This window comes from Oratosquilla oratoria, chromosome 28 (genome assembly GCF_046742065.1).
Source record: "Oratosquilla oratoria isolate Oo_2021 chromosome 28, ASM4674206v1, whole genome shotgun sequence".
Classification (NCBI taxonomy): domain Eukaryota; kingdom Metazoa; phylum Arthropoda; class Malacostraca; order Stomatopoda; family Squillidae; genus Oratosquilla; species Oratosquilla oratoria.
Genome location: NC_134804.1, coordinates 26518590 through 26656089, shown reverse-complemented (window position 1 = coordinate 26656089; position 137500 = coordinate 26518590). Strand labels below are relative to the sequence as shown.

The 137500-nt window shown below is 40.4% G+C and overlaps 3 protein-coding genes across 9 annotated transcripts in view; all 3 read left to right on the top strand.

Moving 5' to 3' along the window:
* The window catches only part of AQP (aquaporin), a 60331-nt gene extending 28609 nt beyond the window's left edge, over positions 1-31722 (top strand). For 5 of the 7 annotated variants that reach the window (XM_076211032.1, XM_076211035.1, XM_076211034.1 and 2 more), the window contains exons 2-5: positions 22990-23158; positions 24737-24929; positions 28160-28380; positions 29852-31722. In XM_076211032.1, coding sequence (XP_076067147.1) covers positions 22993-23158; positions 24737-24929; positions 28160-28380; positions 29852-30072 — 801 coding nt within the window. In that variant the 5' untranslated portion in view covers positions 22990-22992 and the 3' untranslated portion in view covers positions 30073-31722. Of the gene's footprint in view, positions 1-17576; positions 18076-20174; positions 20450-22989; positions 23159-24736; positions 24930-28159; positions 28381-29851 lie in introns of those variants that run through there. The other 2 variants (XM_076211030.1, XM_076211033.1) reach the window with 2 other exon arrangements.
* A 21248-nt stretch (positions 31723-52970) lies between these two features.
* LOC143040261 (uncharacterized) lies at positions 52971-102048 on the top strand. Its single transcript, XM_076211028.1, has 20 exons — positions 52971-53106; positions 59222-59360; positions 61490-61668; positions 62511-62698; positions 63574-63773; positions 64888-65011; positions 69606-69802; positions 70861-71119; positions 78787-79501; positions 82576-82763; positions 84597-84758; positions 85070-85237; positions 87112-87249; positions 90204-93746; positions 95858-95958; positions 96668-96799; positions 98288-98470; positions 99571-99667; positions 101139-101219; positions 101601-102048. The coding sequence occupies exons 1-20, from the start codon at positions 53071-53073 to the stop codon at positions 101629-101631; spliced, it is 6861 nt and encodes a 2286-aa protein (XP_076067143.1). The 5' UTR covers positions 52971-53070; the 3' UTR covers positions 101632-102048.
* Positions 102049-134530: 32482 nt separating this feature from the next.
* Positions 134531-137500, top strand: part of LOC143040260 (pyruvate kinase-like) — a gene marked incomplete at its 3' end in the record, with an annotated part of 18563 nt that continues 15593 nt past the window's right edge. The window contains 1 exon segment of the mRNA XM_076211027.1: positions 134531-134806. Coding sequence (XP_076067142.1) covers positions 134546-134806 — 261 coding nt within the window.

Here is a 137500-nt window from a genome sequence, read left to right as displayed (position 1 = left end):
TTATTCCATACTGGTGACTTGAATGGATGCACCCATGTACATATTCTGTTTACGTCATGTGGAAATATTTGGTATATTATTAGAAAAGTGGTAATGAACAGATAACGCCCGGACCCCCTCAGGGGCACGAGACCAGCATTGACGTCTCTAGCACTCAGAAATTAGGAAGATCGCACTGGGGAGAGGGGGCGGGGGATATGATGCAAGACAATTTTTGTTTTTGTATATAATATTTTTTTTTTAGAATCATATAATGAATATCATATAGATCAATTTAGTCTACAGTCATAGACAAATTGAAGAAGCACCGATTTGGGGATATGGGTGCTTGAAGGTGATGTATAGAGACAACCAAAGCACCAAAATCAGAAATGGATCTCTCCCATACAACCTTGACATTAAATGTACAAGATGAAATTCACCCTCATCTCAGTTTTAACCACACAAACTTACACTTAACCAAATGCCTTCTAGATCTCTCAGTGCCCCCACCAGACCCAGTTGGAAAGAATGAGTCCATATCAAATTTTACCCAACACACCAGTTCAATCCCCTTCCTTCAAAACGTACGGAATATCTGACAAAAGGAGGAATGATTTTAGTGGATTGGTTACATTGGTTGCTTAATGTGTGCCTAAGAGAGACGAGTTCGTGTATAGTTCCTTCCACTTTATGAAAGAAAATGGGACAAATGTGAATGTAGCAGTTTTAGAGGGACCAATGTGATTGGAAAGGCATATATAAGGATATTAATTGAGATTATTAGGAGAGGAACAGAGGGAGTAATTGGTGACGAGGAGTGTTGGTTTAGGAAAGCTGTTAAGGACAGTGAAAAGCTTTTACGCGAGTTCTAGAGCTGGTGTTAGAATTGGTGAAAGTTGGACAACGCCAGTGGTGTGTTATGTCGCCATGGTTTTTCAATGTTTACATGGATGAGGTAGTTCGGGAGGTAGATGCGAAGATGATGAACAAAGGATTCGAGATGGTTAGAGAGACCGGAGGAAAGCGGGAAGCGAGCCAGTTGTTGTTTGCTAATGACATTGTCCTTGTGGTTGGGTCAGAGGATATGAAACAACTAGTGACGAAGTTTAGGAAGTTACGTGACTGGAGGAGGCTCATATATGGCGCAACGGCTAGTGATGTGACTCAAGACTACACCGATATTTACATGAATATATGTTAAAAACTGTTCATGTAAATGGGGTATCTAATGTCCACTTCTTGTAATAACTGTTCCATCAAATGTGATAAGTGTTGGTGGGGTGGCTTTCCAGGAACCAGACTAAAATCTGGGGAGGAGACTGCATCCCTCCCACTCCATAGAATTGCCACTGTAAACCAGCTTCCAAGGAGTAGGAGGGTCTACATACCTTATCAGAAAACTTAGAATATATATTTTTAAATGCAAATAAGGCGCTTTATGACTGACTGACGCATTACATTATTACCATATATTTCTAATAGCATTTTCCAGGATAAGAAAGAACTCTTTCTTTAAAATCTGGGGGTTGAGATGATTTTGGTAGTTTGTAAATGATGTGAAGAAAGGGTATGAATTGTTGATCTAGACTAAAACATTTGTTTCTGTTCTTGGTTCCAAAAATATATTTTATTCTCGAGGTCTCACGTATTCATAAGCGACTGGAGTGGGAAAGCATATCAGCTTTGGAGAAGAAAGAATCACACAGAAATTAACATTGACTCCATTGTTGCCTAGCAGCTGTTGCAAAGACGAATGAAATAGACTAAATAAAGGGAAAAAATTGCCACTCCTTACCGTGGAAGTCGTATTCAAGACATTTAACCCGATGACATATGATTGCACACAGCAAAGAACTCTTGGCTTCCATCAACACAACCTGTTCAAGCTTTCTAAGGTATCCCAGCTTTGTGGAGATCACACGGGTCTCTGAGGCCGAGAATTCGTAATTGGTGGAGAAAACGAGTAAAGAAGTAAAAAACTGGAGAATTGGTAAACAAAATGGTTTAACTTTGCCGTTTTGTGATGCCATAGTAAAGAAGTCACTTCTTGGTTTCTGTTTAAAGATATTGGTATATTGTCGATGTACGATTACAAGTTCCAGGATTCAAAGTCGATGACGATTTGCGATGTTTCTCGCTTGAACAAGTCCAGACACCATCGGCGACCAAAATGTGACTTGGACTGGTTGAATAAAGTCTTTCGAAGTTGATTATTTGTTTGGAATATTAGTATCCAAGGCAACAGGAAATCATTGGTAAATCCAGAAAGACTTATACAGAAATTCTCATGTATGATTGATAAAGTGAATTAAAAAGTTATACCGTGAAATTTCTGATTCAAGAACTTCGTAACTTTTAAGAACTTCTTGTTGATTTTCTGAACCTGTTTTTGTTAGGGCTTTCTCGCCGCCAACAACTCAATAAAATAATTGTTCCCATAGCACTGTATGGAGCAAATATTTGGAATTTGCAGTAGGCAGAAAAGAAGACCCTAAACGTGTCTGTGGAATATGATAGTTGTTACTAGGATAGATAGTGAGAAATACAAAGGGGGAGACGGAGAACAGGGGTGGAAATATAACTTTCGAATAGAGTGTATTAGTGTGCTAGAATAGTTTGGGCATGTGGAAAGATTGAGTGAGGAGAGGTAAGTTAAAAGACTATAGAAAACAGTGGGTGGAGCAAGAATGTTAGACCAAGAAAGTTAGACCAAGAATGAGATAAATGGACGAGGTGTAGGGGATATCAGATATAATAATAATAAAAAAAAATTAGTCAAGGAAGAGTAAATTAATGTAGAAATGACGCTGCCCAAAATAGATGTTCTTGTTTGCTCCATTAATTAGTTCACTCCGGCGCTTGGTCTTCAAGCCAAAATTTTCATAAATCCCATTAATTACTTCAAGTCGTTTTTGGAGGGGAGTCGCCATATAATGAAGCAGTGGGGGTAAACCAGCTCCGACTGTCACGTCCTGTTGTATCTCACAGCAATGCTTTTGCTCCAAGCGATTTGAGGGTCACAGGGATGAACCTTCAATCCAAGAGGTGCTAAGATAGGTAAGGGATAAATAGGTATTCTATGGGTGCGGAAGGGGTGATGGATGCGGAAGGGGTGATTCGAGTGGACGATCCCCCCCCCCCTATATCAGGGTGAAAGAACCTTTAGGTTATTTATGAACGTAAGTATGTATGTATCTATGTGATTCACCACGGTCTTGGATCAACTGTTTGACTTGTAATAAACATTTATTATTCTCACAGGTGCATATGTATATATATGTATGTATATGTATATATAATATATATATATATATATGTATATATAATATATATGTATATATGTATATGTATATATGTATATGTATATATATATATATAACACACAGGAACCCACAGTCGGAGAAAGAATAAACTTCGAATAAAGAATAATCCTATATTTCGGCTATCAACTGTAGCCCTCTTCAGGAAAGTACATAAGAAAGAGAACAGAGTAAATATAGGATTATCCTTTCTCCGACTGTGGGTTCCTGTGTGTTATTTACAAATGTGCTACTACATTTCTATTTAGATATATATATATGTATATATATATACATTTATCCACACATATATACATATATATATATATATATATATATATATATACATACATATATATATATATATAACTTAAACCCAGAGTTTCTTCACCAGCTTACAGTGAACAACGTTCCCCACACTGCGCTAATTCCTACCTCTAAATCCTAATGTGTCGTTAAGTGTTTGTGTGTGGGCCTGGACTCTGGGGTTTTGGGTCTCCGTCTAACCTGTTTGGTGACGATGTGCAGGCCATAATCAAAACACGTCATATACATATTATCCTTCTAAGACTACAATACCCAAGTATTTCACATATATGCTCAATGTATACACAGAGAAAGAAAGAGGAGAGAGAGAGAAAACAAGAAACGGAAACCCGCTAATCTGTTCGGTGGTAATGGGGAGGCCATAATGACGCCCCCGGGCTACGCCACTGTTTGCCCTGAACGATGTCCCATTTCCTACTTTGACAGCTACTTAATTTTCTAACGCTGTATGTATCTACATACCATAATTGATTTAATTCAATCGAGATAGTTATAGTGATATATATATATATATATATATATATATATATATATATATATATATATATATATATATATATATATATATATATATATGTATATATAATGCCTGTGTTATGAAAACTACTCATTTTCCTAACTTTTCGCCTGAATGCGGAATTTTGTAAAATGTTTAAGGTGTGGGTCCGTCTTCTCGATTTCGGGCATGGGCGTCACCCATGCTGGATCCGTCTTTTCGCGCGGAAACAAGAAAGTTGTGGTAGGGGTGGAGAGAAGGGTCTGGTACTTGTTGCCAGGGGGAGGGCAAGTCACGTAGGTAGCCAAGAAAGAAAGGGGGCTACGCCTCACGACCTACGTCTAGTTGGAGCTACGATCGAATTATTCCGGATATGCTACATAAACCTAGAAATATACATAAATTGAAAGAACGAAATTTCGGCATTGCAAATAAACGTGAAACCTGGATGTATTCTCGATGGCCTTTTTCTGTTAAGTGCACCCAGAGGTATCACCATAACCATATGTATCTAGATACTCCAAGTGACTTTCGTCAATAGCAAGTTTACGTGATGTCAGCAATATCGTCATAATTGCGCTTGAATGGGTGCTAGCTTTGAGCGTTCACTGCAGCAGCCAATCAGACGCAGTTGTGAGGAAGTGCAATAGCGTGAAGTATATTTCTTACAGAGAGAGAATGAGCTTTAAAACAATTGCCATTAATCTCTTTCGTACTGTGTGGCATTCGTATGTTTTCAGAGTTATATTCTCAGTACTTTACAGTAAATAAAGTTTTGTCCACTTTTTCATTATTAGAAATTTTATCTATAAGTTTACTTACATTTGCTTATCATTTTATATTCTTTATTTTATCTAATTTCGCATGCTGTCGTAATCTATTGTACAGTATGTGTGCACATCGGAGAAGTTGGATATTTAGGAAGTTGACGGTAAACTGGGGTGAGATTGTGATAGAGCTATATGGGTCATGCGCGCTTGCAGCAATGAAATATGGATCGCTAGTGTGTGGAACAAGGGTGGATGCATCACCAGAGATTGGTAAGATAAGGTAAGATTCAGTAATAAATTGGGTTACTTGACAGGTGTGGATAACGAATAGTACTACAACTTGAGAATGAATATTTGGCCTCGGCAGCAATGAATGGATGGTACTGCAACTCAGGGATCAATGTTTGGCCGGTCGTGCCAGACTTCCAACTATGCATTATTAATGGCATCGGTTTGTCACGTCACGGCTTCATCCAACCGAATTCCTGTACAGTGGGACCGTTGACTTTTGTCGCAGTTGCTATTGACCGTGGCTGTAGTGACTGCCGTCTGCAGTAACGATCCTTGGGGTATGCAACAGGTATAGGTTATACTCGACATCAGCGCTAGGGAAGTCGGCATTTCTCTCTAAATATCCGTGCCCGTGCCTTCTTCCACTTCCCCTTGTTCCCACAAACTTTCTCCATCCTTTTCTTTCAAGCTTCACTTTTCCTTTTCCACATTTTCTTTGGCCAACTCTGATTTCCCGTCTTCGATATATCAACCTTGCGAGAGAGAGAGAAAAAAAAGAATACGCGCAATCAGAGGTGAAGTATGAAAGAAAAGATAGTCTTGGCAATTTAACGGTTCAAAGAAAACGAGGAATAAAGAACTGCGAAGTAGTGCAGAGAACGGAAACAAGCTGCGTTGCAGGTCGTCTGACAGGAAATTGAAAATATCGAAAAAATACTCGGAAAGGGTGACAGTGTAAATTTTGAGCAAATACTCGTAAACACAAAAAAAATGTATGGTGTAAGCAGATACGTCTTCGACACTACAAAAAATGCAATCGGGATAATGTTATTGTCTGGAGAAAATTAATTTAAGTGTAGTGAATTTTTTTTTAACAGAAGCGCATTGGATAAATTATAAGAGATGTATTTGGTAACGGTTTCTTGCAGGAAGCCCACAGCTCTCAAGCAACCTGAAACGGCCACCTGACAGGCCCATAGGTCACTTTATTTCTTCTTCTTCCTTTTCTCTTTGAGGTTCGCGGGTCTGGCATTTGCTCGGACCTAAGCCTTGCGGGGGGCCGGAATAGTTCACACATGAACTCAGAACTCGTGTCCACGTTATGCCACTGTCAGGAGTGCCGGTACCCAGAGAAGATCAGGAAGGGTGGGCACACCTCTGTATTGCGCCACAGGGAGTGTGTGTCTTCAGGAAGCTGAGGGTTGCCTCGGAAGGGAATACGGTGAAATACCTCGCCACTCCTTCCGAGGTGAGTGGCTGGGTAAGGCGTAGGCGAAGAATAGCACTAACTCTGCACTCTAGCAGGTAGTGGTGGAAGGGTTGAAGTAACGCGGTCCCACAAAGTTTGCAGTGTTCATGAGTGTCTTCCCCCTGCGTGTAGCACTTGCCATCCACAACGACATCCAAAGCGGATTTTGTGAAAGATAGCTTCCGCCCTTCTATCAGGAGGCAAGTGGATGACCTTGTACCTAGTGACAAGGTAGTCACACCGTGCTGCCGCCAGAATAACAATAAGGTTGCTATGGTCGACCCTGTCCATCAATTTAGCCTTCTTGATGGTTACGCCTTTGAAGTGTGTGATCGTGGGCGCCAGGGACAATGTGATTCTGCTGAACCTCGTCTTTGTCTTTGCGACATCACCCGCAGTAGCGTTCCTTGGAATCCCAATATGACTGGGGATCTAGTGAAGTATTGTAGACTTCTCTTGACGTTGCAAAAGGTTCAGCGAGTACTGGATTGATGTCATTAAGTAGACGTTATCCATGTTTTTTTTCCTGACTGGACGACGACAGTAGCACTCCTTGAGTATATGGGAATCACTAATGCTGCTGAGGGACGTGATGTCTCGGGACAGTGCGAACCATTAAAGGATGAATTGCTCTCTCAGTGATGATTGCATCCAGAGCAATTTTATTCTGTGGGGAGGGCTATTTTGTGTTGATATTGTCATAGAACTGAATGGTGTCCACTCCTCCACACGCTTTCTTATCTTATTACTTATTAGCAGAGCCACTCCTTCCCTCCCTCGCCCTTTCATCACTCTCGACACTCTCACCACACTCCTAAACTCAAAATCACCTCTCCCTTTCAATTTAGTTTCACTTAATGCTAACACATCCGTCTTCCTTCTCACAAACGTACGGCCAGTCTTTTTTCATTTACCACAACCACGCACAATTAATGACCTAAATTTTAGAGTTTTGGTTAGAGTTCTCCCCCTATACCTTATGCCTGACTTCTCGTAATATGAACACACAGAGAACATGATACCTAGTTCAATTACTAAATCCCACTTTGTCGCCATTTATAACTTGCGTAGAAACCACAGTGACAGAATTCTTTCTTCTCCCTACCACAGAAGAGTAAAGATTAATCCATCTCGCACTTTTCAGACGAATCTTCTCAGACATTCAGGGATGACATTTGTTGAGCATTGGAACGAGAATGATATTTTCGTTTATTGTTAAGAGATATAATATCAGCATAAGAAAAAACCGTGTCTTTTTATTTTTTTTATTTTTTGGTGATCTTTGGAACCATAAGGTTAGATGTTATTAAGTATTACGGAAAAAATAAATTTATTATTTACTTTAATCCCGGTTGAGAGCTACTAGTGACCTTTCACTACACACCAGTCTTGCTTGTGGGAGACAGTAACTCCCTGCAGTAATGGGAATTTTTCACTCCGTGAGCAGAGCGAGATTTCAAGCCTCCAGAGTCTATGCCGGAACGTTAATCAAAGGATTTACAAAGGCAAAGCATGCCGACAGGAGACCTTTTGATCCATATCTAGGTCGGATGAAAAAAAAAAAAAAAAAAAAAAAAAAAAAAAAAAAATCATATTAATAATAAATTAAAACTATAACAATGTAAATAACAATTAAAATACATAAATAAATGCATTGGTATAGTTGAATAACAAACAAACAGGTAAATAGTAATTGATAATAAATTGACATATAACTAATAATAAATGAAAATCAGACAGACAAATTATAACAAAACAAAAACAAATAATATAACATAAATTATAATAATTACAGCATCTTACTTAGGTATTTATCTAAATGATTCTTAAAGCTTCGAACTGAACTACATTGCACTACCTGTGCAGGAAGTTTATTCCATTCATTAACTACACGGTTGGCAAAGTTGTTTCTATCTACTTCCAAATTGAATCTATTTCCGGACAGTTTGAGACCATTGTTTCTTGTCTGATTCTCATTCAATGTGAAAATTTGGTCACTTTTGATGTTGTCAATTCCCTTTAAAATCTTAAAGACCTGTATCAAGTCACCTCTGAGTCTACGCTTTTTTAGGGAAAACAGATTCATGTGCTTAAGTCGATTTTCGTATGATTTATTTTTGATATTTGGAATCAGTTTTGTGGCTCGCCATTGTACTTTTTCCAGTCTGTCAATGTCTTTAATGAGATTCGGTGACCATACGGAAACAGCATATTCCAAATGTGGACGAACTAACGATTTATATAGCTTGTTAATGAGTGATGGACTTTTGAAATCAAAAGATCGCGCAATCAATCCCAGAATCTTATTTGCTTTCTCAGAGGCTGAAATACACTGCTTGGATGATTTGAGGTCGTTACTGATAATTACGCCGAGATCTTTTTCACTATCCACTTTTGTTAACGAATTTCCAACCTAGCGAGAGTGGCGTGCGTGTAGTTCATTACTGACAGTATTGCATTTTACATAGTGGCTATAAAACGGTGCACTGTAAAACTAAATTACAGTTTCAGAATAAGGACGATTTTATTTTCGAAAAGAAAATACCTTTAAAGGGTGAAAGGAAACAAGTTCGATTGCCAAGCAGATGTATAAAGAGTTCACTTAAGCTCTTTATTATTGAAAAATATAAAAACATGAGAAGTACCTGTACTAAAGTGCAAAGTGAATAGGAAAACAATATAGAACAATGCAATATAACCATTGTGCAAAATAAATATATCGTGAAGTGTGGCAAATGTAATTAGATTGCACTGCTGAATTCACTCAAATGCAGCGACTCTGCGCAAGGTGGAATTCGCGCGCTCACTCGAATGCAAAGTGATGCCGGGCAAAGTTGGATCTTGCGCTCTCATTCCTTCAGTGAGGCTTGGACCACTGCCGCAAGAGGTTCATATTACTGCTCCCGTCTTTGGTGGCGTCTTGTAGAACAGTAGTGAATCTCCGATAGCCACTCCTAGTGCCGTACTGTAAGCGGGGCTGAGGGGGGAGGGGGTTAGTTCTGTCGTATTGACGTTTGGCGGGACCTGGTGAAAGTAACGTTTGTGATTGTGGTGGAGGGGAGGGAAGCAGTTCTGAAAGCCGTGATTGAGTACCGGTTTGACCAAGTGAGCTTCAACAGGGGAGTGGTGAGGTTTGTTTTGCATGGATGATGTGTGTAATGACATATTAATTAAGTGTAATATATTATACAAGCATGTCTCCTAAAGTGATATCGTTCTGACAAAAAACTGTATCAAAAAGTGAAACACATGTATTTCTTAAAAACATACCATGTGATACTGCATTGTTATTTTAATTGGTATTTTAATTATGATAGGTAACCGTTAAAATTTGTAATATTTTATGGTAGCGAAATTATATTTATACTGCAAATATGTATATATTTTGGTGTGGTGTATATATGTGCAAACATTTATATTTTCATAGGTTACGGGGTTCGACCAATGCTTATGTGATTCTGTCAAACCTTGTCTTGAATAATTCTATATTGTTGGCTTGGGTTATGTTTTCATCAAGCTTGTTCCAAAAGCCTACATTTCAATGTACAAAACTGTACTTCCGGACATCTTTTAAACATGTATATTTGTTTGTTTCTTCTTTTCCATTTTTTTTTTTTATCTTTACCTCTCGTCAATCTTTTTTCTCGTACCAGTAATCCGTTTCTGTCCACTTTCTCTAAACCTGTTTCCAGTTTAAGTATCGTTACCATATTGCCTCTCTCTCTTCACTCCTCCAAAGTGGGAAGTCCCAGTTTCTTCAATCTCTCCTCATGCGTCATATCGTTTAGACCAGGGATCATCTTGGTTGCCTCCTTTTGTATTTTTTCATTTTTTTTGTTTTATATCATCCTTTAAGTATGGTGACCACATCACCGCTGCCTATTCAAATCTGGTCCGTATTTCAAAATTTCCTGTCCATCGTGTCCACATCCTTAGTGTGTTTCTAATGATTGGTTGTCTTTGATTATGATACCTAGGCCCTTTTCCTCATTTGCTTTTGTTAGTATTTGATTTCTCATTGCATTGTCGGTCTTTTCTCGCTTGGCCTATTTCCAGTATTTTGCGTTTCTTTGTTTTAGAATTTATTTTCCACTCCTGACTTCACTTGTATACTTAATCCAGGTCTTTTGTATCATACATTTCTCCTCGCTTCTCACTCCGTTTATGATGTTTGCATCGTCAGCAAATGAGTTTGCATAACTATTTATTTCTTTCGTCATATTAATATATACGGGAACGTAGCAGAAGCCAAAGCTGGTCTATGTTTTGCATCGTTGGTTACTTTTCTCCATTCTGATTTTCAACTCTCATTTCTGTATTAATATGTCTATCTTTTAAGAACTCCTTTATCCATTCCAGTGTGTTTCCGCTAAGGCCTCCTATATTTTCCAATTCCCATATTAATCTCTTCTGTGGTATTTTGTCAAAGGCTTCCTCTAAGTCCAGATATATAAAGTCCACCCAGCCCTCTCTTTCTCATGCAACACATCAGTCACTCTCGATAGGCGATTTGTTGTACAGGGCTTTCCTTCTCTGAATCCAATTTGATTGTTTATTAATATTTTTTACTTGTCGAGAGGTAACATTTATCCTTCATAATTTTCTCACACGTTTTCGCTGTTGTACTAGTCAAAGACACTAGTATAATTTTGAGGTACCTCTCTGTTACTTCCTTTATAAATTGGTGTCACATTTGTTGATATCCTGTGGTACCTTTCTTCTAGTGAAAAATTATCAAGTTGTGTATTTTGTTTACTAATTGTTCTCCGCATTCTTTCAGTATCCAACTTGATCTCATCAAGTCCTGATTTCTTTGTTCCTGTCTTTCTAACAATTTAAGCGTTTCCTCCATTTTCACTGTTATGTTATGTTAAAATGTTCACATTTTCTCCATACTTTTCTCTTTCAAACTCTTCATCAGTGTTGAGTACTACTTGCGTTCTTGCATTCTCATATGCAATTCTTTCAGATTTCAGTCTGTATATTCCTTCTTTTTTGTTCCAACTTACCATTTACAAATCTGAAATACCTTGGGCTGGTCTTTGCATTTGTCAACTGCATCCTTCTCAAAATTCTTTTCCCCTTTCTCTTCGTAGTTTTGTATATCCGTTTTTTTATTTGTTTATTTATCATTGTTATTTATTTATTTTTATAAAAAAAAAAATTATTTTCTGTTCTTTTATGCCCCCTCCCATGCCCTGTCTCTTTAATTTTTTTGCCGTTGAATATATTTTGTTTATTTTTTTCCTTGTTATTTTCGGTATTTATTTTTCTACTGCATTTTAAATCTTTTTGAAGATAGTCCATGCCTTCTGTAGAGTACATCCTTAATTTCATAAAATTCTTTCCAATATGCATCTTTAGTTATTGTTTTTTTCTTAATCTGCATTCGAAAAAGTGTGTATCCATTGTTTATTTCCTTTCTTGATACTTTTTTTTCCACCTCCAACACAAATTTCAGAACCACATGATCACATGGGCATCGGTAATTTAATGATTCGATCACCTCAGGTTCTTTTGTTTAAGATCAGACCCAGTCTTGTTCATTGCTATGTTCTATAGTATGTTACCCCTGGGTGTCGGCATTTACGTGCATCTGTTTTTGAAAGCACTGATACTTTCTTTTTTCTTGGTGTGCGGGGCTAGTACCCGCTCGGATCTTGACCTTGCACGTGATCCGGAGCATTTCATATGCAGGGTTTGTTGTCCACACAATTCCAACTGTTGTTAGCTGCGGTGCCCTGAGATCAGGGAAGAGGGTAGGTATTCCTCAACCGCAGGCGGCGCCAGGGGGAGGGTATGCCCTAAAAAATCTGAGGATTGCCTCGGAAGGGGAAACAGTGAGGTGTCCCGCCACCCCTGCCGCGGTGAGCGTTGAGTCAAGTCTTAGGCGAAGAATGGCCGTGGCTCTACATTCTAGCAGATAGTGGTGGAAGGGCTGTTGCACCTCGGCATCATATATTTTGCAGCGTTCGTGATTGTATCTTCCCACGCGTAGCATTTGCCACCCACAGCGATATCCAGGCGGATCCTGTGGACGGTAAATTCCGACCTTCTACCAGGTGGTAGGTGGACTGCTTCGTACCTGGAGACGAGGTAGTACCACAGCGCTGATTCTGAAGTATAAAGTTGGCTTCTGTGGTTGGCCCTGACCATTAATCTGGCCTTCTTGATGGTGACGCCATTGATCTGTGTGATCATGGGTGACAGGGACAGTGTGAGTTTGCTGAACCTCGTCGCTGCCTTGGCATCATCATCCGCAATAGTGTTCCCTGGAATCCCGATGTAACTGGGGATCCAGTAGAATGTTGCAGACCTTCCATGCTGGTCCAGAAGGTGCAGCGAGTGCTGGGTTGATGTCGTTAAGTAGATGTCATTCGTTGTCTTCGCGGACCGGATGATGTCAATAGCACCCCATAAGTCTGTGTGAATCACGATTGCCCCCTCCCCAGCAGAGAAAGCATGGTCCAGGGCCTTGGAGATGACAGCAAGCCCCATCTGAAGAGTTGAGCTTCCGTCACTCACTCTCCATAGGGCGTTCACCCCATTGGCGGTTGTAAAAACAGCACCAAACCTTCCCGTAAGGATGTCCATAGAGCGTCCATGTAGGGCGGAGGGGGATATGGACCTTACGGCTTCAAGGGCCATGAGTCAACTGTGTTAGGTCGAAGTCAGCCTTACTTCCGTTGAGGTGGAAAATTTGGAAGCTGGCGCAGGAAGATCGCCACGGGGTAGGGGATGGGGGTTATAATCTGGATGAGGTCTGTCTAGAGCACGTCGACGAACCGGTTCCTGGAGTCCAAAGGACGTAACACTCGCTACATGGGCCCTCCAGGAGTGACCGGTAGGGTCTCTTTCGTTGGACGAGAAGACAGGAAGAAAGCCTTCCCGTCCGTAGGCGAAGGGAGGTAGTTCCCGCCTCTTGTCTAAGATTCACCACAGTGGTCCATGGATGGGCCGCCTTGATAGTGCGGAGAGCCTGGTTTCGGAGGACCTCAAGCTTGTCCCACGAGCTGAGTCGGAGGAAAATGAGAGATACAGCGCCATAGTCCACCACCGGACGTTCCGCTTGAATATAGTACGTACGAAGGACCTTGTGCCCGACACCTAGCCTAGGTCTCGTCTTCGTAGCTTCGCGGAGGTACCTGACATCCAGTGTTGCTCGGTACCTTGAATTTCGCGAGCGGCTCTGGTGCCTGTGGGAAGCTTCACAGAGGGAGTAGAGAGAGGAGGGTGGAGTCCCATGAGCCGAGGTGGGATCGAAGGTCGCAGGACCTGGTGGGGTTGGGGTGGTTCCGGGGGGTACACCGGTCTGGGTGCTCTCTGAGATGGCCGCACGGTCGACGGGAGGGGGCAGGAGCAATCTGCATCAGTGGAGGTAGGAGCCTCGATGCGATCCGTGATCGGGAGAGAAGCTTGGGCCGTCGTGGCCTCTGCGGGAGGGGTGACCTTTTTTGTCTGTCGGGGAAGCTATGTCCTCATCCATTAACCTCCATGAGGAACAGCCCTTGCGATCATTGTACGTAGTGCTTCAAGCTACCAGACGTAAAACACTTACAGTATACTTCACTAGTACTAGATCTGTAGTCCTTTGCTTAGCTATAGGAAGCGTGTTTCTTTATGTCGATCATTCGCGACACATAATAAGTGGATCCCAAAATACAAATTTATGTCATAAATCTATTACCATGAGTTGTATGGTTTCTGCAGCTTAATAGAAGACATGAGAAACGAGTAATAAGAGGCAAACATACAGATGAGTGTGAGCCTGTCACCCGCCTTCATCTTGCTCAAATTCCCCTTTGGAATTCACATTCATGGGGGGACATCTGGAACCCCATGCCGGTCCCAAACCCGGATAAAAGAGGAGGGTTGTCTACTAGCAAGCCGGTGGACGTAAAAATTATTCTGTTCGAGATACTCAGGCCCAGACTCAGGCACAGCTGGCCCACTGACAAGCGATACGATACGCCTAACAGGAGTTTGGTGAGAAGGTGGTGAAAAGAGAGGATTACACTAGCCTAGTTCGATCGGCGTGTACGCACGTGGCCCATGGAAGATCCTGTGTCCACGTGCTGGTAGGCGGAGCTTTCAAGTAATCATTAAAAATGTATGAAAGCGAACTTACGTCATGTCGACCCTGATATTTTCGACAAATGTGAACAGACTTCAAATTTCTCTTGACCATAGGAGCTGTAACGAGTCAGCTACACTATGTGGATGACAGACATACGTATGCCGTTCATTTACATGGCTGGGATGACCATTTACCCAAGAAGGAAGCAAAAACAAGAAAATGACAGTAACATATATGGAATTCAGCGACGCGAATACTAAGCTGACATTTATTCAAGTGGTCGATGCGCAAGAATGTGAAACGACGTGAGTGGGGGATTGTTAGTTTATTTTTATTTATCTATTTATCTATTTATTTATTTATTTATTTTTGGTAGGAGGGAAATTGAGAGTGGAGGAAAGTTGGAGGAGGAGGGGAAGGTGAGGTAAGGTGCTGAGAATTAAGATAGAAAAGAAGAGGTGGAGGTATACCAGGAAAAGCTGACAGAAATACGGGAAGTGACAAGTGAGAGAGAAGAACTAGAAATAGAAGAAGAATGAGCATTAACATAAGAATGAAGGAGACTCCATGAGACCGTAAGTCCTACACTAGGCAATTCCATGTCCATTACCACCTATCATCCCTATCCATAAAGTTATCTCATCTTCTCTTAAAACGACCAATTGTTTCAGCGCTTACTAGATGGTTACTGATTTTTTCCCATTCGTTAACCACTCTATTGGTAAACCAGTTCTTACCATTTCCTCCTTGCTATTCAATTCTTCCCATGTAATGTAAAATCTTATTTCCTGATGATTGCTAGTACCTAAAACAGGGGTTCCCGAACTATCTTATATGATCCCCGTTTTGGCTTCCAGCAGACTCGTAACCCCCCACCTTTTATATATATATATATATATATATATATATATATATATATATATATATATATATATATATATTCCTATTCCAATTCCTATATTTTTATTGATATTAAAAAACGGGATGGGATGACAGAATTGTAATTTGCATTATGTAATGGTAGGTACTGGTTCTTGGAATGTTTCCATTATTCCTATTAAGCAATGATTTTTGAGCAGATGAATTCAAGCCCCACTTGTATCCTCCTCACGCCTCTTTGGGGGGAGGGGCACCCCCCAGTTTGGAAACCACTGCATTAGAACGATTCTTATTATATGATCGTCATTGCTTGTTAGCAGTAGGTCTGAAGTAGTCTCTCCCTTCGTAGGCTCGGTTGTCATTTGCTTTGAGAAGTTATAGTTACCGCAATTATTGATAGATTCACCACAATTAAAGTTATGTTTACCCAGTTAATGTTTCTATAGTTAAAATCTTCCATGACAATTTTTTTATACTGTGACGGCCTACGAATTTGTCGCAACAGGGGCTCAGTCTGTTCCATACCCAGTTTAGGAGATTTATAAAGAACAACGATAAGTTTCTTATTCCTACATATAATTTCCACCCAAATCAATTATATACCCACCTTACTTTTAATCGAGTTATTGATAATGAAATTAGCTGTGTTTTTAATGATTTTTTTTTTACCTGTATAGTAGTCTATATACCTTTATTTCGATTTCCAGAAGGGAATATCTATCCGCCATATTGATTCACGATTCAGTAATAGCTATCATATCAAGTTCTTCTACACAAAATTTGCTTCTAAACAAATCTATTTTATACATGACTTTTCTACTCTTCGTATAGTAAATATTGAGATTATCTTCCTGTTTCCGTGTTTCTTTTTACAGTCTCTAAACTGTTTTTCTTGTCATAATTATTTTTTATACTTTTGGCCCGACCCCTACGTATTCTACCCCCCCCCCTCAAAAAAAAAATGCAGAATGCCTATTTCTCGCTCAAGGGATTCAGCTTGGAGTCGAAATCCTTTGGGCGACAGGTTAACCCCGTCCTTTGTATACAGATAATTCTTGACGTAAAAGTGATTCCACATGCACTGGGGTTACAATGTTTTGCCAACCTGCAATTTATTGCAATAGCCCTGGAATACCCCATCCCGCCAACTTTACTCCGCGGAAGGTTTCCACATACAATAGAAACCCCATCCTTTTCCCTAATCTTGTCCAATGCTCCCCGGACCCGCGTAAACATCTTTGGCTGAATTTCCTTTGTCGTCGTCCCCCACTCCTTGCGCTCAGACAGACGATGGGCTTGGCTACCTCGCCAACCATGCACGATTCTATCCTATCGCTATCACCTATCCCCACCCCGGGGAAACACACCTGTGTCCTATTCTTTTTATCTTTGTCACAAAAGAACCTAAGTATTTCACCTTACAACTAGTATATTAGCTCTGGGCAAGGCTTTAGCAACTGCCCTCCTGTTCCTGTTGCACCTCCATCACCCCTTGTTTGTTCCCTGCCGCCTCTTGTTGCAGTCCTGCGAGAGGTTAGAACGAGCTCTTGCACTCAAGCGGGCCTGGTGAGGGCTTTCTTTCACCTCCCCGTGTTTTGCCGGTCACCGCTTTCGACACACCATCATCTGGTTTCAAAATTGGTCTGTCGTCCGTGTTGTGAGCTTTAGAGTGAAGAAATCTATTCTCCCCTCTTAGGCTTGCAATAACTCCCCTCTAAGGTCACATTTCTACTGCTTATCAATTGGAACATTTCAGTATTGTCCACAGTTGCACAGAGCGGCTCACAGCCCGTGATTTGACCTTCTTGGTGACCTCAGCCCAACTGGTTTTTGAGGAGGAAGTGACAATTGTGCAAAAATGTTATGTAGGACGAGGAGGATGGGAGGGGATAGAAAGAAGGGGATTGAAAGGCGGGATGAAGATGTGAAGGCAGTAGTAAAAGTGTGCGTATGTAGATTAGTTGCAAAGTAAAACCAGGGAAATATATGAGAGGTACAAGAAGAAGAGAGAAGATGGGATGAGGGTGGAAAAGAGGAGAGCATATGTAAAATGGGGTAGGATTTCGACAGAGAAAAAGTGCTATATCATCACCCCAAAATCTATTAACTGAAAAGAAGATGAATGCTATGACGGCATGACGTCACAGTTTTTCCCCGAAGTGAACTCTTGGTGTTATTTCGACCTAGCCTCAGCCAACTATTCGTGTAGCCTCCTCCACTTAAAAGTTACTCCATCGGTACATAGTCCAAATACATGGAGAAAGATCTTCAGAACTTATCATTTCAAAAGAAGTCGGTGTTGTCCTACAATTCAGGTGACTCAAGATGCTACACTCGTTTCTTTAAGATCACCAGACAGCGTTGCATAAGTGCAGACGAAATTTCCTCAAAACCTCGATATTCTGTTGTGGTAACGTGGCAGCCTTGGAGAAATTTCTCCGGTTACCCTGGCATTCCATAAATACAGGAAAAGGTCTTCGGAGCCAGTTATCTTTACTTTAGATAACATCTTCCTGTACCTCAGCCTGTACAAGAGCAGAAAGCAAGAAGTCTTGCACAAAAAAAATTCACGTATTAATTCTCATGACCCCCACCCCCAGCCAAAAACAAACAAAATTCCAGAGTTTGCCCACTCCTACCTCTACGGAACCTACAGCCAATACGCAACTATGAACGATCACATGCAACACCGGAGGGATGAGGACCCCCTTCGAGGGCTTCCCGTCTTCCTTCCGAAGTCATTGGAAGTCGCCCTCGATATCAAGGTAACAGCGCCTCTGCACGCGACTCAGTACGGCTGATGGCTTGCATAAAGCATTTCGCACTTGAAACTATACCATATGAATTATAATATGCACTTTCCGACTTCACTCTAAATTCAGACTTGTGCTTCATTCATATTCTTCCGCATTCGCTTGAGCTAGTCCAGCACATCCACATGTAATTTCATATTTTTATGATAACCAGAAATGAACAGCACATATTCTCTCTGTATTCTTACGAAATCATAGTATTATTCCCCACCAGCTCTCCGAAGGTACCTTGTGATTGGGCGTCTACCACACGAGAACGACCAATTGCAAGTGCACTTTCTTTTGTGTCTCAAAGATGAACGGGTCGGCTTGAATTACTATATTCTTCTGTAGTCATTGATCATACGATAGTGTATTAGTCTTTATCCACAAATTGTAGACTGTGTCGTCCATTGCAGTAGGACTATATTCAAATTAATCAAATCCTGTGTCTTGTGATATTATGTTTAGGAAAGTTTTTTAACAGAAATTAAGACCATGTTTGGGCCAACCCACTTGAGGAAGGAAAGTTATTTCGATGTCGTTTAAGAGCGCCACCAGTAGGAGTTTAAGCAGTTCGTAAAGCTGTTGATATATTGAAATAACTAATCCCAAATAACTATTGCAGAGACTAGGTTTCTATAACTATTAGTTTGACAGCTCAGCTAGACAGAAGCCTTAGACTTAACTACTTGATTTCAGGCAGATAGTCATGCATCAGCGGATCCACTGTAGACTAGTAGTGTCCTTCTAATTGTATTGATAAAGTAGTTATAATAGTTATTCCTGAGCGCACTCCTAGACAGTAGCTGTTCAGACAGCCTGATGTTGAAGCCACAGCTCCTTCAGCAGCTGGCTGAAGAATCGTATTTTAGAGTCTTGATTAAAAAAAAAAAAAAAATCGCATTATCGGTTTCATCAGAAGTGATGATAAGCGTAACTAACCTTCCTCACAACAATACCTTGGGTTTTAAGACTTGTATTATTCTTTCTGATATCAAAGGATTTGGTTCAGCTGAGGTAGGAGGGGACGGCCGTAGGCCTGAACTGGGTCTTGTTGGGTCGAGACCCGTTTTGGCCCAATTCCACATCCCGGCTGATTGAACTGCCTGGCTACTACCATGACAGAGAAGACATTAGTGATTGGAATTAACATGTGCTCTCATGTCAGCACTTTACAGAACTGAAACAAGTGAACGGAGAAAGCAGATGGTGTGTCCTATCCAGTCTTCTTATATGTCTAACTGAATCTTTTTGAAACCATATTTTTCCAGAAGAGTTACTGAAGAAACAGAACTGTCGTGATTCTACTGAAGTCTCCACTTTGTTTTACGCTAAGCTTTGATGGCCTTACCTTAACTTATTTCGAACCCATTTTTGTATATCAGCCATTACTTATTTATTCTTATTTATGTAATACATACTTAAGAAGGGACCTTTGCCCATCCAATATCCAATCATCAACCCAGTCTCCGCCACAACTTCCGAGTTAAAAGGATTGTAGCGAACCAACGCCTCTACAGCAGGACCCGACAACTGGGGATGGTTTACCTCTGTAATGAAGCGGTTGGGTTAATTAGCTCTAACTGTCGGACACTGCTGCAGAGGCGCGGGACAGGTAGGGGGCGATGAGTGTGATGGTGTAGTATGCGTTGACTCAGCCACGTTTTCCCCTTAAAAAGGGATGAGGGTTTTTGGTATGAAATGTGTATATATATATATATATATATATATATATATATATATATATATATATATATATATATATATATATATACATATGTACATTTATATATACATAAGTATATATATATGTATATATATATATATATATATATATATATATGTATACATATATATATATATATATAATCATAATATGTATGTATCATTATTGTTTAAAATATTATTATATTTTATTGTTTCTTCATTTAGTTTGCTTTTGTTTATTGATTTGATTATCGAATATTATTTTTGTTTGTTCTTTATTGGTTATTCATTATAATTGTTATTTGTTATAAGTGTTCTTTATTATTGTTGTTATTATATTTATTATCTTATCATTGATGTGATTGGAATAGATAAGAGGTGTTTGATTGCATTCGAAAATTAATTAGATCCTCTGGAAAACACAAGATTTTCATGATAGATTGGAAGGTTATTGTATAGATATTGCAAAACTGTCATTTACGAGTATCCTCTATTGCTGGCCTTCGACCATTATTATCTTTAGCTGTAAGCCACAAAGGTTAACCTCGTTCACCTTAGTGATTTCCTAATCCTGCTCACCACTTCACCCAGTCTGCACCATGCAAGGGAAAACCTTTGGTCACCATGGAGACACCAGGTAGGATTGCAACTTTCTCACCTTAAACACATCACTCCTGTAGGGTCACTTGCACTGCTTGGCTATCCTCTGTAGTGTTGTCTACTGCACTCGCCCAAACCTGTTCACATGTCCTCTATTGTACCTATTTGTCTCATAAAGTGTCGTTAGTTTTCTAGACAGGAATATATGCATTCGTGAGTTCTACAGGTTGTTCTATATATTACATACGAGAATATATGTAGATAGAAACACAAACATGTAAACACAAATACATATACATACGTACACACATATATATATATATATATATATATATAATGAAAAATGTAGTAACACATTTATACACCACAACGAATATCATAGGTCAGAGCAGAAGAAAACACCAGAGACGAGGAGTCTATATATTTCGACTGCTAACTGCAGTCGTCTTTAGTGGTACAGAGTAGGAGGAAGGTGCTATTTTGAATAGTACCCTCTTACAAAAAACAGGAACTGGGAAAGGAAGACAAACCGCTACCCATCCACAATAGAGATTTGATAATCATATGGTGTTGGGCCAGGGATAAAATTTTTGGCGCTATTTGTGACCATAAGTCCGGACATAATATCTGGAGACCTGCCCCATTGATATATTCATTAAATACATCAAAAAGGCACTGTTATATATATATATATATATATATATATATATATATATATATATATATATATATATATATATATATATACACACATTTATGTGTGTGTGTATTATTTCTATATGATTGATAATGATTCTCTTTAACGTCATGAAACTCTCCTATTAGGGGAATTTGAACCATGCCCGTAGTCCAAGTCGTTTGCGGTAGGTTTGAACTCCCGTCACCTATACCTCCGCCGCAAGTAGCGACGCTACTCATCTAGCGAGCATCTACACACACACACACACACACACACACACACACACACACACACACACACACACACACACATATATATATATATATATATATTTGTGTGTGTTTATACATACACTTCGTACTCGTACACAATGTAATAAGCGTTTTGCACATTATGTTTTCTTTGTTAGTTGTACTTGTGGTCGTAAGTAAAACTGTCCCATACACTGCTTGGCCTTCTGCAGTACTGTTTCATTGCTTATTTTGCACTCTTCCTGCGCAGTTCTCAGATGTATTTAACTTTTACACCTTGTACAGTCTTCTCCTGTTGCACTGCTCTTTAGGTTGATGTAAACACATAGTGTTGACCATAATGTAGGCGATTCCTTTTAGTTCACATATGATCGAAGGGAATTTTCAACGATGCTCGTCCTGTGAGAGAAGGTCAATACAATAACGGAGGGTAAAACTTTGGAAAGTAACCAAAATTTATGACACAATGAGGAGTCGCACGCACCATCTTGTGACGTCATGTTTGACGTTTTCTTTCAGAAGTGAACTGACTTGATCTTAGTCCATTGTCGTTTGCATAACACGCACCGCAGTGAATGTTTTTATAGCACCGCACCAATAAGCTTGTCTGTCTTTACGCACCTCAGTATATTTTATCTCCACTGAGAAAATATATAGAAATAATTGGTCGTTGATTTTGATGTATGTGAAGCACAGTAGAGCTTCCAACAAAATGCACAGCGTATTCAACTTGTGTGGCACACTGTTATTAGCCCAGTTTTGTTCTGATGTTAAATGAGATATTGTGTGAAGATATATCACCGTTTACATTGTTTTGGCAAAAAGTGATTTAATAAATGCATTGACAAGCACACATGTCCACGCACACGTACACACGTGTACACAATACACCCACATGAAGACACGCACATGGAGACAAACATTCATACATACATACACACGCGCGCGCGCGCATACATTCACGAACACACACACACACACACACACACACACACACACACACACACACACACACACACACACACACACACAGCTTGGTATGGAAGTTGGAGAGTATGAGAAACAACCCTACGAGCGTTGACCTTGTAAACTCGGTAATTGTAATTAGGTATATACATACACATTACACACACACTAACACTAAAGCTAGTACTAAAATTTATGATAAATTGGAGAGAATACTGGGTCTTTCATCCACAAGGAACCAAGACAATAGGGAAATGGATGAAGGGTGGGAGTGGAAGAGGTGAGTGGAAGGCGCTTTAGTAGGCTACTTCCTTTATTAGGAGGAAGAGGCCTATTAGTATTTAGATAGATCTTAACTCCTGGTGGATGAGGGGTCATCCCTGTCCCCCGCTCTTTGCTCGTGTCAGAAGCAATACAGCAAGACACAGCACATCCACAGGACCAGCGACCGAAAATTTGGAGAATAGGAGACTGGCCCACAGGAACGCTACAGTAGTTCATGTATTCTGCAATTGGGTAAATAGGTAGGTAAATGCACACGCACACACACACACACACACACACACACACACACACACACACACACACACACACACACACACACACACACACACACACAGTATCAAATACAGACACCAACAGCCATACTCGTGGTCACGCTGACTGATTTGACTCTTGCAGAACATGTCGATCATTGTGTCGACGTTGACGATCATCACACAACTGGCGCTCTCCCACTACATCCGGAGCAAGATCAGCGACATCGTCTCCAATGACCTGCTCAGGGGAGTCCTGCTCGAACTCGTAGCGGCCGCCGAAATGTGCGGCTCCTGCTTCGAGCTCATTATAAGTAAGTCGAACTTAGATTCGCGCGTGCATGTGAGCCTTTGATTTTATGTTTTGCCTCTTTAGGCCAACGCCATACGACCCTGATGAGACTGGAGTAAGTTATTTACCGTAAAATATTAATGCAAATTTTTTATTTTTATTATTTCTAACTTTAGAGATGAATGCATGGGTTGGCATATGTAATTGTTTTAGCAAGCTTCCGTGGTGCACGAGCGTACCCTGTATTACCCATCTGCTCTTGCAGTGACCACCGCTTCCCTCTCTTACATCTATGACCCCCTCCCTCCTCCCCACTCCCATGCTGCAGAAATTTAGCTTGTTTGTTGATATCTATGACACGCAGTGTGTGTATGATATATATATATATATATATATATATATATATATATATATATATATATGTGTGTGTGTGTGTGTGTGTGTGTGTGCATGTGTTTATGTGTATATACATTCACTAACATCAATCTCTTGATAGCGCAATGGGCTAAGCCACTGATTCTTTGTCTCGTCCGAGCTGAGTTCGAGTCCTTAACGACCACGTTTCAATTTCCATATATATGCTTCCTTCGAGCTTCTCGTCAGTTTCGACTGCGATGGCAATGGAATTAAAAGTGAATTGTGGTTGAAAAGATATGTGTGTATGCATATATGCATATATATATATATATATATATATATATATATATATATATACAGTATATATCTATATATATATATATATATATAATATTTATATATACAGTATATACACTTTCTCAGGTTTAAAACCCGGGAAAAATTAACCGTACTTCTTCTTGAAAAATTAAAGTTTCTTAGTCATGTTTAGATCCTTTGTAGTTCATTGGCGGATCCTATGCAGTGGGAACTCAGGGACGAACCCTTCGTTCGTCCTTGATTTTGTCATGTTGCTCATATGCCAGCTTTGCCAACGCAGCACAAATATATATATATATATATATATATATATATATATATATATATATATATATATATTTTTGCAGAAACCACCGGGAAATTGAAAAAACAGATACCGAACGTTTTCGTTCGGTATCTGTTTTTTCAATTTCCCGGTGGTTTCTGCAAAAATATTTTATCACGTGTGTTTTGTGATTTCTTTGCATATATATATATATATATATAATATTTAAATATATATATGTATATATATATGTATATATATATTTATATAAAAAAAAAACTCCCACTACCGGAAGGCTAGGACGGTACCCCTCACAGAGGAATTTGTAGCGTGGAATTTAATGAATCATGCCCTTGGTTCAACTTCGCCGGTGGCAGGATTCGAATCGCCATATCCCTCAACCTTCGCCGCAAGTAACGACGCCCAAACCCGCTCAGCCAGCAAGCTTCCTTTCATTTATATATATATATATATATATATATATATATATATATATATATATGTATGTATGTATGTATGTATGTATGTATGTATGTATGTATGTATATAGACAGATAAATTAATAAATGAATAGTTGTGTAATTTAGCCACCACACTCGTGCCCTTACGTACCACTTTGTTCCTAGACCATTCTTATCGTTTCTTTCTCCTCCCCGACAGTCGCCGACAACTATGGAGTCCATTCTTACGCCGTCTACCTCTTCCTGATGACAATTTGGTGGGGGCAATCGTGGGGCAGTGCCACGGCGTGCCCCTACAGTCTTCTGGAGGAGTACGTGGAAGCCGGGACGAGTGGTGTGGACGTCGTCCTCAAGATCGTCGGGCAGACCATTGGTGGCATCGCTTCCTTCAGGTTGTTGGATTTGTTTTATTTTTTCTTAAAGAAAAAAAAAGTAAGATGCACCATAGGGCCATGCATATGTGTCATTAGCCCGTTTGCTATCCAGGGTTTGTGTGTGTGCATTGGAGGGGGGGCGCGTCACAGAGATTAATAGAATAAATGGGGGAAATGGTTACTAGTGAGTTGTGGGTCCACCATCCATTGAGCACAATGAGCCATGCACGTGAGGTCCAGGTGTCCTCCCAAGGTGTGTGTAGTCTCACCTGAGTTCAATAGAATGATCTCAGCTTTCTCCTCCAGAAGCGTTGGTTGGCTATGCATTATAGGCTCGGGTCGCCGGAGGGAGCGGAAGATGGGGTAATATGCATTGAAGTCTCCGGCAGTGAATGTTGGTTCATAGCCAGCTAGGAAGAGCATCTTCCCCAGGGGCCAGTTCGCCGTCTTGAGAACGATATGTGTTGTACAGAAGTAGAGTGCCCCCGGCAAGTGTGATCTGGCAGCCAAGACCTCTACTCGCTTTCCGCAAGGCACGGCGGGTACTGGCTCACTTGGAACCGTCTCCCGAACGAATATAGCGAGTCCGAATAGATCCTCCACTTCGGGTTGTATAGTATACCCGGTATCCACTGACCCGGAGCGGTCGGTTGGCCTCCTGCAAGAGGGCTGCATCCACCCCCCTTGTGGCCACGGCAGCAAGTAATACGTGGATTTTCTTGAGTTAAGGTCATACCTCACACCTCCGGAAGGAGATGCACCACCGAGGGGCTGGCTCCTAGTCTCCGGATTGGATCCAGAAAGTACTCTATCTCTCACTTCCTACCAACCTATCTCCTCCTCTTTCATTTTATTTGTTTGTTTATTTGTTATCACATCAGTAGGTCAGTACTCCGGTGCCTAACCTCCTACACCTTTTAGCCTGAGACATAGAAACCAATGCAGGCCCATGCACATGCCCCATGTGCACAAAACCGATGAATTTCTTATTCTAATTTGTCAGATGTAACATGTGCTACACGTGGATTTACCTAGCATGCATTACACTCACCAACACAAATCAAAACACAAAGATTTTTTATTATTTGTCTCTGTTTATTATTGTTTGCTTGATTATCATTTATTATTATTTATCTGTCAGTTTGTTATTATTTACTAGTTACCTTTTTATTTATTATTTAATTTGACTTATTTTTTAAATTATCTATTTTATTGATTATTATTTATATTATTATAATTTTATTTATTTATTTATCATTATTATATCTTTTTTGCATCCGACCTATTTATGGACCAGAAGGTCTCCTGTCGGTATGCTCCTCTGTAATCCTTTGTAATTTGCAGAGACCACGCATCTACACTCACCCAGAAACACTCCAGGACAAAAACTCACTCCAAATGTACTTTAAATAAACATCAACAGTATCACAAACAAACAGACGGAGCTTCTTCAGTTCCTACATAAATACAGCATACACAAGCACTAACGCAAGAAACTCATATAACATAGCTAGGGAAGACAACCCAACATAAAGGTGGATTCATAATACTAATACACAACAGGATACCATTCGCCAACAAAACAAACTAAACAGTCACTATCAGACGCTACAGCTGAAACGACTACAATCCAAACGCAGATTAAGAAAACGACTAACAACATTACAACACCCAGCACATCAGTCTCCCAGGGGTACCCCACTCAACTTTGACCTTTCACGTCACTAACGAGCTACACTTTAGCAATCACCTTCCAAGCCTCTACCTCAAGAAAAAATAATAATAAATAAATAAATAAATAAATAAAATCAGTATAACACCTTTATACCCATCACCTCCCACCCCGTTCTCCGAGTCACTGGTAAAACCATATCTTCACCTCCTCAAGTAGCCGAAACAATAACAAATACACTCTCTAACGTCTAGCCACATAAATCATGAATCCTAATTTGTATACCAAAAGATTGTCATTGAATCACAGCTACCCCAGACTTTATACTACACTTTACCGAAGAATGTGACCATCTATTCACAGAAACTGAATACAGTACCTCCTTATCCAACGGTAAGAAACCTGCGTTGGACCCAGATAACGTACACTACGACATGATACGACACCTGCACCCCATCGCAACATTTCTGTAGACTATGCGACTGGAAAGACACGCCAAAATTACAATTAGAAAGCACTATCCTCCCAGTAGTAGAACGAGACCTATTCCTGTCCCTAATTTTAGACAACTGACTAGCCCAGACTCCTCACCTCAGACAACTAAAACTATTCTACCTCCGTGATTGTGATCACCTGAAACTACTATCCCATGCAAGATGGGAAGGAGATAGACAATCGCTCTAAAACATATACCAGGCTCTTGTGCAGAGCAAACTTGACTGTGGATTTAGCCTGTTCCTCTGCTACACCCAAAGCCCCAGCAGAGATGCCCTTCGCAGTTGTCCACTTAAAAACTTGTGCGCAGAAAGTGGACACCGGACCTTGACATCGCGGAGATATTTCTATATCAAGAGTACCCCTACCAACCCAATCTCCCATACTTTTGCAACCTTAACAGTCCATCAAGGATTCAACAATATCAATATAGTCCCCATCCATTTGGCAAGAAAATGGCCGAGCTGGAATCTACAGTGGAAATTACTTTCAAAATCCAACCCACAACAACGCCAAACCGAGCCCATTGGCTCCAGTACATCTGCTCCATCTCAACAAATTTAACAAAAGATCAAATACCAATTGAAAACATTCGACAAGCATCCTCTTCCACCTATCTACCCATTCAACGAATATCGACATAGACAACGATGACTCCTGCTCGAACTGTGGATGAGGTTATGCTGCACTGTCACAAAATATGGATCTCTTGCCTCCATCGCTTTAGTCATCACTACCATCCCCATTGTCTTATACATTGTCCACACACACACACACACACACACACACACACACACACACACACACACACACACACACACACACACACACACACACACACACACACACACACACACTGCACCCGACATGATCATATCAGATTCACAAAGTGCTGTACATGCAATCCCCATCCTCAGGTCCCTCCCACGAAATCCATTCATGGAGCATCGAAGTCTCTACATTTTTCAAATCTATAGCCTTCTGCTGGGTGTCATCAATCGTCTTTATTGGAACATTGAACACATTAAATTTCTTTCCATTGTACCCATTAGTAACGTGTACCTAATCTTCCTCTGTTCAGATGGGTGAAATACCTGTGGATGATGGAAATGGCTGAAACTCACGTGGGTCGCGGGATTGACGACTGCTCGGCAGACCTGCAGGTTCCAGTGATGTGGGGCTTCCTGATCGAGTGCATACTCACTTGCGCCTGCAGACTTGTCTCCAGAGCACTGGGAGAGCTTGAGCCGAAATACGCCGGTGCCATTGATTCCTTCTTCGCCACGTCCATGGTGGTTCTCGGTAAGTCATTTTTCTTTCTCTCTCCCTCTCTTTCTTTTTCTTTTTTTTCTTTTTTTCTTTTGAGTAAACATTTTCAGTAGAAAATATCTCATTGGCCTTCTGCCAAATGTGCATATTTTGGTAGTTTCGTTTGTATTATTGCAGACATCAGATAACCATGCAATGTTGTTTCACGTGCGTATGTATGTTTATCAGTCAATCAGTAGATTTTCCAGTGGAGTTGAATAGTGGAGGAATCAGCGCACAAACTCACAACCAACTTCCTCTTAGTACTTATATATTTTGTACTTATAGATTTTGTTTCACAGCCGGTAAGGTGAAGGTTTCGTTAACAGTTCATAGAACTATACCAGCATCTAATTTCTGTTTCACACGTTAGTCATCACTACCACCACTAATCATTACCACAACCACCAACGCCACCATCATTATCATCAATGACAACATCACTATTAACACCACTACCATTACCTCCAATGTCATCATTATTACCTCCAGCATTATCGCTATCACATCCAGCATTCTCTTTATTACCCCTATTGACAAGAAGTTATAGTAAAAGATAAATAAATAGAATTATAATGATAAAGATAATGATAATAATAATGATATCAGTGATAATTAGAACACACTTAAAGATGTCAGGAAGTATAACTTTCCACAAAAAAACACCACATGAACATAGCTCCAGCACCGTACACTACAACTAGGTAAATGCACACATACGGCTCAGCGATGAGTGGTACTGTTCTCGGCCGTACACTCAGCGATCCGAGTTTGAGTCCTGCCCAGGAATGAAAATATTTCGGAATCGCTGCATTGTGATTCGGCGCTTCAACTCTTGTGGACAAGGAGTTGTGTGTGTGTGTGTGTGTGTGTGTGTGTGTGTGTGTGTGTGTGTGTGTGTGTGTGTGTGTGTGTGTGTGTGTGTGTGCGCGTATGTGTGTGTGTAAGGTCACAGCATTACCCACATCGGGCCAATTATGGCTCCGAGTTCTCATCCGGGAGGTAATAGCTGTCGATCACGGGTCTTAGGAGACACGTGATCCAAGACCATGATGAATCACATACGCACGCGCGCGCGCACACACACACATACACACACACACACGCACACACACACACACACACACACACACACAGACACGCACCGACGGCGCGGTGGTAGAGTTCGCGGACGCCACTACGGCGGTCTGAGTTCGAATCCCACCCAGGACTGAAATAATTTCAGTATCGCTGAACTGCGAGTCGTTACTCCAACTCGTGTGGGCGGGGAGTTGGTGTGTGTGTGTGTGCGTGTAAAGTCACAACATTACCCATAGATCGGTCATATATGAACCTCCGGGAGGGTAATAGTTGTCGATCACGAGTTCAACACGTGATCCAAGACCATGGTGATGAATCACACTACACAACCAGCAACCAAGTTTGACCAGCACTGCAACTCATGTGTTCTTTCCGTTTTTTTCAGCCTTCAACTACTCCGGCGGTTACTTCAACCCGGTTCTGGCAACGGGTCTAAAGTGGGGTTGTAAAGGACACACCAACGCTGAACACATCATCGTTTACTGGGCCGGTTCTATCCTTGGCTCCATGCTCTCCATCAAGCTGTGGAACATGGACACAGTCAAAGATGCACTATGCGCTCCACTGCTCGGTGCATCCACCAAAAAGGAAGAGAAAGAAGATTAATTTTTCTAAAGAATTATAGAATGAAGGAAAAGAAAAAAGTAATAAGTAGTGCAGATGGGGACAGAGCAGGAGGAAGAGAAATAAGGATTAAGGAGAGGTGATGAGCGAAACCGTTTAGAGGATGCAAGAGAAGGACGGGAAGACTTGTAAAATGTAAAGGTAAAGAAACGTATAGATGGGAAAAAATAGAAATTATACAAGAAGAAAAACAAGAACATTTAAAATCACAACGAATTAGAGGTGCATTATGTATGAAAACATAATCGAAATTAATAGCGATTTTAGGAATAACTCGAACGAATAGGTCGGGTCGATACCATGCAACCGTAAACAGAAAAGAATAGTTTTCACAAATACCAACGAATATCAGTCTTTCATAAAGGTCAGCAATCCCATAACTCGACTTTTAGAAATGTCAGATTTGTCAAAGCTCAACAAGAAACATCACCTAAAGGTCGTAAGCCGAAATGAATATTTGGTGGATGGGAGCCTACATATGGCGTCAGGAAATACGACAATTAAATATGATGGTGTATAGCTTTGAATCTCCCGTTTTCGTTTGAGCATAACGGCAGTGAGGCACAAGTCCGTTTATGGTGCTTATGTTGTCATCACCCTATGAATATCTTGTAAAAATGAGTGTTAGGGACAGGGTTTGGTGTACGAGTTTTATCTCTAAGGTCAACAGTGAGAATCTGTTAGCAGGTGCTACGACCATGTGTAGGTACAGTGTGAGAAAAGTAGTTGTTTTCACGTTGAAACAAAATGTTACATTCACAAAGAAAAGTAGGATACTATTTGAATTCACTACTTTCCCGTGATCATTGAAATTATTATTTTGTGAAGTAATTGGTAGCTTGGGCATTCGCCAACTCTAAGGGCAGCAACGTACTGTAACTAGGATTTTTTTTTATTTTGAAGATGACTCATACGGTATCAGAAATATCTAGTAAAATGGTCGATTCTGGTAACTGCACTCCCTGCAATATTTTATCCTAAGCTAAAAAGTAAAAAGAAAAAAAAATAGAACCTCTTATCTTGAAGATATGCCATAAATGATAACGATACTTAATATCAATGTAAATCAATCAATCCATTGCCCTCTTGCAGAAGACGCACGGCTCCCAGGTAACCGTCAACGGCCGCTGGACGACTGGTCAATAAGTCACTAAGGGAGGCATATTGCGACGTTGATTGGGTATAGCTAGTGTGGCAGTTTGAGATAAAGTGCTCAGTGTTTTCTCTGTGATGATTACATCTGGAGCAGTTCGTTTCTGTAGCCAGGTCTATTATGTTTGTACTGTCTTAATGCTGGATGGTAAATTCAACCCAAGCGTGCTATTGTGGTTCTTGCTTCTGTTGGGAGGGATTTTCCCGTGGGACTGATGACTCGGGGATTTGATGGAGTAAGGAGTTTGGTGGTTGGTCTTAGAGAGTTTGTTTTGTTAGGTGAGTGTAAAGGTGCTTGCAAATACTTTAGGGATTGTTTTAGATCGAGCCTATGGACTGGAATAACACATTATTCGCCTGTTTTAGTTAAAAACCTCAGTTCATAAAAGAATGATGCTACTTTTATACTACAACTGTCACTCCTTATCGTTGTTCCCTTGTACCTTTTTTTTTTTTTTTTTTTTTTTTTTTTTGACATTTCCTACCATCTCTGGATCCCCTTATGGTAGTGGTCATGGAAGAAATAATGCTGCCACAGTGTTTCCCATGCATATCGTAAAAGTCGAGTAAGTGGAACGGAGTGATTGGACTAGGGACCTTGCTTTCTACATGTACTTTCTACGAAAAGTCAAGGTATAAGAGGACTAACCAGAATTCTTGCAATTAGTCAGTAAATGTATGTGGTTGTGATTGAGTTTTATAAATGGAACGAGATTGGCAGTTTGTTTGTGAGAAGGAAGATAGATGTCACAGATTAAGTGGAACTAAGTTAAAGAGGAGGAGCGAATTTGAGATTGGAAGCGTATAGGGGAGGGTGTCTGGATTGATGAGGGAGTGAAGGAATGGCTCTGCTGTTAACTAGACAGAAAAGTCCATGATGGAGTGGGAGTATCTTCGAGGATAATATGGGTGAAGGTGAAACTGGGATGGAGGATGTATTTTTTATGTGTCTTCTGAATCAATTTAAATGAGTGTATAGAGACTTTTTAAGAAATATATATATAGTTCTGTTGGGGGATCTCACTGCTAGAGTAGATGAACCAATAGATGGAATAGTATGGGATTTTGGCGTCCCAGGTAAGAATTCTAGTGAAGAGGTGATGTTAGAAATGTGTTTAGAAAAGGGGGTTGGTGATAAACAAATTTTAAGAAGAGAGCCAAGCATAAGTGTACATGGAAAAGGGTGGTGGATGAAATGTGGTTGATAGGGCGTTAATGTATTAAGTAGTGGTATCCAAAGGAGGGAAAGAAAGAGTTATGGACGTTCATGTTTTCAGAGGAGAGAGTAAGAAACCATTAAATCATGATCATACGAGTATTGAAAGTGAGACTTAGAATTTTGGGTCTCTTTTCCAATGGAAAGATTTTCTGTATAACCACTGATGAAGTTTTTCATGGTTGTCTGTAGTGAGCAATGTTACCGACAATTTGTAGGTTGAGGCTTTCATTCTTTTATTTCTGAGTTGTTGTTCTAATTTGTCTAAGTAAGCTTGGAGTTTTTCAGCTGCTATTTTGTAGTTGCTAAGTTATTATCGTCAGTTCATCTGCAGAGGTGAGTGCTTTGGTGCTATGTTCTGGAGCTGGTGTCGGGAGATCGCTTGTGAAGAGTTTTGCTCCTTGTAATTTTTTGTCCCGAAAATTTGAGTCGTTGTTTTGGGTTATTGGGTCTGCCTGCCAAGATGTTTGTTAACCATTTCTTGTTGTGTCTGTCTGTCTTTATGTTTTTTTTTTTTTTTTTTTTTTTTTAAGAGTATATGTCTGGGAACTTTATCAAATGCCTTATACATACATACATATATATATATATATATATATATATATATATATATATATATATATGTATATATATATATATATATATATTACAACCATAACAGTTCTTTCTAATGATAATATTTCAGTGGTAACCAAGATTTTTCGGAAAGTAAAACAGAAAACAATAGAATGTGATCAGACTTCCGCGTCAGACTTAGACTACTTTTTCTGAGTGTATTTTACGGGTACCATAATGAAGAATGCTATTTGGTCGTTGCTCAAACGAAAAACAATGTTTTACTTCTTCAGAAAAAAGGGTAATGTAAATCTTAAGAGGTTATTTATAAAGAAAAAGTGTCCAATCTCAAAATGTGACAGACATCTTTACTTTCAGTTTTACAAGCCTTTGGTATCGACCTAAACCTACCTACACCAGTCGAATACAGTTTTATTTTCTTAGTAGTTATAATAATTTTAGTTGTTGTAATTTCGCACTAGCACTAAAATCTATTTTCATCCTGCCTTGACGTTAAATATCGATATCTATATTTTTTGGCATGAATGTATTGTTGAAGATTATTCATCCATTACCTTTATCGCAAATATATAATGATATCCCTGTTGTGAATATTAGGACAAATTCTATTTTATGTTATTGTTTATAAGTGTTATTATCATTATAGTAATTTAATACTTTTTGTCAAAAGAGGATAGTGGTGTGCCTGAACAACTTCCCCTCTATAATGTGAGATAACTGTTCGCATGTTGTGGAAACGAGTGTATACCAGGAATGTCGTGTACAAGTAAGTACTCAATCCAGAGTACATATAACTACACAGATGGAAGACGTGGGCTAATCAGTTCGATTCAATGTCAATTTCTAGTCAAAGCCTTAGAAGCATTGTTGCTTTTACACTAAGTGACAAGTGTACTAATTTAAACTGTTCTACAAGTAAACAGCCATCAGTCAATGGTACTACATGTTAGTGCTCACACACACACACACACACACACACACACACACACACACACACACACACACACACACACACACACACACACACATGCAGGCGCATACATTCACACACACAATGCCCTATTTTTATTCTGATCTCACTTTTCAACCCATGCGTCATCAATTTGGGTGTATTTGTATCTGCCGTAATTATTTTGAGGGGTATAGAATTTCGTTGGGCACACAAAATCCTACTAGTTAGGGTATTGTACAATTCACCTAGACCATTGACCTCGTTAGTGACTTCATTTGAGAGTTCCTCTACTTCCCACATGACATGACCTAGATGACGTGAAACTGACCTTGTTAATGACCTCAGTGCTGACCTCAGTTGAGAGTTCCCTTAAGGGACAGGACCCCACGAGCGTTGCTCCTTTCCTTTATGCTACAGTTAGGTAAATAGAATTAGGTAAATACACACATACAAGCACACACAGGAACACAAAAACATAAATACAGACACATGCACACATAGATACAGGCTTACAAACGCACACCCACACCCACATACGAACACACACACTTGGCTCAACAGTGCATTAGTACTGCTATCAGGCGCTAATTCAGTGATCTGAGTTCAAATCCTGCCCAGGGTTGAAAATTTCAGCATCGTTGCACTGGGGGGCAATGAGTTGTGTGTGTGTGTGTGTGTACGAGTGTGAGTGTTTGTGTGCGTAAGTTCCCAACGTGTGTGTTTGTGTTTATGTATGTGAATGCGTGATTCACCACTGTCTTCGATCACGTAGACTTGTGATCGATAGCTATTACGCTCCCGGATCAGAGCTCAGAATTCCTATGTAGCCCTATCTATGGGTAATGCTGACTTTACACCCCTGAGCAGGACTCGAACTCTGATCACTGAATTAATGGTCAAGACGCATGTATCTGTGGGTGTGTAAAACTATAAATGTCAACACAAAGTGTGACCGAAAAATTACGAAGATTTTGTCGGCTTCAATGAGATACGAGGACTATAGTAGAGATTAATGGTATCTAATGAAGATATTTTATTTCCTAGTAGTGCGACAACACCTCATTTTCCCTATACCTTGGCTTTAATTAAAATAGACACGAACTTAGTAAGCTCAACTTATACTCGAATGTACTCGTAGCTCAGACAGGGTAAACCCACCGAATTTTGCTCAGGATTGAATCTTGCCCAACAACTTGAACTATTGTATACAATATACGCACTATAGATTATATAATAGAGGCATATATGCATAAATAGTTTATCTGAACGAGGTAAAGATTTTCGAAACTGCTATGTTAATTTCTATTTAATTTTTAGATATCATTGAATTAAATTTTCATCGATTTTTACATATTATTTGCAAAACATTTTTATAAACAGAATAGCATGGGCAGAAATTAGCGCGTTAGTGAAGAAAATTGTCGCCCCGTTTGGAAAAAAAATGTGACAAATGGGTTGCATTCAATGTAGAAAGCGTATAGCAAATATTACAGTATAGCAAATACAAAGACAAACCTTTTCCTTACAATATAAGAAGTTTTTGTGCTGACCAGCCCCGCTCTTCGTAACGCCTTCGGTTGTGAAACACTTAGAAAAATGAAATATGTTTTATTATAATTATTATATATTTGTATATATACATGTATATATATATGTATATGCACAAGTATCACAAAACGCACGTGATTACACCGGTATGCTGAACACCACAAGGAAAAGAAAAATTCTTGGAATCCGAGCGCTTTCGTGATATTTTCACATCTTCAAGGATTATTGTATTCCTTGAATATGTGAAAATATCACGAAAGCGCTCGGATTCCAAGAATTTTTCTTTTCCCTGTGGTGTTCAGCACATAAATTATATATATATATATATATATATATATATATATATATATATATATATATATATATATATACCCCTGCTTCGGTTTAACGTCGTGAACTCCCCCTATAAGGAGACTAGGACGGTACCCCTTACAGAATACTTTGTAACGTGGAATTTTATGAATCATGTCCTTGGTCCAACTCGCTGGCGGCAGAGTTTGATCTGCCGTCGCCTCGACCTCCACCTCAAGTAGTGACGCTCAAATCCGCTCGGCCAGCAAAATTGCATTGTCTTTGGTGAGTTCGACAAAAGGAAATATTGATATTTGGTCCTGTTGGTATGAAATACAGTTGAAAACTTATTTCATAGAAAGAAACAACAAAAACATGTTTTTTTACATCAAATTTGAAAAGCATTTTCCCATTGAAATACAATATTTCCTTTTTTTCTTCTAAGCTCCATCTATATACTTTTTCAATCGATGAAATTCTTTATCATAAATATGCACAAATTTTCACGTAAATTATTATATACTAGTATATTTCTTATAATATTCTCTTTGAAAAACATACGATAATGAATTTGGTGTTAAAAAAGTACTTAATTCATTATCGTATGTTTTAGTTCTTCTAAGATGCAACTAGTAATCAACTGTTCATATCAAGGTTGTGTTTTATTTGTGTTGGCCGAGGTTGAAGTGCTTCCATATAAAATTGTGATAAGTCTGTTAATGTTTGAGCAGTTGTTTGTTCATTTCTATTCAATATAAGATACTTTGCCTTACTAACACGATTATTAGATACGTTGGACATTTCAATTCGACTTAAGCATTATTTCATTGGTGCTAACTTACATATCTTTGTTCAACAATTCTTTGTATGTTTGTAACAAAATTTCTTAATAGTTTTAAGGTAAAAATGTTTATAAAGATTAAATATCAATACATTTTTTGTTTAATAAAGTATGGTTTTAACAATTACGCACTTTATTGCATTCTGAATTAAGACAAGAAATTAACTAACATGGTAGTAAATGGCAGTAATACACGTGTCTATACAGTGGCTTCGGCTGACTCAGGGATATGCCTGGTGATGATACTATATCTTTCGTCACTATTTGCTGCTTAGTCTTCTGCTTTGCTGCTACATATATCTATGAAAAAAAGCATTAGAATTAGTTCCCTGGGAAAATATCTCGCGTGTCTCGTATCTGTTAGAGACATTGGAAAATAATGTATCTGATAATTCTAGTGTTGAATGTGTCATTAAAGTAGATAGAAGTATTTTTATTATACACATATTGGTGTCTGCAAAAATTAAAATAGATGGTAGTATAGTCGAATTTTAAGTAGACAGTGGTGCAAATAAAACTTTATTTCTGTGAGGTGATACAGTGCAAGAGGTATGAATATCCTCCACTGTAAAAACTTTGGATAAATGTAGACTAACTGAGAAATTATAAGAATAATAAGAAACATTCTGTAGAATTTGTTGCTGTGAAAGAGAATCTATAAACCTATTCTTGTTAAAAGTGCATCTGGACAAATGGGTATGATAACTATAAATTATGAAAATATTTGTGATATAAATTATGCTATTTCTATTCACCCCGATGTTTTTGATGATGAATTAGGCGCTCTCCCAAGTAGCCTCTAACTATTGATAAAGCAGCGCAACCTGTAATGATAACTTCATGCAGGATACCAATTAATCAATGGAGTAAAATGGAGATCATTGTTGACAAAATAGCTAGGGATAAAATTGTATGTGAAGTTTATCAACCCATTGATTGGAGTCAACAGGATGGTGACTGCAACTAAGGTAAGTAGGAACATTCGAGAATATATCCACCCTCAGGTATCGAATAAAACATTTAAAAGAGAATTACACCCAATGCCTGTAATAAATGACATAATACCTAGATTATCCAAGGCTTTTTTGAGTTTTATTTGAAAAATGTGCACTGGCAGTGTGTACTCGGTGAAGTGTCAATTTTATTAACAAGATGTACGAATAAACGGAAACGTGATGCATTCCCGGCAGTCACCCGCTGATGTACATTATTTTGGTAGCACATGGAGTATCAAGGGGAGGACCCCCAACCCCTTGGAAGCAGAGCGCCGCAGGCCTAGCCCCTACGGCAAAGCCATGGCAGCATTTTTTTTTTTTTTTTTTTTTTTTGTCTTAAAGTAAATAAAGAAATAAAAAATTCCATATATTTCTTAGTTTTAACAGGGATTTCTCAGGGAAGATGGCTCCCGGCAGTCATTCACTCATGTACGGTGTATATATAGTATGTGTGTGTGTGTGTGTGTGATTCACCTTGGTCTTTGGATCACGTGTTGGACTCGTGATCGACAGCTATTTCCCTCCCGGAAGAGAGCTCAGAGCTCGTATGACCGATCTATGGGTAATGCTATGACCTTACACGCACACACACACACCCAACTCCCCTCCCACGAGAGTCGGAGTAACGACTTGAAGCGGAGCGATACTGAAATAATTTCAACCCTGGGCAGGATTCGTACCAGGTACCACCGGCACCACCGTACTGGCAGTCTAGTACTCAACCAACCGCGCGCTTGTGTGTGTGTGTATGTATGGATGCATGTGTGTGTGTGTGTGTGTGTGTGTATGGATGTATGTGTGTGTGTGTGTGTGTGTGTGTATGTGTGGGTGTGGGGGGTGTAAGGGAAAGATAGATATGTACTGTAGATAGAGAGTTTGAGAGAGGTAGAGAAAGATAGGGAGGGAGGGAGAGAGATTTAGGAGAGAGACAGAGATAGACAGATAGATGGAGAGAGATAGAGATAGACAGATAGATGGAGAGAGAGGGGGGGGGAGTGAGTGGGAGTATCATCCAGAGCAGGAGGAAGGGGTGAAACACACGGAATCGACGGACGGGCGCACTGACGACTGACTGGCAGGACGAGTGGGGTTAACTCGACCCGAATGAAATCCCCTGGCGTCAGCCACAAGGCGACGATTAAGGGCGAAATGGTCCTCCACATCTGTCGTGCTACACCTACCACCACAGGAAAACCATTCAAGTAACTACTAGGTTAACCTAACCTAGTCTGGCCTGACTTAGACTCATTTAACTTGACCTAACATGACCATACAGTCTCCTACCCAAACTCGCTCTTGTGAATAACGTCACCCCCATCTCCGCTCCCCACCACTACCTGAAGAGCAATCTAAGGAATGGGTGGGTTCCTGGTCACAGGGCTGTACTTTCCATCTCACCAGACCTGGGGAACGCTTTCTCCCATTAGATCTAGAGTAGATTTTTACCTTGTCTTCTGGTTAAGGTAGGCCTATGGGCTCATCTACAAAATGTACCGTTCGCTTCCGTAAGCAGAGTCAATGAAGTTGGTCGAAATGTTTCAAGTGGGAGTAAGGTGTCGAGGGGCTGCCCGAGGGAGTACGGCCCCGTGACCGCCTGACGACCCAAATTGGGTTTTATTCAGCTGAGGGGAGGCAGGAGGCGCGGGGAGTCCGTAGTAGGAGTCAGGAGAGGCAAGACCTTGCATGTGTAAATGTTGTGTGGAGTCCTAAGGGGTCTGGAGAGGCAAACAGTGCCGGTTCTAAGCCTCTTTGACAGATATGATCAAGTTGTGCCCTGCGCGGAAGTAAGCCCAGGCTTTGAGCAGAGAACAATGTGACGGACCTCGTTTAAACTGTTGAGAAGACAATAAAAATGTAGGCCTCACAATCCGGGGGATTTATCAGTGAAGACTGTCCTACTACACGAGAATAAAACATAGAGTTCAAGCTTTTGTAGCGTTAAGGTGGCGTCAGTCAGCTAACAGCTTTAATTGACAGTCGCGTTTACACTTTGGGTTTCTTTGTTGTGTTCATCCATTGTGTCGTGTCGGCAGGATCTTGACTAGGCCGCGCCTTCAGAAGAATTTTTTGCAAGATTTGAGGCAGTCCCAGAGACCTCCACTTTGCGTGGGCGGCGACTCCTGATCTTCGGGATCGCTTGTGGAGTCGATGGAGACTGTTTTCGGCCGAGGAAGCTGCCTGGCCTCGGCGGCCGTGAAGGACCCAAGGAAGACGATCGTGTCTCTTTCGGAGGGTTCTCGCGCCTCCGTAGTCTCTTGGGAGACCTTGTGTTCCAGCTCTTGGAGTCCTATTCCCCCTTCGAGCTCTCCTGGAGACGTCTGCTCCGCCTGCAATAAAGTTCTGTCCGTAGCAGTCGTATGCTCTTGGACGTTCTCCCGGCTCCTTGCCTCGCTTTCCTCGGTCACTGTCTCTTCTGGTTCCTTGGGACCCGGCTCTGTCGTCGTTCTTCGGTCCTCTGTTGGAAATATCTGTACTTCATCTGCAAACCTTACTTTTTTTCTCGCGGGTGCCCTGCCGCTGTTTGCATCCTCTTGAAGATCTTTCCTTTTTCCTATATTCGGGCTTTCCTCTCTTCCTTGAGTTGGGTCGCCCTCCTCTTCTTGAAGAGCTTTATTAATTTCATCTAAATACTTCTTAAAAGCTCTACTCCCGTGGCGGTATCTCTTCCTTGTAACCACGGGTTCAAATTTCTCATTTGTATTTCTCTTCCTTTTATTATTACAACCATTGTTCCTTTTTATCTCCTCAGGAATCCAGGTTTCGTCAGAATCGCTGGCGGAATCAGAAGACATGATGGCCGAAACTTCCCCCAACGAGGCCAAGATGGCGCTCGACCGATGATGACGTCATTTGTTGAGAGATGGTCTACACAGATATCAAATTGGGTCTTGCACCAATTTTGTTGGGTCGCTCGGTGCTAACTTGGTGTCTAAGGTTACTTATGGTTATGTAAAGTTAGGTTAGGTCAGGCCAGGTCAGGTTAGAATGGGAAGGTTGTGTGGTTAAGTTAGGTTGAGATGAGTCTTTGAAGATGGTCGCGTCATTATGAAAAAAAAAAAAAATCCCTGCATGATCGTTTTCTTGATTTCGTCTTACATTGACACGCGAGTTAAAAAAAAATAAAAATCTGACGTCAGCCAGAATTGAAGTAGTAGAAGTACCGTTACGTGATACGCGGGGGGGGGGAGTTCCATGGGAATAAATAGAATCGCCTGGCGACACCCGGGGGTAAAAGGAGAAGTGCCACCAAGTACGGAAGGGGTTCACATGAGTATGGTGTGTGTGTGTGTGTGTGCGTGAGAGAGGGAGAGAGAGAGAGAGAGAAATAGAGAGAGAGAGGGGGGGAGGGAGAGAGAGAATGGTTGACATTTGATGGGGATGCAAGGCGATCTATCTTTTAGGTTTTCACACCCGAACGTACCCCTGTGTGTGTGCGTGTGTGTGTGTGTGTGTGTGTGTGTGTGTGTGTGTGTGTGTGTGTGTTCATCTGATTTTCAGATTACTGTGAATAGTCCTAAGCTGCATAGTCTTCGCAGTAACATGGTATACAAAGTGCAAAGGGGAATGACAAAGTAGCAGAAAGAGGAAAGCGAATGTTTGACAAAGACGAAGAAGAATTGGGAGCTGGAGATTGAGAGTAGGGAGGGCTTGCTAAATAAGGAAAAGGTTTATTTAATAAGTATGAGTGAAAAAAAGGGAATGGGAGTGTAGTAAAGACAAAGAAGGGGGAGTGTATAGCAAGCTAAAGAATGTGAATAATTGAAAAAAAAATAAAGGAAGAGGGTTATAGAGATGAGGATGAAAGGAATATAGAGGAAACGGTGGTAATTGAGAAATAGACAAGAGGTGAAGAATATAAAGATATGGGGGAAATAATATAAAGAAGGACAGAAGAGATTATAGGGAGAAAGTATAAAACGGGGCTTCAAGGAGCAATGGAAACAAGGAATATGGAAACTTGAGAAGGAGAGGGTGGAGGAGGGGGAGGGGAGAACTGCGGAACACTGCGGAAACTACTGGATCCTTCTCCTTTAATAAGGAATCCCAGGCCCTCCACTCGCATCACTATGCCTGTACCCGCGTCACCACCTTTCAACACCCTTCCTGGTGACCCACAGGTGCGCATGCGCGAGTACCATGTTTATATTGTATTTACCAAGTGCAAGGGGTTGGAGATATGCTTATGAGGTCCTATCTCTTTGACTCTACTTATCAAACTTTGGTTTAAATTCAGTTATGTTGTTGACTGGTTTCATTAAACTAATTCCATAAATTTGCGCATAGTTTTTTTTGTTTTGTTAATCTTTCATCCCATAACAGTGCATCCATTTTGTCACTTTTTTTTTCGTTACCTACCCCGTCTGGGGTATTGGCTGCTTGTTATTGTGGCAAAGTAACATGCAGTCGATACTTTAGGGTCTATATGGGGCGCCCCTACGGACCAGAGCCACACATCATTTTGTCTATGATAGAAGAAATTCTGTTCATAGAGAAATGATGACACTTTTATACTACGACTGTCCCTCCGTTATGCTGCCCCCCAACCCCTTGTTGCTGTCCTGTACCATTTCTCTGAGTATTCTCTTTCTGATTGGGGGAATTCCCTGTGGTGGGGGAAAAGAATACTGCCACCAAGTTTTCCCACTTGGATCGTAAGAGGCGAGAAGAAAGGGACGGGGAGAGGGACTAGGCATCCTTCTCCCTGTAGCCCCAAGGGGCAACTTCCTAAATTGAAAAGAAAAGGCATAAGGGGTGCTGGCGGGCCTCGGGCCAGCACCCTAAGGTTTGGGTCTTTTAATGTGCGTGGATGTGGTACAGATGAGAGTAAAAGGGAAGAGATAGGTAGTATGTTTGTGAGAAGAAAGTTGGATGTGTTGGCTTTGAGTGAAACTAAGTTGAAAGGGAAGGGTGAGTGTATGTTTGGGAGTGTAAGTGGGAGGTTATCAGGAGTGAAGAGAGGGCGAGGGAGGGAAGGGGTGGCTATTCTAGTAAGTGAGGAGATAGGTAAAGGGGTAGTGGAGTGGAAAGAGGTTTCCTCAAGGATAATGTGGATGAAGGTGAAACTGGGAAAGGAGATGTGGGTCTTTGTAAGTGCATATGGGCCGGGCAGTGAGAAGAGCGTGGAAGAAAGGGAGGCCTTTTGGATAGATTTAAATGAGTGCATAGAGGGTTTAGGAAGAAATGTCAATGTAATAGTACTGGGAGACCTTAATGCTAGAGTGGGAAATGGTCCAATCGATGGAGTGGTTGGGAAGTGTGGAGTTCCAGGAAAGAATCGTAGTGGAGAGTTGATGGTGGAAATGTGTCTAGAAAGAGAGTTGATGATAGCAAATACAGTGTTTCGGAAGAAAGTCAAGCATAAGTACACATGGGAAAGGGTGGTGGAGGGAAGGGTGGTAGATAGAGCTTTAATGGATTATGTAGTGGTAAATAGGATTATGATAGGAAGAGTTAAGGATGTACATGTGCTAAGGGGAGAGGGTGGGGGAATATCAGATCATTTTTTGGTGGAAGGTAAGTTGAGAGTGGAGGATAGATGGAGAAGGAGGAAAGGGACAAAAGGTAGGGAGGTTCTTAGAGTGAACTCCTTGAATGAAAAGGAAAAGGAGAAGGAGTACGAAAAGAAGCTGAAGGAGGAGTGGGAGGGAGTAAAGGATAGAGCAGAGATGGGTGTGGAGGAGGAATGGGGATGGTTCAAGGAGGGAGTCTTAAAGTGTGCAAGGATGGTGTGCGGAACAAGAAGGACAGGGGGAAATAGAAGAAAGGGTAGTGAATGGTGGGATGAGGAAACAAAGAAGGTTGTAGAAGAGAAGAAGCGAGCATTCACAGATTGGTTACAAAAGAGGACAGGGGAGTCATATGAGACGTACAAAGAAAAGAAAAGAGAAGTAAAGCAAAAGGTAAAGGAGGCAAAGAGGAGAGCAGATGTGAAATGGGGTAGGAGTATGACAGAAAATTTTGAAAGTAATAAAAAGATGTTTTGGAAAGAAATTAAGAGAGGAAGAGGAGGCGAATCAAGTAGGGAAGAAAAGGTAAAAGGTACAGATGGAGAGTTGATAATGGAAGAGATGGCAGTGAGGGGAAGATGGGCAGAATATTTTAGGGAGTTGCTGAATGTGAAGGAGGATAGGGAAGGAAAGATAGCTGCAGTGGGAAATACGAAGAAAATGAGAGTGATGAGTGAGGAGAATGGAGGAGAAATAAGGAAGGATGAGGTGAAGGCAGTTGTAAAGATGATGAAAGCAGGTAAGGCACCTGGTCTGGATGGATGTCATGCAGAATGTCTGAAAAAGGGAGGTTCAGTGATGGTGGACTGGTTGGTGAGATTATTTAATGTTTGCTGGAGAGAGGGTAGAGTACCGGAGGACTGGAGTAGTGCCTGTATAGTTCCTCTTTACAAGGGAAAAGGGGACAAGTGTGAATGTAGTAATTTCAGAGGGATTAGCCTGTTGAGTGTAGTAGGGAAGGCTTATGGGAGAATCTTAATTGAGAGGATTAGGAGAGGAACAGAAGGAGTAATTGGTGAAGAACAGTGTGGTTTTAGGACGGGTAGAGGTTGTGTAGATCAGATCTTTGTGGTAAGACAGATATGTGAGAAAGCTATAGGAAAGGGGAAGGATGTTTTTTGGGCTTTTATGGATCTGGAAAAGGCTTATGATAGGGTAGACAGAAAGGCACTGTGGGAGGTTATGCAGATTTATGGGATAGGAGGAAAGCTTTTGGGAGCTGTCAAGAGTTTTTATGTGAGTAGTAGAGCATGTGTTAGGATTGGAAATGGAGAGAGTGAGTGGTTTGAAGTAAAGGTGGGACTTCGTCAAGGATGCGTTATGTCGCCCTGGCTGTTCAACTTATACATGGATGGGGTGGTGCGAGAGGTGAATGCTAGGGTAGTGAGTCAGGGATTGGAGATGGTTAAAGAAAATGGAGAAAAGTGGGAGGTGAGCCAGCTGTTGTTTGCGGACGACACTGCGCTTGTGGCAGGGTCAGAGGAGGGATTGAGGAAGCTGGTGGCAGAGTTTGGGAGAGTATGTGATAGAAGAAAACTAAAGATAAATGTGGGTAAAAGTAAGGTGATGAGATGTACAAGGGGTGAAAGTGGCAGTAGACTGGAAGTGAGCATTAAGGGAGAGCGACTGGAGGAAGTGGATAGTTTTAGATACTTGGGTGCAAGTGTAGCAGGAAAAGGTGGAGTGAAGGTGGAGGTAGAATGTAGATTGAGAGAAGCGAGTAAATGCCTTGGTGGTTTAAAGAGTGTAATGAGAAATAGACATTTGGGAATGGATGCGAAGAGGAGACTGTATGAAGGAGTGATTGTGCCAACAGCACTGTATGGGGCAGAAACGTGGAACATAAGAGAAGAAGAGAGAAGGAGTTTGAATGTGTTTGAGATGAGGTGTCTGAGAAGTATGGTGGGGGTTACTAGGCTAGATAGAGTGAGAAATGAGGAGGTGAGGAGGAGAACAGGGGTGAAAAAGGATTTGGGAGAGAGGGTTGATGAAAGAATATTAGGATGGTTTGGACACATGGAAAGAATGAGTGAAGAAAGACTAGTAAAAGAGGTATGGAAGGCAGATGTGGTGGGTGTGAACTTGTGGGGACGTCCTTGGATGTGGTGGATGGATGGGGTGATGGGGGCTTTGGGGAAGAGGGGAATGTCTGTTGAGGAAGGAAGGGAGAGGACGGAAGACAGAGGTGAGTGGAGAATGGTTGTATATGGATGATGTTGTGATTGCATGAGGAGGAATGGGCCGGGGGTGGGGGGTGGGGTAGTATGTGTGAGTAAATTTTGACGCAGCCCGAAGGGATTTCTCCCCGTCCTCTCCTTATATGCAAAGGGGGACGGAGAGGGGGGGTCGCCGATTAAATGAAGCGGCCTTGCTGTGGATGTACTGTGTCTTGCGACACTGCTTCTGACCCAGGGCGGTGGGCGGGGTGCAGGGATGACCCGTCATCCAGGAGGTGCTCAGATGAGAGGAAGGGTGGGAGGGGTGTGGAGTGTATTTGGGGGTGAAATGGGTGGGAGTGTTTTTATGCCTTCCCCTTTTTGGCTACCTCCCTTGGAAGGGGGAAAAAGCCTTGGTATATGTATGTATGTATGTATCTCTGATCTAAATTTCATTATGTCACGTCTCTCTTCGCTCTTCAAATGTGGGAAGACACAGTTTTCTTAGTTTTCCCTCATACTTTGTGTAGACTTGGAATCATTTTGGTTTTGGCCCATTCTATTCTACTATTTACTACTAGGCTACTACTACCACAACAACTACTACTACTACCACTACTATTACTACTAGTACTACAGCTACTGCTAATTATAATAATAAAAATAATAATGTTAATAATAGTAATAATAATAATAATGATGATGATGATGATGATGATGATGGTAACAATAATAATAGTGGTAATAATAATTATAACAATAGCAATGATAAAAATGATAATAATAATACAACGGCTTTTTCCCCTTACAAGGGAGGTAGCCAAAGGCATAGATCCACTCCCACCCATTTCATCCCCACATACAATAACAACAATAATAATAGTAATAATGCTAATATTAATGGCGATGATAATAACAGTAGTAATACCGATGATGATAATATTACTATTATTACTAGAATTATTATTATTATTGTCATTATCATCATTATTATTATCATTATTATCATCATTATATCATTATTATTATCATTATTATTATTATTATTATTATTATTATTATTATTATCATTATTATTATTATTATTATTATTATTATTATTATCATTATTATTATTATTATTATTACTACAATTATCAGTACCGGGTATTATAATTATAATTGTTATCATTATCATAATTATGACTATTATAAGAGAAGAAGATAGGAGTTTAAATGTGTTTGAGATGAGGTGTCTGAGAAGTATGATGGGGGTTACTAGGCTGTATAGAGTGAGAAATGAGGAGCGTAAGGAGGAGAACGGGTGGTTTAGGGAGTTGGGAGATAGGGTTGATGAAAGAGTATTAGGATGGTTTGGACACATGGAAAGAATGAGTGAAGAAAGACTAGTAAAAGAGGTGTGGAAGGCAGATGTGGAGGGAGTGAACATGAGTGGGCGTCCTAGGATGAGATTGATGGATGGGGTGAAGGGGGGCTTTGGGGAAGAGGGGAATGTCTGTTGAAGAAGGACGGGAGAGGACAGAAGACAGGGGTGAATGGAGAATGCTTGTATATGGATGATGTTGTGATGCATGAGGTGGAATGAGATGGTGGGTGAGGTAGTATGTGTGAGAAAAAAATTTACGCACCCCGAAGGGATTTCTCCCCGCCTCCTCCTTTTCTGCATGGGGGGACGGAGAGGTGGGGGGGTCGTCGATTTAATGAATCTGCCTTGCTGTGGATGTGTTGTGTCTTGAGACACTGCCTCTGACCTAGGGCAGTGGACAATGTGCAAGGATGACCCGTCATCCAGAAGGTGCTAAGACAAGAGGGAAGGTGGAGGGTGGAGGGGGGTGGAGTGTATTTAAGGATGGAATGGGTGGGAATGGTTTTATGTTTTTTTCTTTTCGATTACCTCCCTTCTGAGGGGGAAAAAGCCTTGGTATATGTATGACTATTATCATTATTATCATTGTTATTATTACTATAATTATCAGTGCAGGGTATTATAATTATTATGATTGTTATCATTATCATAATTTTAACTATTATTATTATTATTATTATTATTATTATTATTATTATTATTATTATTATTATTATTATTATTATTACTATTGTTATTATCATTATCATCAGTATTATTATTATTATTATTATTATTATTATTATTATTATGTATTGCTGGAGTCGAGGGGGATATTATTACGAGAAAAAATATATACATATGAGAGAGTTGTCAATAACCACTTTGGTGTTTTCTTCCCTTTTATGAACATGCATGACTTCCAAAACAATATTGAGGCTACGCGAGAATTAAGATATAGTTTATTCTATACTTAAAATTTTATCAATACTTAGACTTAATGGCCCAAAGTTAATACTCTTTTCGGAGGGCACAGTTGGACACCTTACTTTGACTAATCATCTGGGGGTTCCTTATTTCCCGACAACGAAAACTCACATTTATATAATGTATGTACAGGACAGTGACAGTCACTAAGCACAATATTTATTTTTTTCTAACCACAAGTCTATCTATCCCCGAGGGGTTTACATAGGACTTAAAACTACAATTCTGTTTCAATACCCAGACAAAACAGAGGACAGTTTAATGGATGCGAGGGCGACTGACGTTTAATAAATAAAAGAAAGTGTTCAATTAACGGCAGTTCTCCAGGAAGGATCCTCCACACAGTTATTGGGTCAGATCGAAATAAACAAACATACATCGCTTATAGATCTAAGGCTCCTATTATTTCTAAATACAATATTGGTGCTCTAAGATAATTCACTTCTAGACAAAGAAAATGAAAAGGTTAGCGTAGATTGGCCAAAGGTTCAACTATAATATTTCACCAGACTATTGGTGGGCAACTGGCGGTCATACTGTGTTCCTTAGGGATTTGGTTTCTAATTACACTGTTCTAGCTAACGCCATAGTACCGGTTTTAGGTGGGGTTTGGAAATGTACTACACCAAACATGGTACACCTCACCAAAGGAATTGAACGATACCCCGTGTAAGTATATGTGTGGTGAGTACTGACTCAGTTTAATAGACTCACGGGACAATATTTACGGAGCTCAAAGATCGATCTATGGGTAATGCTATAATCTCACGCACACATAAACTTGTTCGTGTGTGTGTGTGTGTGTGTGTGTTTGTTACCTTTATGTGGTGAAATTTCTCTCGGGCGTCCTATCCAGTAATTTTAAATAATATAAATAAACATGGAAAATATGGGCATTACACACGTATTATCTAGTGTATATGACAGGTAGTTAAAAAGCCTACTCTGTTTTCCACTTAAACAGGGACGACATAAATTGGATACGTCAAGATGTGTTCTAGAATTTAATTTGAGTGCAACCCTAGTTTTTACATCTAGGAAATAGGATATTCTGTTAAACAGTTTTACTCTGGCATTAACCTTAGTGGTTATTTTATTTTATATTGTGGCATAATTCTTGTTTTGGTCAAATTCCACCCCTTCATAGTTAACACAATTTTTGGGTGTGACATTTATTCTATTGTAGGTAACATGCAAATTTGAGCATTGTTTTAACACATAGCTTGTTCAGCGGCGGAGCCAGGAATTTTTAGTTGGGGGAGGCTAAGGGGGGGCTGAACAATTTTTGGGGTTGCTCATAGTACTATAATTTCCGCGTTAGTGGCAATCCGAAAGGCGTAGTCCAAGGTCCGGCATGGGGTCAAAGAGGCCGGCCTAGGGTCCTTGGTGGGGTCCAGGGGCACCTCCCTGACGGGAGCTCTGCTAAGATTTTTTGTTGGGGGCTGAGGAGGGACTCGACATGTTGACGAGTAGGTGGTCTCAGAAAATAAATTAAGATGATGATCATTCACGAACATCTGAACATGGGAGGCATACCATGCTGTTTTGATCTCGGTAAAAAAAAAAGTGTATTTTCTAACCTCACTTATCTATTGTTCGAGTGAGGTATATCGAGTTTCCAAACCCACTGCTGGAGGTCTATTATTATCACTTCACCGAGCTGCTATTCCACTTAGATTGCAAAAAATTACACGGTACTTTGGGCAGGATTGTAATCAAAACCCCCTCTACATGCTCTGCATGCTGTGACTAGGGTTTCTTGAGCTGAATATGTCTATGGATGGGGTATTATTGTCTGCCAATCATCAAATTGTGTAATTATGTAAGGAAGAAAATCAAGTGTATATTTTTACCAAGACTAATTCATCATGCAGTACATGCCATAGGAAATCCAGGGCCAATGTGGAAATTCAAAAGCTTCTTACATAGTATTGTGGGCCCTGGCATCTAATCACCCTTTTAGCCCATGTAGCATATACGTCTGTGTAAATTGCTTCATGAAACATTACTTGAAGTAGGCTATATTTCTTTAATTGTCTAATAAACAAAATTTAAATGAAAAAACAAAAAGGTTTTACGGTTTGTAAAACATTTATATGAATGAAATTGAAATTCATATATAGCTGAACGAACACTTTTGAAACATAAGCACTTCCCAAGAAACTTTTTACATATTTCGATAACAAAAATGTAATCCTCTTGCTAAACTTAATTGCAAGTTGTTCCTTAAGAATAGTTTAAAAAACAGATATAAAGATATGTTTTCTTCATTCAGTGTCCTTCATATGAAAAAGCCAGTAAATCCTTGATGTTTTGACATTTCATGGATTTCAACCATAAACAGATAGTTAAAAAAAAGAGAAACTCACGATGATATATCTCAGGAAATACATCGTTCCACCTACTTTAAAATGATAAGCCTATTCCTATGGTTGGCAGCAAATGCATCGATGATCATATCCCTGTCTAACATCTTTGCTCTTTGGGAATTGATTACTGGTACGTTTGTCACCGCTACTGTTACGCAAGTAGGTGTTGCATTAGGCACGAAAAGCTTCTTTCACATGATGCTAAGTTAACTGGAAGAGTAACACTAATACGCACTAGCTTATACAAATCTATGAATGTATCTTTGTACGGTTGGAACATGATGGCAAGTTGCATAGGTGTGTCCACTTCCATTCCTTCTTAGTTGGTGCAGCTCTATGGATAGATCTTTGTCCTCCACCCCGTAATTTGCAGCCATTCCTGATAGCTTTTCCTTATTCAAAAAGGTTGGATGATTGGGGTTGAGGGCAGATACTCCAATAAGTACCTGACATGTATCTTCTTCTCAACTCACAGAGAAACTTGTCTACCACGGAGTAGTAAATCCGTCTCTTGGTAACATCGGAGTCATTCGAATCATCATCTTGTCCTATGCCGGATGTTATGACAAACTCATCCAAGTTGTCTGCAAATCCCTACAGTCTGGCACAATTCTTCAGCATGATTTCGTAGTTGCTTCCAGCTCTCTTCGTTTCTCATCTCTGTGAGACTAGACATCACCGCTTCAACCAAATCAACTGCTGAGGCAAGCTGGAGATCGGGGGACTGGAGTTAATCTGACAAGGTTTTCGTCAAATGCAGCAAACTCTCCATGAACACCAGGTTCGTCACAAAATGGGCAGTGAGTGACCTTGCTCCACTGGCCCTGTCTACATTTTTCCCTTCCATTAGATTTTTAGGGTTGCAACGATGGCAGGCAAGGCCCTCTTAACAGCTTGGCAGGCTGAGTGTTGACATGCCATCTGGTGTCCGATAACCGTTTGAGTTCTATATGCGGTCATTCTAGGTTCAGCACCTTTTGGAATTTTTCTAAGAAATTCCTGATACACCACCGACGAGGAGAAAAAGTTGTATAGTGATTGGATTGTGACGAAAAACTCAGATTGACCTTATATTGTCTATACAGTCAACTTAAACGAGGTTTAGCCTATGAGCATAGCACTGGATATATACAGCCTGTGAAACATCTCTTCTGAATCTTTCTTGGACACCATTGGTGCAACCCGACATAACTGCCGCTCCATCATAGCACTGACCGACACAGGTACTGTGGTCACTTTTACATTTGGCTAAAGTTTCTTTTATCTTCTGGAGTAACGATTCTGCATCAAGGCCTTCAGCCGGTGTGAAATCCAAGAATTCTTCATGAAGCTCCTGATCATGGAGATAACTCACAACAATAGAGATCTGATCCTTCTTCGCTATATCCTTCATTGCGTCCACCATGATGGTAAAGTGCTCTGCTTGTTTCACCTCATCACTTATCTCCTTTCTGATCATACTTGCCATTATTTCAGATCATTCATTCTGTAATCAGAATGGGGAGGGGGTTAATGGTAGGGCTAGCGCTGATGGCTGACAAATTTTTAGCCCTGGCCATTAAAAATTCCACTTAATAAAATTATTTTAATGAGTGTTTTAAATTTTCAATTTGCTCATTTAAGTTGGGGGGCTGTCCGGAAATAGATTCAATTTGGAAGTAGGTAGAAACAACTTTGCCAACCGTGTAGTTAATGAATGGAATAAACTTCCTGCACAGGTAGTGCAATGTAGTTCAGTTAGAAGCTTTAAGAATCATTTAGATAAATACCTAAGTAAGATGCTGTAATGATTATAATTTATCTTATATTATTTGTTTTTGTTTTGTTATCGTTTGTCTGTCTGATTTTCAATTATTATTAGTTATATGTCAATTTATTATTTACTATTTACCTGTTTGTTTATTATTTAACTATACCTATGCATTTATTTATGTATTTTATTTGTTATATACATTATTATAGTTTTTATTTATTATTTTATTATTAATATTATTATTATTATTATTTTTTTTTTTTGTGCATCCGACCTAGATATGGATCAAAAGGTCTCCTGTCGGCATGCTCCGCCTTTGTAAAGCCCCCCCAAGTCCCCCCTTGGCGCCGCCACTGAGCTTGTTCCGAATAAAACGGGCTTAATTTTACCTAAGTGGAGACATCACTTGTTGTCAACAAGCCACTGACCAACAGATTCAAGTTCAGAAGTAACTACAATTTCAATTATGTTAACATTTTTGTGTGAATATAGCAGTGATGAATCATGTCGTTCACATATGTTCACATATGTTCATGTCGTTCACATATGTGAGAAATAACAGAGGTCCCAAGATGGAGCCCTGAGGGACACCACATGCGTTTAATCAATCGGATATTGCAGAGTTGACATCAACAACCTGTTTCCTAGAGCACAAGTACGAGGAAAACCCTTTAACACGAACATGTGTTAAGAAGAAGTTCGTCCAAAACAGACATTCCAGAGCGGAAATCAAACTACCTGGGCAATAAGATATTATTGTTGTTTAGGTGTATCTTCGACAATATGAAATAAGCTTCTCTATAATAATCTTTGAACAACCTGATATAAGGCCAATGGGTCTGTAGTTCAGAGGGTCATGTCTAGTGTTTTGTGGTAGCTGTAATTTTCAGGATTCCATGGTGATCCTCCCTCGATCGTGCATGGCGCTACCTAACGCTAAATTATAAAATATTGAAATATATTACTTCAGTTTCCAATGCCAGCGAAATCGTAATTATTTGATTTGTACTGCATGTAGAGTTTGTTATAAACTAGTAAACTTTCAGACATGCGTTATCATTCGAGTATATGAAAATAACAGGGATTATTATCGGATATTTTCCCAAGAACAGTCTAATATTAATTGTTTATTTACAGTATTGTAAAAACTTAGTCGCCTGTCATTTTCAACATTACTTTTAGATTTTCTCTAGTAGATGCAGTGCACGGAACGTTTCTGTTGACCAAAACAACACCGGTGTGAAAGCATATTTGAATTTGTCAGATGACATATCATAAACAAATGAGTTATCATGGATGATGCACCACCATTTAGAGATGCTTCAGACGTAAGGACAAATTATGTTTATAAAGAGTAGATTTAATTGTAATAAGAGGCTATGTTTATATATTTTGATATGATGCAATACTCAGGCGATTGAAAAAGTGTACTTGAGTTTTAGAAATATTCGTTAGAAAGTCCCAGTTAGAAACAATTTTTACTAACTATACAGGGTTATTTCAGTATTGTGTTGATTCTTGCATCACTTGTAATAATATGAGATCGGTTCTACTCCAATACCCTGCAATTCCACTCTTTTTGTTTCTCCTTTGGCTTTGAAAGATCTATTTTTTCTATTGAATGTTCACATTAAGCAAGGTTAGGAGCTGTTGGGGACCATAATTATCAAGTTAAATATCTGTGCTTGTATTATTCTGAAACTTGGCAGAACATAGGAAGAGAATATTGCTGTCATTTCTTGAATAAACAAGTTGACCAACCATATAAGTTTTTCAGCATAAGATATGCAGTATTCTTCAAAATCATGTACAATTATAACACTAAAAAGTACAACAAATTGTATGGTTTGACTGTTTCAAGACCCATGGAAGTATGCTAGCCGATTATGGTAGGGAATAGGTATTGTAAGAGTGCCACCCTCATTATTTACTGTTAGACCATAGGCATAATCGTGTAATTTTCTAAGTTCTATTCCAGTATCACGGAAAGACATTTTTCACTTAATTCTTTGTTGCATTAGAAATATTATTTTTTCTATGGAATGGTTATATTAGGTTTTATTAAATTAGTGTAAATTTTTAGAATTGCACAACAGATATTTTTTTCATTATTCCTAGAGTTTTCTGTGTGTAATTCAAATCAGATCCTCAAATTTGTCAGAAACTGGTTTTTTGCCTTTACTACATCATCCCCACATCAATGGGAAAGTGGGGTTTTTGGGTGGGGAAGCACAAATTAGGGTAATTTTTTTTAGAAGTGCACATGTATGTGATATAGCATTAAAAACTTAAGTATTGTAGATTATGATACATCAGTGTAATAAATATTTTTCTTGGCAGAAATCAGCAATAGAAAATGTTGCTAAAAGCTATGCACAAATGAAGTTGCATTGACTCCTTTAAATGCCATCTTTGTTTTGATAGATTCTGAGGTCAAAGACAATGACAACCCAGATGACCTCTAAAATTACAGGTACTGCATTACTAAATGCAGGTTAGGTTAGAATCAGAGCCCTTACATGCCTAAGTGCTGCCCTAGGGCAAAGTTCTCATATGCCACTTCTCATCTCCACCATCCCTCACAGCCTATTATAGCTATTGCCTTGCAAAATGATTAAACAGATTTTAAAAATGTTTTTTAATATCCCTATTGGAGAAAGGGTAAGGGAAAATATTTCATATTCTGTTGATTCTAACGCAAAATTTGTGTATTACGGTAAAATATTCAGGACTCCTTTGACCTTTTTTTATTATAATTATTTTGTCAGTCTTGTGGGCAGCATGTCCAGACTAGAATTGCTGCCCACCCCACTTAGATATGCCGCCCCAGGGCATATGCATCCCCCTATCCCACGTGTGGGCCCTGGTTAGAATAGACCAATTTATTGTACTTTAATTTGATTAACCTCCATATTTACCAAAACAAAGATGGTGTCTCAAGCAGTTGAAGCTGCCAGGTTTGTGTATAGCTTTTAGCAATTTTTTCTGTTATTGATTTCTGCAGAGAATAACGTATATTACGTTGATGTATTATAATTTGCAAAATTATTTAATTTTCTGTCGCTATATCTCATAGGTGTGCACATCTAAAATTTTATCCAAATTAGAATTGAAATTTGAATAAAGCACAAAAAAAAACCATGCTTTGTGAAATTTAATTAAATCAAACTTTACCTCCAATGGAGTGCATTTACTGAGTGGTGCACAAGGTAGCCATTGTCAAACTGACATTAGACTGCATTGACAGGACCGGAGAGACAACAGCGAATGATATGACTGACTCAAGTGCATGGGGTACAATAGCATTGATTGTTATTGATTTTTTGTTTCAACCCCTTCAATACGAGCCAAAATCTTGCGGGCAGCATTAGCTGCCAGACGTGCGATGTTGCGTCATAATACTCGCATTATAAAAAATAAAGTCACTGCTGTATTAATCGTTTTCTCTTTCACCCGTGAATTTTGATAACCATAGAAAATGTGATGAAGCCAGTTTACAGAGTATGGGGATCACACAGGTACAACTACCATAAATATTATCAAGACGCCGACGTCGGCATCCTCATGTACCCACTTGCTCCTCATGACGCCTACGTAGGCATCACTGTATGGAAGGGGTTAAGTGCTTCTGTACTTGTCAAAAAGACCTCTTTTAGAGAATTTTTGGGTAAATTTTTAGAAGTGTACGCTTATGCAGTATAGCAATAGAAAATTTAATATTAATTTTGCAAATTATAATACATCATTGTAATATGTTTTTCTTGTCTGAAATCAATAATAGAAAAAGTTGCTAAAAGCTATGCACAAATGAAAATAGCCGCTTGGGCCGATTGAGATACCATCTTTGTTTTCATAAATGTGGAGGTTGAAGAAATTGAAGTATGATAAATTTGTCTATTCTAAGATAACCAAACCTAACCTAACCTGCATTTAGTAATGCAGTACCTGTAATTCTAGAGGTCATCAGGGTTGTTGTTGTCGTCTTCGACCTCCAAATCTGTCAAAACAAAGATGACATGTTAAGCAGTTGTAGCTGCTACATTCATTTGTGTATAGCTTATAGGAACTTTTTCTGTTATTGATTTCTGCCAAAGGAAACGTATATTATATTGATGTATTATAATTTACAAAGTTAATATTTAATTTTTTAATGCTATATTGGGTAGGTGTGCACTTCTAAAAAAAATTTCCAAGATTGGAAATGGTAAAAAATCGCAGATAGTGCATGTGCCCCTTAAAAATACCTTAGAATACCCTTTTTAAAGGTACAAATTTTGTTTTAATGCTTTTATATATTCTATGATCAGATTATGATTAGTGAATTAGTTTTTTTGTGGTAAGATGGCAATGTGAGAAAGCTTTAGGAAAACATAAGGATGGTTATTGGACCTTTATGGATTTGGAAAAAGCTTATGACAGGATAGACAGGAAGGCACTGTGGGAGGTATTACAGATATATGGGATAGGAGGAAAGCTGTTAAGAGCAGTCAAGAGTTTTTACAATAGTAGAGCCTGTGTTAGAATCAGAAATGGAGAGAGTGAGTGGTTTGAGGTAAAGGTAGGACTTTGTAAGGGATGTGTTAGGTTGCCTTGGCTGTTCAATTTCTATGTGGATGGGGTGGTGTGAAAGGTAAGCACAAGGGTAGTGGGCCAGGGATTGGAAATAATTAAAGAAAATTGAGAAAAAATGGAAGATAAGCTAGTTGTTGTTTGCTGACAACACTGAACTCATGGCAGTATCAGATAGATAGATAGACTTTATTTGGCAATGAATCAATGTACATGAAGTGCAAATACAAGAACACATAGTTCGGAATAGTAAATGCAAATTGCCGATGATAACACAAAAAGTATGTACGCTTATTTCCATTGGGATTAAGGAAGTGATGGAGTTTTTGGAAGGTGTGCAAAAGAAGGAAGTTGAAGATAAATGTGGGTAAAAGTAAGGTGATGAAATTTACAAAAAGTATGTACGCTTATTTCCATTGGGATTAAAGAAGTGATGGAGTTTTTGGAAGGTGTGCAAACGAAGGAAGTTGAAGATAAATGTGGGTAAAAGTAAGGTGATGAAATTTACAGGGGGAGAGGATGGCAGCAAACTGGAAGTTGAGTATTAAGGGAGAGAGACTACAGGAAGTGGATAGTTTTAGACACCTGGTGAGAATGTAGCAAGAAGGGGAGGAGTGGAGGTGCAGGGCTTGTCTTTGAAGGCACGCATTTTTGCACCTAAATTCAAAATGAGGAGCACTAAAAACGCACACCTACAAAAAAAATCGAAGCTCAAATTTTGTGTGCCTTGATGATGTTTACCACAGAATGAAGCTGAGCATCGCTGTGTATTCATCGAGTAATCCTACCTCGTCTTCTAATTAAGGAGACAGGTAGGTCTCCTGTAATATTCACATGTTAAAGAAAAAAGACATCTCTGTTTAGTGTGTCATGGTTTAATTCCAACAATATGAAAAAAGTCTCGCCTAGCAGTCACGGGGAAAATTAAGGTGAGTACTTTTTAGCTTGCCTGCATTTTTTTTAGGACAAGGACTGAAAATACAGATTGGGAAAAGCAAGTAAATGCCTTGGTGGATTAAAAAGTGTAATGAAAAATAGACATTTGGGAATGGATACTAAGAGGAGATTGTATGAAGGAGCGATTGTGCTGACAGCACCATATGGGGCAGAAACAGGAAACATAAAGAGAGGAAGAATTAATCAACATGGCCTATACAAGTGTCTGACCTTCAGATAACACTTCAAACCTTTTGATTCACCAAATATTACTTTTTAATTGCTTATTTAAGTTTAATTACATACAAAATATGATGAAATATATATATATATATATATATATATATATATATATATATATATTCTCTCTCTCCTCCAAACTCTGTTTAGATCCATCCTTGACTATACAGTACATTTTTGGTCTCCATCCAATAGAATGGATATTAATTCACTAGAATCAGTACTGAGGAGAATTACCAAAATTATAGAAGAATGGGAAATTAAGTTCAATACCAAAAAATGCAGAGTACTGGAAATGGGCAATAGTTACAAAAGATTTTCCATAAACTATTCTTTGGGAAATGAACCCATTATAAAAACAAAAGAGGAGAAAGAGTGTTGATAAAAGACAACCTGTCCCTGGCAGTACGGACTACTGCAGATTAATGAGGCATTTCACTATATGGATGAAGACATGTCACCTGAGACATATGGACTACTGTAGAAAATTAAGTGGTGTTTCCCTATATGGTTGAAGAGATGATGATAAAACTCATGGAAACCCTGATATGTCTAAGACCGAAATATATGTCAGTAGTATGGTCCCCACACATAGTGAAGGATATAAGCAAGATTGAGAGAATACAAGGGACAGCAACCAAACTTGGCCCCAGCCTGGCAGATAAACCATATGAGGAAAGACTAAAAGCAATGGGTCTGCTAACTTTGAAAGATTGAAGAGAAAGAGGTGATGTGATTTTTTTTGAGATCACTAAAGGGGATAGATTACATTGACAGAAGAGATCTGATTAAAGATGGGAGGGGTTGAGGTCATGGGAACAAATTAAGAAAGACCACATGTATATAGGATCTGAAGAAATAGTTTTTCATATAGTTGCATAAATACTTAGAATAGCTTAGGAAATAATATAGCCCAAGGTCAAACAGGATACAAGTTCAAATCTAAATATGATAATTGGAAATCAAGGATATAGATTAAATTGGAACTGTACATGAATTTGAGGCCAGATTTTATAAAAAAAAAAAGAAAAAAGAAAAAAAAATAGAGAATGGGAAGTGGGATTCAATGAGCTTTGCTCCTGTCCTGTATATTACAATTGGGGTAAATACAAGGGCTTAAATATTTACAATACAAAGATGCTAAGGCACCTTAACTTACACTTTGGAAAGACCAAGAGTGCAGGGTGATCTAATAAAGGTATTTAAATGGGTCAAGGGTTATAACAAGGGTGATGGAAGCAAGGTCATCATATTAAGAAAGGGCAGGACTCATAGTAATGAATTTAGATTGGATCATTTAGATTAAGAAGGTAATCAGGAAGAACTGGTCCACCAACAGAGAGGTTAATGATTAGAATAGATTTAGTAACCGTGGAGTGAGCACTGAAATAGTTGGTTGTTTTAAGAAAAGATTTAACACTGGATAGGGATGACAGGTGGTAAGGGACATGGAGCTGCCAAGTGTAGCTTTTATGGTCTTTTGCAGTCTTCTCCATTGTTATGTTCTCCTTTCAACATTCTTGAAATGTGTTTACCTGAAAAAGGCCATTGTAAGATGTGTCCATTATCAACTGATCCTAAATACATGGTTGCAGATTTATAAGGATAAGCTGTTTTAATTTTTATTATTATAATATATATATATATATATATATATTTTGTTTTTTATTATTATTTTATTTATTTATTTATTTTCAGCTGTTCCAGTTTATTGCCAAAGTTGATTCAGATGTCTGTCCGCAAGTAAGGTTATCTGTATCAGAGGACATTGGAAATTTGGTTGCATCAGCAGGAAAATATGGCCTTATCTTTGTGGCACATGACAAGACTATTAAAGGTTTGTGTATTATATTTTATTTTGAGAAAAGTATGAATATTAGAATATTCAATTTTTTCTGGATGACTGCTGTTTTTCTAGTCTGTGTGTAACTATAGGGCACACTTTTAACCTTCAAAAATACCTTTGATATGTGAAAATTAGGACTTGAGTACATAGGGAATGGGATGGAACACTATTCAGGGTCATATTCAAAGCATAAAATCAGTGGTTCCAACTTCGGAAAAACATTAGGAGAGTTTTTTTTTTGTGTGTGTGTGTGTGTGAAAGATAAGTTGAGAATAGAAGATAGTTGGAGAATGAGGAAAAGGGCAGGACGTAGAGAGGTGCTTAGATTAAACTGTTTAAATGAGAAGGAAAAGGAGCAGGAGTACGAGGAGAAGCTGAGAAAAGTGTGGAAGGTGGTGGAGGAAAGAGTAGAGGTAGAAGAGGAATAGGAATGGGGATGTTTCAAGGAGGGAGTGACAAGATGTGCAAAGATGGTATGTAGAGCAAGGAGGATGGGAGGGAATAGAATGAAGGGTAATGAATGGTGGGATGATGAAGCAAAGAAGGTCGTAGAAGAGAAGTGAGTATTCACGGACTGGTTGCAAAGCTGGATGAGAGGAAACATGAGAGGTACAAAGGAAAAAGAAGAGAAGCAAAACATAAGATATAGGAGGCAAGAAGGAAAGCAGATGTAATATGGGGGAAGAGTATGACAGAAAATTTTGAAAGTAATAAAGAGATATTTTGGAAGGAAGTTAAGAGAGGAAGGGAAAGCGAGTCAATTAGAGAAGAAAAGGTAAAGGGTGCTGATGGACAGATGTTAACAGAAGAGGAGGCTGTAATGGGAAGATGGGTAAATTATTTTAGAGAGCTGTTGAATGTGGAGGAGGATAGGGAGGGATTGGTGGTAACAGTGGGAGGTGTTAAGAAATGTATGGTGATGGGAAAGGAAACTGGAAGAGAAAAGATGAGGGGTAAGTAGTTTTGAAAATAATGAAAGGTAAGGCACTTGGGTTAGAAGAATGTCATGCTGAGTGTCTGAAGAAAGGAGGTACATTAATAGTGGACTGGCTAGTGAGGCTGTTCAATGTGTGTCTAAGGGAGGGTAGAGTGCCGTGGGACTGGAGAAGTGCCTGTATAGTCCACTTTACAATGGAAATTGGGACAAATTTGAGTGTAGAAGTTTCAGAGGTATTAATTTGTTGAATGTAGTTGGGAAGGCTTATGTGAGGGTTTTAATTGAGAGGATAAGGAAAGGAAGAGTGTGGATTTAGGAAAGGTAGGGGAGGAGTGGATCAGATTTTTGTGGCAAGACAGATATGTGAGAAACCTTTAACAAAAGGTAATGATGTTTTTTGGGCCTTTATGGATTTGAGAAAGGCATATGATAGGATAGACAGGAAGTGACTATGGGAGGTTTTGGAGATATGATTTTAGGAAAACTGTTAAGGGCAGTCGAGAGTTTTTACCAGAGTAGTAGAGCCTGTGTTAGAATTGGAAATGGAGAGAGCAAGTGGTGTGAGATAAAGATGGAGCTGTGTTAAGGCTGTGTCATGTTGCCATGGTTGTTCAGTTTGTACGTGGATGGTATGGTATGGGAGGTAAGTGCAAAGGTAATGGTCAGGGGACTGGAGCTGGTTAAAGAAAATGGAGAAAAGTAGGAGGTGAGCCAGTTGTTGTTTGCTGACAACACTGCACTTGTGGTAGGGTTAGAGGAGGAATTGAGGCAGTTAGTGATGGAGTTTGGGAAGGTATGATAAATTGGAGAGTAGGAGATGGAATCTAATAAGCATTGCTCCATTGCTGTGTATTACAATTAGGTAAACACAACTAAGTAAATAGACACACATTTATGCATACATATGTACATACTTGTATCTGTGTTGTGATTAATTAACCTGAAATCATTGTTAGTGAGTGGTGAAGATCCTTACCTTCTCCTGTGTATGTATGAGGAGCAGAATAATTTCAAATACTGGTTTAGATCATTTAATGTCGTATTGAAATTTTTATAGAGCTTAGCACACAGGGATGTATGATTATTATTATTATTATTATTGTATATTTTGATTTATTTATTTATTTATTATTATTTTTTTAAGGAAGTTACAATTGTTCACAACCATTTTTAAATGTTGCAGTATACCAGACTTCAGAACTGGATGGAGATGGGACAAAGACTGAGATAACTACAATCACCTGTGTTGGCAACATTTCTCATGTGACAGTGAGTTGTGATGGGCTAACCTTAGGTGTCATTGGTTTTGCCAACAAAATTCCCCACATTTTTTACTATGAAGTGCGCAGCATTGTCCCAGGGGTAAGTAAACAAATATTTTATATTCTGTTTAATGAAGATAACTTCCACATTGTTGAGATATGATAAGGCGTCAATTAGGCAGACCTACACTTGGTAACACCATCATCTGAGAAGGAACGGGCCTACAGGGTGACAGATCCAGACCCAGATATCGTCAGGGTACAAGACACCTCACCCCACCCACCCACCTCCTCCTTCCCCTCCACCTGGGCTCAAGACAGGTACTTGGGCTCCAGAACATGCCCAGGAACTCACTCAATTTAACCAATCCCAGCTCTCTCTTTCTCTCTCTCTTTCTCACTTTCTTTCATTTCCTCAGTCTGTCTCACTTTCACTTTCTCACTTTCTCTTCCTCACTTTCTGACATTATTTCTCTCTCCCTCTCCCTCTCTCTCATATCTCTCTCTCTCTCTTTCTTTCTTTCTCTCTTTTCTTTCTCTCCCATCCTCCCTCTCTCTCTCTCTCTCTCTCTCTCTCTCTCTCTCTCTCTCTCTCTCTCTCTCTCTCTCTCTCTCTCTCTCTCTCTCTCTCTCTCTCTCTCTCTCTCTCTCTCTCTCTCCCATCTCTCCCATCTCCCCCCCCACCCTCTCTCTCCCATCTCCCCCCTCTCTCTCCCTCCCTCCCTCCCCCCCTTATCTTTCTTCCCCTCTCCTCCCTCTTGCTGTCCCCCCTCCCTCTCTCCCCCTCTCTCACATGGTGTTTCTTATAATTGATTTAAAAGAAACTATAAATTCTAAATGGTCTATTTGAAATTTTCACTTTTTATAATTGTTTGATTTTATTTTGTTGGCAGTTTTTTCAGTGCCTTTGCATTTCAATAAACCTTTTATCCCTTCCCATAGTGTGCCCCTCCATCGCCAATCCTCAGTGCAGTAGTGTGCAGTACAGAGGGCAGCCATGTTGCAGGCATTGCCTGGAATCCCACTGACCCAACCTCTCTCGCGTTGGCAACATCAGTAGGAGACTTAGCCATATATACTCTGAAGGACAAGGGTATTGACTACTCATTCAAAAGGGGTATTACAGCTTGGTAAGTATGATATTTGTTATTTTTTAGTACTGTAGCAAGATAGTTCGTTGTTTAGTATCTTGAGTGAGGTCATGATGTCACAGTTTTGTTTGAAGTTGGGTTATTGTAATATAGATACTTTTGAATAACCATGGGATGTTGCAATAATTCTTGTTTGTTTAGTATCTTGTGTGAGATGATGTCACAGTTCTCTTGTATTGCTAGTACATGATGCTTTGTGTAATCATTGGGTGTTGCAATTGTAGTTTTTGCTACAATTTAGGGTTGATTTGGAATAACTGATTGGTAGTAATTACAGTACAGTATCATTGGACTTAGGGCAAACGATAATGAGGAAATTTTATATACTATGGAGGATACTTCTTTCTTATTGGAAGCTTGTTGGCCAAGGGGGCTTGGGCATCTCTACTTGTGGCAGAACCCTCCCAACAATGAGTTGAACTAAGGGCATGGTCCGTTAAATTTCATGCTATAAAGTTGCCTGGAAGGGGCACTGTCTTAGCCTTCTGAAAGGAGGAAGTTTGTGACATTTAACCATATTATTATTATTGTTTTATTGTTATTGTTATTATTAATATTTTCATTATTATTATTATTATTATTATTATTATTATTATTTTTTATTTTTTATTTTTATGTGGGGGGGCAATTTGTTGAACAAATGGTGTGGCTTACAAATCAAAGGGAGTAACTTTTTTCTTTTATTATTATTATTATTATTATTGTAACTGGGCCAGCTCCTACTAGTAATTTGTATTGGTTTCATTCCATGGTACCATATGTTTGCAAATTAACATGATACTTGTCAGTGATTGAAATAAAAAAATATATAATATTTAGATAATGTGAAATTTGAGTTGATCTTTATATTACAGTGCTGTGTGTTGGTCACCGAAGGGGAAGCAGCTGACAGTAGGATTACGAGATGGTTCACTTGCTTTGTTCAAACCAGATCTGACACCCGTGCGTACAGTTCCCGCACCACCTCTGCCCTGTCAACCCTCTCCAGTACTGAACTTGGTTTGGGTGTCAAACACCGAGTTTTTTGTTGGATATCAACAGGAAAAGAACCCAGGTGAGCAGTGTAGGGAAGTTTTATGAAAGGAGATATTATGCAATGCAGACATGATAATTAGTGGGTGGTGGGGTGAAACATGTAAGAAAATGCATTGTAAGTTGTGACCCCTATAAATGAATATACATGACATTCAATCTGTTATTTCTGGTCTCTTACAGGAGACCTATAGCTCCCAACTGATTATATTTATTTTGTAGTTTTAGCTTGTATGAGGAGATTATATGAAGGAGTGATTGTGCTGACAGCACTGTATGGGGCAGAAATGGGGAACATAAGAGAGGAGGAGTTTGAATGTGTTTGAGATTAGGTGCCTGAGAAGCATGATAGGGGTTACTAGGCTGGATAGAGTGAGAAATGAGGAGGTGAGGAGGAGAACAGGGGTGGAAAGGGAGTTAAGGTATAGGGTTGATGAAAGAGTATTGGAATGGTTTGGACACATGGAAAGAATGAGTGAAGAAAGATTAGTAAAAGAGGTGTGGAAGACAGAGGTAGGAGTAAACAAGAGGGGTGACCAAGGATGACATGGAAGGTGTAAAAGGGACGTTGGGAAAGATGGGCAATGTCTGTTGAGGAAGGATGGGAGAAGACAGAAGATAGGGGTGAATGGAGAATGGTTGTATATGGATGACGCTGTGATGCGTGAAAGTGAGTGGGTGGGGAATGGGGGGGGTGAGGGAGTATGTGTGAAAAAATGAATTGACGCAGCCCAAAGGGACCTCTCCCTGTCGTCTCTTTTTCTGCATGAGGGAATGGAGAGGAGGGGGTTGCCGATTCAATGAAGCAGCCTTGCTGTGGATGTGCTGTGTCTTGCGACACTGCTTCTAACCCATGGCAGTGGGTGAAATATGTGGGGATGGAGTAGAGTATGTGGGGATGGAGTGTATGGATTTTATGCCTTTGTTTTTTGGTAACCCCCCTTGTAAGGGGGAAAAGGCCTTTGTTATATGCATGTATGTATAAAGCCCCCAAAAATAACCTCACCCTTTCCTAAATATTTGTCACATATCAACCTGACCACAAAAATCTTCTTTTGTTTTGTGTATATATGTATGTACACATTTTATTTATATTCATTTATTTGTTTTTTATTTATTTATTATTTTTACAACAGTGCTGGTGTACATAAATGCACCAAAGGGACAGCCTCCTGTCTACAACAACTATGAAGATGTCTGCTTCAGCAGCATGGATATAGAAAGGCCTCCCATGTACTACATGATGTTTATCAATCAATGGTAGGTTATTGGCTCTCTCTCTCTCTCTCTCTCTCTCTCTCTCTCTCTCTCTCTCTCTCTCTCTCTCTCTCTCTCTCTCTCTCTCTCTCTCTCTCTCTCTCTCTCTCTCTCTCTCTCTCTCTCTCTCTCTCTCTCTCTCTCTCTCTCTCTCTCTCTCTTTTGATAAATTTTTATGTATTGCCATGTAATGAAGTGTAGTAGGGGTAAACCAGCTTCAGATGTTGGCCCACATTGTTTAGGCACTGTACCTCACTGCATTGCTTTTAACTTGATTAATGGGTGGAAAACCGGGATGACCCGTCATTCACAAGGAGCTAAGAGGAAAGGGACAGTAGATGTGTGTGGGAAATGAGGTTATGGGTTGGTATGAAGAACAGGTCCAAGTATTTGTGTAGTGCTTTATGGCAGCAAGTGTTGTGCAACTAAGGTGGGCTCAGTTTTTGCTTAAGTTGCATTGAACTGAACCCTTTGTCTGACAGCTCAAGGTGATGGGTTTTGGAACATAGTTTGTGATGGGTCCAGGGTTGATCTCTACACCTCTGGCCAATAGGAGGAGAAGAGGGATGATTGCTGGAGAATCACCCCTCAGTGTAGAAAAAAATGTGAAGGAGTAATTTTGGTTAAGGGATGTGGTACTTGCGTGGTAAACCAAAGTTGCTCCTAAGAATCTCTGCCACCAGAGCAGGGGGGGTAAGGGCTTCTTGTAGCAGATAGGGTAGATGAAAGAATACTGGAATAATTTGGGTGCTTGGAAAGGATGAATGAGGACAAACTACCAAAAAGAGTGTGATGTACTGTCTTGCTGCATTGCTTCTGACCCAGGACAGTGGGCAGAAGACAAGGATAACCCTCCATCCACAAGGAGCCAAGATGAGAGGGAGGAAAAGGTGGTGAGCGGGAGTGGGTGTGTGCATTTTGACTTGGCTACCTCCCCTATAAGGGGGAAAAGCCCTTCATATATAAATAAATATATTATTGTTACCATTTCTCTGAGTATTCTCTTTCTGATTGGGGGAATTCCCTGTGGTGGGGGAAAAGAATACTGCCACCAAGTTTTCCCACTTGGATCGTAAGAGGCGAGAAGAAAGGGACGGGGAGAGGGACTAGGCATCCTTCTCCCTGTAGCCCCAAGGGGCAATTACCTAAAATGAAAAGAAAAGGCATAAGGGGTGCTGGCGGGCCTCGGGCCAGCACCCTAAGGTTTGGGTCTTTTAATGTGCGTGGATGTGGTACAGATGAGAGTAAAAGGGAAGAGATAGGTAGTATGTTTGTGAGAAGAAAGTTGGATGTGTTGGCTTTGAGTGAAACTAAGTTGAAAGGGAAGGGTGAGTGTATGTTTGGGAGTGTAAGTGGGAGGTTATCAGGAGTGAAGAGAGGGCGAGGGAGGGAAGGGGTGGCTATTCTAGTAAGTGAGGAGATAGGTAAAGGGGTAGTGGAGTGGAAAGAGGTTTCCTCAAGGATAATGTGGATGAAGGTGAAACTGGGAAAGGAGATGTGGGTCTTTGTAAGTGCATATGGGCCGGGCAGTGAGAAGAGTATAGAAGAAAGGGAGGCCTTTTGGATAGATTTAAATGAGTGCATAGAGGGTTTAGGAAGAAATGTCAATGTAATAGTACTGGGAGACCTTAATGCTAGAGTGGGAAATGGTCCAATCGATGGAGTGGTTGGGAAGTGTGGAGTTCCAGGAAAGAATCGTAGTGGAGAGTTGATGGTGGAAATGTGTCTAGAAAGAGAGCTGATGATAGCAAATACAGTGTTTCGGAAGAAAGTCAAGCATAAGTACACATGGGAGAGGGTGGTGGAGGGAAGGGTGGTAGATAGAGCGCTAATGGATTATGTAGTGGTAAATAGGATTATGATAGGAAGAGTTAAGGATGTACATGTGCTAAGGGGAGAGGGTGGGGGAATATCAGATCATTTTTTGGTGGAAGGTAAGTTGAGAGTGGAGGATAGATGGAGAAGGAGGAAAGGGACAAAAGGTAGGGAGGTTCTTAGAGTGAACTCCTTGAATGAAAAGGAAAAGGAGAAGGAGTACGAAAAGAAGCTGAAGGAGGAGTGGGAGGGAGTTAAGGATAGAGCAGAGATGGGTGTGGAGGAGGAATGGGGATGGTTCAAGGAGGGAGTCTTAAAGTGTGCAAGGATGGTGTGTGGAACAAGAAGGACAGGGGGAAATAGAAGAAAGGGTAGTGAATGGTGGGATGAGGAAACAAAGAAGGTTGTAGAAGAGAAGAAGCGAGCATTCACAGATTGGTTACAAAAGAGGACAGGGGAGTCATATGAGACGTACAAAGAAAAGAAAAGAGAAGTAAAGCAAAAGGTAAAGGAGGCAAAGAGGAGAGCAGATGTGAAATGGGGTAGGAGTATGACAGAAAATTTTGAAAGTAATAAAAAGATGTTTTGGAAAGAAATTAAGAGAGGAAGAGGAGGTGAATCAAGTAGGGAAGAAAAGGTAAAAGGTACAGATGGAGAGTTGATAATGGAAGAGATGGCAGTGAGGGGAAGATGGGCAGAATATTTTAGGGAGTTGCTGAATGTGAAGGAGGATAGGGAGGGAAAGATAGCTGCAGTGGGAAATACGAAGAAAATGAGAGTGATGAGTGAGGAGAATGGAGGAGAAATAAGGAAGGATGAGGTGAAGGCAGTTGTAAAGATGATGAAAGCAGGTAAGGCACCTGGTCTGGATGGATGTCATGCAGAATGTCTGAAAAAGGGAGGTTCAGTGATGGTGGACTGGTTGGTGAGATTATTTAATGTTTGCTGGAGAGAGGGTAGAGTACCGGAGGACTGGAGTAGTGCCTGTATAGTTCCTCTTTACAAGGGAAAAGGGGACAAGTGTGAATGTAGTAATTTCAGAGGGATTAGCCTGTTGAGTGTAGTAGGGAAGGCTTATGGGAGAATCTTAATTGAGAGGATTAGGAGAGGAACAGAAGGAGTAATTGGTGAGGAACAGTGTGGATTTAGGACGGGTAGAGGTTGTGTAGATCAGATCTTTGTGGTAAGACAGATATGTGAGAAAGCTATAGGAAAGGGGAAGGATGTTTTTTGGGCTTTTATGGATCTGGAAAAGGCTTATGATAGGGTAGACAGAAAGGCACTGTGGGAGGTTATGCAGATTTATGGGATAGGAGGAAAGCTTTTGGGAGCTGTCAAGAGTTTTTATGTGAGTAGTAGAGCATGTGTTAGGATTGGAAATGGAGAGAGTGAGTGGTTTGAAGTAAAGGTGGGACTTCGTCAAGGATGTGTTATGTCGCCCTGGCTGTTCAACTTATACATGGATGGGGTGGTGCGAGAGGTGAATGCTAGGGTAGTGAGTCAGGGATTGGAGATGGTTAAAGAAAATGGAGAAAAGTGGGAGGTGAGCCAGCTGTTGTTTGCAGACGACACTGCGCTTGTGGCAGGGTCAGAGGAGGGATTGAGGAAGCTGGTGGTAGAGTTTGGGAGAGTATGTGATAGAAGAAAGCTAAAGATAAATGTGGGTAAAAGTAAGGTGATGAGATGTACAAGGGGTGAAAGTGGCAGTAGACTGGAAGTGAACATTAAGGGAGAGCGACTGGAGGAAGTGGATAGTTTTAGATACTTGGGTGCAAGTGTAGCAGGAAAAGGTGGAGTGAAGGTGGAGGTAGAATGTAGATTGAGAGAAGCGAGTAAATGCCTTGGTGGTTTAAAGAGTGTAATGAGAAATAGACATTTGGGAATGGATGCGAAGAGGAGACTGTATGAAGGAGTGATTGTGCCAACAGCATTGTATGGGGCAGAAACGTGGAACATAAGAGAAGAAGAGAGAAGGAGTTTGAATGTGTTTGAGATGAGGTGTCTGAGAAGTATGGTGGGGGTTACTAGGCTAGATAGAGTGAGAAATGAGGGGGTGAGGAGGAGAACAGGGGTGAAAAAGGATTTGGGAGATAGGGTTGATGAAAGAATATTAGGATGGTTTGGACACATGGAAAGAATGAGTGAAGAAAGACTAGTAAAAGAGGTATGGAAGGCAGATGTTGAGGGAGTGAACATGAGGGGACGTCCTAGGATGAGGTGGATGGATGGGGTGAAGGGGGCTTTGGGGAAGAGGGGAATGTCTGTTGAGGAAGGAAGGGAGAGGATGGAAGACAGAGGTGAGTGGAGAATGGTTGTATATGGATGATGTTTTGACTGCATGAGGAGGAATGGGCGGGGGGGTGGGGGGTGGGGTAGTATGTGTGAGTAAATTTTGACGCAGCCCGAAGGGATTTCTCCCCGTCCTCTCCTTATATGCAAAGGGGGACGGAGAGGGGGGGTCGCCGATTAAATGAAGCGGCCTTGCTGTGGATGTGCTGTGTCTTGAGACACTGCTTCTGACCCGGGGCGGTGGGCAGGGTGCAGGGATGACCCGTCATCCAGGAGGTGCTCAGATGAGAGGAAGGGTGGGAGGGGTGTGGAGTGTATTTAGGGATGAAATGGGTGGGAGTGTTTTTATGCCTTTCCCTTTTTGGCTACCTCCCTTGGAAGGGGGAAAAAGCCTTGGTATATGTATGTATGTATGTATTATTATTGGATGTTAATTTATAATTTGATTTTCCATAATTGTATGTGTCAATGTTTTTTTTTTTTTTCTATGCAGGAACATAGTGTTGATTTTATCTTCACAAGGTGTTGAGATGGCAGTTATAGGTGTGCAAGAAGATGGCAGAGGTTGGTGTCAGTGGACATTAGATGACAATTCAAGGGCAGAACTTAATTTTATTAATGTAATCGAAGAAACATTCCCGATGGGACTGGCCCTTGACTGTACCTCTGCCAAGACATTTCAGAAAAAAGGTGAGACATTAATTGTTTACACAAGTTATTGTGTGTGTGTGTGTGTGTATATATTATATGTATATATATATATCTCCTTCCATCTCTCTCCCATCTCTCTCTCCCTCTCTCCCCTCTCCCTCTCTCTCCTCTCTCCCCCCTCTCATTCTCTCTTCCCTCTTTCCTCTTTCTTTCCTCTCTCTTCTCTCTCTTTTTCCTCTCTCCCTCTTCTCTTCCTCTCTCTCCCTCTCTATCTCCTCTCTCTCCCTCTCTGTCTCTTTCTCTCTCCCTCCCTGTCTCTCTCTCCTTCTCTATCTCCTCTCTCTCCCTATCTCCGCTCTCTCCCTCTCTATCTCCTCTCTCTGACTCTTTCCTCTCTATCTCTCCCTCCCTCCCTCCTTCCTTGTCCTCTCTTTACTCTCTCTCTCTCTCTCTCTCTCTCTCTCTCTCTCTCTCTCTCTCTCTCTCTCTCTCTGTCTATTTTTATCTCTCTTTGTCTATCTCTCCATCTACCTCCCTCTCTCTTTATCTCTTTCTATCTCTCTTTGTCTTTCCATCTTCCTCTCTCTCTCTCTCTCTCTCTCTCTCTCTCTCTCTCTCTCTCTCTCCCTCTCTCATGTATATACACACTTGGGAAGGGAACCCATTTCAAAAGCAAAAGAGGAGAAAGACTTGAGATTGAAAAAACTCATCAAATCCTTGATATCCCCAAGACTGGAATATGTGTCAGTAATAAAGTCCCTTAGGAGGGGGGACAGAAGAAAGACAGGGGTGAATGGAGAATGGTTGTGTATGGATGATGCTGTGATGCATGAAGTGGAATGGGTGGGGGATGGGAGGTGAATGAATATGTGTGAAAAATAAATTGACGCAGCCCAAAGGCAGTTGGCAACTATCAAATTAAAAGATCTATGTTTATATAATTTTTGAAAACCAATGTAAGCCAAGGTGTAACTGTGTGTATGTATATATATTTTTTTTAGGAGCCAGAGTACCTTAGTCTTTTATTGTATCTTATTTTCTCATTTCAACTTCTTTGTTGGTCTCATAAATATCAAGTTGTATTCTTATAATTACAGAGGACGCCACAATTGGCCCCCTGGCAAAGGTTGTGGTGCTCTCAACAGGCGGGGAACTTAATCAGTTTTACATGGTAATGGAAGGAAGTCCATCATTGATAAGCGCAGTTGAACCTTTGCCAACCTCAGGACATCGCACAGCACAACAATATGGTGGCTCTTCGATTACTGTACAACCATCAAAGCCATCTCTCCCAGCAGTTGCGCCAGCAGCTCCACCAGCTGTTGTGCCAGCAGTTGCACCAGCACCAACAGCAAGGTTTGTACTAATTTCATTGTTGGCTTGTCCTTGTATCTTTTTGTGCACAAGTAGCTTGCCCTGAGTATGAGGGTTTCATATAGACCACAGTGCATTAGACATAAAATTGCATATCTTTATGATTAAGGATAATCACAAACTCCCTCTCTCAGAAAGGGCTAGCATGGTCCCTTCTTATTTTATAAATATATATAATATATATATATATATATATATATATATATATATATATATATATATATATATATATATATATATATATATATATAGTGGAATTAGGAGGTTGTGAGGGAATTGAAGGAAGGGTAGTGAGTGGTGGGATGATGAGGTAAAGATGGAAGTAGAAGAGAAGTGTGCATATATGGATTGGTATCAAAGTAGGACTTGGAAAACATGAAAGGTACTAGGAAAAGATAGGGGTGAGTGGAGAATGGTTGTGTATGGATGATGCTGTGATGCATGGAAGGGAGTGGGTGAGGGATATGTGAATGATATTTTGACACAGCCTGAAGGGATTTCTCCCCATCTTCTCTTTTTCTGTATGAGGGGACAGAGGGGGGTCTCTGATTAAATGAAGCAGCCATGCTGTGGATGTACTGTGGCTTGCTACATTGCTTCTGACCCAGGGCAGTGGGGGAGATGCAGGGATGACTCATCATCCGGGAGGAACCAAGATAAGAGGGAAGGAGGGAGGGGTGTGAATGGGAGTTGAGTATGTGGAGATGGAATGAGTGGGAGTGGATTTTATGCCTTTGTTTTTGGCTACCTACCTTGTAAAGGGGAAATAGCCATTGGTATATGTATGTGTATATGACAAAAACATGAACCTGTAGCTACAGTCATTTTAAATGTGACAGATTTTAAACAGGTTTAGTCATGAGACAGTTCCCTCTGTATTGATTGTTGAATGAAGAAGGACACTAGGAGAAGATAAAGTTGTTGACTGTCTTGGTCACAGCTTCCCATGTCACATCGCTCTCTTGTAGTGTACAAAAAGCCGTTCTATTTTCTAATTTCTGTGCTATTTGTCTGATGCTGTAATGTATGAAAGGTCTTGCCTTCTCTGTTTTCTTCAGTAATTTTTTCTTGCATTTGTATCCCATGGTAAAATGAGGTTCCTGCATATATATATTTTATAGGTATGTGAACAGTAAACTAAAAAAACAAACAAGAAATAGAAAAGTTGCACCATCGAATTCATGAATACACAGAAGAACAAGAAATGGCAGAAGTTATGAGCAACCACTTCAAATCAGTTTTCACAATTGAGAACACACCTAACTGTGAGGGAATAGAGAGACAGAAATCCCCCCCCTCACTGAAGGAAATAACTGTAACAAAGAAGGAAATCAGTGACCAAATAAAAAACCTTGATGTCAGAAAATTGCATGGTCTGGATGGAATTGCAAATTGTATATTGAAGGAATGCATAGAGGAATTAACAGATAAAATACACACTATAATCAAATGCTCACCTAAAGAAGGTAAGATACCACAAGACTGGAAAAATGCAAACATAGTACCAATATATAACATACATACATATACCAAGGCTTTTTCCCCCTTCCAAGGGAGGTAGCCAAAAAGGGAAAGGCATAAAAACACTCCCACCCATTTCATCCCTAAATACCCTCCACACCCCTCCCACCCTTCCCACCCTTCCTCTCATCTGAGCACCTCCTGGATGAAGGGTCATCCCTGCACCCTGCCCACCGCCCTGGGTCAGAAGCAGTGTCGCAAGACACAGTACATCCACAGCAAGGCCGCTTCATTTAATCGGCGACCCCCCCTCTCCGTCCCCCTTTGCATATAAGGCGAGGACGGGGAGAAATCCCTTCGGGCTGCGTCAAAATTTACTCACACATACTACCCCACCCCCCACCCCCCCGCCCATTCCTCCTCATGCAGTCACAACATCATCCATATACAACCAATATATAAAGGAGGAAAAAAGGAAAATCCAACTAACTACAGACTGGTCTCCCTAACAACCACAGTAGCAAAAATGTGTGAAAAAGTGTTCAAAAGTATATGGGTTAAACACCTGGAAGAAAAATCTATACTAAACCCAAACCAATTTGGATTTAGACAAGGAAGATCATGTACAACAAACCTAATCTGCTTCTACTCGAAACTAATAGATATAATAGATGAGAGGGATGGATGGGCAGACTGTACCTATCTAGACCTACAAAAGGCATTTGACAAAATACCACACAAGAAATTAATAAGAAAATTAGAATCAATAGTTGGCATTGCAAGTAATTTATAAGAATGGATGGAAGATTTCCTGACTGGGAGAAAAATGAGAGTAATAATTACAGACAAATACTCAAAATGGGAAGAAGTGATAAGTGGTGTTCCACAAGGGTCAGGGCTGGCTCCAATCATGTTTGCCATATACATAAATGACATGGATGAAGGAGTTGAATGTTATATGAATTTCTTTGCAGATGACGCAAAAATATTAAAGAAAGTAAGAACAGAAGAGGACTGTGATTCATTACAATCAGACCTGGACAAAATCCTGAAATGGACTCAAAAGTGGGAAGTGAACTTCAATATCAAGAAGTGTAGCATAATGGAGTTTGGAAAAAGCAAAAACAGAATTTAAAAAAATTTACAAAATTGGCAAAGAAGAAATAAAAAAAGTGCACTCGGAAAGGGACCTTGGAGTATTAATCAGCAAAGACATGACACCAGATAAACATATAAACAAAAAAATCGGTGAAACCTACAACCTATTAAGGTCAATGAAAGTGGCATTTGACTACCTGAATGAAGAAATGATTTTAAAAAAAAATATCAGTTACATTGATTAGACCAAAGCTGGAATATGCAGCGACACTATGGACACCCAGTACTTAAAAGAATATAAGGAAACTAGAAAGAATACAGAGAGCAACAACAAAGTTGGCACCAGCTCTTTCCAAATTAACATACAAAGATTATCGAAATTGGAACTACCAACACTAGAGCAGAGAAGAGAAAGAGGTGATCTACTGACTATATTTAGAAACATGAAAGGAATGGAAATCCTTGACAGTAATGATTTACTAAAAAATGACAATGGAAAAACAAGAGGTAATGAAAAGAAACTCAAAAAGGATAATTATAGAAGAGATCGGAAAAAGAATAGCTTCCCACACAGAGTGCTGGATATATGGAATAACTTAGATAAAGAAACAGTGTGTGCAAATACTATTCAAGATTTTAAGACAGGTCACTACAAGCATAGCTCCCTTCCCATGTAATACAACTAGGTAAATACACACACACACACACACACACACTTCAGCGAATGGACGGCTTGGATGACGTTCTGAAGAAAACTGAAGTCTGTGGATCCCAACGCAAAGAGAAGTGCCTAGTGTTTTTACAGGGTGGGGGGGAAATTGCTCGTGGAGTAGTGGGAAAGTAGGGAAAGAGGAAAAGGGGAGGGATTACTGAGGGAAATGGAAGGAAATGAGGAGGGAGTAGACTTGGCCCAGCCAGAAAAGCGAAAGGTAAACAAAAGACTGAGTGATGATGAAATGTCTAATAAAAATGTAAAGATTAGAAGTATAGAGAGGAGCAATACAGTAGAAAGTGACGAGAATATGTTCCAGGGATTTAAAGAGGGTGGGGGGGACACAACCCCCCCCCACCACCCCCCCCCCCCCCCCCCCCCCCCCCCCCCCCGACTGATAAGACTAGAGGAGAGAGTTGATAAGGTGATCGAGGACTTGGAACGTAAGTTAGGTAATGTTGACTCCATTTTCCAGAGAATTGAAAGGTTGGAACAACTAGAGAAGGCAAACAGAAACTTAACTGAAGAAATAGAGGACCTAAAAAGACAGTTAGGAAATGTAAAGGAGGAGAATGAGAAATTGAAGAAGAATAGTAATGAAAACAGAGAGAAAATAGCTAAAGAAGCTAAAAATTGGAGAACAACCCAAGAAGGGAATAAGGTCTCATTCACTGACATAGTCAAACAGCAATTGAAAGAACATAATGAAGACTCAGTTATTAAAGTGATGAGACAGAAGGAGAATATAGTAAGAGAATTAGCTGACAAAAAGAAATGTATAATTATATTAGGAATGGAAGAGAAACATAACCCAGATAGAACCGCAAGAATCAAGGAGGAAAATGAAAGAGTAAGCAGTTTATTAAAATTAGTCCAGGAAGATGAACCAGAAATTATAAAGGAAATTGAGGAAAAATTCAGACTCGGAAAATATAGTACAGATAAGACCAGACCAATTAAGATTAAATTCAGGTCACAAACAACGGCAGAGAAAATTCTATCCAAAACAGGGAAACTAGCAACAAATTATCAATATAAAAAGGTATGGATAAAAAGAGAAATGAATAAGGAGGAAAGAGAGGCAGAAAAGCAGAAAAGACTTGAAGCTAAGGCAAAAAACGAGGAAAGAACGGAGTCAGAGAAAGAGAGATTCTATTGGAGAGTAGTGAACATGAAAATAAAGCAGTTCGACATACTAAAGAAAAACATAAGGGAAACAGAGAACACAATGGAAGTGGCAGAAAACTAAGAGCGTCTTACACAAATATAGATGGATTGATAACAGGATTGAATGAACTGAATGATTATTTGAAAGAAAATGAACCGGACATAATGGGAATTGTGGAAACAAAATTAAAAGGCCCACTACCACCCAACAGTGTAGGACATGATGCATACAATTATTGGATTAGAAACAGAGAGAAAAAACAAGGGGGTGGAGTTATGTTCCTGACTAAGAAGGATATAAACGTGAAAGGTGTCATATATGGAAAGAATACAGTAGAGATGATTATGATAGAAGTGGAAGACCGAGATAAGAAGAGCAGAAAATTTGTGATCAATTATGTGCCTCCGAAAACAGCCTCATGGGAGGAGAGTGAACATAAAAGTATGTTAGAGGACACAAAGATAGCATTAACTAAAATAATGGAAGACGGAGGAAGAATAGTTATGATGGGCGACTTTAATTGCAAAGAAATCTGCTGGGAAGAAATGACAGTAAAGAGTGGTGATGACTCATGGGGAAATGCTCTACTTGAGATGATTACTGACCATTCAATGACACAATGGATACAAGAGAACACTAGGTATAGAAATGAAGAAGAACCATCGAGGCTAGACTTAATAATTACATCTGAACCTAGAATAGTGGACAAGATTGAATATAAAACACCAATAGGTAAAAGTGACCACATATTGATTGAACTGGAACTTAATGAAGAAAAATATATGAAAAGAAATGAACAATATAGAAAAGGAAGAATGATGTATGAAAAAACAAACTTTGATAAAATAAGAGAATTCTTCCAACAAGAAAACTGGGAAGAAATATACAAAGAAGAAACATCAGTGGAAGAGAAATGGAATATTTTGACAAAAATTTACAAAAAAGGAGTGGAAAAGTATGTCCCAAGACAAAAACAAGAAAAAGAATATGTAAAATGCTGGTACATCAAAAGTTGTAGGGAGTTAAAAGACAAAAGAGACAAAGCCTGGACCAGATGGAAAAAAGACAGAAGACCTGAAAAATGGAAAATATATACTGGTTATAGAAATGAATATGTACAAAAGTGCAGAGAGGAAAAAAGAAAATATGAAAAAGATGTTATAGAAAAGTGTAAAGATCAACCAAAACTATTCTACAGATTTGTAAACAATAAACTGAAAAAAAAACAAGACTTGGAGAAATTAAGACAAGGAGGAGTTGAATACACTGAGGAAATGGAAATGGCAGAAATTATGAACAAACATTTTAAATCAGTGTTTACAAGGGAAAATATACAACCTGAAGAGATTGAGTGGAAAGAAAAAGTCCCCCCTATGGAAGAAATAGAAGTAACAAAGAATGAAATATTGACACACTTGGGTAATTTTGATGTCAGAAAATCGCATGGGCCAGATGAAATAGCAAACTGGATTCTGAAAGAATGCAGGAATGAACTGGCAGACAAAATACATAGCATAATAAGCAGTTCCTTAAAAGAAGGAAAAGTTCCAGAAGATTGGAAAAAAGCAAATATAGTACCTATATATAAAGGAGGAAATAAAGAAGAACCTACCAACTATAGACCAGTCTCCCTAACAAGTACAATAGCAAAAATTTGTGAAAGAATTATCAAAAGTAGATGGGTAAAATACTTGGAAAAAAACAACGTACTAAATCCAAGGCAATTTGGATTCAGACAAGGACGATCATGCGTCACCAATTTAATATGTTTCTATTCAAGGCTAATAGATATAATACAAGAAAGAGATGGATGGGCTGATTGTGCATTTCTAGACCTAAAAAAAGCTTTTGACAAAGTACCACATAAGAAGTTGCTTAAGAAATTAGAATATGAAGGAGGAATACAAGGTAAATTGCTAAATTGGATGGAAGACTTTTTGCAAGAAAGAAAAATGAGAGTAGTGATAAGAGACCAGCACTCAAAATGGAATGAAGTAATAAGCGGTGTCCCGCAGGGAACAGTTCTGGCCCCAATAATGTTTGCTATATATATTAATGATATGGATGAAGGAATTGAAAGCTATATGAGCTTCTTTGCAGATGATGCAAAACTACTGAAAAGAGTGAACACGGAAGAAGATTGTGAATCACTACAGAGAGATCTAAATAAAGTACAAGAATGGAGTAGGAAGTGGGAGATGGAGTTCAATACAAAAAAGTGTAGTATAATGGAATTTGGAAAAAGCAAAAACAGAATAACAGGATCATATAATTTGGGAGAAGAAGGAATAAAAAAAGTAGAAAATGAGAAGGACCTGGGAGTCATTGTTATGAATAATATGTCACCTGAGAAACATATAAATAAGATTTTTGGAGAAGCTTATAATTTAATAAGAACAATCAAAGTGGCATTTACATACCTGGATGAAGAAATGGTGAGGAAAATCCTAATCACCCTGATAAGACCAAGATTGGAATATGCAGCAACGATATGGTCACCAAGTACAAAAAAATGTATAAAAAAACTTGAAAGAATACAAAGAGCAATTACAAAATTGGCACCAACACTCTCAAAATTACCATATGAAGAGAGACTACAAAAACTTAAACTACAGACACTAGAGCAAAGAAGAGAGAGAGGAGATTTGATAGCTATTTACAGAATCATGAAAGGCATAGAAATTACTGATAGAGAGAATCTGATAAAATGGGATGACAGAAATACAAGAGGACACGGAAAGAAAATAAAAAAAGACTATAGAAGAGATTTGAAAAAGAACAGCTTTCCTCACAGAGTAATAGACAGTTGGAACAAGTTAGATGAGAAAGTGGTGTGTGCAAAAACAATACATGAATTTAAAAATAGTTTAGATAAAATGAGATATGAAGACGGGACCCCACGAGCATAGCTCCCCTTCCCGTAAAATACAACTAGGTACAACTAGGTAAATACACATAAGCTGAAAGATACAAAGATGGGTCACCACAAGCATAGCTCCCTTCTTGTATAATACAACTAGGTAAATAAATACACACTCATGTTTTGGGTGGGGGGTTGAGACGGATGTATGCTTTGACTCCACCATCCATCTTCAAAGGGAAAAGGGCCTATGGTAATTTGAATTTATACAATAAGTTTGTGCACATACTTTATTGAAGATTGTAGTTATATTGATAATTATTCTCTCATGATTTTATTTTTCCTTCCAGTCTACCTGGTTTTCCAACCAGCAGCACTGGATTGAACTTCAATTTTTCAAAGCCTTCATCATCGTTGTCTCTTAGCACTGCAACCAGCAAACCAGAATGGCCCAATTTTGGAAGTCCAGGAGGAGCAAGTGCTTTTAGTTTTACCAAAAGCTCAGTGGCAGCAACCAGTCTGTCCACAGGCAGCACTGTTGAATCTAGTCATACCTCTTCAGTTCCCATATCATTTGCCCCATCATCAAAAGTGGGTACAGTACCCACATTAAGTGGAGCGCTTCAGGCAACTGTCCCACAGCCTCAGGGAGGAGCTATCAGTAAAGGGACATTTTCTTTTGCCCCTCCTGCTGGCAACCTCGCTGTGCCACCCAAAGTTCCTGCATCAACACCAAAAATATTTGATGACAGTAAACCTGTAGGTAAAGTTGAAGCTCCAGTTGCTGTTGGTGGAACCAAATCTGCTGCTGCTGTTGGTGGTAGCATCATGCAGGGGAAGCCCATGGTATCTACAGCTCCTCATGTACCTACTCCCACTAAAGCTGCCACCCAAACTTCAACCTCTCCCAAAGAAGCTGCTGCTGTTGCTGCTCCTACAACTACCAAGGACGCAAATGTCCGTGTCACTGATTCAGATCTGATGACCACAATAGATCAAGAGTTGGATCTGTTTATTCAGGAGTTTGAGACCCACATTTCCAAAAGTATTAGCCACGATTATGAAGTAAGTATTTTCTCTCACTCTTTATGTATATAGATATCTCCAACAGCCAAATGATATGTGGCTCTAATCTGTAGGGGTACCCCCAAACGGTCCATAAAGCATTAGCTGTATGCTACTATGCAATTAATATAGTAGAATAACATGCAGGTGTGTACCTTGGCTGGCTACCTCCCTTATACTCGTAGAGGGAATGAGGCCCTCGGTATATAGATCTGCATCACCTTGTAAAGGTGGTAATCAGGCAGAGCATACACCCATCCCTCTCTCATCATTCTCCTACTTTCCTTTACCCTAACTGCTAGCTTCATTTCCACCCCCCTTTCTCCTCCTCACTTCCTCATTTCTTTGTTACTCATTCTTGTAACACCCACCATATTTGCCAAACTCTTCGTCTCAAACATATTTGAATTTCTCCTTTCTGCCTCTTTTAAGGACCAGGAGGTGCTAAGATAAGAGGGAGGGTGGAGGGGGTGTGGAGTGTATTTAGGGATGGAATGGGTGGGAATGATTCTATGCCTTTTCCTTTTTGGCTACCTCCCTTGTAAGGGGGAAAAAGCCTTGGTATATGTATGTATGTATGTATGGCTCTTTTAAATTCAAAGTTGCTGCTCCGTACAATGTCATAGGCACAATCACCTCTTCATACAGTCTTCTGTTTGCATCCTTCCCCAGATACCTATTTCTCATGACCCTCTTCATTCCATGAAGACGTTCACTTTCTTCCCTGACTCAAGAGTTTACCTCTACCCATATTCCTCTATTCCTTGCAATGTGTGACCCCCAAAATTTAAAAGTGTCCACCTTAAGCTTCTCTCCTTTAAGACACCTCCAGATTACTGCAACCTTCACCTCTTGTACATCATGATTACCTTGATTTTACCCACATTTACTTTCAATTTCATCCAATAGTATACCTTCTCAAATTCCTTCACCAACTGCCTCAGACCCTCCTCTGACCCAGCCACAAGCACAGTGTCATCAGCAAGCAACAGCTGGCTCATCTCTCACTTCCTTCCACTCTCTTTAACCCCCTATAATCCCCGGCCCATCACATCTGCCTCCCATGCCATTCCAACCATGTAAACACTGAACAGCCATGGCAACATAACACAACCTGGTACAGCCCCACCTTTACCTCAAACAACACCACACCATTTCAGACTCTAATACAAGCTGTACTAATGTAAAAACTTTTGACTGCTCATTATCTTGTATATGTGCAATACAATGCCTTGCTGTCTATCCTCTCAAAAGCCTTCTCTACATCCATAAAGGCTCAAAAACTTCTTAAAAATCTACCTTACCAAAAAATGTGATCCACACACTCTCAACCTTTCCTAAACACACACTGTTCTTCAACAATTACTCCCTCTGTTTCTCTCCTAATTCTCTTGATTAATACTGTCCCATATGGCTTTCCAACTACACTCAACAAACTGGTCCCACAAAAACTGCAACATTCACATTTGTCCCCTTTTTCTTTGAAATGTGAAACTGTACAAGCAGTCCAAGTCTACAGTTGTAAAAGGTCCTGGTTTAGCCGTATCTGCATTGTGGGCCAAACCCCTGAACCCCCAAGAGTTGTGGGCCAAACCCCTACAAGAAGCCCTTGCTACCTTTGCGGTAGGCACAGATTCTTGGGGAACAGTTTTGGTTACCAGGGCAAGTACCACAGCCCTTACTCAAAAATATACCTTTGCATCTTTTCTACACTGAGGAATGATTCTACTGCAATCATCCCTCTTTTCCTACTATTTGGAGATGTAGAGAGCAACCCTGGACCCATCATAAATTACACATGCCCCACATGCTCAAAACCCATTGTCTCAAGCTGTCAAAGGGCTCAGTTCAATGCAATTTATGCAAAAACTGGGCCCACCTCACTTGCACAACACTAGCCATCATAAAACATAACACAAACACCTGGACCTGTTCCTCATGCCCACGCATAATCTCACTCCCACCTTCCCTCCCCCAGCCTGCATCCTCACCCCCTCACCCCACCCTTACCCTCCTTTTCCCCCCAATCCACTCCTCCTCCTAATCCTCCCCCATCCATTCTCAATCCCATACATCAATTTACAACATGTGCAGAACTCACATCAACATTGTACAATTTATAATTGGTAGCATCAACATGAAAAACAAACTTGAACATTTCTTCAAACAATACAACATACACATTGCCATCATACATGAAATAAAACTACAACACTCATAAAAACCACCCTTGTTTAATAATTTCACCACCATCAGACAAAACATGTAAAATCATGTAATAAAAATGAGTAAAATTGTAAAAAAAGATGACGTTAGTGTAGAATGTGTGGAACCTGCCTGACAAAAGATCATCAGACACTTCTCCACCAATCTAAGTCGGCACCATCTTTGTGTTGCTCCTAATTGCTGCATATTTTGCTATGTATTTTGACCATTTTATGTCCCCTACTTTTTGGTACATGTTGTCTTCAGTAGCTATGTATAAGACCTCAATTACCTTTCTCTGTGTCCTTGGTAGGCCTTTTCTCAATACTTTTTCCTTTTGCCAGTTGGGCAGATGATCTTTGTGTAGCCCTGTGGATGTCACAAGAGAAAGTTACTTCATATTACTATATTCCGCAAAATAATAAATAAAGAAAAAAGAAAAGACTTCAGAGGTGTGAATAATGACAAGTCACATGGCCTATGGTGCATGAAACCTTTAAGTGGACCTTTAAATGAAATGCAAATAAACGTGGAAGGAATTGTGGTATCAAGATGTTGTTTTCACAGAAAACTCAAAAGATTTTAGGGGTAAACTATAAAAGAATAAAAAGCAAATTTCAAGGTTTGGATAATTTTTTTATTTATCTATTTTATTTATTTATTTTTTATTGTTTATTTTATCATTACTTTTTTTTTAACTGGCACCACCTCTTAAGCAAGGAATTTCATGTGACTTAGAGTGTTGTTGCCTTTGTAAGATTATAATACTTTTAAGCCTTGAATTATGGGGCATGAGTGTAGGTATTTTCCTTTCTTTTCCATCCTCTACCTATGTAAAAGCATATCTTACCACAGAATCATTTTTGCAGATTGGAAAGGATGAGGAGATGGGTGAGATGCGTTCATCTCTAAGTAAAGCAAAAGACTGGGTTAAGGAAACAGTTGGCACCACTGAAGAACAAAGTGCAGAGGTGTCCCAGTTACAACGGACAGTGCTGGAAGGCTTCACACTTCATGGTGAAGCTAGCTCTAACTTGGCAATGAGAGACAACCCAAGGTACTTTGTGATGTTAGAAGTATTTCATGTATTTACCAAACTATAATAGACAGGAAAAGACCAGCGCTTGTTGTGTCCTGTCTCCTGTTCTCTAAGTTTTTCATACCTAGCCTCAAATTCATGTGCAGTTCCAATTTAATATATATCCTTGATTTCCAATTATCATATTTAGATTTGAACTTGTGTATAACTTGGGCTATTTCACTTCCTAAGCTATTTCAAGTAGTCATGCATCTGTATGGGGAACTGTATTTCTTCACATCCTTTAGACGTGTGGTCTTTCTTAATTTGTTGCCATGACCTCTTAAAGCCCTCCTATCTCTAATCAGGAGATCTCTTCTGTTAGTGTAATCTATCCCATTTAGTGACCTAAATACTGTAATCATATAACTTCTTTCTCTTTGATCTTTCAAAGTTGGCAGACCCAATGCTTTTAGTCTTTCCTCATATGGTTTATCTGCCAGACTGGGGACTAGTTTGGTTTCTGCCCTTTGTATTCTCTTGATCTTACATCCTTTTCTATGTGAAGGGACCATAATACCAATACAATTTCCAGTCTTGGACATATCAGGGTTTTGATGAGTTTTTTCATTATCTCGTCATCCATACAGGGAAATGCCACTTTGATCTTCTGCAGTAGTCCATGTATCTCTCCCACAGTCCTGCTGATATGTCTGTCAGGTGATTTGTCTTTTATCAATACTCCCAAATCTTTCTCCTCTTTTGCTTTTGTAATGGGTTCACTTCCTAAGAAATAGTTTGAGGATGGTCTTTTGCCACTATTGCCCATTTCCAGTACTTTGTATTTTTTGCCATTGAGCTTCATTTCCCATTATTTACTCCGTGCAAAAATAGTGTCTAGGTCTTTTTGCAATAGTCTACCTTCCTCATTTTTTACTCCTCTCTTGGTTTTTGTTAATCTGCAAATATGTTGGCATAGTTTGTTGTTCCTTCCATCATGTCATTGACATTGACAAGAAACATTATTGGTGCAAGTACTGAACCTTGTGGTACTCCACTCGTTACTACTCTCCATCGTGACATCTTGTCCTTTACTACTGTCCCATGTAAGTTTCCTTCAAAAAAATTTCCATCCATTCTAATAGATTGTCTCTCAGTCCTCCAACATGCTCCAATTTCCACATAAGTCGACTGTGGGGTACTTAATGAAATGACTTCTAGGTCAAGGTACACACAGTCCACCCACCCCTCTCTCTTGCAGCACATCAGTCACTCATGTAAAAGCTTAAAAGGTTTGACATACATGACCTTCCAGATCTGAAGCCAAACTGACTGTCTGCCAGAATTCCAATCTTTTCAATATATTTGGACCATTGATCTTTCACAGTCATTTCACATAATCTCACTATTTTGCTGGTCAGTGATACCAGCCTTTAAGTTAGTGGTGTTTCCTTATTTCCATCATTGTGAATTGGCACCACATTTGCCCATTTTCAATCAAGAGGCACAGTGTCTTCTTTCAATGAACATGTAGTAAGACTGAATTTTGTCTGCTAGTTGCTCCCTAGATTCTTCGAGTATTCATTTTGGACCAAAAGGTCTACTGTCGGCATGCTCCGCCTTTGTAATTTGCCCTTTGCAATATATATATCTAATATAGATATTTTTTCTTTTTCTTTTTCTTTAATGTCACAACCTCCCCCCTCCCCCTCTTACAGAAGACTAGGATGGAGTCTACTTTTGGAGGACTGTGTGAAGCAGGGTCTTTAGTATACTCCTACTATGAATTTACTCTCATTGGCATTTGTCTATGATGATTATACAATTACAAAGACAATTTTGTGTGCTTAATAAACTCTTTTGCACCAACAGATATGTAAATGTTTTACGCACAAGACCTCTAGACCCATACTGTCGGCGTCGCTTAGGAGAGGTGCGCACAAAGTATCACTTTCTTCAGACACAGTTGCATGAAGCCAACACCAAACTTGACATTGACTGGATGACTTTCACCAACAAGAAGAACAAAAAGAAGTAAGTTGTGTGAATGTCACAGTTGTAGTTCAGAAATTAGGGACTGCCATATAATTTAGAAGTGTTGTCATTTGGTGAATGTTATAAAACTAAATTTGGAGCATGGGAACTGTGCAGTCAGTCAGGAGGAGCCAAGGTAAGGGGGAGGGAAGTGGGTGAATGGGAGTGGAGTATGTGGGGATGGAATGGGTGGGAGTGGATTTTTGGCTACCTCCCTTGTAAGGGGGAAAAAGCCATTGGTATGTATGTATATATATATATATTTTTTTTTAAGCTGGATGCTAATTACCAAATTGTATTACTTGTTGCAGAAATATTGATTTACCATCTACAGAAACATTATATCGTTCAGTTATGAACTGTCATAACCTTCAAGTTGCTTTTGAATCTGAAGTCGATGGAATTGAATCCAAAATTAAGCAAGTCAGGATGAGAGAACTTGTTTGGCCACAACATCATAGCCTGCAGACTGCAAAAACGTTAGTATTAGCATGATTGTTTTACCATTAGGGAATGAAAGAAGTGAAGGCTTATTATGTTATATGATTGATTATTATGCAATCTGTGAATGAATTTCTCTGTTAAAAATCGTTATAAACTTTGTCACAATGGTTATACAATCTTGGATGCAAACAATCTTTTGTCGTGTGATAAATTATGTCTTTTGTTATTATAGTGCAGCCTTTTCTCAAAGAAAATGGCACACAGAATGATAATAGTGAGGGTTTCAGTTTAATTCCAAATGGGTGAGAGTGGATTTATGCCTTTGACTTTGGTAAATGCAAGGGTAATGGGCTGGGGATAGGAGATGGTTAAAGAAAATTAAAAAAGATGGAAGATGAGTCAGTTGTTGTACAATGGGAGAGGATGGCAGCAAATTGGAAGCGAGTATTAAGGGAGGGAGGCTGGAGGAAGTGGATAGCTTTAGATACTTGGGTGCGAATGAGAAACAAGTAAATGCCTTGGGGGATAAAAAAGTGTAATGAGAAATAGACATTTGGGAATGGGTGCTAAGAGAAACATAGGCCATGAGAGAGGAAGAGTTTAAATATATTTGAGATGAAATGCCTGAGAAGTATGGTAGGGGTTGCAAGGCAGGATAGAGTGAGAAATGAGGAGGAGAGTGGGGCTGGAAAGGAAGTTGGGAGATATGATGATATGATATGGTTTAACGTCACACACTCCCCCCTATCGGGAGGCGTTGATGAAAAATTATTGGGATGTTTTGGGTATATGGAAAGAATGAGTGAAGAAAGATTAGTAAAAGAGGTGTGGAAGGCACAGGTGGAGGGATTAAACATGAGGGGCTGACCAAGGATGAGATAGATGGAGTAAAAAGGGCATTGGGAAACAGAGGAATTCTTGTGCTTCAATTTTTCTTAAACACTGTTCAATGTCATTAACTCTGTAAACACATCACAATCAGCTCTCCACTATGATTTTTATCTGGCTTTCCAGACTTCCCTATTGCTCCATATATTGGTTCATCCTCCACTCTAGCATTGAGATCTCTCAACTGTACTACATTGAGATTCCTCCTAAAACTCACTAAACATTTGTTTAAATCTATCCTAAAAGCCTCCCTTTTCTTCTCTGCTCTCTTCTCACTACCAGGCCCATATGCACTTACAAAGACCCACATCTTGCATCCCAGTATCACCATCACCCACATTGCTTTGAAGAAACCTCCATTCACTCCACCACATGCTTTCTAATCTCATCACTTACCAGTAGAGCCACCACTTCCCTCCCTTGCCCCCTCCCCACTACACTCCTAAACTCAAAATCACAACTCACTTTCAAGTTAGTTTCACTTAATGCTAACACATCCATCTTCTTTCTCACATACATACTGCCCATTTCTTTCCTTTTACCTTGCATCTCCCATTGTCACATTCAGTCCTTACCAAACATCCTCCACATTCAACAAATTCTGGAAATACTCTACACATTTTCCTCTGACTACCTTTACTTCTATTAATATCTGTCTGCACCCTTCAGTTGGAGGAAAAATAATTAAGTTGGTAGACATTTTGATCCCAGCCTGGAAACCAAATGCCAATTCCTTAGGGTAGCACCTCCAGATGTAAGTTGGGTGTCGAAGTTGTGTGGGTGTTGATGTTGATGGGTGCTGAAGTTGTGTGGTTTGTTTTTTGGGTACGAGTACCTCCCTTGCAAGGGGGAAAAAGCCTTTGGTATATATATCTCTTTTAGGACTATCTTATAAATGTTTCTATCATTTGATGTAGGATCTATTTTGATATGCAGCTCTTCATTTTTGTATGCATTGCTAATTTTTTTTCTCTCTCTCTCTCTCTCTCTCTCTCTCTCTCTCTCTCTCTCTCTCCATTAGGAGTTCAACCATTGAGGATCTTGAGAAGAGTCTGCAAGAGACCAATTTAGAGGAAAACATGTCAATTACACACATGCCTCTTGAGAAGCTTGGTAAACTACAGCAAGCTTTGGCCCAGCGTAGTGTAGTACCTCTTAGGTAAGTTGATTTGGGTTATGTTGATACTGTAGTCTGTACATTTGAAGGGGTGTGTTCAGAATGTGGCTTACATTGTGATTTACTATTAGCCATATTGCCAAATCAACCATAGTAACCTCTCATTTATTTCCCACATATGTGCTATTTGAATTTTTTTTTTTTATGCTCTGGCTGAGCGGGTTAGGGCATTGTTACCTGCAGCGAAGGTCAAGGGGATGGTGATTTGAATCCTACCACCGGTGAAGTTGAACCAATGGCATGGTTAATTAAATTCCACGCTACAAAGTCCCTTCTGATAGGGGGGGAGTTTGTGACATTAAACCATGTTGTATATAAAAAGGGGTCGCCGATTAAATGAAGCGGCCTTGCTGTGGATGTGCTGTGGAGGGGTGTGGAGTGTATTCAGGGATGGAATGGGTGGAAATGATTTTGTGCCTTTCCCTTTTTGGCTACCTCCCTTGTAAGGGGGAAAAAGCCTTGGTATATGTATGAAAAAGGGAGGTTCAGTGATGGTGGACTGGTTGGTGAGGTTATTTAATGTTTGCTGGAGAGAGGGTAGAGTACCGGAGGACTGGAGAAGTGCCTGTATAGTTCCTCTTTACAAGGGAAAAGGGGACAAGTGTGAATGTAGTAGTTTCAGAGGGATTAGCCTGTTAAGTGTAGTTGGGAAGGCTTATGGGAGGATCTTAATTGAGAGGATTAGGAGAGGAACAGAAGGAGTAATTGGTGAGGAACAGTGTGGATTTAGGACAGGTAGAGGTTGTGTAGATCAGATCTTTGTGGTAAGACAGATATGTGAGAAAGCTATAGGAAAGGGGAAGGATGTTTTTTTGGGCTTTTATGGATCTGGAAAAGGCTTATGATAGGGTAGACAGAAAGGCACTGTGGGAGGTTATGCAGATTTATGGGATAGGAGGAAAGCTTTTGGGAGCTGTCAAGAGTTTTTATGAGAGTAGTAGAGCTTGTGTCAGGATTAGAAATGGAGAGAGTGAGTGGTTTGAAGTAAAGGTGGGACTTCGTCAAGGATGCGTTATGTCACCCTGGTGAATGCTAGGGTAGTGGGTCAGGGATTGGAGATGGTTAAAGAAAATGGAGAAAAGTGGGAGGTGAGCCAGCTGTTGTTTGCGGACGACACTGCGCTTGTGGCAGGGTCAGAAGAGGGATTGAGGAAGCTGGTGACAGAGTTTGGGAGAGTATGTGATAGAAGAAAGCTAAAGATAAATGTGGGTAAAAGTAAGGTGATGAGATGTACAAGGGGTGAAAGTGGCAGTAGACTGGAAGTGAACATTAAGGGAGAGCGACTGGAGGAAGTGGATAGTTTTAGATACTTGGGTGCAAGTGTAGCAGGAAAAGGTGGAGTGAAGGTGGAGGTAGAATGTAGATTGAGAGAAGCGAGTAAATGCCTTGGTGGATTAAAGAGTGTAATGAGGAATAGACATTTGGGAATGGATGCGAAGAGGAGATTGTATGAAGGAGTGATTGTGCCAACAGCACTGTATGGGGCAGAAACGTGGAACATAAGAGAAGAAGAGAGAAGGAGTTTGAATGTGTTTGAGATGAGGTGTCTGAGAAGTATGGTGGGGGTTACTAGGCTGGATAGAGTGAGAAATGAGGAGGTGAGGAGGAGAACAGGGGTGAAAAAGGATTTGGAAGATAGGGTTGATGAAAGAATATTAGGATGGTTTAGACACATGGAAAGAATGAGTGAAGAAAGACTAGTAAAAGAGGTATGGAAGGCAGATGTGGAGGGAGTGAACATGAGGGGACATCCTAGGATGAGGTGGATGGATGGGGTGAAGGGGGCTTTGGGGAAGAGGGGAATGTCTGTTGAGGAAGGAAGGGAGAGGACGGAAGACAGAGGTGAGTGGAGAATGGTTGTATATGGATGATGTTGTGATTGCATGAGGAGGAATGGGCGGGGGGGTGGGGGGTGGGGTAGTATGTGTGAGTAAATTTTGACGCAGCCCGAAGGGATTTCTCCCCGTCCTCTCCTTATATGCAAGGGGGGGCGCCGATTAAATGAAGCGGCCTTGCTGTGGATGTGCTGTGTCTTGCGACACTGCTTCTGACCCAGGGCGGTGGGCAGGGTGCAGGGATGACCCGTCATCCAGGAGGTGCTCAGATGAGAGGGAGGGTGGGAGGGGTGTGGAGTGTATGTAGGGATGAAATGGGTGGGAGTGTTTTTATGCCTTTCCCTTTTTGGCTACCTCCCTTGGAAGGGGGAAAAAGCCTTGGTATATGTATGTATGTATATAAAAAGGAAACTATATAGTACAATGGGTGTCACTTTAGGATTATAACAATAATTTGAGTAAATTTTATGACATGTGGTAGCACTTTTTCCCATTTTGCCACACCGAGGTGTCACAAGTGAGACAGATGGGATGGGGTGGGCAATCAATATCCTAAAAAGGGATACTCATTGTACTTCCTTTACTATATACAGAATAAGAAAAAAAAAAAAAAGATAAAATAGCACATAAATGGGAAATAAGAGAGGGATGTACTAAAGTTGATTTGGCAGAATGGCTAGTAGTATACTTGTGGAATAGGTTGATATATATATATATATATATATATATATATACATATATATATATATATATATATATGTAAAACTATATATACACTAGATATATATACACTATATATATATATACACAACTATATATATATATATATATATATATACATCTATATATACATGTACATATATACATATATATATATATATACATATATATATATATATATATATATATATATATATACACTATATATATATATATATATATATACATATATATATATATATATATATATATATATATATATTTTTTTTTTTTTTTTTTTTTTTTTTTTTTTTTGAGGTAGTGTTCTTGCCACTTTGGTTATATTAGAAAAATTACTAATATTATGTTAGTTGAATTAATTATTATAATATTTCTTTACAGGACACCTCTTCCATCTGTTACCCAAGGGTCTTTGTTATTGTCAAGTTGTACCCCGAGCAAAGCATCGAGTACTCCGATTCAAACAGAAGATGTGACTGTAGCTAGTCATGAGCCAGAGCCAGAGCCAGAGCCAGAACTAGAGCCAGAGCCAGAGACAGAAGAGACACCAATTACAGAGCCGGATATATCAGTTAAAGTTGGTTTGGGAGCTAAATATGAAGATATCACTCCCCCAGACACCCCAAGCCAGGAGGCCAAAAGTACTCCGGCTCACCCACTTACAGCCCTGTCATCTCTTGTGGGGAAAGTGGAGACTGTCGATGAAGTTCAAAAAGACACACCTGCATCATCGTTTTCCCTTGTCTCAACCCCAGCTGTGCAAGACACTGGAAACATTTCCTTCATCAGTAAACCAGAAGATAGTACAGTGAATAGTTTTGCCATTCCAGGAGTTAAACAAGAGGATGGAAAAGATACAGTAAACCCAACTTTGACTTTCAAAAGTGTTTCAGCTTCAGCTCCTACTTCAGTTTTAACTTCAACCCCTAAAGTGAACTTCAACTTCAATCCTCCTGCTGATATGACTTTCTCACTCCCAACCCCAGGAAAGGATGCAAATGGCCAAGGGAAATTTTCTTTCTTTGGTAAGCCAACATTGGCCTCCACACCTGCCAAACTTTTGGCTCCCATACCCAGCACAGGTGATAACGAGAGTGATGCTTCTTCACGTGTTTTCAGTGCTAAAGTGATTGAGCCACTCGAAAACCCAGTTGCACCGTCAATGTCAGGAGCTGTTGTCAAAGAGGAGAGTGAGGTAGAGAATATAACAACTCAGGATTTGAACACAACGAAGAATGAGGTACCAACACTTTCAACAACTTTAGCATCAAACTTGGCCAAGGGCTTGTCAGCATCGGGCCTTTTTGCATCTCCAAGTGGTACACGTAGCATATTTTCACCCAAGCCTGTGGCTGAAGCTTCCCTTGGATCCCAGGAGAGTGAGGATGTGCCTACCAGTAGCTTAAGTTTTGTGGGCTCAAGTTCCCAAGCAGTAGGTTCTGTGTTCACAGGCTCATCGAGCTTATTTGGAACCTTCAAAACTGCAGAACCAGCAGTTTCAGTCAGTAGTGCTGCTCCAAGTATATTTTCATTCCAGCCACCAACTGACACAGCAGCTACTGCTCCAGCTGAAACTGGTGATACTGAACCAGTATCAGGAACACCAGGAGTTGCAGCATCTGTGGTACCAAGCAATTTTGCAGGTAGTAAGTTAGCCAAATCATCTAGTCTCTTTGGAGACACAACAGGAATGAAAGGTAGCATATTTGGAGGCTCAACTTCCTCATCATCCAGTATATTTGGAGCTGTAGCGAAAAGCACAGCACCAAGTACTTTAACTTTAGCAGCCCCGTCATCTTCATCAGGATCTTCACCAGGAGCAAAGAGTACATCCCCAGTCCCTTCAGAACAAACTTCTGTTTTTACATTTGCATGGCCCCAGAAACCATCATCAGAACCAGAGGCACCTAGCCCAACTCTCGAAGAAGAGGAGGAAGAAGACGAAGAAGAAGAGGAAGAGGAAGAAGAAGAGGAAGAGGAAGATGAGAGTTCAGACCCTACTGCTGATACTGAGTTAGCTGCAACAGGAGCTGAAACTGTGGATGCTGCTGTTGTGCCAGAGGAAGAGATTGTTGTCACTGAGCCAAGTCCCTCCAGTAGTCCTGCATCTATTGATTCAGATAATACCACCATTGTGGCAAAAACAACTGTTACTGGTTTGTTTGGACTGACACCATCTTCCAACATTTTTGCAGGAACAAAAAGTATTTTTGGTGGCACTTCCACTTTGGGCCAAGGATTCCAGTTTACACCCAGTTCCTCCTCCAGTCTACCTGCCTCTGCTACAGCTTCAGCTGCAGCCTCCAGTACCTCAGGAGTGCCGTTATCATCGACAACAACAACAACGACAATGAGTAGTCTATTTGGATCGCAAACATCAACATTACCATCTGGTTCAAGTAGCTTGTTTGGAAGTGTGCCTGCTGCTGCCTCTACTTCAAGCAGCTTGTTTGGAAGTTTCTCGGCCGTCACCACGTCAACAAGTAGTCTGTTTGCGTCAGCTGCAACAACTAGCTCAGGTAGCATATTCGGAACTCCTGCACCCACTGCCATCAGTACCTCCACGAGTACCTTGTTTGGGACTTCTGTAGTTGTCACATCTGCTTCTGATGCTGTTACGGAAGATTCTGTAGCTGCTACTCCTACACCTACACCTGCTCTAACGCCTGATCCTACTCCATCTCCTGCCCCTGCACCTACGCCTACACCTACACCTACGCCTACGCCTACACCTGCTTCCACTACTACTGCATCTTCAGGTGATGTGTCTGATACTGCAGCTTGTACAACTTCAGCTACCACAAGTTCAAGCAGTTTATTTGGAGCATCACCAGCTGTTGCAACAACCACCATTACTTCGAGTAGTATATTTGGGAATTCTTCAGCACCATCTCTTGGTAACAGTAATTCAAATAGCCTGTTTGGAGCACCTGCTACTACCAGTTCAGTTAGCCTGTTTGGGACATCTTCAACCGCCACCACTACTTCAAGTAGTTTATTTGGAGGTCCTCTAACAACAACCACTAGCTCAAGCAGTTTATTTGGGACTCCAGCAGCTTCATCCACTACCGCCACTACCACAGTCAGTCTGTTTGGAACTCAGTCAACTACTGCCACTACTGCAAGTAGCTTGTTTGGGACTCAGGCAATTACTGTTACCACTGCAAGCACCATGTTTGGTACTCCAGCAACTGTTACAACTACTTCAAGTACCATGTTTGGGACCCCAGTAACAGCTGTCACTACTTCAAGTTCTTTGTTTGGGACAGCAGCAGCTGCCACAAGTTCTGGGAGTTTGTTTGGGTCTCCTGCAGTCAGCAGTGGAAGTATGTTTGGTTCTGCTGTGACAACTAGTACTGGTTCAGTATTTGGAAACACTGCCACTACTGCTAGTAGCACCAGTATTTTTGGCAGTGCGTCATCTGCAATTGGCTCGGGAGGTTTATTTGGGGGAACTCCTGCAACTAGTACTGGGAGTGTATTTGGCACTCCATCCTCTGGGACTATGTTTGGCTCATCTGGTACTTCAACAAATGTGACTTCTTCAAGTGCAAGTGTCTTTGGATCCCCTGCCACCACCTCGAGTACTCTGTTTGGCGGAGCAGCACCCACAACTTCAAGTCCTGAGAAGATATTTAACCAGCAGTCTTCTGCATTTGGTTCTGTGACACCAGCAAAACCAGTATCATTATTTGGTACTGGTGGGGCAAGTACTGATGCTAGCTCCACAGGTACCTCTGGATCAGTTTTTGGTGGTGCACAACAGCCTTCTCTGTTCAACGCCCAGTCTACAAATTCTGCATTTGGTCAACAGAATTCATCTTTGTTTGGACAGTCAGGAAGTTCAGCTTTTGGAAACACAAATGCAACTCCTGGTTTTGGACAAACAGCAGCAACTCCTTCTTCTCCATTTGGTTCCTCAGGGTAAGTATATTCATGATTGTTTTTACCTTTTCTTAACTGAGGGGGCAGACTAGGATAGAACAGGGTCTGGAATGGTTGAGACCCGCTTTTGTTCCAGATGTAGTGCTCACCAGAGGGACCAATGACAGGTATCTGCATGTGGTGATCCTGGAAGATGGACAGTGAAGCTGCCCATTTTAAAAACTAGTCAACTCCCTCATCTCCATCAGGAGGTGGAGGCCAGAAGGGATGAGTGTCTGGCCTGGGCCCAAGGTCTTTATCGACTTAAACTATTTCATACACTTTTCACATGTGGAGAACTGGCAACTGCTCTCCTCATCTGACCACTTTGAGTTGGTGATGTGGCAACAGTACCACATTGATACAACATAAATAATAGTCCAAAGTCTCTTCCCAGTGAAACCTGTATGAGGTTCTAAGGACAATTGCCAGCCACTGTGGTGTGTGGGATTGTAGGGTTTTCACTAGTAAAACTCAGGGGAACAATTGGTTGATTCATGTCTCACTAGAATAAATTCATCTAGCATTACCTAAAGCAGAATCAGTAGAGTAAGTCATCAGATGTAAGGGATACTAGTTGTTTATAGCTTTGCAGATTTAAAAGGAAGATTTATTCAGTTGATTCAGGGGACTGGGTCAAAACGGGATATTTTGTACACTACTGTAACTCAAAACATGGAAAACAAGAGAGGAGGAGTTTGAATGTGTTTAAGATGAGGTGCCTGAGAAGTATGATAGGGGCTACTAGGCTGGAAAGCGTGAGAAATGAGGAGGTGAGGAGGAGAGCAGGGTTGGAAAGGGAGTTGGGAGATAGGGTTGATGAAAGAGTATTGGGATGGTTTGGGCACATGGAAAGGATGAGTGAAGAAAGATTAGTAAAAGAGGTGTGGAAGGCAGAGATTGAAGGAAAGAACATGAGGGAGTGACCAAGGATGAGATGGATGGATGGGTAAAAGAACTAGCTGCACATATATGCCATATCTATAATATAAAAAATATTATAAATTTAAATAAATATAAATGAACAGAGGTAGACAGCAGAAACTATTATACAGTATAGGCAAGTATAAGACAAACGGGCATTGGGAAAGCATTACCTCAGCAACGTAAACATATGGAAATGAAGGTGCGCACAGATTGGGAAAAGAAAAAAATTTGTCAAGTCTTCATTTGTATGAGATTTTTTGTAGATTATAATTGTTATACAGTACATAGTGAATGAAGTCCTGATTTTCATGTAGCAATAGAAATAAAGAATGTAGGCTATGGGAGGCAGGTTAAAGGAGTTTACTGGTACTTTTAAGGTCAGCCATAGTTACCATGAGCCTGTAGGCCTTACAGATAAGATATGATCACCAAAAATGCATGAATTGTAACACATTCAAAAACATGTTCCCTATTTTTTTGTGTAAAAAACTATTATAAAACCTTGCACTATACGCGGGTATATATGGTAATTGTTGCCTCGAGTTTCACTCACTGGAAAACTCACAGTAGCTGGTAGAGGTCAACAGCCCCCCCCCCTCCCACACCCCTATCTTTCTAGAAAGAATATTTAGTATGTTAGTGTGGGAGTGGTTCTGTCACCAACTGAAACTGGTAGTGGGGCACAGGAACAGTCAACAGTGGTCAGCTACCCATATGGAAAAAGTGTGAGACAATACAGTTGAAGTTGATAGAGAATAAGTGTCTCCTTAGGACTGCACCTCTTAACAGAGGTGAGGGGATTGACAAGCTTTGAAAATGGACAGCTTCACTTGCCTTCTTGCAGGTACTCGTTATTGGTTCTGCCTTTTAGCACATGTATTTGTTCTGTCTTGTGACACTGCTTCTGACCCAGGGCAGTGAGCGAGATGCAAGGATAATCTGTCATCCAGGAGGAGCCAAGACAAGAGGGAGGGAGGGGGTGGATGGTAGTGGAGTATGTGGTGATGCAATGGGTGGGAGCAGATTTTATGGTTTTGTTTTTTGGCTACCTCCCTTGTAAGGGGGAAAAAGCCTTTGGTATATGTATGTATGTATATATGTACATCACTGCATCTGCTTTACTTGTTCCAACTTTTCCAGCTTGAAATCCCTATTTTTTCATGTATAATTTTTGCTTATTTCAGTGGTGGTTTCTTTAGTGGGCTTGGAGGGAAACCAAGTACAGAAAATGCAAATAAAAATGTATTTGGTTCTCCTAACTTCTCTCAAGCTAAACCAGAGACAAGTAAGTTCTTACAATGTTCACATTGGTTAAGAATAATGCATATATAGAAAGAAATTAAATTAGCCACAATGATATGTTGAAAATGTCATCTCAAGGGAGATAACATGAAAAGCAGTGTAGAAGATCATTGGAGTTATGGTCAGGGTGAAAACATAAGATTAAGCAGATGAGAAAAATTAATAGTGTAGTGTAGATAAATCCAGAAAAAAAAGTAATGATTGATGGTTCAGTTTAATGTCGCAAATTGCCCTTATCAGTTGGCTAGGACAGTGACCCTTACAGAGGACTTTGTAGTGTGGAATTTTATGAACCATGCCCCTTAGTCGTCCAACTATGGCAGTAGGGTTCAAACTGCCATAACCCAACCTCTGCCACAAGGAGGGAGGGGGGGGGACACTTTAACCTGATGGCCAAGCATAAAGGCTCTCTATAACAGTAGCTTGGTGATTGTATTCTGAAGTCATGTCAGTTACTAAGCACCTCATGCATCAGTGGCCTGATAGCTACAAAAGTGTAGTACTTTATAATAGCACTTTCAAAACCTCACTATGCTGTTATGTCATAGTGCTGTTGTCACATAGAAATTCTGGATTTATCTGTGCCATACTATAGATAAATGTAAGAGAATGGTTAAAGTAGTTGTAATCTTGAATTTTGCAGACTAGAAACCCATAAATTATATTTCTTAATTATTTTTATTCCTCAATAGGTTTGTTTAGTACTCCTGCCGCCTCTACATCATCAGGAACATTTGGATCTAATTCATTTAGTAGCACAGGAGGAGGGAATGTTGGCCAAACAGGCTTTGGTCTAGGAACGCAGACACAGACACAGACTGCAGGTAAGAGAGAATGAATTGCAAACAATCAGTCAATCTGTTATCCAAGGTTGCTCTTTTAGGAGAAACATGGCTCACAGACAAATAGCTGTTGCCACCAGCCAGGCCCATATACCATACTAGGAAGAAGTGCTGTTGTTCAGAAACTGTTAGTGTAGGTCAGAAGATGGGTTCATTGTCTTATGTAGTGGTTGCAACTATGGCATTTTGATTCTGTGGCTTATTCTGTATATATATTGTAACAACACACACCCCACACATTACCTCTCACAAGCACCACAAATATAATGCAAAAAAAAATTCATCAGCAGCATACTACTCAAATATCTACCACAACCTGCCACCCAAAACACACAAAATATTCACACAGAAACACATTCACACTCAGATAACTAAAGCCCTTCAAGGAAGACCACCAAACTCAATACTCCAGCAACAACCTCGAGATGTAATTCCCATAGAGACTTCCACATCAGACAAGAACCACACTAGCATACCTGCAGTCGGGTCAACAGCCAAGACAATACCAACACACAATATGCCTGGCCACAGATTCAAGCTGCCCCAGAAGTGACTACCACACAGAAGACACAGAACACCCATACTACTGTTCCCCACACAGACTACAGACTATCCCCAGACAAAAATACAATATCTTTTCTCTAAGTGATCCGGATGCTATCGCTAGTTTTCTAGAGACTACAGATCTCATGCAAGAGACCAAGGGCAACATATTGATTGAATTGATTACTTTTCCTCACATCATACTATTTTAAAGCAAACACCACTTCCTCCTTTGTAAATTCTGGTACATCACTAACATCTGCAGATGAATTTACTGACTCAATTATGTGTTTGATGAGTAAAGGTTTTAGTAATATTCTTTTTTGTTCCATTCTGTCTCTGAATTTGATAATCTGTCATTCTTTTTTCAAAAATGTCATCTGCTGCCATGCTAGAGCTCATCTGTGCAAGGCACCTTTGATATTTTCCTCTATTTCATCCATGTTTCTTTGTTTTCTCTGATTTCTGCCTTTTGTTGATGAGCTTGTTTAATTCTGCTGTGTTTCACTCCTCCTGATTTTAATCTGCTTAGTCCTTTTTATTAAGTTGTTTGTAACTATGATTTTTTTTCTTTCTTTCTTTATTTCTTTCTTCTGTGATTGTGTCCTTATTTCTTAGCTTCAAATCTATTTCTAATTTCTAACTTAAATTCCTTCTTCTTCTTCTTCTTCTTCTTCTTCTTCTTCTTCTTCTTCTTCTTCTTCTTCTTCTTCTTCTTCTTCTTCTTCTTCTTCTTCTTCTTCTTCTTCTTCTTCTTCTTCTTCTTCTTCTTCTTCTTCTTCTTCTTCTTCTTCTTCTTCTTCTTCTTCTTCTTCTTCTTCTTCTTCTTCTTCTTCTTCTTCTTCTTCTTCTTCTTCTTCTTCTTCTTCTTCTTCTTCTTCTTCTTCTTCTTCTTCTATTATTTCATCTTATTTTAATTTCTCTTAGGCTTTGGAAGTCCTCCATCCTTTGGTGGTACCCCATCGTTTGGATCACCTCCGAGTTTTGGTGGTTCACCCAGTTTTGGAGGGTCTGCCACATTTGGAGCGTCACCTACTTTTGGGTCTTCGCCTACTTTTGGAGGTGGAACATCTGTCTTCGGAGGACAAAGTTTTGGGACAACACAATCAAGTAAGAGCATTTGTATTCTTGTTTGAGATTGTTTCTTTCTATGTGTTTACAGGATATATGTTATGTACTCCCTTAATTGATGGTACCAAAATGATGGATCCCCAAAGGTACAGTGCCCCAGAGAGGAACCATCCAACAACTCACTCTACTGAGCAGCTCACAAACTGCTACCTTCACTTGGAGTTGCTCTCTAAGACATTTGTACCAGGTCTCCATAATATATCTAATGTTCATGCACTCTCAGAATGCCAACTTTCATGTATCCAATATGCTGATTTTTTTAGACACTCAGCATGACACCCAGGTGCCTTGTCTGCTGTCATCATCTTGATAACTTCTTTCCCCTCGTCTTTTCTTATTTCTCCTCCATTTTCCTCATTCATCACTGTCATTTTCTTAGCACCTCCCACTGCAACCACCTTTCCTTTCTTATCCTCCTTCGCATTTAGCAACTCACTAAAATACTCTGCCCATCATACTCTTACTGCCTTCTCTTCCATTATCATCTCTCCATCTACACCTTTTACCTTTTCTTCTGTACTTGATTAACCTCCACTTCCTCTGTTGGTTTCCTTCCAAAACATCTTTTTACCACTTTCAAAATTTTCTGTCATACTCTTCCCCCCATTTTGACATCTCTTTTTCTTTGGTCTTCCTAAGTTGGTAGCCCCATTTTTTCTAGTCTATTACTGTGTTTTATCTGTCGTCAGGCTTTGGACCATTTTGGTAGCTGCTCTTTGGATTTTTTCTAGATGGACTCTCCTTTTCTTTGTGTGGAGACCACAATTCTTTTGCATATCTGAGCCTGGAACTAATATGGTTTTCTGTGAGTGTGAAATGATCTATAGGGTTCTGGTGTATGATTGTGTTTCTAACATTTTCATGTGGTGTTCTATGGAGAGAATTTTGGTTTCTATACAAAGGCATCCAATCAGGGTGGATTTAGTGCATGCTGTTATAAAAGAAAGTATAATAATACTTTGATATATGTATCACATAAGACTTGTGAATTGTAGTACTCAAGCTATGTAACTTGAAAGCTCACTGTGTTTACTTATTTTCTTCTGTAGAGTATATCAAATATTGTTTTCTCTCCCAAGGTGGTACAAGTGGGTTTGGAAACTTTGCATCATCAAATACATCAACATTCGGGGCCATTGCCAGCCAGGCCAATGATGGCAGTTCTGGTTTTGGAGGGTAAGGCAAATAATTTTTGTATTTAACCCCCCACCCCTTCTCTTCAGTCAGACTTGCTCTTTCAATCTCCCTTTCACTCGCACACACACAAACATTTGAAATCTGTATTCACAATTGAAAGTACATAAAGCAGGGAGGAAAGACAGAGAGAAAGTCCCCCCCCCCTCCAATGAAAGAAATAACTGTGACACAGGAGGAAATAAGGGACCAAATAGAAAACCTTGACATCAGAAAATCACATGGGCCAGATGGAATTGCAAATTGGATATTAAAAGAATGTATAGATGAACTAATGGACAAAATACACAAGATAATTGATTTCTCTGTATAGATGAACTAATGGACAAAATACATAAGATAATTGATTTCTCACTCAAAGAAGGGAAAGTACCACAAGATTGGAAAAATGCAAATATTGTACCAATATACAAAGGAAAATCCAACTAACTGTAGACCGATCTCCCTTATCAAAAGTAAATGGATTAAACATTTGGAAAATAATACTATACTAAATCCAAAACAATTTGGATTTAGACGTGGAAGATCATGTGCCACAAACTTGATTTGCGTTTACTCGAGGCTAAAAGAAATAATGCAAGAAAGGGATGGATGGGCAGACAGTGCCTTCTTAGATCTACAAAAAGCATTTGATAAAGTACCACACAAAAAGCTACTAAGAAAAATTGAAATAATAAGTGGAGTACAAGGAAAGTTATTGGAATGGATGGAAGATTTCCTGAATGGGAGAAAAATGAGGGTGATACTTAAGAGACATAAACTTGACCCGAGAAGAAAGGACAAGTGGAGTCCCACAAGGTTCTGTATTGGCTCCAATAATGTTTGCCATATATATAAATGACATGGATGAAGGTGTGGAGTGTTATATGAACTTCTTTGAAGATGATGCAAAACTACTAAAGAGAGAAGTACAGAGGGAGATTGTAAATCACTACAAAAAGACCTGGATAAAGTCTAGGAATGGAATCAAAAGTGTGAAGTGAACTTCAACATCAAGAAATGTTGCATAATGGAATTTGGAAAAAGTAAAAATAGAATATCGGGACTATATGAAATTGGTACAAAGGAAGTTAAAAAAGTTAAATTGGAAAGGGACCTAGGAGTAATTATCAGCAATGACATTGCACCAGACAAACATATCAACAAAATAGTTGGAGAAACCTTCAATTTACTAAGATCAATAAAAGTGGCTTTTGACTACTTGGATGAAGAAATGGTAAAGAAAATATTAATTACATTGATAAGACCAAGATTGGAGTATGGTGCAACACTATGGACATCCAGTACTAAAAAGAACATAGAGAAATGTGTGTGTGTGTGTGTGTATAAAGAGGCTTCTTACCCTTTATAAGGATAGTGATGGTAGTTGTTAGACTTGCAGATTACTGTTGAATCATGGTATGATATTAGTTATACATATCAGACATGTTATTAATTCAGTTTTGTGTTTTAGTTTTGGCAATCAGCAAGCGTCTTCCTTTGAGAGCATCGCACAACAGTCCCCAGCATTTGGAGGGTCATCATTTGGGTCAGGGTAATTATTAGAGTGGTTTCTCTTACTTGAAATAGATATGTTTTTCAGTCAACTTTTGGGTTTCAAATTTTTACATCATAGATTTTGTCATGCCGCATGAATTCTTTAATTGCCTTTATGCATGGGTGGCACAATTGGAAGCAAGCTGGTCATTTTCCGTGGTGGGTTTGAGGCCTGCACTTCTTTGCGATTCTCGGTAGTGACTTAATGCTCCTACAGTCCAAGTGCATAGGGCAAAGGTGAATGCATAGGGCACAGCTATTCACCTTATAGTATATTCTCATCACCTTCTCTATTCTTTGACATAGATAAGATATTTTTCACTTAGATTTTAGTTTTATATGTGCAGTTTTTATTTGATTTGTTTCTGCTCTTTTTCAGGAACCGCAACTTTTCATCATGGAGATCGTAACTTCTCTTCATTGAAATTCCTATTATTCTAGAATAGCATAGGACTGAACAGAATGTATTTTAACAGCCAATTTATATGAGTACCTCTTGAGACTTCATCTCAGTTTATTGTACCAGAGTTCTCAGTTTCTTCCTCTTATTTTTAATGTTGTTTGATAAAATCATTGTGATTATTACTTGTTATTGTGATGATTCACTGCATATTCTGGAACTTATAAAATCATTGAATCATGAAGTTCATTGTAGAAGTATTAATAAGTTTAGGGTGTACAGCTTTGATGAGCAGAAATTTTATGAATCATGAACTGAGAATGCCCTTGCAAAAGAATTGTGAGGTGTGTTGATTAAGTCTATGATGGTGAATTACTTAATAAAGCACATCATGCTTCAGTTGCATTTGGAGCCATGAGAGAATAATAGTGTCATATTTTTATCCCACATTTAATATCTGGAAGTATACATACATATACCAAGGCTTTTTTCCCCCCTACCAGGGGGGTAGCCAAAAAGGACAAGGCACAAATACATTCCCACCCATTCCATCCCCGAAAACACTCCACACCCCTCCACCCTCCCTCCCATCTTAGCACCTCCTAGATGACGGGTCATCCCTGCACCCTGTCCACTGCCCTGGGTCAGAAGCAGTGTCGCAGGACACAGCACATCCACAGCAAGGCCGCTTCATTGAATCAGCGACCCCCCCTCTCCGTCCCCCCATATAAAGGAGAGGACGGGGAGAAATCCCTTCGGGCTGCGTCAAAATTTTTGCTCACACACACTACCTCACCCCCATTCCCCCGTCCAATCCACCTCATGCATCACAACATTTTCCATATACAACCATTCTCCATTCACCCCTGTCTTCTGTCCTCTCCCGTCCTTCCTCAACCGACATTCCCCTCTTCCCCAAAGCCCCCTTCACCCCATCCATCCATCTCATCCTAGGATGGAAGGGGTGAAAAAAGAAGAGAATGTCAGTAGGAAACTTGTGCTGACCTATATATGGAAGGGAACAAAAAAATCATAAATGATGATGCACTCATGCCAATGGTAGGTAGGTTGAGTCCAGTGAGATTTGACTACTGGAAAGAACAGGAAAAAAATCTTTCACAAGACTGTGGAATATCTGAACTCTAGCAATCTATGGTCTTGAGAGCATCTTGATTGTGTAAATATGTGCAAACAGCATATTATCTCAAAATTTATCACTATTTAGGCATGCTGGATGCCTTTTGGCAGAGTAAGTTAGAGCGTTGCTACTTGTGACTTAGTTGAGGTGAGGGCCATTCAAACCTTGATGCCAACAAGTTGGACAAAGGACATGATTCATTAAATTCCACGCTACAAAGTCTTCTGTAAGGCGCACTATCCTAGCCTCCTGATAAGGGAAGTTGGTGATGTTAAACTGAATCGTCAGTCATCAAATATGCAACACTGGTAAAATGTTCAAAATTACAACAAAGTTATTCTTATCAATCTGTGCCATACTTGTAACCTGGTACAAAATCAAAACATAATATAACCAAATCAAAACATGATCTGTAACAAACGTGCACATTCCTCCAAACACAGAAGTGAGAGAAGTGTTCAATATCTTGGGGTCATTGGATATGACAAAAGCTTCAGGACTTGATGGGATCTCAAATTGAATAGAGTGCTTAACCTCTTCACTCCGGGGCACATCGCACGTCTGGCAGCATTAGCCGCCCGACATGCGATGTTGCGTCATAATGATCACATTATAAAAAATAAAGTCAGTGCTCAATCGTTCGTTCTCTTTCACCCGTGAATTTTGATAACCATAGAAAATATGATGAAGCCAGTTTAGAGAGAATGGAGGTTACGTAGGTACGACTAATAAATATAATCAAGACGCCGATGTCGGCATCATCATGTACTCGCTTGCTCCTCATGATGCCTACGTAGGCGTCACCGTATGGAAGTGCTTAAAGAATGTAGGGAACAACTAGCAAACAAGATGCACAGTCTTATTGCATGTTCATTGAAAGAAGACATTGTGCCACTTGATTAGAAAAGTGCAAATGGGGTGTCAAATTCACAAAGGTGGAAATAAGAAGACACCCCTAAATTATATGCCGGTATCACTGACCAGCACAATAATGAAATTATGTGCAAGATCGATGGACAAATATCTCGAAGAGATGAACATTTTGACAGTCATTTTGGTTTCAGATATGGAGTTGTGTATGTCAGATCTTTTGAGCCTTGAGTGACTGATGCTCTGCAAGAGAGAGAGGGTTGGGTGGACTTTGTGTACCTTGACCTAGAAAAGGCTTTTCATAAAGTACCTCACAATCAACTTATATGGAAATTAGAGCATCTTTGAGGGCTGAGAGGCAAACTACTAGAATGGATGAAAGATACATGAAGACAGTAGTAAAAGATGTCAAGATGGAAAGCAGTAACGAGCCGAGTTCCAAAAGATTCAGTGCTTATGCTGATAATGTTTCTTGTCTATGTCATTGACATGATCGAAGCAACAATCAATACCAACATGTTTGCAGAGGACATAAAAATCATGAGAAGAGTAAAAATCAAGGCAGTAATGCAGTGGACAGGATGCAGGGATGACCTGTCATCCAGGAGGTGCCAGATGAGAGGGAGGGAAGAGGGTGGAGGGGAATGGAGTATGTAGGGGATGGAATGTGTGGGAGTGGTTTCAATGCCTTTTTCTCTTTGGCTACCTCCCGTGTAAGGGGGGAAAAAGCCTTTCGTATATATATATGTAGTCTTCTCTTTTTCTGCATGAGGGGACAGAGAAGGGGGTCACCAATTCAATGAAATGGCCTTGCTGTGGATATTCTGTGTCTTGCTGCATTGTTTCTGACTCGGCAGTGGGCGAGATGCAGGGATGACCCATCATCCAGGAGGAGCCAAGAAAAGAGGGAGGTAGGGGTGGTGAACGAATTTGTGGGAGTGGAATTATGCCTTTTGACTTTGGGTACATATGGATAGAATGAGAAATTAGGAGGTGAGGAAAACGGGGGTGGAAAGGGAGTTGTGAGGCAGGGTGGATGAAAGAGTATTGGAATGGTTTGGACATATGGAAAGAATGAGTGAAGAAAGACTAGTAAAAGAGGTGTGGAAGGAGTGAACATGAGGGGTGACCTAGGATGAGATGGATGGATGGGGTAAAAGGGGCTTCGGGGAAGAGGGGAATGCCTGTTGAGGAAGGACAGAAGATGGGTGGATGGAGAATGGTTGTATGTGGATGATGTTGTGATCCATGAAGTGGAATGGGTGGGGGATTGGGGGTGAAGTAATATGTGTGAGAAAAATTTGACGCAGCCCAAAGAGATTTCTCACCTTTTCTGTATGAGGGGACAGAGGGGGGCGGGGTCGCCAATTTAATGAAGCGGCTTTGCTGTGTCTTGTGACACTGCTTCTCACCCAGGGCAGTGGACAAGATGCAGGGATGACCCATCATCCAGGAGGTGCCAAGATAAAAGGGAGGGGAGTGGAGTGTGATAAGGATGAAATGGGTGGGAGTGGTTTTTATGCCTTTGTTTTTGGCTACCTCCCTTATAAGGGGAAAATAGCCTTTGGTATATGTATGTATGTATGACTTTGGGTACCTCCCTTGTAAGGGAGAAAAAGCCCTTGGTGTATTTATTTAATTATTTTTTCCATGGTATCTATAACAAGTCTTACTGGTAATTCATATAAAATAACATCAGTGGGGAAGAGATTAAGTAATGATGGTTAACCATGCATTTACCAAATATAAGCCTGCCCAAATTGAGGTGTGTCTAAGCTGTCAAATACATTAATTAATTTACAAATACTACAGAATGGAGTACTAAGAGTGATAACAGGATGCACCAAAACCATGCCTATAGGACACCAGCAATCAGAAACCAAAATTCTTCTAATGGAACATATGAAAATGACAAGAATGTGATTGTATGCCAAAACCCAGAACAACACACATTCTTCACACAACCAACAGTATGAAAAATATATATATACACCAGCAGAATAATACTCAAACATCTATATCAACAAACAGCCCAAACCATGCAAAACATCCACATTCACAATGAAATAACTACCGTATTTTCCGGCGTATAGTGCGCGACTTTTTTCCGTTGGAAGGGCCTTAAAATGGGGGGTGCGCGTTATCTACGGCCTACGATAAAAATTCTGCGGCTGTGTGTGTAATTTTTTTTCCACAACAATGTGACGATGTTGGCTGTTACAAAGTCGAGAACAAGAAGAACAGCCATGGTGACATGAAAGAATACGCCAGCATGGGCTACCGTATATAAATATTTGGTATAGGTAGGTATCTATCGAATCTTATTTTTCATGTTTAAATAGGCCTAAACACCATGAAACATGATCAATATTCATGATATTTGCCCATGTTCACAGCATCTTAGTTTGAATTTTTATGTTGGCTTTGTTGCTTCACTTTAGGTATGGTACAAATTCTGTTGAGGCCGTTCATAAAATCGTGTCAAACACCTGACTACAACACCCTCTTTCGGGAGTTATATTAACTAAACGTCACCTCGATGAGAGACTGTCCTATTTCACAACTGTCATTGCAGGTTCAAAGCTAAAACGAAACAGTCTGTCGTTTGTTTCAGTATTAAAAAAAAAAAAAAAGGTAAAGACGAATTATTTCCTCAAGATATAAAATGAAAATTTTCTGTAAAAATCCCGAAATTTTTCTGTATATTTTACTTTCAATAAACTTTTTTTAGATCATATTTCGAAACTATTTAAGCTACAAAGTAATAAGGGACCAACGCACAACATGAGTCATATACCGGTACATGTAGTTCCGACTTTTTCTTAGTTGTGTCCTGATTGATGCCTAAACTAACACTTAATTTAGTGACAAATCAACAGATTTCCCAGCGGTGGCTCTAGCCAATGAAAAATACTTCTCCATGTAACCTCGTTCACATGATATAAATACCGAGGTAAAACTGCGTTATAGACAAATGCGATCGGGCATGCGCGTTATACGTCGGTGCGCGCTATCTGTGTACCGAGATAACGAAGTGCATGGGTGCGCATTATAACCCGATGCGCATTTTAAGCCGGAAAATACGGTAATCAAGACCTTAAAGAAATCCTACCAAATTCAATAATAAAGTAATAACCCTCAGATAAAAGTCCCACAAAGAAAACCCTCCCACACCAAACATCAAGGATTATTCTAATAATGGAACAATAATTTTGCAGCTGTAAATGAAAATGTGCAGCTGAAAAAACAATTTTGTGGATCTGTAAAATTGTAGTGTCTTCACTAGAGTGGTTGTTATTGTGTCTCTGTTTAAATCTGTGTAATGTAGAGGAATTTTATGGATCTAAAGGTCATTATTAGTGTTCAAAGAGACAAAAAAATTAAGAAGACATTGTGTATCAAGAAAAGTGTAAAAATTAATTAAAAGACAGAAAAAGTTCCAGAAAAATACCATCCCTTGTCATTTGTTGGGAACAGGAGAGCGCTGCCTTATTTAATGTGAGTTTTAAGTGAAAATATTATGTACTTGTAATGAGTTTTGTGCTGATTTTTACCAGGGGTGAAGCAAGGATCATATTCTGTATGTATTTTATGGAAATTATAAAGAATTTTTTATTTTGAATGCTAAAATTCTTTACAAAATATAGTGGCTAGAATTATTAGTGAAATACAGTTCAGAGTTGCTCAGAATCCATCTTGGAAAATCCACAAAGTGCTGGCTTCCTGTGGCTTTAAGCAAACCCTGAACCCTAGCTTTGCCTCTGACCATTTTGTAGTTCTAAAAATTCCTTTGAATAATCCCTGCAAAACATGAAACACACTAGCACAGCTGTGCTCTAGACATCATCCATCATTAAGAGAATACCAAGACATAATAGACGTGGCCACAGACCCAAGTTGTCCCAGATGTAACCACTACACAGAAGACACAGAATACAACATACTACAATGTCCCACATTGGCAGTACACTGACAACAACACAATATCTCTTTAAATAATTTATGGTCTTGACTAGAGACTGTTGCCATATTCTTGGAGATTACTGGTCTTCTGCAAGAGATATCTGGGGCAACTGATTGACCTGTAACCTCATGCATTATTGACTGCATGTTATTGTGCAGTATTATTTACACTGTAGCATGCAGCCAATGCTTTAGGGTGTCCCTACAGAGTAGAGTCACACATTATTTTGTCTATGTTAGAGTAATGATGCTACTTTTACACTATAACTGTCCTTCCATTATGCTGTTCTCTCTTAATGTCCTGTATCACTTCTTTGAGTATACTTTTTCTTTTTACTTGTATACCCTGTGGTAGGGGAAGAAAGAGTTCTGCCACCATATTCCCCATGCTAATCATGAAAGGCAGCAAAGTGATGGGACTAGGCATCTTGCTCCCTATAAAATTATCCTATGAGAAGTCAAGGCATAAGAGGATCTGGGAAGAAATTTTCAACCAGAAAACTAACAGGGTAATTAGATATGCATGTTTATAGTACAGATGAGAGTAAAAGGGAGATTGGCAGCATGTTTGTGAGAAGGAAGATGGATGTGTAAGCACTGAGTGAAACCAAGTTGAAAGGGATTATTTGTTTGGAAGTGTGATGGGCAGGGTGTCAGGAGTGAAGAGGGAAGGAAAGGGTGGCTCTGCTGGTACATGATGAGATAGGGAAGTGTGTGGTGAAGCAGAAGGAAGTATCATCAAGGTTAATGTTGATGAAGGTAAAACTGGTGTGGGAGATGTGGGTTTTTGTAAGCACATGTGAACCTGGTAGTGAGAAGAGTGTAGGGGAAAGGAGGGATTTTTTGATAGATTTAAATGAGTGCTTAGATAGTATTAGAGTATTGGGATGATTTGGACACATGTAAAGTGAGTGAAAAAATATTAGTAGAAAAGCTGTGGAAGGCAGAGATGGAGGAAGGGAACTTGAGGGGATGACCAAGGATAAGATGGTTGGATGGGATGAAAGGGGAATGTCTGTTGAGCAAGGAAGGGAGAGGGCAGGAGATAGAGGTGAGTGGAGAATGGCTGTGTATAGATGATATTGTGGTGCAAGGAAAAGATAGGATGGGGAGGGTAGGGAGAGGTTATATATGAATGATATTTTGACATTGCCTGCAGGGATTTCTCTCTGCCTTCTCTTTTTCTGCATCATGGGGTGGAGAGAGGGGTCATTGATCAAGGGAAGCAGCCTTGCTTTGGATGTGCTGTGTCTTGATGCATTGCTTTTGACCCAGGGCAGTGGGCAGAATACAAAGATGACCAACCATCCACGAGAAGCCAAGATGAGTGGGAAGAAAGGGTGGTTGATATAGAATTAAGAGACTATGTAGTGGTATCCTAATAGATAGTAGGAAGCAACATCAGGGTTATGATGAGAGACACAGGGAATTGGATTTTGAAATCAAGCAGAAATTCAAAAGAAAGAAAGAAGAGTGATTGAATCAGAAATGTGATGAAATTGAGAGAGAATGGATTCACGTTGTTGTTGTTGTTGTCGTTCCCTAGACTGTCTGTCTGAGCAGTCCTGTCTCCCCAAGGAATGCCACAGCTGAAACTGGGTTTTCCCACAAATCCTTTATAGAGTGTATGTTGTGTTGTTTGCGTGCATGATTGTGTATAATGCAGTCTTCCATTATGTGTTGTATGGTATGGGGTGAAGTGTTACATCCTGGGTAGCTGTTCACAATGCGGTCATCCAGCCTCTTCTGGTAGCTTAGAAGTGCTGGGTGGTGGCCGCACCGCAGTCTGGCCAGGTGGACTCTGTCCTTTCGTGGGAGAGAGGATTCAGAAGGGTGGATATCAGGGGGTCTGGCATGCAGCAATGTGTTGTCTTTTAGTGTGTTAATGGAGCGGTGAGTGATATGATTATGAATATGTTTCCGGAGGCTGGTATTTGGTGGTTGTGGAGGAAGAGAAGAGAGTATCTGTGTGTGATACAGGTCTTTGGGTGTTGTTTTAATGTTTCTTGGTGTGCGTGGGTGTTCTGCTATGTAGTGTAGTGGGTGTGATGTGTTTGTGATGGCTGCGGCAAGTGTTTGTGTGCCTCTCATGTCAAGGTGGTCCTTGACTTTGAGGACTTTTGTTTCATGGTGTAAATGGTCTGTAGGTGTTGTATTTGTGCAGCCTGTAATTGTTTTTAGGGCTTTGTTTTGTATGATTTGAAGGGTGTTGTGGTGTGTCTCACTGAGATTAGGAGCCCATGCAGGACTCGTGTAATTCATCACTGAACGTATGCATTGTTTGTATATTGTTGTATTAGTTTCTTTGTTTTGTCCAAATGTTGTTCCAGTGATTGACTTAAGTGCGTTAAGTCTAGGTGTGCATTTGTTTTTTATGTTTGTGATGTGTTGTTTGAAAGACATGGATGTATCGTATGTTACACCAAGAATTTTTGGTGTGTTTGTGTGTGGTATTAGAGTGTTGTTGATGTAGAGATGAGGTATGTATTTGTGTTCTTTTGTCCAGTTGGTGAGAAGTGTTGCTGTAGATTGCTGGTCCTGGAGCCGCAGCGTCTACGTCGTAGGACCACCCCCCAGCCCCAAGAGTTAGGGGCCAAACAGTGACAACCAGCCCTGGCCACCGGCTCTACGCAGGTGGCACCAATCCCCAAGAGGAGCTACGACTGCCTTGGGGAGTACCACGGATTCACATAGAATATATAAGTCAGTCAGAGAAGTAAATGGAGGTAGAACAACTAAGAATTCACTAATAAAGGATAGAACTGATGCAGCCCAAAGGGATTTATCCCCTATCTTCTGTTTTTCTGCATGAGAGGGGGGTTGCCAATTAAATGAAACGACCTTGCTGTGGATGTGCTGCGTCTTGCTGTTTCTGATGCAGGGCAGTGGGTGAGATGCAGGGATGACCCATCAGCCAGAGGAAGCCAAGAGGGAGGGGGCATGATGAATGGGAGTGAAGTATGTGGGAATGGAATGGGTGGGAGTGGATTTTATGCCTTTGTTTTTTGCTACCTCTCTTGTAAAGGGGAAATAGTCATTGGTATATGTGTGTATAAAGTCTCATTCATGCATTAAGATTATATCCATGGTCTTAGCTCTATTGAACAGCGTTTATAAACAAGAAACATATTACTTTAGGAAGTGTGAGGAGCAGAGATAAGAATGACTTGTTAATATGGGATAATGGTAAAACAAGAGGACACGAAAAGAAACTAAAAAATGATAATTACAGAAGAGATCTGAAAAGGAACTGCTTCCCACACAGAGTGATAGATGGTATTGCAAATTGGATTCTAAAGGAATGCAAAGAAGAACTAACGGACAAAATACACATCATAATAAATAGCTCACTCAAAGAAGGAAAGATACCTAATGACTGGAAAAATGCTAACATTGTACCAATATATAAAGGAGGAAACAAGGAGGAACCCACCAACTATAGGCCAGTATCACTAACAAGCACTATAGCCAAAATTTGTGAGAAAATAATCAAGAATAGATGGGTAAAACATCTGGAAGACAACAACATATTAAACCCAAGACAATTTGGGTTCAGGCAAGGAAGATCATGCACCACAAACTTAATATGCTTCTACTCAAGGCTAATAGACATAGTGCAAGAAAGAAATGGATGGGCTGATTGTGCATTCCTAGACTTGCAAAAAGCCTTTGACAAAGTATCACACAGAAAATTACTAAAAAACTGGAACACATAGGAGGAATACAAGGGGACCTACTAAAATGGATGGAGGACTTCCTGACGGGTAGAAAGATGAGAGTAGTGCTCAGAGAAAAATATTCAGACTGGAAAGAGGTGATCAGTGGAGTACCACAAGGATCTGTACTGGCACCAATAATGTTTGCTATTTATGTGAATGACATGGACGAGGATGTGAAATGTTACATGAGCTTCTTTGCAGACGATGCCAAACTGTTAAGGAAAGTAAAAACTGATAAGGACTGTGAAGCACTGCAGGAAGACCTGAATAGGGTATGGAACTGGAGTCAGAAATGGGAAGTGGACTTTAATACTAAGAAGTGTAGCATAATGGAGTTTGGAAAAAGCAAAAACAGAATATCAGGAAAATATGCAATTGGAACCAAGGAAGTAAAGAAGGTCGGATCCAAAAAAGATTTGGGGGTAATTATCACAAATGACTTGTCCTATGATAAACAGATTAACAAAATTGTCGGGGAGACTTACAACTTGCTAAGATCAATAAAAGTGGCATTTGCATACTTGGATGAAGACATGATAAAAAAAATATTGGTTACATTGATAAGGCCTAGACTAGAGTATGCAGCGACATTGTGGTCCCCCAGTATAAAAAAGAATATAAAGAAAATAGAAAGAATCCAGAGAGCAGCAACAAAAATGGCACCTGCACTTGCAAACCTATCATAGGAGGAGAGATTGGCTAAACTGGAGTTACCGACGCTGGAGCAAAGAAGAGAGAGAGGTGACCTACTGAGTCTGACCATATACATAATCATGAAAGGCACAGAGATACTTGATAAAGAGGACTTACCGATCTGGGACAAGAGAGAAACAAGAGGACATGGAAAGAAAAAAACAACAACATAGCTATAGAAGAGAACCGAAGAAAAACAGTTTTCCACATAGAGTATTGGACACTTGGAACAAACTGGATAATGAAATAGTATGCGCAAAAACCATTCATGAGTTTAAAAGCAAACGAGACACTGCGAGATACAAAGGCGGTACATCACGAGCATAGCTCCCCTTCCCGCAAAATACAACTAGGTAAATACTTGGAACAAATTAGACAACGAAACAGTGTGTGCAAACACTATTCAAGATTTTAAGAAAAAACTTGATGCTGAGAGATACAAAGTATTTACCTAGTTGTATTATACGGGAAGAGAGCTGTGCTCGTCACCACGAGCATAGCTCTCTTTCCGTGTAATAGTAGGTAAATACTTCAACTAAAAATTCACAACACTGATTTCCGATGATCGACAATGGGCACAGTCACTTTAGGGTACTTTTCTTTGTGACACTATAGTTAAGATTGGAGAAGGTATGACAATTACCCAATTACAATGGTGATTATGAATAAAAAAAATTAAGTTCTCTGTCAGGGAGTGATAAAGGGTCGATATTTGAAAAATGACGGAGACTTCGGTCACATACGGGGAATCCACTGTCAGGGGAGTCTATGATGATAGTGATTGTGAGTAACAATCACTTTTTGAGAGTCCTCTGTCAGGGTGTAATAAAGGATCGACGAGGAGGGTCGATATCTAAAAGGTGACGGAGATTTCCGTCACATACGGGGAGTCAACGATATATAGATCTTGCGATCTACCAGGAGTAGTGGTGGGCAGCTACCGGTAAAGTTACCGGTTTTATCGGTAACAGCCTTGACGGTAGCTTACCGGCAATAATTCTGCTACCGTTAAGGTTCCGTTAACCGATAAGCTATACCAAACACTCGTGGAGCGGTAAGCACGTCTCGGCTTGGTGGTACTGAGTGACGGTAGTGGTGGGCAGCTACCGGTAGTTACGGGTTTTATCGGTAACAACCTTGACGGTAGCTTACCAGCAAAAAATCTGCTACCGTTTAGGCTCCGTTAACCGATAAGCTATCCCATAATACTCAGAGAGCGGGAAGCACATAATACTCAGAGAGCGGGAAGCACGTTTCGGCTTGGTGGTACTGAGTGACAGTACTGACGGCCCTACGTAGGATGAAAATTAACAGGAACGTATTCAACGTGCTAGATCGTCCTGCTCCCTTCTCGGCCCACAGATACACAGTACGAAATGTACGTATTCGAATATGAAAATTAACAGTCGTGCTAGATCGTTTTGTTCGCATCTCGGCCGGTAGGGGTTCAGTGCAAAATGTACGTATTCGATTAGTCAGCCTATGTTCCGGTGGGCATGTATCCAAATGGATGCACAGAATAAAAAATTAAAATAAAACATATGCGTGTGTTTTTTGTCCATTTAAAGGTACTATAATATAAATATAGGGATCGTAGAGTCCTGCTAATACAAAATTAACGTAATTCCAATATAAAAAATGACAACTATGAACAATTGAAAAAAATATATAAGAGGAACTTGGTAAAAAAAAAACATTATGAAAATGACCTACATATGTCAATTCATCTCGCACAAAACCTTTAAAACCTCAATTGTACAAAAAAAACTTTGTCCTGACTAAATGAAAAATGGGTGATTTTGGAAATGAATTTTTATGTGTAATGTGTAAAAATGATGCATGTAATTATTTTTCTTTTATGAAATTGTGTTTCTATGTGAAAAATATATTCTTTGTATGAAATTGCACTTACATAGAGACGGAAGTGGAGTGTGAGAGGGGGAGGGGGGGATTGGTGAGTAGGCCTATGCACTGAGGGAGAGTAGGTAATGCTGTGACCTTACACGCACCCCCTCCCTACTCCCCGCCCACGAGAGTTGGAGTAACGACTCGGAGCGCAGGATTTTTATAGTGACGACGTTACAAAGCTTGTGACTACACACCATAGTAGGATGAAATTTGTTTAGATTTAAGTCATAAAGGCGACTCGAACTTGGGACGTCACTACTACCTCACGAGTCTTTTACCGGTAAATTACCGGTAATTCCGGTAACAGCATTGTTGTTTACCGGTAATTCCGGTATTGAAATTAGCGGTATTTGCCCAGCACTAACCAGGAGGGTAGATATTTGAAAGGTGACGGGAATATCTGTCATACAGGGAGTCCACTACGATGAGCTAGGAGCGATAATAGAAGAAATCACAACGATTTCTGTTGTGCAAGGATATTCGACCACGATTGGCTAGGAGCCAATGTTCAATATTAAAGGGAACACTTCTACATCTCAAGGAAGTACATATCTAATCTCTTTTTCGCACCTTCCTTCGGTGTTTGTTTATATAGTAACGACTGTGTGACGTCACAAAAGAAATAAGTTAGGTACGTTACGTGATTTCGTTTGAAATGTATTCCTTCTTCTTCCGCTCTCACATCTCCTGTAGGTGAATCACGCCCGCGTTCCTGCAAAACGTCTTTACATACTTATAATTATGCATTAACCAGAATAATAACCAATAATGTTAATTTATCTTAATCACATGTATATGATTATAATAGTACATGAGATTACAGTATTCTTTTCATAACCATGCTAGGGTGTGACAGCCCCCGTTGAGGCACGGAACCCAATTTGATTAAATCCAGGTTGAAAAATGACCCTGCTAATAGTAGCATAACTTGGTCACCACTATCTGACTTTCGTGTATGGACTGTTCTGGAACGCCGCAAGGTTGAGTTCCGAGCAGGTAGAAACCGCCCCCCCCCCCCAAAAAAAAAATATATATATGTGTGTGTGTGTGTGTGGAGATCTGGAGTCTGGGATCCATGTTAAAGGGGAGAAACGTAAACACCAGAATCAAAGTGGGAGGTTTAATGCCCGACGTTTCGGTACTAGTCCTAGGACTGTCTTCAGGGGTGTGATGAGCTTAATATATTGGCCGTAGTTGGAACTGGGAGAGGTAGTCCACGATGCCAAAGCTACCTGAGTTCCCCCTCCTCCAGTCGCTACGAGAACCAGACAACTGTGCATAATGAATTTCATACTTATTTTTTGAAAGTTAGAAATAATAAATACAATAAAATATAATGCAACTTGTACAACAAGTGAAAAAGTGGAATACACACTTGCATGAAAAAGGAAATAAAATCAATCACGTTCATACACACTGTTTTGTGACCTTTGTTCACTCTGTATTCTCTCACTCAAGTTGTTGATGCTAATGACACTTTATGCTGAGTCTGTCACTGTGTTCCTAGTGCCCAGGTATATGGGGTTTAAGTCTATGCACCTATTTACGCTACCATCTTTTGTCGTCCACGCTTCTAGGAATAATATAATTTTCTTCCAGTTGTCCTACAGGCTGCCCTGGTCACAAGGGATGTAGATGTGGCCCTCTTGTAGGAGACCAATTGGCCTGTAAAACCGGTCGTTCCGAGTCACTGGATACTAGGTATACTATACAACTCGGAGCGGGGGATCTACTTGCACTCGCTATATTGGTTCAGGCGACAGTTCCAAGTGAATCCGTAATCGCCAAGCTTTGCAGTGAATGACTAGAGGCCTTGGGGCACCATCCTTCTGTACAACATATATTGTCCTCAAGACGGTGAACTGACACCTGGGGAGATGCTCCTCCTAGCTGGCCATGAACCCACATTCATTGCCATGGACTTTAATGCGTATCACCCCATCTTCTGCTCCCTCTAACAACCCAGTCCTATTGGGCACAGTCTAGCAACGCTGCTAGGGGAGATACCTGAGGTTACCCTACTGAACTGAACACTACTCACACCTTGGAAGGGCGCATGAACCTCACTTTGCTCTTAACGTGCATAGCTCATCGTACTCACTGGATGGTGGACCCACAGCTCTCGTCACGACTTTAGCCGTAGACTTCCTCCCCCACCTCGACGCTGGAATACAGAGAAGGCCAATTGGACCCTTTTCCAAGAGGAACTAGACCGCTGGTACTATTCCTACGCCCCCTCCCACTCCTCCTACTTTTGACCGGCCGAAGGGAGAATGAAGTGAAGACCTCCCTGGGCGCCCTAGACGTCGAGGGAGACCCCACCGGTCATTCCTGGAGGGTCTATACGGTGAGTGCGGTCCGCTCCTTTGAACTCCGGGAATTGGGTCAGCGACGTGCTCGAGACAGACCTCATCCTGATTATAACCCCCCTCCCCTCCCCCGTGGCGATCTTCATTTGGAGGTAAGTAGGCGATTCTTTTATTGTCGAATTATCCAGACGTGGAATCCATTGCCCCCAAATATTGTTGATGGCCCTAGCCTCCCTGTGTTCAATTCCAGATTGAAGTCCTTTTTAGGTGAAGAATTGTTCTCATTCTAATCTCTTATCAAAGTGATGTCATCAAAATTGTGTCATTTGAGACCATTCCCTGTAATCTAGATGACAAGAGCATCACTGAACTATTTCAGTTGAGGGGAGCGGCCTCGTGATGGCCGCTTGTCCTCCTAGTCTCCTGCTTATTGTCCATTTATTTTATTCTGTTAAAAATCTTTAGTATAATCACCACGGAAAGATGCACTCAACCAGTCGTTTCATAAATATGTAATAGTAGTACTGCCTGTGTAACCTGACGCATCTGTCTTGAACTCTTGGGCCTGTCCCTCTCTGATCCAGACTGGCTGGACTTGGGGTGACATGGCCCTACCACGTGAGTTAGCTTCCAATTTTTCCACCTCGACGAAAGGAAGGCTGACTGTGACCCGGGACGGTTGTGACCTATGGTCCTTGAGGTCATAAGGTCCATCAACTCCCTCCCCCGTACCACACGGACGGCTCTGTGGACCCCCTCAGGGGAAGGTGTGGTGATGCTTATGCAACCACCGATGGTGTGACCGCGCTATGGAGAATGACGGAAGCTCTTCACCTCAGAGCTTACTGCCATCCCCAAGGCCCTTGACTACGCCCTCTCTTCTGGGCAGGAGGCAGCCGTGATCCACATAGACTCAAGAGGTTGCTATAGACATCATCCGGTCCAAGAAGACAACTGATGACGTCAGTTTAACATCAATACAGCACTCGCTGCTGCACCTTTTGGACCAGCATGAGAGGTCTGCAACATTTTCACTGGATCCCCAGTCACACGGGAACCCCAGTGAATATTATTGTGGATGATGGTACCAAAGCAACGACGAGATTCAGCAAAATCAAATCACCCTAGACACGCACGACCGTGCATATCAAGGGCGTCATCATCAAGAAGGCCAGACTAATGCTCAGAGCCAACCACAACAACAAACTTCATACAATGTGGTACTACTACGTCACCCTAGATTGGTGGAGGTGTGCCAATTGGATACACACTTTTCGCGCTTAAATTTTCGCGGGCTTTTTTGTCCATGATAATGCTTATGTGGTAACTTTTATTGTTTGAGTTATCAGTAATGATTATATTTTTTCTTTTAAGGGTGTTTTTACCCCATCTGGATATATAATATAGCCCCTATAAGGTAGCGTGTATCCGATTGGCACAGTTCCTACCGGTTACGTTACGCTTGTTGACATCGGATGGGAAAAGTCAAATCATTATATATCTTCACATGGTAGCTTAGAAACAAAAATTTTGTATTGTATAGGTAGAAAAAAATACTATAATTGTATACACAACTCTATAATAGAGAAGGAATTGTCATTATGTAGTTTTTTCAATTTCATTTTAGGTTGTCGAAACCAAAAATGAAACGTACTATATACTACACTGAAGATGAGTTAGCACAGCATGTAAACTCTCATGAGTTTCAACATGGTTGTGATAATACGTCGGTGACAATAAATGAAAGTAATATAACCATCGTGACTGTAAATGAGAGTTCTAGGAGAGACTGCCAAGGTGGCACAGTGCTCGCAACATCACCTATTTATATTTTTTGCGTCGCCAGAGACATTTATTGAATGCTTAGAAGGTCCTCATAGAGATTTGAGTGCTGTCATTACATCCTGTCTTCCCCTCCCCCTCTAAATTCCACATCCGGTTACCTCCTCTCCCTCAGTGCATAGGCCTACGCACCAATCCTCCCCCCTCCCCCTCTCACACTCCACTTCCGTCTCTATGTAAGTGCAATTTCATACAAAGAATATATGTTTCACATAGAAACACAATTTCATAAAAGAAAAATAAGTACATGCATTATCTTTACACATTACACATAAAAATTCATTTCCAAAATCACCCATTTTCATTTAGTCAGGACGAAGTTTTTTTTGTACAATTGAGGTTTTAAATGTTTTGTATGAGATGAATTGACATATGTAGGTCATTGTTATAATGTTTTTTTTTACCAAGTTCCTCTTATATTAGGCTCAGGCACACGTAATCTCAATCCTTTGATTTTCTGTCAAAGTTTTTTTCAATTGTTCATAGTTGTCATTTTTTATTTTGGAATTACGTTAATTTTGTATTAGCAGGACTCTACGAACCCTATATTTATATTATAGTAACTTTAAATGGACAAAAAACACACGCATATATTTTATTTTAATTTTTTATTCTGTGTATCCTTTTGGATACATGCCCACCGGAATCGCCAGCGCGCGCCACCTCCACCAATCTAGGGCAGGGTACGAGGGAGTCCACCTGTTTCCAGGTAGAAGGGCGGAATCTACCGTCCACAGGATCCGCCTAAGATATTGCTGTGGGTGGCAAGTGCTACTCACGGGAAGAGATAATCACAAACGCTGCAGAATCTCTAGAGCCGAGGTACAGCCCCTCCATTACTATATGCTAGAATGCAGATTCACGGTCCTTCTTCGCCTAGGACCCACCACTCACCGTCTCCCCTTCCGAGGGAACCCTCAGCTACTTGCAGACACACCTTAACTCTAGCGCCGCCTGCGGTAAAGTTGTGACCCCCTCCCCCCACCCAGTCCCTGACCTTAGGGCACCTCCGCTAACAACAGTGACATGATGTATCGCGTTGACAACAAACCCTGTATATGAACTGTTCTAGACCACCTGCAAGGTTAAGGTCCGAGCGGGTACTAGCCCCGAAAACAAAGAAGATAAAAAATGCAATAGAAAACAGGGATATTAACTAAAATCTTAATACCCTCAACTACTTAAACCAGCACATGAAATATGGGAAAACTGTGGCGCGAGATTGTCCTCACACGGATAGAATTGTAGTAACCTAATAACAGTAATACAAAAAATCCACTACTCAATGTGTGACGAAATATTCCCTAAATTCTAACCTAGATCTTGTCAGTGGTATTTCCTCAGTAATTACAACTCATATCTCATATTATAAGGGAGTATGTCTTTATCTTCCTGTGCTGCCACCTATCGCGTACGTCCTCAACTGTGTAAGGATATCAAGCTTTGTCCGTTTCCCTTTTCATATATTCTTGACGACCTTTATCTATGATTATTATAAATATTTATTTGATATTTAGTTAAATTATTTCATTAGCATATAGTTACAACTCTATTTTTCATGAATTTCTATTTACTGTGTTTTTTATTCCGTCACTTCTTTCACCCTTTCATCGTATTGACGCATTCGACTGCAGGCCGGTATAGTGGTCGCTGAAGAAGGTGACAGTTGGACTTCTACTCAACACTCGTTAAAAGTACGTAAGAATATATATTTTAGATTACTGTAGTAGCGAGTAATAGCCATATAGAAGTTTATGAATTACAATATGATTGATTAATTACATCAGGTATTTGACTATGTCAAAACATGAATCCTCTGAAAAAATCAATCGTGAGTTGAGGTTGAATTTTAATTTTATCACATGAAATAAATTATTTCAAAATTAAATTGTTTATGGAAGATAGGTAAGCTTACGATTTAGTAGTTGTGTAAGTTAATATGTATTTTTTTGTTATATGCAATATTGACTTTGCCCAACCTCACCAGTGTAGCAGATCTTCTAGGAAAGATTCAGACAAGGTCACAATCATCAATGGATTGATTCTAATGGACTTACCAGCCCAATATGGAATTGGTATAAAACGTGACAAACTATGCATGGAAGTAGTGTAAAATCCATAGGGATTATGTTGAACTTTAGAAAATACCCTGGGTATTTATGACACTTTAACTTTTGAAGAATCCTGTCCATTGTAGACAGGTTGATCTCTGCTGCTGTTCAGTGTGATGGGGGAGTCCCCACATTTAGATTTTCCCCATAGGTGCTTTGGTAGTTCGTATTCTTAGGTGTTTGCAGCTGATCAAACATGGTTGATAGCTGCTTGTCCAGCTGTCTCTTAAAGCTGTCAGTACCTAACCCCATTTTGTTTGTGATATCTTGTGGGACTTAAATAGACATGCTCCAGTTATAAGATAAATGAAATACAATTCTTTCTACTTTTCTCATGGTTGTTCCAACACTTTTTGTTTGCAGTCTTACATTTAGAACTATTCTCTAGACTATGCATAGATGATGATATATACATCTTCCTTTCGTGTAACAATTTCCATTGGTCTAAGCATTTCATTCTACCAGTTCTCCTGGTGAAATTTGATCTCCACACACAATCTCAACAATTTTGCTGAAGGTTTTCCTGTGTCATCATTTAGAGACCATGTCAAGATTTAATTAGCTTGAGACAGCTTGTAATTTGCATAACTTGAATATGGTGCAAAGACATGTTTTGGATAGTAATCTCACCAATTACATATGTTGCCCATACGAGATTTTTTTTTCTAGAAAATGTCAAGAAATTGTTGGGAACAAATAGTCTAAGGTTTTGGAATAGGCTGAGGCTATTCTCACCATAATGGTACAAATAACGAGGTGCGTGTTATTAGCCACACGGTTATGGTGTGAACAATTCGAAGAAACATGATTGATGGTACCATCATGGTATGCATAGTAAAACTTGTGGGAATATTTGTACTGTGATGGTATATAGTCATGGTGAGCATTAGTAAATTTCCGAGGAGATATCCCCCCTCCCATGCCCACCTCCACCCCCACTTAGTTGCTTCACCCCATCACAACTTTCCTTTCTCTCTCCCCCTACCTTCCCCTCACTCCCTCTCTCCCTCTCTCCTCCTCCCTTCCTCCCTCACCTCCCTCACCTCCCTCCCTCCCTCTCTCTCTCCTATTCCCCCCTCCCTCTCTCCCTTTCCCTCCCTCCCTCCCTCTCTATCCCTTTTCCTCCCCCCTTCCCTCTCTATCCCTTTTCCTCCCCCCTCCTCCTCCCTCTATCCCTTTTCCTCCCCCCTCCTCCTCCCTCTCTATCCCTTTTCCTCCCCCCTCCTCCTCCCCTCCCTCTCCCTCCCTCCCTCTCCCTCCCTCCCTCTCTCCCTCTCTCCCTCCCTCTCTCCCTCTCTCCCTCTCTCCTTCTCTCCCTCTCTCTCTCCCTCTCTCCTTCTCCCACCCTCTCTCCCCAACTCTCCCTCTCCCCCCCCCACACTCTCTCTCTCTCTCTCTCTCTCTCTCTCTCTCTCTCTCTCTCTCTCTCTCTCTCTCTCTCTCTCTCTCTCTCTCTCTCTCTCTCTCTCTCTCTCTCTCTCATGAAAAAACTAAGAGGACTATAGGCTATTGCAAAAAGATCTAAATGTTATTTTGGCATGGAGCCAAGAATGGAAAATGAATGTCAATACAGTACGAACATATGTTAAGTACTGGAAATAGGCAATAGCTGCAAAAGACCATCTATTTTTAACTCTTCCTTTGGAGTGTTGATAAGACAATCTGTCACCTGACACACATCGAGATTGGGAGAGACGCACAGATTGCTGCAGATGATTAAAGTGGTTTTTCATTACTTGAAGAGTTGATGAAAAAAACCTGTCAAAACCCTGCTCCGTCCAAGACTGGAAAATGGATCATTGGTATGGTCCCCACACAAAATGAAAGATAAGCAAGATAGAGAAAATATAAAAGGAAGAAACCAAACTGGGTCCCAGCCTGGCCGATAAATCATATGAGGAAAGACAAAGATAAAAGTACAAGGTCTGCCAACTTTGAAAGATTGAAAAGAAAGAGGGGACATGATTATAGTATTCAGATCACTAGAAGGGATAGATTACATTGGCAGACAAGGTCTGTAGATTAAAGATAGGAGCAGTTTAAGAGATTAGAATAAATTAAGGGAGACTTAAACGTGTAAAGGATGCGAAGAAAGTTTCCCATATAGATGCATAAATACTTGTGATGGGTGATATAGCTCAAGCTGGAAAAATACATGAATTTAAATCCAAATATGACAATTGGAAATCAAGAATATAGACTAAGTTGGAACTATACATGAATTTGAGGCAAGGTATGATAAATTAGAGTGGGAAGTGGGACCCAGTGAGCATTGTTCCTTTCCTGTATACTACCATTAGGTAAACAACTCCCTGCTTTTGGCACACAAGACTGTAATATGCATCAGTAGTATGGTCCCCACACAGAGTGAAGGATATAAGCAAGATTGAGATAATAAAAATTATAGTAACCAAACTGGTCCCCACACTAGCAGGTAAACCATACAAGGAAAGACTAAAAGCACTGGGTCTGCCAACTTTGAAAGATCAAAGAGAGAGGTGATATAACAGTATTCAGGTCACTAGAGGGGATAGATTGCATTGACAGAAGAGATCTGATTAAAGATGAGAGGGTTTTAAGAAGATCATGGGAGCAAATTATGAAAGTCGACATGTCTAAAGGATGGGAAGAAATACAGTTTTCCGTATAGATGCATAAATACTTGGAGTAGCATAGGAAGTGATGTAGCCCAAGCTGGTACAATACACGAGTTCAAATCCAAATATGATAATTGGAAATCAAGGATATAGATTAAGTTTGAACTGTACATGACTTTGAGGCTAGGTAATAAAAAAAATTAAGAGAATAGGAGGCTGGGCCTAACAAGCATTACTCCTTTCTTGTATACTATAATTTGGTAAATACAGGCTCGTTGTGGACACAGCCTTAGTAAAATGCTGTAGCACCAAGCAGTGTTGTATGCTTTCTCCAAATCAAAATATACAGTAGTATGGTGTTTACTTGTGAATGCTTCACAAATAGAAGATTCTAGGGACAATAAAGCATCAGATGTGGACTGCATTCTTTGAGGACCATATTGAACAGAAACAAGTAATTGCATCTAAGTACCATACAAGCTTGACACTTCTCATCTTTTGTAGCTGTTTACAAATGCAAGAGGTTAAAGAAATGTGGCGATAATGGGTCACCGACTGATGGTCTTTTCTGGGTTTTAGGATTGGGATGATTGCAGCAACACCCCAAAAGTTGGGAAAAATTGCTCTTATTACAAATAAAGTTGATTAGGTCAAATAAAAGGAACAACATCTATTGGACACGTGTAGAAAGGCATATGGGATATCATCAGAGCTCAGCAACAAATCACTGCACTTTGATAGTTATCTTTAGCTCTGAGATTGAAAAGGGGGCATTTTAAGATTTATCCTTAGTAGAGGGAAAATTAACTTGGTAAGGTTCCACATGGCAATGACAGGGTACCACAAGCAAGTTAGGATCTTTCTTGGAAACATTAGCAAAATGATCTGTGAATATGTCAACAACAACTTTGATCAGCCACCATCTTACCAACATGGACAATACAGGAGGGGTAGGAGGCAAAAATTGCCCTGAGATCTTCCACACTGGTAAAAGTGGTGTCTGGGCTGTAATTGAGGAGACAGTCTTTTCAAGATGTTCATTGTGTATTCCTTAGGACTTGTCAAGCCTGAGCCTGTGCTCATAAGAAGGCATCTATGCACTGTGGGGTCCCACAGTGTTGGCAAAGATGAGAGAAAGCAGTAGGTTTCGCCCACACAGTGGGAGGGCAATCATTGTTCCACCAAGGAATTGGTCATCAGGGATAATGGCCAGACTTCCTTGTAGTAGATTGGAGTGCTGCAGAATTTAATTTCTGTAAAATATTTTGCAGCCTCCTCATAGGTATCAATCGGTCAGCAAACAATCTGGTGAAGCGAGCTTCATAAATAGTAGCCAATCGACTCTGTCTAGCTGCCACCAGGGAGTAAGAGACTCTAGTTCAGATCCTGCTGATTCCAATAGTATAGGAAAGTGGTCATTGCCATACAAATCTGGTAAAACCTGCCAATTAAAATAAATCTCAGAGGATTAGGAAAACGGAGAAATATCAGTAGCTGTAAAAGGACTGGTTTGAAAATGTTGTATCCACTGAATTTAGAATTACTAACACTTCATCCTTCATCCTCTACTGTATACAAGAAGCAAGTAAAACAACTCGGGTTGGGTGGTGACAATTAAATTTTCCTAGTAAAAGAAAGAGAGAGGGAAGGTCATCATCTCTTCATCCATATAGTGAAAAGCCACATTGATCTTCTACATTAGTCCGTATGTCCCACCCACGATCCTGCTGATGTGTCTAACAGGTGACAGGTTGCCTTTGGTCAACACTTACAAGTCTCTCCTCTTTTGCTTTTGTATTGGTTTCACTTTTGCCCATTTCCAGTTTTGCAAATATATATATATATATAATTTTATTATTATTATTATTTTTTTTTTTTTATTGAATGTTGTATCCTATTCTTGGCTCCATGCGAAGTCCCTAGATCTTCTTGTAATAGCTTACTGTCCTCATTTTTCACACAATTTTTGCATCGTCTGCAAACATGTTAGCATAGCTTGTTCCTTCCATCATGTCATTGAGATAGACAGGAAATATCATTGGTGCAAGCACTGAACCTCGCGGTACTGTTTGTTACTGCTGTCCATCTTAACATCATATCCTTTACTACTGTCCTCGTATATATTTCCCTAAAAAAAAAATTTCATCCATTCTAGTAGTTTGCCTGTCAGTCCTCCAATGTGCTCCAATTTCCACACAAGTTGACTGTGTGGTACTTAATCAGATAACTTTTGTAGGTTGAGGATACACACATTCCACCCACCCATCTCTATCTTGCAGTGCATCACTCACTCTTGAGTAAAAGCTTAAAAGGTTCATTGCACACAAGCTTCCAGATCTGAAGCCAAACTGAACATCTGTCAGAATGTTCATCTCTTCAAGATGTTTGGTCCATCAGTCTTAAGCATTCTTTCACATAATTTCACTTTCGTGCTGGTCAAAAATACCAGCCTATAATTTTAGTGGCATTTCCTTATTTCCACCTTTGTGAATTGGCACCACATTTGCACTTTTCCAATCAAGCAGCACAATGCCTTCTTTCAATGAACATATAATAAGATTGTGGATCTTGTCTGCTAGTTGTTCCCTACATTCTTTAAATATCCAGTTTGAGATCCCATCAGGTCCTGAAGCTTTTGTCATATCCAGTGATTCCAAGAGATTGACCACTACTCTCACTTTTACATTTGTCTTCTAAACCTGGTATTTTGGCTCCACTCACTTTCCTCCAAAAAATTGCTGTCTTTTGTGATGACTGAATGGAAACTTTCATTCGTTATTTCAGCCTGAACTGAGGCTTCTTCAAAGACCTCACCACCTACTATTAAGTTAGTGATTAGTTCCCTGTCTCAGTGTACCTGTACCATTGTCATGTCATGACACGTCACTGACAAAGAATGCAGGTATGGTGCCAAGCCATATCTTTGCTGGAACCATGGCACCTGTTATATAGGTATATTATAAAATGTGTAGGTTTATTTAAAAATGTTAAGATGTCTAGTTGTAGACATGAGTATCTTATTTTGTCACTCAAGGTAGAGGAGATTTGCAAGCTGACAGCAGAGGAATACACAATTGGAACCTCCCCCCATTTATATGTCACAAACTAGACTGTATTTGAGTTGATGCATCGAATCTTAGACCATGACATAAGCAGTTCCTGCAATCCAGATTCTAGAACATTTATTTGCCTCTTTATGAGATCAATTAAATCTTACTAGAGTAAGAAAAAAGGTGGAACGCAACTACAGTACTTAATTTAAAGTGTACATAGCTTACAATTTGCTTTTAACTTACAATGAAGTTGGATGTGAACAGTGTGTGAGCGCAGGAATCAGGGGGCCCAAAAATGCCCGTGTGTCTTTTTATATCATAGGCGTATGTCACCAGTGCCATGGCAGGTGCCAATGTATGCTAATATGATCTATGCTATCACTATCTGCCCAGCTTCACACAATTTACCCGTTTCTTAATTTTTGTGTGAAGAAGGCTCTTAATATATCAACTTCTACTCATCTAAGACACACAAGCACAAAAACATAAAGTGAGGGCTGTACTTCATGTCATTGTCTTGATTTACATGCCCTCTGACCTCTGAGGGCAGGAGGCTCTGATTGTGTAGTCTTCTTCTGTCGGCTTTCAAATTTCCTGTAACTTGAATGACAAAATAAGATACTCATGTCTACAAGTCTACATTTTTAGGTAAACCTACACATTTTACAATGATGTGTCATGGAACATGGTACCATTTATAAATCAGTTTTGGTTTATTGCATCTATTTACTACACCTCTTTCAAAATTGCTTTCTTCCTGTGAATTCTTCCCTAGTTTGTATGCTTCTTTTGTTTTATCACTTCTTCTCTTCCCCATTTTCCCAAAGCCATATATATTTTTTTTTTATCGTACTTTTTATTAAACCAGTCTTGTTTCCAGTTTGCATCTTCAATTTTTTTCAACCTTAAGTAATCTGCTTTCCTAAAATTACGACTCCTGTGTGTATTTACTTGTATCATACAGGAAGGGGAGCTATGCTCATGGTGTCCTGCCTTTGTATCTCGTAGTGTCTAGTTCGCTCTTAAATTTGTGTATGATTTTTGCACACACTGTTTCATCCAGTTTATTCCAAGTGTCCACCACTGTGTGTGGAAAACTGTTCTTTTTCAGATCTCTTCTATAACTGTCTTTTTTTGAGTTTCTTTCCATGTCCTCTTGTGTTTCACTTGTCCCAATTTAACAAGTCATCTCTATCGAGTATTTCCATGTCCATCATGATTTCTATAGATGGTCAGTAGGTTGACTCTCTCTTCTTTGCTCTAAAGTTGGTAACTCCAATTTAGCCCGTCTCTCTCCATATGACAAGTTTGAAAGTGCTGGAGTGTGTATGTGTGTGTATATATGTATATATATGTATAATATATATATATATATATATATATACATATATATATATATATATATATATATATACATATATATATATATATGAGTGGAAAAGGTGGTAGAGAAACGTGGGTTAGAGCGAGAACACTATATTCCTGACGTTCGACTACAAGTCTTCTTCAGAAGAAGACTTGTAGTCTCATCTGTCTTACCTTCATATATATATATATATATATGTATATATATATATATATATATATATATATATATATATATATATATATATATATATAATATGTATGTATTTATATGTATATATATGCATATATATGATAAATACCATAGAATCTATTCAGGCTTTGAAAAGTCAAGATAGTCCTTGGGACTCTGTTCAGGCTGGTGTGTTGTGTAGGATTGGCACTTGGTCAGTTGAAATTTACCTCTGCGTAGCAAAGTTCAAAGAAAGTATGTCTGCTAACTGAGAGATCATGCTGCAGATTTGATTAATTCTGCTTGTGACATCATGAAAAGGGCAGTAAGGGGGGGGATGCTGTGTTTTCAGTGTTTTGGAGTGGTTTTTGGGTGGCATAGTGATTGCACGCACTAAACAACAACACCAAAAACACAGCGAAAACACCACAAACACAGCTAATTCATGTCCGTTAATGAGAGGTCTCACTGTATGTATGTCTAAGGGAGAGAAGAGTACCAGAGGACTGGAGGAGTGCCTTTATAGTTCCTGTACAAAGGAAAGGTGGACAAATGTGATTGTAGTAGTTTTAGAGGGATCATTTTGTTGAATGTTGTTGGGAGGTGTACTGGAGGGTTTTGATTGAGAGGATTAATAGAGGAACATAGGGAGTATTGGTAGAAAGCATTGTGGGTTTAGGAAAGGTAGAGGATGCATGGATTAGGGTTTTTGCGGTAAGACAGATTTTTGAGAAGGCTTTGGCTAAAGGTAAGGAAGTTTTTTGGGCCTTTATGGGTTTGGTGAGGAGGATAGAGATGGATTGATTATGCCAGTGGGAGGAACTAGGTAGATAATTGTTATGGGAGAGGAAAATGACGGGTATAGGGAAAAATTAAATACAAATAGTATTGAAAATAGCATACCTGGATTGGATGGGTGTCATGTGGAGAACATAAGAACATAATGGAGATGGTAAGAGACCATAAGGCCTACACTAAGCAGTTCCATGTCAATTGCCACATATCTCCATTCATAAAGTTATCTAACCTCTTAAAAAATAGTTTTAGAATTCACTACATTTTTAGTAAGTTCATTCCATTTAACCTCTAATGGTAAACCAGTTCTTGCCAATTTCCTTATTAAATCTAAAGTTACTACTAGTCCTTCCCTGCAGTCTTAATATGACCTTGTCTGCATCACCCATGTAGCCTTAACTCGTTTGAATACCTCAATTAGATCATCCTGCATTTTATGTTTCCAGAGAGTGTAAGTTAAGATGCCAGTCTGTCTTCATAAGATAGATTTCTGAGACCATGTATCATTTTGGTCATTCTCCTCTGTATTGATTCCAATGAATTAATAACCATTCTATAGAACAGAGACCAAAATTGTACTGCATAGGCAAGGATGGGCCTAACTCTTGCCAAATACTGGAGTTTGATAAATATGCTTGCAGTTTTGCTTATAACCAGCAATAAATACTAATGCTCTGTTAGCTATGTTCCTGGCTCAAATGCACTGTTTCCTGGATTTAAGGTCGGAACTCACTAACACAGTTCTTTTTCACATTCATTCTGTTTTCTCTAAGATATTATTTAAGCTATACCTGTTTTCTGGGTTGTATAAATCAGTGTAACACACTGCACTTTGAGATATTTAAGTTCATTTGCTATTTTTGCTATTTTGTCGAGATCTTCCTACAGTATCCCAGCATCTTCCCTGTCCGCAAATTTACTAACATCACTATTATTCCCATTGTCCAAGTCATTCATACAAATACATATACCAAGGGCTTTTTCCCCCTTACAAGGGAGGTAGCCAAAGTCAAAGGCATAAATCCATTCCCATCCATTTCATCCCCACATACTCCTCTCATTAACTACCCCTCCCTCTTTTCTTGGCACCTCCTGGATGATGGGTCATCCCTGCATCTTGCCCACAGCCCTGGGTCAGACTCAGATCAGTACATGAGGAAAACACTGGTGGTTGCCAATGATACCATTTTTATATATAATGTTCAAATGGTGGCTGTAGCAAAATTATGTACAATTTATTCCCTACTATCTACTGCTTGATTTATTTTTACAATGTACAGTACATGAACTGAGTATGGGGACTCAGTACTCATACAGTTTTGATATACCAAGGGTGATGCACATAATAATAAGGGTATTGATCTTATGATGACTTGCAGTTGGCAATGGAGGATGCAGGTGTCCTTTTGTGCTCAGTCCAACTGGCTGTGGGTGAGGTCTGACACAATAGGGGGTCCTGTAGGAGTTTCTGGATAGGTGATCCGACGTCCTGTAGCTAACATGCATGTGTGTGTGCACACTGGATGTTCAATCATGCAATACACATCACATCTACAACAAGGCCATTTCATTTAACTGGCGACCCTCGTCATCCTCTTGTGCAGAAAAAGAGATGGGGAGAAATCCTTTCAGGCTGTGTCAAAATATCATTTACACATACTCCTTATCCCCTGCCCACTCCCTTCCATGCATCACAGCATCATTCATACACAGCCATTCTCCACTCACCCTTATCTTCTGTCTTCTCCCTTCCTTCCTCAACAGACATCACCCTCTTTCCCAATGCCCATTTTACTCCATCCATCCATCCATCTCATCCTTGGTCACTCCCTTGTGTTCACTCCCTTCACCTCAGCCTTCCACACATCTTTACTAATCTTTCCTCACTCATTCTTTCCATGTGTCTAAACCATCCCAATACTCTTTCATCAACCCTGTCTCCCAACTCCTTTTCCACCCCCACTCTCCTCCTCATCTCGTTTCTCATTCTATCCAGCCTAGTAACCCCTACCATACTTCTCAGACATTTCATCTCAAGCACATTTAAATTTTTTCTCTCTTCCTCTCTTGTATTCCATGTTTCTGCCCCCATACAATGCTGTTGGCACACTCACCCCTTCATACAATCTCCTCTTAGCATCCATTCCCAAAATGTCTATTTCTCATTACACTTTAATCCTTCAAGGCATTTACTTACTTCTCTCAATCTACATTTTACCTCCACCACTCCTCCCTTTCCCACCACATTTGTCCCCAAGTATCTAAAGCTATCCACTTCCTCCAGCCCCTCTCCCTCAACACTTGCATCCAATTTGCTGCCATCCTCTCCCCTTGTACACCTCATCACCTTTTACCCACATTTATCCTCAACTTCTTTTTCGCACACCTTCCCAAACTCTGTCACTAACTTCCTTAATCCCTCAAGTGCAGTGTTGTCAGCAAAACAACTGGTTTATCTCCAATTTTTCTAAATTTTCTTTAACTTTCTCCAATCCTAGCCCATTACCCTTGTATTTACCTCTTGCACCACCCCATCCATGTATACATTGAACGGCCATGGGGACATGACACATCCCGGGTGAAGTCCCACCTTTACCTCAAATCACTTGCTCTCCATTTCTAATTCTAACACATGCTCTACTACTTTCATAAAAACTCTTGACTGCTCTTGCACAGCTTTCCTCCCATCCCATATATCTGCAATACCTCCCACAATGCCTTGCTGTCTACCCTGCCTTTTCCAAATCCATAAAGGCCCAAAAAAATCCTTACCTTTTCCCAAAGCTTTCACACATGTCTGACCACAAATATCTGATCCATGCAACACCTATCTTTTCTAGACCCACACTGTTCCTCACCAATTACTCTTGTTCCTCTCCTAATTCTCTCAATCAAAACCCTCCCATAAGGCTTCCCAACTACACTCAACTTACTGATCCCTCTGAAACTACTACACTCACACTTGTCCCCTTTTTCTTTGTAAAGCGGAACTATAAAAGTACTCCTCCAGTCCTCCAGCATTATGCCCTCTTTTAGACAAGCATTAAAGAACCTCACCAGCCAGTCCACCATCACTGTACCTCCCTTTATAGACTCTGCATGACACCCATCTAACCCAGGTACCTTACCTGCTCTCATCTTGATAACTGCTTTCACCTCATCTTTTCTTATTTCTCCATTTTCCTCATTCATCACTGTCATTCTCATAGCATCTTACACTGCAACTACCTTTCCCTCCCTATCCTCCTTTACATTTAGCAACTCCTAAAATACTCTGCCCGTCTTCCTTTTACTACCGTCTCTTCCATTATCATCTCTCCATCTGCATCATTTACCTTTTCTTCTCTACTTGATTTGCCTCCCTTTCCTCTCTTAATTTCCTTCCAAAACATCTTTTTATTACTTTCAAAATTTTCTGTCATGCTCTTCCCCCATTTCATATCTGTTCTTTTTGCCTCCTTTATCTTGTGCTTTACTTCTCTTTTTGTACCTCTCATATGATTCTCTCATCCTATTTTGCAACCAATCTGTGAATGCTTGCTTCTCTTCCACAACTTTCTTTGCTACATCATCCCACCACTCACCCTTCCTTCTATTTCTTCCTGTCCTTGTTCCACACACCATCTTTGTACACATTGTGACTCCCTCCTTGAAACATCCCCATTCCTCCTAGTTCTACTCTATCTTTCACTCCCACTCTTCTCTCAGCTTCTTCTTGTACTCAATCTTCTTTTCTTTCTCATTTAAGCAATTTACTCTAAGCACCTCCCTACCTTCTGTCTTTTTCCTCTTTCTTCATCAATCCTCCACTCTCAACTTGCCTTCCAAAAATTATCTGATATTCCCCCACTCTCTTCCCTAAGAATATGTACATCCAAAACTTCCTACTCTTCTCATGGTTACCACTGTATAGTACATTAAAGCCCTATCTAACCATCCTTCCATCTACCACCCTCTCCCATGTGTACTTATGCTTGACTTTTTTCCTAAACATTTTTTGAGCTATTATCAACTCTCTAGACATATCTCCACCATCAACTCTCCACTGTAATTTTTTCTTGGGACTCCACACTTCCCAGCCACTGTCTATTGGTTCATCTACCCTAGCATTGAGATCTCCCAATACCACTACATTGTCATTTCTCCCTAAACCCTCTATGCACTTGTTTAAATCTATCCAAAAATCATCCCTTTCCACAATTCTCACTACCAGGCCCATATGCACTTACAAAGACCCACATCTCCCATCTCAGTTTCACCTTCATCCACATTAACCTTGATACCTCCCACTCCACCTCATGCTTACCCATCTCTTCACTTGCTAATATAACCAATCCTTCTCTCCCCTGTTCTCTCTCCACTCCTGTCACCCTTCCCACTACACTCCCAAACTCAAACTCACCCCTCCCTTTCAACTTAGTTTCACTCAATGCCAACACATCCATCTTTCTTCTCACAAACATACCGTCTATCTCATGCCTTTTACTCTCATCTGTACCATACCCACACTTATTAAAAGGCCCAAACCTTAGGGTTCTGGTTGGAAAATTAATCCCAGATCCTCGTGCCTTTGCTCTTTTTTAGTAATGTTCCCTTTGGGGCTACAGATTAGGATGCCTAGTCTTACCCCATACTGTTAATAAAGGACCCAAAACTGAGCCCTGGGGAACTCCACTAGTAACACTACCCAATTTGGATTTTACACAGTTTATGGTGACCCACTGTCGTCACTAATCTATGCTCTAATCCATTCAAACACTTTTCCTCCTCTGCCATGGGCTTTGACTCTATTGTAGTCTCTGGTAGAGCACCCTGTCAAATGCTTTGCTAAAGTCGAAATAAATAGCATCATAACTCTCACATTTATCTGCCTCCTTGTAGACATTGTGTAAAAGGATAAAGGATTATACATGACCTACCCCTTGGTGAACCCATGCTTTAAGTCACGATTCAAAGTATGCCTTGATCTGAGCTCTGATTCTTTAAGCTATTATTGATTTCGGCATTTTACCTATAACAGTCATCAAACGGATAGGCTTGTAGTTGTGCATAGAAGACTCATCACCCTTTTTGAAAACCAGAATGTTTTCCCGCCATCAAGAAATAGGCACTAATCCAGTGTCTACCTAATATTTCCATAAACTTTGCAGATTTCAAAGTTACACTCCTTTAGCTTTCATATTAATGGTTTACCCCCTTACAAGGGAGGTAGCCACTGTAGCACTATTGGAAAAAATTGTTGAGACCCGGGGTTTTGTAGCTTTGTCTATCAATATATTTGACTTCTTTCTTGCTAATGCTGAGGCAGAGGTGGATGGAGTGAGTTTGAGGGCACGACCAAGGATGAGATGGATGGATGGGTGCTTCGAGTAAAAGGGGAATGTCTGTTGATCAGGGAAGGGAGAATGGTTGTAAATGGAATATTTCTTTGTTTTCTCAAAGTGGCTTGCCCTACTGTTGATGTGCTGTGTCTTGCTGCATTGCTTTTGACCCTGGCAGGGGACAGGGATGCCAAGGTAATAGGGTGATGGATGGGAGTGGGATGGTTGATTGGGGGTGCATGGCTTGGACTTCAACCTCGTTTGTAAGGGGAAAGAAGCCTTTTGGTATATAGGAATGTTGTGGGTATGTACCCTTTGAACTATTGACTTAGTTTCCATCTCGTTGTTCTGGCCAAAGAGCTGTATGGTTCTGAAGGACGACGTCATGTTTCATCCCTTTGCTCGGACCAAATCGTTTCGAGTTAGCCATAACAAAACATGTAAAGAGCTTAATCCGAGGGGATTGAGGGTTTAAAAGTAAATGTGGAAGCAATTTGAAATGTATGATGCAAATGTGGAGGGTACACGTGTGCATTATTCTGCTTGTGATGGTGTGTCTTCTGATACCAAGAATGGCCATGGCGCTAGTGTCATCCGGGGTATTTGTCAGATCATGTTGCTCCATCAAAGGGCCTGCTGATGGTGTATCTTTCGGTTCAATAAGTTGCACCACGCCCTGCATGACCCACCAGCCGGCGGTGCCGCCGTTCCGCGCAATACTAGTTTCCTCGCTCCTTTCCCTCCCTGCCTGACTCCCGGACCGCATGGCCTTTCATAGCTACAATAGGAATATTTCTTCTCGTTTCTCTTGTTTTCTCCTCTTCTGCTTTTTCTCTTACATTAATTATAGAATTATTTTTAAAGAGGGCCCCCTACTAGCCGTAGAAAGTGAGAGAATGGTCGCTCTGAAACCTTCGAAGTGCCAAAAGAACTTCGGGGTGTCGTGAGTTGGTGGTTTTTGGGCCCACCTGGTCGTTACCCCATGGCGTTTGGCCGTGTCGCAACCGGAGGTGAGGCTTGCACACAGACTTACGACGATTGTGCCACGCAGACTGAACGTGTGGAATAATGCCTTCATTACCCGCCTATTCCTTGAAATGCGGAGGACAGTTAGCAACAAGAGTGCTTGGGGCTGTCGCTCTTCGATGCGGCCTCTCCAAGGACGTTTGTAGGGTGCCACGGCCGGTGAGCGGCTTGGCAGCCCCTATGTTGGCACCGTTGTCCCTGTGTTCCGCATGGCACCGCACAGCGGCGCGGGTCTCTGGTGCCGGGAGCCTCAGTGCAACTTCCACCTCCGTGCAGAGAACGTGTACTCCCAAGACCAACAAGGTGTGGTGCCGGTGCATAGCGTGTCGTGAGTGGGGGAACGAGTTTGAGGATTCGGGAAAGGGCGTTGCAAGCCTTCAGCATTGCAACAAAGTCATGACGAGTGTGGGCTTTTTCATTATTTATCTATTTATTTGTTTATTAGTTATCATTATTTTTTGTTTATATCTTTATTTACTTTTTTATTTATTCTTGTTTTATTATTATTTTATTTATTTTATTTTATATATTTTTTGGGGGGAAGGGTTAACGAGAAAGGCGCACATCGACTCTGTGGAGATGACCAAATTGAGCAAAATCGGAAAAGGGGCCACAGGCTGCAAGCGTGCTGGGTCTTTGAAACTGCCGGCTGAACGCGTACGCCTATGGTAATGGCAGCTCCGGCTGTGGCAAGGTCATAGAGGATGAGGCCGAACTTCGCGTCGGCCACGCGAGGTTCGTGTGGAACGTGGTTGGTCATTCCCTGGGTCGGCTGGGGAATGTTACTATTTCCAATTTGGGAGGGGGGGTGGTTCGTTGCAAGTAGTTAAGCTTTAGGACGGTGACCGTTTTATTTGTGTGAGCAGTTTTACTTGACCTGCCGGTCCAAGGTCGGACTCCAGACAAAACTGGTTATCGATCAATGGTGATTTACCGGTTGTTGTTCCTGCCCTGCTCCTATGCAGCCAAGTATATCAGCTGACATTTGTCATCTCTAAGAAGGGGGTTCGGCCGGTACATCGGTTCAGGGCAAGAAGAGCGAAGGAGGGGCCGGTGGGTGAAAGAATTACAAAATTGAAATTTTGTTATTCCATTATCTTTATTATTAATATTAAGAACTTCAGGTTGGTTTAAATGGACCTCCTATCGATTAGGTTTGATAGGAGTTTGTCCCAGTGTTGGGGATGGGGGAGTGGGTTGGCTTGGTGCGCCATTCAAAACTTCTCGTGGAAGTCCTTAGTCATCTTGATAAATTGTGACCCTGTATTGCCCAGAGCCCGTCCCTCATCTGAATAGAACAGATTGTCAGTCGTCTAAGCATCGTAAGTTTAAGGAGTTTGCTGGCAGATATACGTTGGAGGGAGGCGAATCTGATGACAAATTTACTTTCGTGACAGGGCACTACTTGATTGATTTCTTGCCCAGTATGGCGAGGGTTCTCAACAGCTGCTCCCTCAGCGGGAAGTGATTTTAACACTGAACGAAATTGTCATGCATCCCATCCACTAACTACCGAGTTTTCGGTTTGCGGTCCCCATGTGAAACCGCCGCCGTCTCTCTAGGATCAAGAATCAGTCCATGTCAGGGTACAATCTGTCTTGGTGTGGGCCAAGTCGGTGGCTGACAAGGTTGGGCAGGCAACCAATGCAATCAATGGGACTCCAATGGAATTGGGGTCGGATTCATGGATTGCGGGATTTGAGCCCGTTAATAACACCGTCGACGACGGCGGTCATCATCCTTTGTGGGAACGGCAGGCGCTCTTTGATCTCAAGTGTGGAGGAGGGGTTGCTTGGGGGATTGAACTGGGTGGAGGGAGCTATTTCCTCTGCTTGTATGGGAGTCCCGTAGGGGCGGGACGGGGTGGGAGTGCAACAAAGGTACTCTAGATTTGGTTAGATTGTTATCACTATTATTGTTCTTATACAGGAGTATAGTTTCGCTTTACAAGGGAAAAGGGGACGATCGTGAGTGTAATAGTTTCAGAGGGATCAGTTTGTTGAGTGTAGTTAAGGTAATATGGGAGGGTTTTAATTGAGCGGCTTAGGAGAGGAACAGAGGGAGTAATTGGTAAAAGACAGTGTGGGTGTAGGAAAGGTAGGAGTTGCGTGGATTAGATTTTTGTGGTAAGTCAGGTATGTGAGAAAGCTTTAGCAAAAGGAAAGAATGTATTTTGGGCCTTTATGGATTTGGAAAATGCTTATAACAGGATAAACAGAAAGGCACTGGGAACTTTTGCAGATATATGAGAATGGAGGAAAGCTGATAAGGGGAGTCAATATATTTTACGAGAGTACTAGAGCCTGTGTTAGAATTGGAAATGGAGAGAACAAATGGTTTGAAGTAGAGGTGGGACTGCGACAGGGATGCGTCATGTCGCCTTGGCTGTTCAATATGTACATGTGGTGCGGGAGGTAGATGCGAGGGTGATGGTCAGGGGACTGGTGATGGTTAAAGAAAATTGAGAAAAGTGGGAGGTGAGCCAGTTGTTGTTAGCTGACGACACTGCGCTTGTGGCGGGGTCAGAGGAGGGATTAAGGTACTTAGCGGTGGAGTATAGGAAGGTACGCGATAGGAGGAAGTTGAAGATAAATGTGGGTAAAAGTAAGGTGATGAGGTGTACAAGGGGAGAGGATGGCAGCGAGTTGGAAGAAAGTCTTAAAGGAGAGGCTGGAGGAAGTGGATAGCTTTAGGTATTTGGGGTCACACGTGGCAGGAAAGGGAGGGATGGAGGTGAAGTAAATTGTAGATTACGAGAAGTAAGTAAATGCCTTGTGGGATTAAAAAGTGTCATGAGAAATAGACATCTGGGAATGGATGCAAAGAAGAGACCATATGAAGGGGAGATTGTGCCGACGGCATTGTATAGGGCAGAGACATGGAAGAGAGGCGGAAAAGCAAAGTTGAAATGTGTTTGAGATGAAATGTCTGAAGTGTGGTAGGGCTTACAAGGTTGGATAGTGTGAGAAACGAGAAGATGAGGAGGAAAGCTGGGGT

Excerpts from the sequence above, each read along its gene's own strand:
- LOC143040261 (XM_076211028.1), top strand. The coding sequence starts at position 53,071 with ATGGATGATGCACCACCATTTAGAGATGCTTCAGAC. Across the intron at positions 53,107-59,221 it reads CATTTAGAGATGCTTCAGAC|CTGTTCCAGTTTATTGCCAA; the intron begins GTAAGGACAAAT and ends ATTTATTTTCAG. Across the intron at positions 62,699-63,573 it reads AAAAGGGGTATTACAGCTTG|TGCTGTGTGTTGGTCACCGA; the intron begins GTAAGTATGATA and ends TTTATATTACAG.